At 49.1% G+C, this 132,888-nt stretch overlaps 4 protein-coding genes, 1 long non-coding RNA gene, 1 other non-coding gene and 1 pseudogene across 7 annotated transcripts; 2 read left to right on the forward strand and 5 right to left on the reverse strand.

Annotated features, from left to right (window-relative positions):
- The first annotated feature begins 14,182 nt into the window (after positions 1–14,182).
- On the forward strand, positions 14,183–19,003 carry Il17b (interleukin 17B). Its single transcript, XM_028890129.2, has 3 exons — positions 14,183–14,302; positions 16,245–16,534; positions 18,677–19,003. The coding sequence occupies exons 1-3, from the start codon at positions 14,282–14,284 to the stop codon at positions 18,906–18,908; spliced, it is 543 nt and encodes a 180-aa protein (XP_028745962.1). The 5' UTR covers positions 14,183–14,281; the 3' UTR covers positions 18,909–19,003.
- On the reverse strand, positions 16,871–16,978 carry LOC114707411. Its single transcript, XR_003736650.1, has one exon. It is a non-coding gene; the product is annotated as a U6 spliceosomal RNA (small nuclear RNA).
- Positions 19,004–24,341: 5,338 nt separating the features above from the next.
- Positions 24,342–37,316, reverse strand: Pcyox1l (prenylcysteine oxidase 1 like). Its single transcript, XM_028890104.2, has 6 exons — positions 37,153–37,316; positions 32,948–33,154; positions 31,660–31,834; positions 26,058–26,269; positions 25,694–25,834; positions 24,342–25,227 (listed from the first exon to the last, which is right to left on the reverse strand). Exons 1-6 carry the CDS (start codon positions 37,238–37,240, stop codon positions 24,566–24,568), a joined length of 1,485 nt encoding a protein of 494 aa, XP_028745937.2. The 5' UTR covers positions 37,241–37,316; the 3' UTR covers positions 24,342–24,565.
- A 1,370-nt stretch (positions 37,317–38,686) lies between these two features.
- LOC114707367 lies at positions 38,687–39,512 on the reverse strand (annotated as a pseudogene).
- A 10,096-nt stretch (positions 39,513–49,608) lies between these two features.
- Positions 49,609–59,988, reverse strand: Grpel2 (GrpE like 2, mitochondrial). The gene is made up of 4 exons (XM_028890101.2): positions 59,864–59,988; positions 55,220–55,373; positions 54,049–54,130; positions 49,609–50,833 (listed from the first exon to the last, which is right to left on the reverse strand). The coding sequence occupies exons 1-4, from the start codon at positions 59,935–59,937 to the stop codon at positions 50,469–50,471; spliced, it is 675 nt and encodes a 224-aa protein (XP_028745934.1). The 5' UTR covers positions 59,938–59,988; the 3' UTR covers positions 49,609–50,468.
- Positions 59,989–64,222: 4,234 nt separating this feature from the next.
- On the reverse strand, positions 64,223–121,611 carry Afap1l1 (actin filament associated protein 1 like 1). Of its 2 annotated transcripts, none has more exons than XM_028890094.2 (19): positions 121,510–121,611; positions 94,265–94,393; positions 93,299–93,382; positions 92,356–92,453; positions 91,095–91,203; positions 87,945–88,043; positions 87,131–87,342; positions 84,479–84,658; positions 82,461–82,547; positions 80,005–80,098; positions 79,634–79,786; positions 77,950–78,161; positions 76,019–76,164; positions 75,337–75,409; positions 73,745–73,856; positions 70,482–70,646; positions 68,037–68,218; positions 65,790–65,918; positions 64,223–65,306 (listed from the first exon to the last, which is right to left on the reverse strand). In XM_028890094.2, exons 1-19 carry the CDS (start codon positions 121,523–121,525, stop codon positions 65,283–65,285), a joined length of 2,304 nt encoding a protein of 767 aa, XP_028745927.1. In that variant the 5' UTR covers positions 121,526–121,611; the 3' UTR covers positions 64,223–65,282. The 2 variants fall into 2 exon arrangements, with proteins under 2 accessions (XP_028745927.1, XP_028745926.1); XM_028890093.2 differs by having other exon boundaries at positions 68,037–68,233.
- Positions 69,616–71,959, forward strand: LOC119086279. The gene is made up of 2 exons (XR_005089528.1): positions 69,616–70,014; positions 71,542–71,959. It is a non-coding gene; the product is annotated as an uncharacterized LOC119086279 (long non-coding RNA).
- Positions 121,612–132,888: the final 11,277 nt, after the last annotated feature.

A 132,888-nucleotide genomic window follows, 5' to 3' on the forward strand; every position in this document is an offset into this window, starting at 1 on the left:
GGAGATGCATCACTCCAGTTTCTGCCTCCATGTCCACATGGCCACACTTCTGTGTCTGTCTCTAAATCCCCCACCTTTTAAGGGATAGCCACCTCACTGGATGTTTGTGTGAGTCCATCCTAATCACACCTGAAAAGCCCTGTTTCCAAAGAAAGTCAATGTCTGAGTTCTCTATGCTCTTGCTGTGACTAAATACTCTGCCCAAAGCAACAAGGGAGAAAGACTTCATTTGAGCTCATAGTTCAAAGCATATTCCATATTCATATCACAGGGCCAAGTTCTGAGGTGTCGAGGATGAAGAGTTCAATATATTGATTTGAGGAGGGTATGCAATTCAACCCTGGACATGAGTGAGGAGACAATTCTACAACCATGACCATGTGCCAATGCTTCAGCAGCTTCCACACAGTGACCTCCTCCAGAGCTCAGGAATCTGGGTGAGGTAGTTTCTGGTTTAGATGCTAGATTGAGCAGGTCAGAAAGGATGCTACAGAGACTCTTCCACCTGAACCAGATACCATCTACTTACCATGCCATCCATCCATCTCATCATTCTACAGTAGCAACCTTCACATCACTGAGCACATGAGTCTAGGCTTGTAGAAATTTCCCTGTTCTCCGAAACCAAGAGAGGTAGAGGGTTAAGGTCCCATGACAGACAGGTAACAGCCACCACTAATCAGACCTACCTGTTGAGTAACAGTTTCCTCAGAGTTGAAACATTCCCTGTCAGGTGGGAGAGGAGGGGAGGGAGGGGAAGGAGGGGGAGGGGGGGAGGGAGGGGGGGGGGGGGGAGGGAGGGAGGGAGGGAGAGGAGGAGGGAGGGAGGGAGGGGAGGGCTTGGGACTCAGAGATAGACATAAGCTCAGTATCTGGGTAAGTGGGCGGAGGAGGCAAAGGGAAGGACTTAGAAGATTCTCCAGGGTCCTGGCCGCGCTCCAGGAGTAAGCCACTGTGAGGGAAGGGGACTGTTGACTAGGCACAGTGGGAGAGCTCTCTCAGACCTGTGCTGCTGCCTGCAAGCTGTGCAAGTTGTTTCAGGGCTGTAGCTTTTGTGAGTTGTCATCCATGCTGCACTGAGCTTTTCAGTGATACGGCTGCTTTTGACTCATCCCTGTTCCTGTAAGTAACCCCTCAGCCATACTCCTGCTAGTGACCAGATAAAAATGCACTGCTCCAGCAAGATGGACTTTGGTCCATTCATTACTTTGGTCAGTCATAGGTTCCCTTTCTGGGGTGAGTAGATGTGTGTGTGTGTGTGTGTGTGTGTGTGTGTGTGTGTGTGTGTGTATTGCTTCTCCCCAGGAAAAGTCTCTTATGCAACACTACTAGGTAGAAAGCTCTGTCACACACTGTTCACTCAAGACACTGTGGTGCTCAGAGCTCTCACATTCTCTAGATTAGACTCTAATTCCACACGCTGAGAACTAATTTTGTAAATTCTTTCCACAAGGCTTTGATACCCAGCTTCGTTGTTCTGTTATAATCATTTTAATATTTTAAAGATTTACTTTCTTTATGTGAATGAGTGTTTTGTCTGCATAGATGTATGTGTGCCATGTGTGTGCAGTACCCACACAGGGCAGAAGAGGGCATCAGATCCCCTAGAATCAAAGTTACAGGTGTTTGTGAGCCATCATATGGGTGCTGAGAACCAAACCCCTGTCCTCTGCAAGAGCAGCAAGTGCTCTTAACTACGGAGCCATCTCTCCAACCCCACTTTATTATTATTTTTATCTACTTCAAAAGGTAATTGTCTTCTCTCAGCCATGACATTTCCTGCCACCACCACTTTCCTTAGTGTCTTGGGAATTGAGGGCAAATGCACTCCCACACCCTCCTTCAATGCCTTATAAACGGCTGAGAAGCGATCTGAACCAGGGGGCCACGCTTTCCATCTGCTTGGCCACTGCCTTGCTCCGGGTGACTGGGACCCATGACACCCAGTCTGTGACAAAGGCCCATCCATGCCTCCTGCTCGGCTGGCAGAGGGTGAGCCAGGCACTGAGGGAGAGTGCAGAGGGACCTTACTGCCTGGGTCCGCTCTCCCGCACTTCGAGCTTGCTTGCTGAGGGGTACAAGTATGTTGGCTGCTCTCTTTCCTCAAACAAAAAAACGTGTGAGCCTCTCTTGTGTACAGAGCACTGCGCTGGATACCATGGTGGCAAGACATGGAAGTCAGCCCATTTCTGTTACATGCTATTTGCCGATAGTCCTTTTTGGAGAAGAATGAAAACTCATTTTTTCCCCCAGGTTTCTAAACAAGAGGGATATGATGGGCCCTTGTGACTGAAGTCTTTGGGTAGATTCAGCTCTAGGTGTGTCTGGATCCAGGAACATCTGTCTTGTTTTCTGAGAATGGATTCTGGGAAATGAAAGAGGGAAGGCTTGGGGGAGAAGCAATGTCATTGGCAGATGCAGTCAGTAGCAACCTCACTGTAGAGAGGACGGCTCTATGGGACATGAGAGCTATGTGACAGCATGAAGCATGGAGGATTTCAGGATGGGGTGGAGTTAATGCACTCATGCCTTTGTTCATGCCTTTCTTGGGACTGAGACTGACTTCTCTCTGGACCTCATAATGGACAGGTTAGGTGCTGCAAAGATAACGACCGAGTGCCTGCTTTGAGGGATTCTCACCGTCTCTTGGAGAAGGCAGGCCGGTACACAGCAGTTACTAATTAAGCGTCCCTTAAGTGATGCTCATGGCACACTGAGCTCAGTCAGTTCCTACTGGGAAGTCTAGGACGCTTCTTGGAAACAGTTTACAAGGGTTCAGGATAGGGCGAGAAAGGCTTAAAAAAATCATTAGCCGCCCGCCGCCGCCGCCCCCCGACCGTGTGTGTGTGTGTGTGTGTGTGTGTGTGTGTGTGTGTGTGTGTGTGTGTGTGATTTCAGCATTGGAGAGGATGAGGCCAAAGGATACCGGCTGGGAATACAGTTCATTGGCAGGGTGCTTGCCTAGTGGGTAGAAAGTTCTCTCCTTCCACATTTATGTGGGTCTGGGGGATTGAACTCAGGTTGTCAGGCGTGGTAACAAGTATTCTCCCAGTTGAGCCATCTTGCTGGTCTTTATTCATGCTTTAAAGAGGTTTTTTGTTTTTTTTTTTTTTTTTTTTTTTTTTTTTTTTTTTTAATGTGTATGTGTCTAAGTGAACATATGCCGTGTGTGTGGGTGCCCGTGGAGGCCAGAAGAAGGCACTGGGTTTTCTGGAGTTACAAGCAGCTGAGAGCCTTCGGACAGGGATGCTAGGGACTGCACTCAGGTCCTCTGCAAGAGCAGCAAGCGCTTTTAACCACTGGGCCATCTTTCCACTCCATCGTCTACACATTTTATGAAGTGCTATTATATTAATACATTACTTTAACCCAAATTAAAAAGTAGAATCTAGCATAGAAGTAAAAACAGAAACCCCTTATATTATTCCCAAATGTAGAATAACTCCCACTTTGGAAAAAAACACTACCTTAGCTTTAAGCACGTGTGGAACATTTCTGTTTGAGAGATTCTGGGGTGTCTGCGTGTATGTGACTGCGTATGCTAACTCAGGGATGGAGGTGCCGTGAGGTTTGAGAGACTCGAGACATGGCGAGGATTTGCAGGGTCTCAGATGTGAGCACGCACACTGAGCAGTGTGGTCCTGGATGAGGAGGGTTGTGACACCTCTGTAGATGGGCTGGCCCTCAGAATCTTGGCATGGGGGGTGGGTGCGCATTCTGGCAAGTTCTCCGTGCCCCAGATCGTCTGCAGAGGAAGAGAATGCTAGTTACGTTCATAATAACTCCCTGGTCTCCCTCCCTGTCCGTGTCTGCTCCGGGTCTCTGTGAATGAGACGTGGTGCCGAGGCAGGCAGGGGTCGCTAACAAGGTGGTCACTCTATCTGCTTGCTGTAGGACGACAGCTCCACATTTCTCCCCCAGGTGCCGGAGGGTTATGCTAACAGAGGGGGCTTGGGAGAAAAGGTTTTCAACGGAGAGCAACCCGGCTAGGCTGGTGAGATTAGAGAAAAGTACCACCCCACCCCGCATGGTTTGCACACAGTCTGTGCCTGCCTGTCTGCTACCATGCTGCAGGGGCTCCCCTCCCTCCAGACACCCCCACCCTGCCCAGCCTTTCCATTTGACGCCCTCAGCCTGCCTTTCTGTCTGCCGCTGACTCCAAGCCTCCCTTCATAAACCACTCAGGACTGTTAAACAAACCCTATAATTAGAAGCCAGGTCTGCTAAACCAAGTGAAAAATGTTACATGGTCCTCTGTTCACTGGACATGTAACTGGTGTCCCATGACCCAGAGGAGCTGTGACCTTGGGCTTCCAAGAAGCCTTAATAAGGTAATGTTTATAAGGCTCTTAGCTTTATAACTCTGCTGGAGCAGAGCCCTGTGAACAGTGGACATGCCATAGTTCCACGGCGGTCTCCTCCTGCTCTGTCTTGATGGTGAAGCATGTGTCCCTGAAGGTGGTACATGGAAAGTCCCAAGCTTTGGAGTAAAGGAAGTGGGCTCTGGTCCTAACTCTGACACTGAATCAGTCTTTTGACCTCTCTGGCCTTCTGTTTGTCCATCCTTAAAAAAGAAAGAAAGAAAGAAAAAGGAGTCGATGGGTGTTGCTTTCAAAGCCTTTTCCACCCTCAACAAAGGCTAGTTGATTTCTGTGTTTACCACTGTTTCATCTCAAGTAAGGATTCTTTTCCAAATTCCACTTTCCTTCTCTCGACACCGAAGACCTTGGTGATGGACTTGAGCTGCATATCTCTGGTAAGGGGTAGGAGAGACACAGAGGCACACCTTTCCCTGCCTCAGTATTCAGTCCCCAGTCTCCCCCAGAGAGAGGAAATGAAAAACAAAACAAATGAAAACAGGACAGGCACTGTTAGGAAAAAAGAACTGACGGGGACCATGGGGAGAGCCAGGGCTGCTCTGGGCAGAGACGGTCACGCCGTGAAGCCGGGGTAGCACTGTATTCATATCATGAGAGCTGACAGAAAGCTCTGTGAACCAGAGTCTTGTACTGATAACTTAACCTCCATTCTGCCAGCTTAACTTCCAGCAAAGCAGCGAGGTGGGTGCTTCCTCATCATCCTCATTTTACGGATGAGAAGCTAACAGAGAGAGAAAGGAGGGCTGGGTACCGTGTGGCACTGGTGGCGCACGCCTTTAATCCCAGCATTTGGGAGGCAGAGGCAGGTGGATCTCTGTGAGTTCGAGGCCAGCTTGGGCTACAGAGCGAGATCCAACCCTGTCTCAAAAAAAAAAAACAAAAACAAAAAAACCAAAACAAAAGGAGGGCTGGGTGTGAAGCCCAGTGGTAGAGTGCTTGCTTGCCTCTCATATGCTAGACCCTGGGTATGATTCCATGCATTGCACTAGAGAGAGGGAGAGGGAGAGGAGAGGGAGAGGGAGGAGGGAGAGGGAGAGGGAGAGGGAGGGAGAGGGGAGGGGAGAGGGAGAGGGAGGAGGGAGAGGGTGGTTGGAGTAGATGTTCCCAAACCTATCCTTGGTCTCTGTGGATTAGTTGTCTACAGATCTCTAAGCCTGCTGTGATGCTTGTGGTCATGAGTATGAGAGGACTTTTCATCTCTGCATCTCTGAATGCTTCTGATGAAAGGGCCTCTGTGACCTGTAGAGGTCATGTCGCATAGGTGATGAGGGCGCCTTGGCTGCACCAACCCTCTTAGATTTGGGGGCTGCTTGTTGCTGCAAGCGCAACTGCTCTTATCCTGACTGTGACTGCTTAGCATGGACAGAGGCATCAGCTTTGTTCTGCACACTCCAGTCAATGTATGGGCAGCACAAAGAAGGTTCAGACACGAAAGGCCAAAAGACATTCGCTAGCAGTGCCAGAAAAATGCCCTTTGATGGTCCTGTGGAGCTTCAGAGCTGAAGAGGGGATCTGCAGTTTCCTTAAGAAGACACGTGATTCTGGAATGCCCAGCCAGACCTAGCTTGGGGGCTGAGATAATGGCATGAAAGCAAGGGAATACTAGTATGGAAGAGAAAGTCCTCTGAACATAGCCATGTGTAACAGACAAACCATGCCGTCTCCAAGAGAGCACACTGGGAAGACAGGGCCGGGTCAGCCTGACCTCTGCATCCCTACTGCTGACTCAGTGTCCTGGCACTCGGGCATGAAGCCCTCTGACAGATAACTCCTCTGCCGTGCAGATGTGGACACAGTACAGGCAGCTGCGAACACAGTTTGAAAGCATTTGTCTGGCCTTTGGCCCTCGGTGAAAGCCATCTGACGAGGAGGAGGACGACGACGGGTCACATGCCTCTGACCTCAGCCGGCCTGGTGTCCCTTACCTTTCTCTAACCCAGGGCAAAGATTAGGGAAGCTGTGGGCCAGCTTTCATGGCAAGCGCTGTCTCTCTCTCCCTCACCGTATAGCCATGGGCAAGTTGTTTCTCTTCCTTGGGACTCTCTCTTCTTCTGTTAAGTATTTACAGTGATATCACTTCCTGTACTAGGGAAATGAAGTCACAGGCATGACTGCTTTTAAAATGTAGTGTGCTGCATGCCTGTGAGGAGTGTCGCTCTTACCCCCAAGCAGTGCTCACCTGCCTCTGTCTATGACCTGGGCAGGGACATCTTGTGTGTTCCAGAGCCAGGGGCCGCGAAGCTCCTTCCGACCTCAGAGCCATGACAGGATTTCCTTCCTGGGAGCCAGGCTCTGGGAATGGAATGGCCAACATCACCCAGGCTGGCTTTTCTAGATATCCCTCCTGATATCGAGAGAACTGACCTCCCATGGAAAGTGGGGTGAGACTTCACATTCTGGGGACAGCACTTTTCTCCATGGGAGCTGAGCCCAGGGTCACAGGCTTCTCAGAAGATGCAGCAGCTGCTCTGGATGTGGGAGATGCAGAAGGCTGAGAAGTGTTCAGCAAGAGCTCTCCCAAGATGCATTGCTGCTCCTGAAGCAGGGGCATTGTCACATCTGCCACTGTCCCTGGAGCACATGTTTAGGAACTGGTGTGAGTATTCCATGCTGTTTCCCAATGCCTAGACCATATTGAGCACATTGCAGTAGGTTAATACGCATTTGCTAAGTGAAGTGGGTAGGCCACCCCTCGAGAACTCTCCAAAGCTCTTCACTGCCTGTAAGCTCAAGCCTTGAAGGACACGGCCCACTAACGTCGATTGCATTTAACCATCACTGTTTCCTCCAGACCACACAGCCAGGGAGGCTGGGCCAGGAGTCACTGTAGCCCTAAGCACCTATGAGCTTTCTGGAGGTCAGCAGTATAGGGGCAGAAGCCTTGGCAATGGCTACCAAGGCTCTTTGCCCAAGGGTAAGACTGTGCTCAGAGCGGTTGTCTGTTTCCCAAGTGGTGGGCTGTGAGATGCCCCTGGGGAGACTGTGAGCAAGTCTGCATGATCATCCTGGCCCCAGACTCTCCAGGGCAGGCGAATAAGATACACTCATTGCCTGGAAGTAGTGCTCCCTGAAAGTGCTCCAGAACCGCAGCAAAGCACTGAGACACTACCCTCAAGGCCATACGCCCCCAGATCCACACCACAGAGCCACCTCCAATAAAACAGCTCAGTGCCAGTCTCCCCAGCTAGAGCCCACAATCAACTCTGACCTGCTTAAGGCACGGCTCTCCACCCCAGCCCACCTCACTCCAAGACTCCTTGTTGTAAGCCAGCAGGAGATGATGGCTAGCCCATCTCTTCCCTGTCCCCACAGCCTGGCTAGTTCCCTTCACTAGATATCCCTCCTGATATCGAGAACTCTGGGGCTGTTCTCTTTCTTTCTTTTTTTTTTTTGGCTGGGTAGTGGAGCCTCCCACCCCAAAGAGACACAGACCCACCCAGGAGCAGGAGAGGTTGGCTGGTGGCTTTGGAGGTAGCTGTCAGAGTCCTGAAGACTCTAGCAGATTGTAAACATCCCCTTGGGTCTGAGGTGCGGATGTTCGGGTGAGCTGGGGGCCTGGTGTCTGAACTATGCACACAGGCTGTTTATATTCTGCTCCTTCCTGCCCCAGGCCTGAGCAAGTGCAGGCAGGAGGACCATGCTTAGCAGGTCCCAGGGTTCATACAGAAGACCAGGACTTTTCCATGCTGGGAGCCTCTAAAGCTTGGGAAGCCTGATTCGCTATCTGTCTAACACACAGTGTCCCTGGGCAGGCTTCTCGCCTCTGTTGAAACAACATGGGGTGCCCACTTTTCCCTGGGGTGGTTCCTTCTATTTTGGGGTCTCTCTGGGAACTAGAAGGTTCTAGAACTGAGCTGACTAGAATAATTCCATGCTACCTGATAGAACAGAGCTAAGAACAACATGCACAAGCCAACAGTAGCTAGACCACTCGTGGCACACACTTAGAGGCATGTCACACATGTGAGCTCATTTTCATTCTTCCCTGCCCTTTGGTGGAGGTTGGGGTGCCAGCCCCAGGTGACTCCAACAGCCCAGCTGCTGCATGCCTCAGGCTAGGGTCCTGGTTACTTTGGTTCAGCCATTAGTCTTCACGAAAATAAAAGAGCAGGAAAACACCCATGAAAGCACGCAAGAAACAAATTTACAACAAAAACAGCCCAAAGAGACCAAATACAAAGTGCCTGTTACATCAAAGATGGAATGTGTATCCCGAGAGAAGAATGTCCCTGGAAGGCAGGGAGGTCACCAGCAAAGCCCCTACACTGGAAGAGCTGGCAAGGTGTCCCTGCCTGGGGGGAGGGGGATGTCTTTGGGTGGCGTGTGCTAATAAGACACAAAGCGGAACACACCAGCAGTCTGCAGCCTAGAAGCATGGCCTTGGTATTTTCACGGCTGGACACTAGCCGATGGGCATCTCGGAGTTGGTCACCAGAGAACCGACTCCAACTCACACTGGCTTGACATCCACCCCTTCGGGGTGCAGATGCCAGTGTCTGGCCCAGGCCCAGGGTCCTGCTGACGTGGCTGTCCCTCGACATGTCTCATTCACCCAGCCTTTCCCTTTTTTGAGAACTGGGAGCTGGCTGGCTAGGGCTATTCCCACCAACAATGTTCCTGTCTCCGGAGCTTAAAATAGACCCTCTTGGCTGGGGTGAGCAGTGAGCCAGGCATTTGTGCAAATAAGGGCTTGGGAGAAGGATTCCTACCCAGGAGGGAGGAGAAAACAGCATGGTAGAGGGGGCAGGACCTCCTGGAGGGACGCGCTTAGGGGGCTCTTGCCAGCAAAAGAGTCTGTAAGCCTCTTCCTGACTATCTAGATTCCCTGGATCAGGATCTGGGCCACATCCGTCAAAGCCTCCTGGCCTGGCTGAGGTTCTGGGGTGGGCACATGGACTAGAGAAGCCTCTGCATTCTTCCAATGGTTCCCGCCTCGTCCCCACCTGATAATGTCGAATTTCGACTTAGGAACACTCCAAAAGCATCCCTGAAAGTCCAGGTGAAAGCTCATTTTAATAACAGCAATTCCAATTTCTGCTATCGTTAGTTGGACACGCACTTTTGCCAAGGCGTGGCACAAAGCACTTTAATATGCATTCTTGTCTGATCCTTACAGTGATCCGGCGGAAAACCACTGTTTTGAGACAGGCTCTCTTGTAGCCTAGGCTGGCCTCAAATTTACTATGTAGTTGAGGATGGCCTTAAAGTTCTAATCCTCCTGCCTCTGCCTCCTGAATGCTGGGATTACAGGCATGAGCCAACACACCTGGTGTGTGCAGTGCCAGAGACTGAACCCAGGGCTCTGTGCAAGCACCCCACCAACCCGAGCTACATGCCCAGCCCCAAGTTATTATTTCTATTGTAGAGAAGAAACAAAGGCTCATATTAACCAGCTTTCTTCCCAAAGTCACACAGCTATGATGAGGAAGGCAGGACCAAGACTAAAATCCATCAACCTGTGGAGTCTTTTTTTTTTTTTTTTTTTTTTTTTTTTTTGTTTTTCGAGACAGGGTTTCTCTGCGTAGCTTTGCGCCTTTCCTGGAGCTCACTTGGTAGCCCAGGCTAGCCTCAAACTCACAGAGATCCGCCTGGCTCTGCCTCCCAAGTGCTGGGATTAAAGGCGTGCGCCACCACTGCCCGGCTACCTGTGGAGTCTTAACTACCTTGAAGGAAGTACCTACTCCTCTGGGTCCCCATAAGCTCCGGTCTCTCATCCTGAGTCCCAGCGTGATCCCGTGTTACAATTGGTTTGAATGAATGGATCCAATTTTCAGCAGGTGCTTTCTCTGTGTCAGGAATGTTGTAGTTAAACTGCCCCCGAGCTGGGGAGCTCTCAGCGCTCCCAAGAACTGGAGTTCCTTTCGTGAGTTCCTAAGTCTGTCCCATCGGGGTTGTTTGAGAATGCTGTGAGGCTGAGGCACTACAGATCCTCTTTGATGGGCAGCCCTCCCCTTCAGGGGCAGTGTCTTCAGGGGCACCACAGCAGGAGATGCAGGGGTAAAACAAACTTGCCACAGTGGTTAAGCAGACGTTCCAAGCCTCAGTTTCCCCAGTTATCAACAGAGAGTCAAGCAGGGCTGCACCACACACGTGTTGGGATTGTCCCATGAAACGATATCCTGGGAGGAGTTAGCCCCTGCCTGGCACCCAGGAGGTGGGCATTAATCAGCAATTCTTCTTATTCCTAGTTATTGTTTTCTTCCCCCTACACCCTCCTCCTACGCATGTATGTATGTGCATGTGTGTGTGCACATGTGTGCCGGTACATGTGGAGGAGGCCAGAGGACAACCTCAGAGGCCATCCCTCAGGAGCCATCCATCTTGTTTTTTGAGACAGGCTCTCTCATTGGCTAAGGACTTTGCAGGTAGGCTGGGCTAGCTGGCCAGCAGCTCTAGGGGTCTGCGGGTTTCTGTCTCCCCAGCACTGGGATCATAGTGCACACCAGCACTCCTGACTTTTCTACTTAGCTTCTGGGGGTTGAGCCAAAGCCCTGATGTTTATGTGGCAAGCGTTTTATCAACTGAACGATTGCCCCAGCCTCGTAGTTACTATTTTCTGAGACCATGGTACCATGCTTCACATACTTATTGTAGATGTTCAAAGGGAGGCAGGTCCTTGGGGTCAGCAGATAGAAACTCTCAGTCACAGACAGGTGGTGGTGGACCATGCTTTTAATCCCAGCACTCGGGAGGCAGAGGCAGACAGATCTCTGTCTACAGAGGAGTTCCAGGACAACCAGGGCTACAAAGAGAAACCCTGTCTTGAAAAAAAACAAAGGAAAAGAAAGAAAGGAAGGAAGGAAGGAAGGAAGGAAGGAAGGAAGGAAAGAAGCAAGCAAGTTCTCAGTCAGTGCCCTCCACAGGCTGGCTGGCCATCCCTGCTCTGATGTGGAAGACACCTTCAATGCTGCTGCTCCTCAACAGCAGAGTTACTGGGTAGCCAGGGGCAGGCTCAGGCCTTGCCCACCCGCTGGAGCTCCTGCTTAGCTCCACCATCTACTCCAGGAGGAAGGAATGGGCAGCCGCGGCTCTTCAGGGCTGTCTGGCTTTCTGTTGGTGCCATCTAGTGGTGAGTGGCGGCGAGGCTCCCAGGAGGTGTGTAGCAGAGGTTCCAGATCGCTGCTGCTGCTGCTGCTGGCTGCCCACCCATGCATCTTTACCTGTGCTTCCAACTCTTATTCATAAAGACCCAAGGACTCCGTCCTTGTGCTTGAGGCAGAGGAGCCCCTGAATTCCTGGGGTTTTCTTCACCTTCTTCTCTGGCCTTGCACCGACCTCTGCAGGTCTGCACTCTGGACATCACTATGGGACGATGACTCTTCCGTGCTTTCTCAAGGTCAAGGCTGGAGGAAGAGACTTTTTTTTTTTGGTCTCAAGATGAAGAAACTGGTGACAGTCACTCTGCTGTCCTTGGGGTCCACTGTGAGCAATCTGAGCTCTCAGAAGGACTGACTTAGCTTCTCAGCCCCCTACAGAGTAGCAAGGAGACTCAGCCTGGCCCAAGGCTATCAGTATAAGCATTGAGGAGGGTCAGTGGATAGAACCAGGGAGCTACTTCTGCTTCCAGCTCCAGCACAAATGCTGTGTGAGCCTGGGAAAGCCCCTGTGAGCCTGGGAAGGCCCTTCCCTGAGTTTTAACACTGGACGGGGAGTAGCCTGTGTGAAGAATAATGACCTCTGTTGCTTCCAGACTGGCTTGTATTAACATGAAGACTCCTGGGTTTCCTACGTCAAGATCTCTGGACTAAAACACTGGAAAGGAACCAACACCCAACTTCTCTTCTTGTTCCGTTCTGAGACTAGGTCTCTGGTTTCCCAGGCTGGCCTTGAATTTGATGTGTAGCTGAAGATGTCCCTGCACTCCTGATGCTTTTGCTTCCACTTCCCAAGCGATGTAACCACGGGCTGCACTACCAGGATCTGTTATTTGGGAATCTCTATTAGCGTACCCTGTAGTTGGGTCCTGGGCAGCTGTTCCGTCCTCAAGGACTAGAAAAAGGGGTCCAAGTACTGGCAAGTAAGGAATGGATATTTCTGGGGTTCTGAAAGGCCGAGGAACCTCCATATTCCAGTACGTTCTTTCAATGTCCTCACCTTATTGTGGACCCCGCTGCAGCTGCAGAAGAAAGCGAAGAGCTAGCCAGGCTGCCCCCAGACACCCCTCAGCCAGGTCCTTTCATTTCAAAGAGGGGCTGGGACAGTCAGGGCTGGGGGTAGGGGCTTGTTGCCCAAGGAGGTATTTTCAGAGTCTCCCGCCCTCTGGAGTTTCCAAGGACAGAACAGAGCCCTGTCTAGTATTTGACCAAATATGGTGGTATCTCTCAAGGAGCTCACGCCCCAGCCAGCTCCTCAGTTATGCTGTGGAAACCTGCCCTGCACAGATTAATCTTGTGACATTCAGGAGCCTCTCATCCCCCTGCCCCCCTCCTCCTCTCGCCAGTTCTGGTAAATGGCCAAGACTGGCCCTCGGCAAGACAAGGCAGAGGAGCTTGTCCACTCATTCCTCCTCTGCTGCCCACTCCCCCCATCCCCCACGCCCCCCCCACACCCCCGCGCCCCTCCCAGGGAGCGTACTTGCTACTTGCTCACGTTCACTTGACTGTTCACTCAAGGTGAGCAGCCTTAGCCACAGAGGATAGTCAGTTTAGCTTTTTTTTTTAAGATTTATTTATTTATTGTGTATACAGAAGAGGGTACTAGATCTCATTACAGATGGTTGTGAACCACCATGTGGTTGCTGGGAATTGAACTCAGGAATTGAACTCTGGAAGAGCAGTCAGTGCTCTTAACCACTGAGCCATCTCTCCAGCCCACAGCATCATTTTATAATAAACGGTGTTTATTGAGCACTTACTTTGTGCTAAGCATTATCAGCTATGATATAGATTATTTTTATTCTTTGTAGCAGCCTCAAGAGACGTGGAAAACAGACTTAGGCATTAAGTAGGAGTCAGCAGGGCCACTATTCCCAGGATGTAATTCCCATTATACAGAGAATGGAACTGAGGTTGAGAGAGAAGGAAGGCCGTAAGCGGTCAGTCATATAGGGGACAGGCCCTGAAAGTGGAGATCTCTCATGGAAGATGGCAAGTGTTACTCCATGAAGGCTGTAACAGTTGGCCATGAAGCTTCTAGGCATCTGCACCTTGGCCTGGGTGGAGGACACAGACTCAGAAACACACTCATAGGGAGCTAGAACTGTGCAGAAAATATCCCAACACAAACAGTGTCGGGTGGTGTGTTGAGTTCTGGATAGGAACCAGGCCCAAATCCCAGCTCTGACACTGCCGATTCACTGTGGAATACCTGGCAAATTCCCTTCTTGCTCAGGCCTCAGTTTCCCTGCCTGTGATCTAGAGGGTGGGCAACCGAGCTCACCTGAGGCTGGTCGGAGAAACTGAGGTGGTTTCCCTGGGAGATAGTACTGTCTTGGCTCTGAGCCAACACAGTCTCAGTACATTTTTTCTCTTCTGACCAACCAGTGGCCCATCCCTCCTCCCCCTCCCCCCTGGCTCTCCCCAAAGCAAACGAAGCTGATTGTCTTCACTGGCGCTGTGGGTGCTGGCTGGTCAGCCGGCCGCAGGCCACAGGCGGAGGTGCCATCAGCCAGGGCCCCACCAGACACACAGGGCATTGTCCTTTGGTCAACAGCCCTGGGCACCTCAGGCCCTGGCTCCTGGCCTACCCCCACACCCCTCACCGCCTGCCACTGTACTAAGGCCCAGCCAGCTGGGGGCCCAAGGCTCCCAGCTGACAGTGAGCCCACCCACCCACACCCCCCAGCAGCCCCCTGTGGAGATATAATTGCCTCGGTCCACCCTTTTGCTGCTGCCATTCTCTCTGAGGCATCTGGGGTTCCTGGCGGGGCGGCAGCTGCAGGGCCTGCTGCCTGCCTTGGTGGGATGGACTGGCCACACAGCCTGGTAGGTGGTGCTCCCTTTTCTGTAGCTGTTCTTTCCCATGGATTAATGGCTGCCTGTGTTTGGCTTGGAATCTGCAGGGCCCAGCTCTGTCCTCTCCTTCAGGGCCAGAGAGAAACAGAGCCTGGTCTCAGCCTGCAGTCATGGCCCAAGGCTTGGGCTCCAGGCTCTGGGCATGGCCTGGTCACACTGGAACTCTTTCAGGAAGAAGCGTCTGGGGCAATCGGACAGACGTGGGCACTAGAGTTTTTCCAGCCCTGGCTTCTGGGACCTGGGCAGAGTGCATGATCTTGGGCAAATCCCTCTGTCTTTGTTTCCCATCTGGAAATTGAGGGAGGGGATGTTGAGTCTGGTCTATGCTTCCCCTGCAAGGTGAGTTGAGGAACGTGTGGGAAGCGCGTCTGAGAATGCCTACAGTGAGGGAAGGATTTCTGCAGCAGAATGCAGGGCCAAAGGGAAGAATTTAGCAGCCTGATTCACTGCTGTGGCAAGGGGGGCTATGCTGGAACTTGTTTCCAGGGGTCAAGGCTTGCTGGACAGCCTGGATCACAAACCAGGCCCGGCCCCTGTGGACCAAAAGGTGCAGGGAAGCCATAGAGTCTGGCAAGACTCAGAAAAGTAGTGAGAAAAAGCGAGCGAGAACAGGAGTGAGGCAGGTTGTCTGCTGCCGAGGAGGGTGGTGGTGTGTGTGTGTGTGTGTGTGTGTGTGTGTGTGTGTGTGTGTGTGTGTGTGTGTGAGAGAGAGAGAGAGAGAGAGAGAGAGAGAGAGAGAGAGAGAGAGAGAGATCTGGAAAGGGAGTCTCACAGGAACCACACGCCAGCTCCGTGCGGTGTTCCTTCTCCTCGCCCACTCTGTTTCAGCAAAGCCTATAAGCAGCTCAACGCCCTCCTCACTCTTCCACGTCCCTGGAAGACTTTAGGCTTCCTCTGCTCACGATTTCTTCTCCTCCTCCTCCTCCTCCTCCTTCTTCTTCTTCTTCTTCTCTTTCTCCTCCTCCTCCTGCTCCTTCTCCTCCTAGTTCCATTGAATGAGTCTCCCGAAAGCCACCTTGCTGACCCAGACCAAGGGAGAGCCCTGCCCGCCCTCCTCCGGCTACCCCTGTGCTTGTTACCCTCCTACTCCACCCCCCACACACACACACACAGTTAACAGGACTGAGGTGTCAGGCCAGGCATGCTGGTGGAGTCCGCTCAATCTGCATGTGCTCCACGGACTCTGACGCCATGGAGATGCAAACACGAGGGATGTGTGGAAAGGACCTCTCAGGGAGCCTGTCCCGGGGGGAGCGGCTCAGGGGATATCAAAGAATCACATGCCCCACTACAACCGCAGATGTGTTAGGGACATGTGGGGTATGACGACTCCAAGACGTCCAGAAGCATTGCCCGAGGCGGTGACCTAGAGCCCGCAGCTGGCCAAGGTGTTCGGAAGGTGAAAGGAATAGGCAGAACTCGGCGGGCAGAGGCCTGGGCAAATCCCTCCCACAGCAAGGAACATGGCAAGCACAAGCTCAGAGGAGGCAAGGGGGGGGCACAGGAGACCCCCCCCCCAAGGCCTCAGAAAGGGCATTAAGGGAGAAGGTGATATTGTCAGATGCGCTTTTCAATGGCTGCCGTTGGCCTTGATGGGGTGAGTTGATTAGAAGCCAGACGGGCTGGGGAAAGCCAGTTAGGAGGCAGTGGAGCTGTCCTGGGAACCGACTGTGGTCTGCAGATCGATTAACTAGGGTGGGTAGGGGGATTTTCAGGAGATAACTGATTTTAAGGACTTCAGGGTACAGGGGGCTGGGGGTGGGGCGTCATCAGTGCCTAACACAAAAGTGTCCAGATACAAAGTGGCCAATGCAGAGGCCTCTCTCCTCTTTGCCCTAAGCCTAAGCCTTGGCCCAGAGAGACTTGGTTCTGGCCTTTGACCTTTGACCTTGGTTCTGGCCTTCTTTCTCAGCTGCTCCTTCTTGCCATCTCTATCTTCCTGGGGCCCAGCCAGCCCCGGAACACCAAGGGCAAAAGGAAGGGGCAAGGAAGGCCTGTCCCCTTGGCCCCTGGGCCTCACCAGGTGCCACTGGACCTGGTATCGCGAGGAAAGCCCTACGCTCGGATGGAAGAGTATGAGAGGAACCTCGGAGAGATGGTGGCCCAGCTGAGGAACAGCTCTGAACCAGCCAAGAGGAAATGCGAGGTCAACCTGCAGCTCTGGCTGTCCAACAAGAGAAGCCTGTCTCCTTGGGGATACAGGTAGGTAGGCTGGGCACGGCAGGCCCCCATTTCCCCTGTCCCAGACACTGTGTTCAAGACATTGGATTCAGGTGAATTTGAACCCCACTTTCTGCATCTTACCACCTGTGAGGCTGTCAGTCAGTTGAATAGCTTTGCTGCGGCGCCTCAGTTTCCCCAGCTGGAAGCAATGGTGGTGTGTACTTCAGGTGGACATACACAGCACCGTCTTTTTATCCTCCAGGTCTCAACTGGAGTGCTTCTAAAGTATTTTGTCCAGCACTGTGGTTCACACTCGATGGCCATGCTCACATCTCTTTCATGCCAGAGAGGCACCTACTTTTTTGTTTTTTGTTTTTAAATATGGAATGCTTACACAAATTTGCGTGTCATCCTTGCGCAGGGGCCATGCTAATCTTCTCTGTATCGTTCCAATTTTAGCATATGTGCTGCCAAAGCGAGCATGAAAGGCGCCTTCTTAAAGCCGCTGCTCAGAACTACCTCAGGGTTTCTGTGCTCACCCGGTCAGATTCCCGAGGATTGACGCCCCGATCATGGGTGTTGCACCTGTTTCTCTATACTTAGGGTGCATGGCCCCGCTTTGGCTTGGGGAAATCACTCTGTTGCCCTGGGTTACAGAAGCAATGTCTGTGTGTCCAGCTCCACCTCCTAGGTCCGCAGGCAGAAGGGGTCCTAGGTACATGGACCAGATGGAACGAAGAAACGGCTAGCTCGCTCAAACTCAGCCCAGAGCTCTACCAGTTATGGTGCTTATATCCCCAAGACTCTAGAATAGCACTGTTGGCCAGGACTTCCTGTGACACAGCCCACTGTGGTAGTCAGGTGACTACTGAACCACTGGGATGAGACTGAAACACTGGTATAGATGGTAGGTTGGCACATGTAGCCAGTGGCTACTGTGATGAGTGGTATGGCCCAAGAATGTGGCAATGGAGTCAGTCAGCATCCTGCAGACCGCTGCTCGCTCCTACGTGGTGGTGCCCATGTGTCAGTCAGGGAGATTGTAAAACTGTAGGCTCATTCAAGAGACTTCAAATTTATTTCCAAGGCACTCCCAAGCAGAGTGAGGTGATGGACAGCGTGTGCTCCCGGGTCTAATTCTCTTACCTCTCATCTGTGTTCAATTGAGGAGGAAATTGAGACAGAGAAGAAAGGGCCCAGAGCAGATAGTCTAGGTCTGGGACAACCCCAGAAGGCTCTCACCAATGAGTGTCTAAAGTCTAAGACAGATATGCTTTTAACATAATATGGGTCTAAAAATACAATCCCCAGAATTCACACAAGGGAAGGAGAGAGCTGATTCTCACAAGTTGTTCTCTAGCTCCTTGCAAGGTCTCCTCTGATCTCAAATAAATAAATTAATAGATAGATAATAGAATAAAAAAATAACAACAACTTGTTGAGCTGGGCATGGTGTCATTCCAGCACTGGGAAGGCTGGACAAGAGAATCACAGGCAGGAGGTGATCCTGAGTTGCAAAACAAGACCTGGTCTCAAAAATGAAAAACAAACAAATGAAAACCCCCAAACCCAAACAAAACAAGAAAAGAAAGAGAGAAAGAAAGAGAGAGAGGAGAGAGAGGGGAGAGAGAGAGAGAGAGAGAGAGAGAGAGAGAGAGAGAAGAGAGAGAGAGAGAGAGAAAGGAAGGAAGGAAGGAAAGAAGAAGGAAAGAAAGAAAGACTGAATCAATCCAAACCAAACCACAACACCCCAAAGCTTGTTGAGTCTCCGAGGTTCAGTAAAACAAGAGAACACAGGCCCAGGTCCTCTTCCAAGGCAGAGTCTACATCCATGTGTGTACATTTTATCCCTGTAGATATATAAAAATATATCCCCACAATATAAAAATAAGGTAGAGAAGGAAGAGAAGACGGAAGACTTGGGTTTTTCCATGGTCCCTGTGGTGTCTTACTGGGTGAAAGGAGGAAGCTGGTGACATAGGACCTGACCAGCAGTGACTAGCTTCCAGATCTGAGTCTCCTTTTTTGGGAAGGCCGAGTTCATGACAACACACCCTGGCCACTAGCTCTAGCCCTAACCCTAACTCCGCAGGAACCCCTGGGGATAGCATGAGCCGCGCGCCCTTTGTTGTTCACGGTGGCATTCACCCTGCTCTTTCCCGCCCATCCGCTCCCCTGCAGCATCAACCACGACCCCAGCCGCATCCCTGCGGACTTGCCCGAAGCGCGGTGCCTATGTCTGGGCTGCGTGAACCCCTTCACCATGCAGGAGGACCGCAGCATGGTGAGCGTGCCAGTGTTCAGCCAGGTGCCAGTGCGTCGCCGCCTCTGTCCGCCAGCTCCGCGCCCGGGGCCCTGTCGCCACCGCGTCGTCATGGAGACCATCGCTGTGGGTTGCACCTGCATCTTCTGAACCACCAACCCCAATGGCCACTGCAACTCCTTCCTCCCTGCGCCCACTGTGCCCTGCCAGGCTGATAAACAGTAAACGTTGTCCTTTATAAAGGAAGGCATCGGGCTTGCTTCTTGTGACTAGAAAGCTAAAATGATGTCAGGGTTGGAGATCCCTGGGACACAAATTCCAGATCAGTCTGAGTATTTCCCAGGACTCAGCTTCCCAAGAGTGTGCCAGGCTATTAGAAATGCTGGGCTGGGGATGATAAGAGTGTCTGCCCAGCACAAACGAAACCCCGAGTTCCATCTCCAGCACCACATAAAACCAATGGGTGGGTGATACACATCTGTAATCCCAGTACTCTGGAGGTGGATAGGTCAGGAAATTCAAGGCCACCCTTGGCTGTGAGTATAGCCTTGGATACACGAGACTCTCTCAGGAAACAAATACTGCTTCCACTTCTATCATTTAAGATGGTGGCAGACTTCCTCTGCGCTCTTCCTTATAGCAGCTGTGTGACTGGAACATGATTGTCATAAGCCAATATGCTACCCAACTAACCCAAGTTACTAAGACATACTCTCCAAAGAGGCTGGCTCCAGGTTCTGCAGCGCCGAACTCGGGTTTGGTCTCTGCTAGATGCTAGATGCTGTGGAGATGACCCTTGTCACAGATGGGAAGGGTTGCCCTCAGCACCAAGATCCTTTGCAGAAAAGACCTAACCTCCCCCAAAAGGGCCTCTGGTTGCCAGAGAGGCTCCAAATCTTCACTCCCCCCCCCCAAAGAGGAACTCTTGCTTTAAACACTCAAAAGATGCAAGGCAAACCGGGTAGGTCATTTTTCATCCAGCCACTTATCTGCACCGCTGGGGTACCAGTATCTGTGATCCTCAAAATGTCAGTCAGTCAGTCACCTGGGAAGCTTATTCAGACTTCTGGCCCGGTACTCAGAGGTGCTGACTTAGGTGGGGTTTGTTATTTTTTCACTTGAATGCCGTGGCTTTTAATTCCTACTCTTGTGGGTCCTGATGCTGCCATCTGTGACCACACTCTGAGAACCACTGGGTCATATGAAAACGTTCTACCGACCACCATAGGCAACATGAAGTTATCCTAAAGCCCATACTGAGTTTTGCCCCCTGATGCTAGTTCTTCCCCCTGGTAACTGAATCTTGACCCTCTGGGCCTTCTAATCCCACAGCAAATCCCCAATCAGCTGTCCCGGGCTCTAAAAATACCCCGCCTCCCCCCCCAGAACAGCTGAGGGGCTTGGGCTATTTTCTGTGGGTGAGACGAGCTAGCACTTCTGAGTTACGCCCTGCAAGGGGTCAACAGCCAGCCCACTGCAGGAACACTTCCCTTGGCTGTTGGAGCTCATGTGCCTACAAGAGCGTCAGTGTGGAATGCTTTAATTGTCCAATTCACGAAAAGCCAATGGTTAGGTATGTGCCTGTCTGGGCTGGAAAGGAGCTTACCTTTTTTGGTATTGTTGTAGAGTGTATACTGGTTAAAATTACCCTGGGAAGTTTTGGCCTGGTTCCAGACACATGGAAAATAGACTCCACGTGCCAGCTCATGCCGATCCCTTTAGCAGCCGCTTCTGCAGGGCTTGCTTGTCTCTAAAGCTCCCACAGATGCTCTCTGGGTTTCTGTGCGTGCCCCTAAATGCAGGGCATCGAACTCAGGCTTTGTATACGCTAAGTACGTGCTCTACCATTGATTCATCTATCCTCAAGCCCTGTGCTCTCTGGGCTCTAGGCCCACGCAATGGGCACAACAGTCTTCAAGGCGTTACTGGAAGTCCCTCTGGGAGAAGTTGAGCTGCAGGAGTCCTGGGAGAGCACAGGTAGTGTGGGTAGGAAGGGAATCCTCTTCTGGGCGAGAAGGGGCTCTCCTTATAGAGGGAGCGTTAGAATCTTAGAATGCTTAGTATCTGGTTGTTAGACAGGGTGATGGTGTCCCCTATTTCTGGGTCCTCATCTGTGAAACGAGCAGATGAGATTTCACTCTTTTCAGCCTCTTGTCTAGTCTCTACGATCCTGGGACTTAAAGGTATGGCCTCTTCTTAAAAACAGTGTATTTTATTATTATTATTATTATTATTATTATTATTATTATTATTATTATTAACATTTAGATAGAGAGGGAGGGAGGGAGAATGGATGCACGGATGCATGGATGCATACTACACGTGCTTGTGAAACACACAGGCCAATTCTGGGAGTCAGTTCTTTCCTTCACCCCGCGGGTCCTGGGGTAGAACTGAAGTCTTCAGGCCTGCCAGCCCCTGTCTCAGCCCACTGAACCCCTCTGACTGGCCTGGAACTTGGTCTCTCGGGCCTGAGCAGGGGAGCTCAGGCCTTGGTAAAATTAAGTCCACAGTGAATCCAGAAACTTACTTAGGTCTAAAGTTAAACGCATACTTCCTGTGACATGACACATGTAAATAAATGCAGAGGCTTCCAGGGGACCTACCCCTGCCCCCTTTAGTGATGTTTTATGAGTGGGTAGAACAAGGCATTCCTTAACACCCTACCACCAAAGATTCGGCTTGGGTCACCTGCTCTAGAAAGCAGAATATCTGTGCAGAGTTTTGTGGATTCCTTTTTTTTCTGAGACAGAATCTCACATATCCCAGGTTGGCCTCAAGCCTACTATGTAGCCAAGGATGGCCTTGAACTTCTGATCCTCCTGCCTTACCCACTGAATGCTGGGATTACTGGCAGTGATGGCCATGATTCAGGACTTTGTACATGCTAGGCAAGGACTCTATTGACTGAGCCATGCTCTGAGCCTGGTGTGCAGGGTTTTAAATACTCATTCTACTGAGGACAACAGACAGTATAAGGGTGGTGCCTCTTTCGTTTTGCTGGTCAGACTCACAGGCCTCTCTAGGCCTGGGGAGGGAATGTCTGTTCTGGCCCGAGAAGGCCAACATGAGCCCTGGGACGAACCTTGCGGATGGCCTGTGTTCCCCTTTCTGGGATCTGTCCTGTAAATGAGACCATGAGATGGAACTTGAAGGCTTGGGCAAGCGGGCCTCAGGGCACTGTGAGTGGCTTTGGATTGGAGCTGTTTAGGCTGCCTACTCAGGCAAAGGATGGCTCTGTAGTGCAGCCAGCCAGCTCAGCCTTAGCATGAAGCCGCAGCCCAGCAGAGGACCTGCCCTGTTTACGCCACACCCTCCTTAGGCACCCAAGAGAGTGGAGTTAGCAGAATGTGTTTTGCATTGTCTTTGGTCCTCAGGCCCAATACCGGGCATATAATGACAGCCTGTACCATCTGCATTTCAGAGTCTGTTGAATACCATCACGTTTTGACGTCACTGAACTTGGGGGTTGGGGGAGGCATAGGTCCCTCCACAGTCGTGACATTTGGATAAGACCATTATCAGAGCCTGTTATTCTACAAAAATCAGTTTACTCTATGATCCCATTACTGGTCCGGAGTCTGAAGCCCAACCAATCAGCACTTGGCCCTTCTCTGGCCACAGGTATCGGTGCAGGGCTGGTCCCCCTGGCCTACATTAGAAATTGAGCTCAGTGGCTGTGGGAGACCCTCCCACTGGGCGACCTGTCGACACTGCAGTCTTTGGCTATGAGAAGGACTGGGGGATTGCCCTGTGCTTGGCATATGGCCTCGAATCATTTTACCCAGTAACGTCTTCATTGTTCAGAGTTTTCATTTGTGTTTTTTCTACCTCAACCGAGACTTGTTTTACTGATGTGCCAGTCCTACGGCTTCTGTAATATCCACCACACGCAGGGCACTTGTGCCCTAAAGACTGTCTCTTCCCTGCCATCACCATTGCCTGGTAAACTGTGTGAGCCTAACTGCATGGGAGGCGTTTTTCTGCGCTGTGCTGAACTCAATTCAGGCGAAGCTCCACGTCTGGGTTGTTCTATAAAACTTAGCAGAGGCCTCAGAGAAGTTAGGTTCTCATTGTGAGCTCTCATCTTCCTGGCAGAAGGAAACAGCCAGATCAATCTCAGGACTGTCTGGTGGGCAAGTTTCTGGGCTGGGATCCTCTGGTGGCCATGTTTCCTCTGTGCACCCAAGCCTCTCTCCTAAAGCGCAGCTTAATAAGTCTGAGTGGTTTGTGTGTGTGTGTGTGTGTGTGTGTGTGTGTGTGTGTGTGTTGTGGTGTATGAGTGCGGATGGTGTTGGTGTGTGTGTGTGTATGAGTGCGGATGGGTAGCCCACACTGGCTCCACTCCTCTGTGTGTTCCCTCTGCAGAAACGCACAGGTCCAAAAGAATGAAGACAAGTTTCACTCCAAAAACTGATTTGGGGGTTTGGTGGTGGTGCGGAGACTTGAGCCAGGGGCTTCAGGCATTTCAAATCTATGTCCTCCACTGAGCTATGCCTGTGATCCTCGATATTTATTTTATCTATGTAATGGTTTGGCGGTGTCAAAACCAAGGTCTCACAGATGCTAACTAAGCAAGCGCTCTCCTACTGAACTACATCTCCAGCTCCAATCTACTGATCTTTCCAGGTTACAGAAAAAACCAAGGACAATTCTGTCTACGAAACTAGTGCCAGAGAAAGCACCAGATTAACCTCTGAAGAACTCCACCCCACACCTTCCTTTCCCCTGCTGGGGGAAAGTTCGGGGGTGAGGTAGGACCACCCTCTACCATCCAAGGACTTGCCTCCTTTGCAAGACAGATCCATCACACGACTCCTGTACCCTTACATAAAGAGAATGGCCAATCCTCCAGGGGACTGTCAAAAGCTTCCTTTTTTCCTATAGCTTAGCTTGCTTCCATTTTTTTTTTTTTTTTTTTTTTTTTTTTTTTTTTTTGCCTGCCTGATGGACAGGTAGCCCAGACCGAACAGCAGTGTTCGGGTAAATGTCTTAACAGTCATACACAGTGCTGCTGGGAGGTGTGGAGATGGTCTCGAAAGAAGTTCTGAACTAGAACCCACACCAAATGGCCCGTCCAAATGCTTACATTTTCTGATCTTGCTTTCTCTTTAAATAGCTGGTTGTAAACGTTTTCCTGTAGGCTGTGCATTTGGGGAGTTGGTAATGGAAGACAGAAATGAAAGAAAATTCAGTTCTCTGCTTTATATTCCTTCTCACTGTCATCTGGGCTTCTAGTGAGAAAATGAAGTCGGAAGTAGCTTGGAGGATGAATTTTTATTTCCTCTTGAAAAACAGTAACAATAAACAAAAGCAAACAAACAAACAAAAAAACAAACGAAAAACAAAAACAAAACAAAAAAATACCCCCAAACACTAACTTGAATTTCCTTCCCTTTTCTTAATCTCTCCCTTAAAAAACAGAAAAGGCTGCCAGGTGGTGGTGGTGCACGCCTTTAATCCTAGCACTCAGGAGGCAGAGGCAGGCGAATCTCTGTGAGTTCGAGGCCAGCCTGGTCTACAGAGAGAGAGTTCCAGGACAGCCAAGGATACACAGAGAAATCCTGCCTCCAAAAACCAAAAACCAAAAACCAAAAAAAAAAAAAAAAAAAAAAAAAAAGGCAGCTTCTAAGGATCCTTAGGCAGATAGTGAATCACCTGGACCCACAGGGGGGAACATCTGCTCCATACAGAGGACAGAGAGAGCAGAGCAGCCCACGAATGTGGCTTAGGCGGTGGTCCTATGCTGCTGGGGTGGGCTCCATCTTCAGTGTGGGACAGAGTTCCTGGAGTCTCTCTGGAAACGCTCACAGTTCAGTCTTGACCTTATGGATCAAGTCCTTTTGGTCAATCTTGTCCAGGTCCTGGTACCAGCGGTTATAAGCCAGTAAGGCCACGTTCTTAGCAGCCACAGCCATCATCTCCACGGAGCTAGCCGCCCACTCCAAGGCATTGAGGTAGAAGAGCTGGTCATGGAGCGCGAACTTGGGGGGGCTGCGGCGGGAGCCGTAGAGGGGGTGGGCCTGCCACTCGGCTGTCTGGACTGAGTAATAGGAACGGAAGAGGGTCTTCAGCTCCGTCCGGAGGAGGGGCTTCGGGGACTGCACTCGCCACACTGCTGCTTCCTGGGGCTGCTTCCGCCGGAAGCTGGCTGAGATGTTGACGGGACAGATGTTGTCCAGAGTGCAGAAGAAGCTGGGGAAATCTGTGGTGAGTATGTTGGCGAAGGGGAAAAGCTTAGGGTCGGGGAAACCGAAGTAGGAAGAGTTGAGGTAGCCATGGACCAGGGAGACCACGGTGGGCTGGAAAGAGCCCTGGATGTCGTCAATGGGCGGGGTGAAGCCGTCGAAGGTGATGTTGTGGCTGCTGTTGTCCAGGTGCAGGGGCGTGGCAATGACCACGATGTCGTAGAAGTCAGAGCTGTTGCCTTTGTCACTTTCGTACCCCACCTGGTACAGGGCTTTCCCTTCTAGCAGGAGAGAGAACACAAACGTCCATTTACGCCTTGGCTTTCTACCCACTGACCTCCCTTCCATTTGGGACCCAGCCCTGGGGGTGCAGTGAGGATCTGGTGTCAGGAGCAGCTCGGCTGTCCTTCTTTCCATATTGCTGCTGCTGCTGCTGCGTGAGCACTGGTCTGGATGTTAGAAGGCCTAAGTCCTTCTTCTGGTTCTGCTGCTGACTGGCAGAGGCAAGGATGCCACTCAAATTCTCCGTGGTCAAAGGAATAGCAGGTACACTGAAGGAAGCTTCCTAGCTTCCTAGCTTCTACGCGAACCATGACAGCGCCCTCTAGTGTTGCTGGGCCTTTCCATTGATTTCCTGAGAAATACTTCTCAGCAGGAGGAACCACTAGGGTTGAGGTACAGAAGAGGAAGAGGGAGGAGGGCTGGTTAGGATCGGGATGGGCCTAAACTCCTGTTCCCTTCACTCACCTGTAGTGTGCAGGGTCACAGAGGTCACAGTGGCATGGATCACGCTGGCCTTGGCAAGCTTCAGCAAACCGGAACAAACCAGCTTGTTGCCCCCTTCCACGGACCACAGGTTGCCCTGAGCCCCAGCTAGTGACATGGCTCCTGGGGAAGGTAGGAAAGATCTTGGGCCTTCCTGCCAAGACGAGACTCCTCCCTCCCAACCATGAGCACAGGCAACACACATAAAATACAATGTGATTAAAAAAAGAGAGAGAAAAGGAAGAATGGGGAGGTGGTAGTAAGCCAGAACAAGGTTTTCAGAGGGCCCGGCTCGTTCTGAGTATGTGGGCAGGGTGGACGGGCAGGCTGAGGGCTGTGCACTCACCGGCAAAGGCAGGCATGGATGCTGACTGGCCGTAGTTGGCCCGTAGGACAGCGGAGACAACATCATCAATAAAGCGCTGTGTGACCCCCACCTGGAGCAGGGACTCGGCCACCGAACGCTGGGTCATGTTGACAAAGGTGGTCTCCCCCAGTGAGTAGAGCAGTTCTTCTACGCCCGAGAAGGCGTAGCCATGGGCCTGGTACTTGTAGATCCTAGGAGACACGTGCGACTGGAGTCTTGTGCAGAAAGGCTTGGGGGCTGACCACCCAGCATGAGGTCCTCTAGGCCTGCCACTTTATCCCTTTGGCCTGTTCTGTGGCTACAGTCGGCTTGTCTGTACCTCCTCACTGGTGGCCAGGGACGTGCAGAGATAAAGAAAAATAGGATCCCAAAGTACCTTGCTTCCTAGTGTGGCTAGATGCCAATTACATCACACTTCCCCGCCATGGTGCCGATATGTCTCTGAACATGAGCGGCTTTTTTTTTTTTTTTTTTTTTTTTAAACTAGCATCTAGTCTGTCTTGGCTTCAAAGACCAAGCTGGGCCTGATGGCAATAGCCTCATACCACACCACTGTCCTCCCCTCTGGCTTGATCTGGCAGACTCGCACTTGCTCAGAGCTCCTGTCTGGTCCCTCTACTATTCATGCTGGCCCCAGAACTAGCACAGATGGGAACTACCTGCAGATATATTCTGGACTAGCTGGTCTTTGAACTGCTGTCTTTTCTGGGCTGGTTTTCAACTGGGCCACTAGACAGCAGTGTCCAGAGGGTGGACAGGGATGTGGACTGGAAGAAGACAGGGATGTGGACTGAAAGAAGACAGGAAGAAGACAGGGATGTGGACTGGAAGAGGACAGGGATGTGGACTGGAAGAAGACAGGGATGATGGAAGAGAAGAAGAAGACAGGGATGTGGACTGGAAGACAGGGATGTGGACTGGAAGAGGACAGGGATGTGGACTGGAAGAAGACAGGGATGTGGACTGGAAGAAGACAGGGATGTGGACTGGAAGAAGACAGGGATGTGGGACTGGAAGAAGACAGGAAGAAGACAGGGATGTGGACTGGAAGAGGACAGGGATGTGGACTGGAAGAAGACAGGGATGTGGACTGGAAGAAGACAGGGATGTGGACTGGAAGAAGACAGGGATGTGGACTGGAAGAAGACAGGGATGTGGACTGGAAGAAGACAGGGATGTGGACTGAAAGAAGACAGGAAGAAGACAGGGATGTGGACTGGAAGAAGACAGGAAGAAGACAGGGATGTGGACTGGAAGAAGACAGGGATGTGGACTGAAGAAGACAGGGATGTGGACTGGAAGAAGACAGGGATGTGGACTGGAAAGAAGACAGGGATGTGGACTGGAAGAAGACAGGGATGTGGACTGGAAGAAGACAGGGATGTGGACTGGAAGAAGACAGGAAGAAGACAGGGATGTGGACTGGAAGAAGACAGGGATGTGGACTAGAAGAAGACAGGGATGTGGACTGGAAGAAGACAGGGATGTGGACTGGAAGAAGACAGGGATGTGGACTGAAGAAGACAGGGATGTGGACTGGAAGAAGACAGGGATGTGGGACTGGAAGAAGACAGGGATGTGGACTGGAAGAAGACAGGGATGGGGACTGGAAGAAGACAGGGATGTGGGACTGGAAGAAGACAGGGATGTGGACTGGAAGAGAAGACAGGGATGTGGACTGGAAGAAGACAGGGATGTGGACTGGAAGAAGACAGGGATGTGGACTGGAAGAGGACAGGGATGTGGACTGGAAGAAGACAGGGATGTGGGACTGGAAGAAGACAGGGATGTGGGACTGGAAGAAGACAGGGATGTGGACTGGAAGAAGACAGGGATGTGGACTGGAAGAAGACAGGGATGTGGACTGGAAGAAGACAGGGATGTGGACTGGAAGAAGACAGGGATGTGGACTGGAAGAAGACAGGGATGTGGACTGGAAGAAGACAGGGATGTGGACTGGAAGAAGACAGGAAGAAGACAGGGATGTGGACTGGAAGAAGACAGGGATGTGGACTGGAAGAAGACAGGGATGTGGGACTGGAAGAAGACAGGGATGTGGACTGGAAGAAGACAGGGATGTGGACTGGAAGAGAAGGACAGGGATGTGGACTGGAAGAAGACAGGGATGTGGACTGGAAGAAGACAGGAAGAAGACAGGGATGTGGACTGGAAGAAGACAGGAAGAAGACAGGGATGTGGACTGGAAGAAGACAGGGATGTGGACTGAAGAAGACAGGGATGTGGACTGGAAGAAGACAGGGATGTGGACTGGAAGAAGACAGGGATGTGGACTGGAAGAAGACAGGGATGTGGGACTGGAAGAAGACAGGGATGTGGACTGGAAGAAGACAGGGATGTGGACTGGAAGAAGACAGGAAGAAGACAGGGATGTGGACTGGAAGAAGACAGGGATGTGGACTAGAAGAAGACAGGGATGTGGACTGGAAGAAGACAGGGATGTGGACTGGAAGAAGACAGGGATGTGGACTGGAAGAAGACAGAAGAAGACAGGGATGTGGACTGGAAGAAGACAGGGATGTGGACTGGAAGAAGACAGGGATGTGGACTGGAAGAAGACAGGGATGTGGACTGGAAGAAGACAGGAAGAAGACAGGGATGTGGACTGGAAGAAGACAGGGATGTGGACTAGGAAGAAGACAGGGATGTGGACTGGAAGAAGACAGGACAGGGATGAGGAGGGATGGACTGGAAGAAGACAGGGATGTGGACTGGAAGAAGACAGGGATGTGGACTGGAAGGAAGGGAGACAGGGATGTGGACTGGAAGAGAGGACAGGGATGTGGACTGGAAGAAGACAGGAAGAAGACAGGGATGTGGACTGGAAGAAGACAGGGATGTGGACTGGAAGAAGACAGGAAGAAGACAGGGATGTGGACTGGAGAAGAAGGACAGGGATGTGGACTGGAAGAAGACAGGAAGAAGACAGGATGTGGACTGGAGAAGAAGACAGGGATGTGGACTGGAAGAAGACAGGGATGTGGACTGGAAGAAGACAGGGATGTGGACTGGAAGAAGACAGGGATGTGGACTGGAAGAAGGACAGGGATGTGGATGGGGACTGGAAGAAGACAGGGATGTGGACTGGAAGAAGACAGGGATGTGGACTGGAAGAAGACAGGAAGAAGACAGGGATGTGGACTGGAAGAAGACAGGGATGTGGACTGGAAGAAGACAGGGATGTGGACTGGAAGAAGACAGGGATGTGGACTGGAAGAAGACAGGGATGTGGACTGGAAGAAGACAGGGATGTGGACTGGAAGAAGACAGGGATGTGGACTGGAAAGAAGACAGGGATGTGGACTGGAAGAAGAGACAGGGATGTGGACTGGAAGAAGACAGGGATGTGGACTGGAAGAAGACAGGAAGAAGACAGGGATGTGGACTGGAAGAAGACAGGGATGTGGACTGGAAGAAGACAGGGATGTGGACTGGAAGAAGACAGGGATGTGGACTGGAAGAAGACAGGGATGTGGACTGGAAGAAGACAGGGATGTGGACTGGAAGAAGACAGGGATGTGGACTGGAAGAAGACAGGGATGTGGACTGGAAGAAGACAGGGATGTGGACTGGAAGACAGACAGGATGTGGACTGGAAGAAAACAGGGATGTGGACTGGAAGAAGACAGGGATGTGGACTGGAAGAAGACAGGGATGTGGACTGGAAGAAGACAGGGATGTGGACTGGAAGACAGGGATGTGGACTGGAAGAAGACAGGGATGTGATGGGACTGGAAGGAAAGACAGGGATGTGGACTGGAAGAAGACAGGATGTGGACTGGAAGACAGGAGGTCTGGAAGAAGACAGGGATGTGGACTGGAGGACAGGGATGTAGGACTGGAAAAAGACAGGGATGTGGGACCGGAAGAAGACTGGTAGAACTTACTTCTACAAGAGGAGACGGTCAGCATGGCAGAGCTACTTAAAACCGACAAGAGAGAAAAGCAGAGAGAAGGGGCTGAGTAGGACTGGGTATATAATGGAAGTAGTGCAATCCCAGGAATTTGGATGACGACACAGGAGTATTGTGAGTTTGAGGCCAGTCTGGACTACACAGTGAGACTCTGTGTTAAACAAAGGCAGAAGGGGGGGGGGGCCTGGGTGGTGGGGAGAAGGGTTGTGCAACAGTGTTATGGGCATGGCACGGCTGTGGCACTCACGAACTCACAGCAACTGTAGTTGCCTGCACAAGATGGAGTCATAGGCGGTGAGGGGCTCAAGGGACCCCGACTCACCCAAGGAAGCTAAGGCAGGCCAGGGCTGCTGGAGAAGAGGAAGTCATCATCTTCGATGGCGAGATTCCCATGCTCCAGAGGACAGCTCCACTGTCCAATGCCCATATGAGCAGCCCTGGTTAAACCCAGTGGATGGCAAAGCCAACCAAAATCAGAACGGAAGACCTGACGGTGGGATGGGGCCTCGGTGGGAGTGGAAGGAGCGTAAGAGGGAGGAGGCATGACTGTGACCAGAATGCATTCCGTACATGTGTACAACTATCAAGGGATCAGTTTAAAAGGAAAGAGTACAGAAACTTTGAGGGACGTCTGGAGAACGTAACGGAGACGTGTCACCTCGTAGGGCCTAATCACAGAGCGGGGAGGGAGTGGAAAATGGAAGAAAGCAGAGAAGGGTGCCATGGGACCACACCCGGGCATCTGACACTGAGGAGAGTCTGTGACGGGGGCAGAGGGGCAGCCTCTGCTCAGGAAGCAGGGGGCCTACAGAAGAGGAGTGGCCGGCTGCTTGGCATGTGAGGACAGAGCAGGCGCAGACCACGTGTCCTCTGTCTCTGGAGGTGATAGGGAGGGCCCAGCACCCAAGAGAAAAGAGCTAAGAGAATTGTTCTAGAGCAGGGGTTCTCAACCAGTGGGCCTTGACCCCCCTTCCCAGCTATCCTGTATATCGGATATTTACATAATGATTCACAACAGTAACAAAATTACAGTTATGAAGTAACAACGAAATAACTTTATGGTCTCGGGGTCACCACACCATGAGGAACGGCATCCAAGGGTCACAACAACTAGGAAGGTTGAGAAGCACTGTCCTAGAGGGACAAAGTGGGGACAGAAAGCTTGCAAACGGGTGACCCCAGGCGGCACATGGCCTACATGAATGTTTCATTTGGTTGGGGGGGGGTCACAAAATCAATTGGTGATAGAGACCGAAAAGCTGGAAAATTTCACGACACGATCCCTGGTGGCTGGCCACAGTGGGCTGCTGCAGCTGCTGCCTCCCTCAGATGGCCTCGCTCTTCAGGCTACTCCTCCCCCACCCCCCTCCCCCACCCCCCCACGCCACCCCTGCTCTCTTCCACCCAGGAGTCTCGCTTACTTAACTCCATGTCAGCCTTTGTAAGTGACTGAGTTTGCAACCCATGCATTAAGTAGGAGGAAGGAATAAAGATTAGGGCCCGAAAGCCCGGGACCGAATCGTTCAGGGTCCTTGCGTCTACTCCCTTCAATCTTCTTTCACAATTCCCAATCAATCAGCTCCTTCCTGAGACCTTCTCTGGCCTCCTACCGTCGTCATCGACGTTCTGCAGCTCCGCCCGGCCCCTACCTCATGAACTTCTCCATGACTTCCTCCACCCACATCTGCAGCCTCAGGAAGCTGATGCCGTAGTACCACCAGAGGCGGAAGAGGTTCAGCAGGTACCAGTCGGTTTCCTCCAGCACGAAGTGCTCCCCGCCGAAGATGGCGCTCCTGCCCACCACCTCGCGCCGCTGTCTCAGCCCTGCGGAGACCAGCAGCCCCTCAGCTCCCCTTCACGGCCCCCAGGAGGCCCAGCAGTACTTGAGCTTTTGTACTGGGGCCTTCCTGACGCACACGGCTGGAGCTGTCTGTCTATCTTGTGCTTTTGTGCTTCTTGTCTATAAGTAGCATGCTGATGAATACACTGAGAAAAAAACGTTTGCCCTTCCCAGTGAATAAGAAAATGCACACAGTGTACCATTTTGTATTTCTTTCAACAGGGATTTGCTCAGCCAAGACGGAGGGAAATGCTACCATTCCAGAATATTCAAGGGCTCACAGGGCAGGGCTAGCTTTGATCTGGGTCCCTGAACTCACACTAGCTCCTTCCAGCTTCTCAGCATTCTACAACTCAAAAGAACACTCCACTCATGAATATGTATATGGCCAAGATTTAGTTCCTTCTACCCCGACATAACATATACAACACCCTGCATCCTGGACAGTCCACTGTAGACTTCCATGGCATTCTGTTTCACCCCAAGTACAGAGAGGGTGGGCAGAGAGGGCATTTCAACCTTCTGCTCTGGCAAACCCTGCTGGAGCCAATGAGCTTGCATGTATGCACTTGGCAGATCTACAAGATGTGATCCTACAGGACCACCTTTGAGAACTGGAACTTCTTCAGCAGATGGCATGTGTATTTGGAGTTTAGGTGATGCCGGCTTTGAGCCCCAACTTTACCACGTAAGCAGAAGGATATTAATGATTTGAGCTCCAGCCTCTCTACAGGGAGATCTGTCTCTCATCCTGAAGGCTGACTGGGTTTGAGGAACTGTCCACATACCACCTCGTAGATGGATACCAAGGATCTGGTGGGCAACGGGATGTGGACACTGCTGATATGGTTGCAATAACTAAGAGGCAGTACACTGAAAGGGAAGGACTGGCCTGGGAGTCAAACCTCAGTTCTAATCCCGGCTCTGCAACTAACTCACTGTGTACCTCAGGCAAGTTCTTTCCCCTCTCTGGTCTCAGCTGCTCCATCTGTAAAACGAGGAGATGGAGCTAAGTGACTATCTGACCGTAAGGAACCGGAGGGAGTCTGGGAAGGGCCTGAGGCACCCGGCACCAGACCCCGGCGCTGGACACTCACCTAGCAGCTTGAGGAAGTCCTGCATGTGGAGGCTCAGGGAATGGAAGGAGGCTGCCCCGCTCTCGTAGTTCTGCTTGTTGACGGAGATGGTGGCCAGGCGGCCACCCACAGCCCCTTTCTCATAGACGACAATTTGCACCCGGGGTCCAAAGTGTTGCTGAAGGAAATGGGCCACGGCAGAGCCCCCGATCCCAGCTCCAATAACAGCTGTCAGCAAGGCCAGCAAACAAAGCAGGGAAGGAGAGAAGGCACAATGGGAGAGAGGCTGGTTACTCATGCGCTACCCCGGGCAGAGCGGGGGCTGCTGGTACTTGCACGTCCTCGGCAGGCTTACGGAATTTCAAAGGGGGAGTTCACAGTCCGAGTTTTCAGATGCTCTAAGCCTAACGATCAAAGGCTGCCCTCTCAATCCCCACCCAACACACCTACTGCCATCCTCATCAGACAAAGGAAGACCCTAGCGGCAAGAGAGAAGGAAAGAATCTCAAAATTCAGAATGCTCTTAAAAGAGAATAAATTGAGCCGGGTGATGGTGGTGGTGGTGCACACCTTTGATTCAAGCTCTTGGGAGGCAAAGGCAAGCAGATCTCTCAGCTCGAGGCCAATTTTGTCTACAGAGAACTCTAGGAAAGCCAGGGCTACATAGAGAGACCCTGTCTGAAAAACCAAACCAAAAGACAGACAGACAGAGAAAGAGAGAGAGAGACAGTCACACACACACACACACACACACACACACACACACAGAGAGAGACAGAGACAGAGACAGAGAGAGAGATTATATAAATTGGGCCAATTAGATGGCTCGATGTCAAGCCTATTTCTTGACCTGAGTTTGATCCCTGGAAGTTTGATCACTTCCACGTAGTGGAAGGAGAGACCTGACTCCTGCAAGCTGTTCCCTGATCTTCACACGAGTGCCATGGCATGCGCGCAGCCCCTCTATACATCAATCGATGTTCAAGACTCACACCCTCCATTTTTCTTATTTCAGGGTTAACTGGTGAAAGCAGTTACGGACCTCATGCCCTTCCATTGGTGGGCTGGAAACCATTCCTTTCCTCAATTCAGGACCAACAAACTACAGCCCATAGGCCAGAATCCAAGTACAGGCTTGTTTTACATGTTTTATAGCACATGTCTGTCTTTCTTTGTTTTGAGACAAGGCTTCCCTCTATAGACCAGGCTGGCCTTGAACTCATAGAGATCTGCCTGCCTCTGCCTCCCCAGTGCTGGGATTAAAGGCGTGTGTCACCATGTACAGCAGGCTTTCTTCCTTTTCTTTCTTTCTTTTTTTTGGTTTTTTTGAGACAGGGTTTCTCCGTGTAGCTTTGCGCCTTTCCTGGAACTCACTCTGTAGCCCAGGTTGGCCTCGAACTCACAGAGATTCACCTGGCTCTGCCTCCCGAGTGCTGGGATTAAAGGCATGCACCACCACCGACCGGCCTTTCTTTTCTTTTTTGAGATAGGGTTTCACCATGCTGCTTAGGCTAGCCTTGAACTCCTGGGCTCAAGTGAGTCTCCCTCTCAGCCTCCTGGTGCTGATGACATCCGCCCACAAAGCCACACCCTTTCTTTTACTTACTGTCAGCAGGAAAATACCTTGAAATGGTCTGTAAAACTCAAAATATTTACTCTTTGGCCCTTTACAGGCCTTTTGGTCGAAGTCCAACCTACCACCTGATGCCGCTAGGAACCACTGTCTAGACGGATAGTTGTCAACAAATATCGCTGAGGGAGGAGAGTGAACTAGTTATGAAACCCTTGGGCTGGGCTATTGCCTTATGTGCAATTCTGTCTGCCCAACACCCGAAACACTGCTTTCCTCTCACTGACAGCCCAGTATTCCCCTCCAGCCAGGCAAGAAGATAAAGACTTCTCCAGTCCCCAAGGAGAAATCCCCAGGCTGTCTTTAGCACAGCTTGCCAGAGACACCTTCTAAGGAGAGACAGGTGTCTGTTTCTCATGCATGTTCCAGCAGCTCACTCTGCCTTTGCCACACCATATTCAAATGGCTTGAGGACAGAGAGGAAGCAGGATTATGCTGTCCCCAGACCCTCGCAGATAACAAAGTCCAGGAGATATCTATTGCACGTTGAAATAACCAACACCTTTTTCTCAGTACTTAAGAATCACTTCCAGGAATATCCTTCACTTTTTTTCTCAACCACTCTGCTCTCTTCCCCTCCTCTTCCTCTGGAGAGTCCCAAACTACCTATTTTCTCCAAACAAATTGACATTGCAAGGTCTGGAGGTGCCACATTCAGCCCCCACTCCCCCAGGCTATAAGGAAGATGGCACATCACTGTGAGCAGGCTTATGGAACATACAGAACAGACACTGCTCTGTGCCCTATAAGATGTGCCAAGGCTCTGAGACGAACCAAGGAGGGTGTTGGTTCCCAGGAGCCTAAGCAGCCAATGGGCGGAGACTCATGCACAATCAGCTAAAACAATCCATAACCAAGCAAGACAAGAGGCTTTCAGGGAGTCCTGAGAAGGAAGCAACAGATACACACTTCGCAGAGAGAACGCATTTGAGCGGGACCCTAGAGAAAAACCTGCATGCCAGTGAGAGAACGAACAGCATGGGCAGGGCCTCGAGGGGGACTCGAAAGGGTCCTCTGGCCTCTCAGAAGCACTGAGATAGGATCCCGATGGAGCCCAAGGACTGTGACCTTTAACAGGAAGCACTTTGTCCTCCTTCCTAGTCCAGTCCAAACCACCAAGGGGGATGAAGGCTTTCAGGAAAGCTAAAGGGCAGCTTGTCATCGATCGGGAAGACTTGGGGGGAGGTGTGTCTGGGGACAAGCTGGAAGAAAGTAGGCTGCGAGCTATGGAATCACCATTTGGTTCTAATGGGGGGGAGTCCTTGCTGCCTCTCCCCAAGAAAAAGTACTGCACATCCCTGGTCCCTGCCTGCCCAACTCTTCCCTATCCTTCCAAGCCTGCTCTAAGTCAACCTTCATTAGGCCTCCTCTTAATACTGGAGCCCCCAGGATTCTCTCTTGCGTGGACTCTTAGTCATAAATCAATTTCCAGTATGTTCTCTCGGCCTTAACCCTCTGCGGCCTGTTGTAGCTTTCTTACACAATTAAGCTTTAGCACTGTACTGGCCCTGACAAATCAATGTTCTCTCAGATGTCCCAAGGCACTCCTGACAACTGGAGTCCATGGAGGCAGTCTAGTGGAATTATTTACTCTGCCCTCCCCACAACTAGGAACTCAGCATTTCTGGTTGTGGGAATTCGTGTGCAAAGAGATTTGAGAACCTTTGAGTCATGCAGAGTTAAAACAAAACAAAGGAAAAAAAAAAGTCGTGTACACACATGGAACCAGGGAGTGACTACACAATTGTGTATTTAGTGAGGTGTCCTGGTGCCTGCAATTTATTTTGAAGTGCACCAAAATGTGAATAGTGTCAGTAGCAAATAGCAGAATGGGTGCTGGGCACATGGATGAGATTGTAAAATTCTTTCAACTTTGCTGTATGTCTGAATAACTTCGGAATAAAATGTTGGGGTGAAACCACACAAATAATAATAAAGAAAAATGACTGCCATTAAGAGTTCTCCATACTGGGCTGCGGGGCTGTGCAGCAGAATGCTTGTCTAGCAAGCCAGAGAGGGAAAGAAAAGAAGTCCTCACTCTGTCACTCAGCAAATCGACCCCCAGCAAGCTATTGTTCTATCCCGCGGAAGGAACTACCTTCTACAGACCGGAAGTTCTGGTTAGATGTTACTTCTAGGAAGCCTTCTTAGAGCCCGCGGAACCTGCCAAACCTCCAGACACGGAACTTTCTCATCCCAGGAAAGGACCTGGCGTCCTGAAGGAGCCACAGCCATAGCCTGCTGCCACACACGGGGCCGTCAGCCGACCCCTGCGAACGCCACCGCCCAGCTCCCGTCTTGTTACCCGAGAGCTTCTCCAGAAGCAAATGCTCCGTGACCATGCGGACAGCTGTCAGTGGCTATTCCTGCCCGGGCCTCCTCCTTCCCAGGTGGTCCTCTCCCCGTGACCACGCCACCCTCCCCATCAGCACCTCCCCTGTGCACTCTCCTTCCGCGCCCACCGGCTCCTAGCCTCTCCTGCATCCAGCTCCTCCCCCGAGCCGTCCTCCCCTGCCCTCCCCCGCCCCCCGGTCATCTGCAAAGCCTCTTCCCTCCCGTGCCCCTCAGTGAGCACCCCACCACATCCTTCCCGCACCGATTTTTCCGGGCGGGGCGTCTCCGCCTGCAGCGGCGGCGGTGAGAAGCGTGGCCAGCATGGCGAGCAGCGGGGCAGCGCGGGCCATGGCGGGTGGTGACCGGGCTGCACGCTGCGGATCCCCGCTCGCGGTTGGCGCTCGACTGCGCGCCCCGCCCTGGCGTCCCACTGGCCGGCTGGCCTTGCAGCCGGGTCGGTCCCAGCCTTTCATTGGTCGAGCAACCGTCCCTCTGCAGTACGAGATCTCCATTAGCTACATCTGTCTCAGGGAGGGCTCCGTCATTGGCAGCGTCCCTGTCCCTCCTCCCTGGATGCGGGTCCTTCATTGGCTGGCTCATTCTGCTCAGGCGCAGGTGTGCGCGTCTTTGGAGTTCAACATCAGGACCAGGGCCCAGTGAGGAGATGCACAAGAAGGGAGTTCAATCACAGTTACCAGCTTTGTGATGTGCCTTCTTGGTGTCTGTTTCCAGGGGGCGCAGAATATCTAGGCTCGCCTTTCTAGGTTGTGATGATCACGTGAGATGACGGAGGGGAAATCCCTTTGGGGGCTTGTTAGTCCCTCAAAGTGCTGTGAATTGCTGACCGAGCTGGCAACCCGCTTAATCAAGCGCTTCCTTGTAGAAGTGCTGAAACAAGCACGTTTGTGTTGGATTCTTCGTTTTGGTTTTGGTTTCGCTTCCAGTCTCTCCTTCTTCCACCTGCCCTCTACCGTCTCTCCCTTCCTTTGTTTTTACTTATTATTTGTTTACTTATTTAGACTCTAGGTCTCATGTAGTTTTGGCTGGCCTGGCCCTCATTAAGCAGTCGGGGATGATCTTGAACTCCTGATCCTCCTGCCTCCACCTCTCAAATGCTAGCATTATGTACATTCTTGCCCCCCCCCTACTTTTGAAGACAGGGTGCCACTTGGTAACCCAGGCTGGCTAGAACTCATGGTGATTCTCAGGCTCTCTGTTGCTGAGATTGCAGGTCTGAGGCACCATGCTTCTTATTTTAAAATTGATGAGTTTGCCTGCGTGTCTGCATGTGCTGTCCTCCAAGGTCAGAAGAGGGCATTGGATCCCCTGGAGCCAGACTTACTACACATGGATGTGAACCACCACGTGGATGCTGGGAACTGAACCTGGGTCCCTGATGTGCAAGAGGAACAGATGTTCTTAACCGCCAAACCATCTCTAACCATCTCTTCAGCCTCTCTTCCATATTTTAAACAAGCATTTACTTATCATTTTGTGTCAGATATTCTATGTGCTGGCCACTTACAGTGGTGGTTTTTGTTTTGTTTTTATGGTGAAAAAGTATATTTAGAATTAGCCACCTGGGGCTGGAGAGATGGCTCAGAGGTTAAGAGCACCAACTGCTCTTCCAGAGGTCCTGAGTTCAATTCCCAGCAACCACATGGTGGCTCACAACCATCTGTAATGAGATCTGGTGCCCTCTTCTGGGGTGTAGGAATATATGCAGACAGAATATTGTATGCATAATAAATAAATAAATCTTTAAAAAAAAAAAGAATTGGCCACGTGGACTCAGTTTAGATGATCCCAGTTTTGTTGGCAACATCCAGAGCATCATAGTCAGGAGCCAACCGAAAGTACACCTTCTTCTCTCGTCAGGCCATATGAGGATGTTGATGTAGCTAGAATTTTCCTGCCTTGCCCACAGTCAGGACAAATCTCTGTCACCCACCAGTTCCACAGCCGCTCAGACCCAACCAAGTAAACAGAGACTTATTGCTTACAAGCTGTATGGCCATGGTAGGCTTCTTGCTAATTGTTCTTATAGCTTAAATTAATCCATTTCCATAAATCTATACCTTGCCATGTGGCTCATGGCTTACCAGCATCTTCACATGCTGCTTGTCATGGCAGCGGCTGGCAGTGTCTCTCTCTCTGCCTTCCTGTTCCAGTTCTCCTCTCTGTTAGTCCCACCTATACTTCCTGCCTGGCCACTGGCCAATCAGTGTTTTATTTATTGACCAATGAGAGCAATTTAACATACAGACCATCCCACAGCATGTTGACTTTGGCCACATCAATGTCATAGTTTCTTTACAGTCTGTTTGATCTGGTGATTGTTGGCCTTGACATCCACAATGAGCACAAGTGTGTTGTTGTCTTCTATCTTCTTCATGGCTGACTCAGTGGTCAGGGGGAATTTGATGATGGCATAGTGGCCAAGCTTGTTTCTCCTGGGCGCTCTCTTTCGAGGATATTTGGTCTGCCTCCGGAACTCAGCGTCTTGGGCTTCATTTTGTGGCTGTGGATGCCTCTCAGTACTGCCTTCTTGGCTTTCAAAGCTTTTGCTTTGGCTTCGGCTTTGGGAGGGGTAGGAGCTTCCTTTTTTGCTTTCAGCACCATCTTGGTGAAAGTTTTTTTTTTTTTTTTTTTTTTTTTTAAATCATATTTAATTTAAAGTTCATCTTGGCTCTCCGCTTTGTAACCCTGGGGTCTTTTGTGATTGTTGAATCTAGAGCCATGCTTTCCCCATTAGTTTTTTTGTTGTGTTTTTCAAGATAGGGTTTCTCTGTGTAAGCCTGGCTATCCTGGAACTTTCTTTGTAGACCAGGCTGGCCATGAACTCACTGAGATCCACCTGCCTCTGCCTCCCAAGTGCTGGGATTAAAAGCATGTGACAACACCACACAACCTCCCTACTAGTTTTTTGTTTGTTTTTTTTGTTTTTGTTTTTCGAGACAGGGTTTCTCTGTGTAGTTTTGGTGTCTGTCCTGGATCTTGCTCTGTAGACCAGGTTGGCCTCAAACTCACAGAGATCCTCCAGGCTCCCCCCCCCCCAGTGCTAGGATTAAATACCGCCTGACTCCCTACTAGTTCTTATAACTCTACCAGCCTATTGATCATGCATGAGATCATCAGGTTCAAAATAACTGTTAAGAGGAAAAGTAAGCAAGCAAGCAAAACCACACAATTAGGTGGTACAGAAGTACAAAATAATTAGCTGAGGCTGGGAATGAGGTGAGGTAACCATATCAATTATCTGCTGCTATATAATGAACCACTCCAAAACCAAAGCAATAATCTTTTAGTTTGTTCATAAATGTACAGAGTAGTCCCACTTGCATGATGGCCTACTAGTGGACAAGATGGTATCGGCTCAGCTATTTTTAAGGGTTGGTCCAGAAACCTGAAGTGTGACTTTCACTACATCACATGGTTCAAATAACCACAGAGCAACGAGACTCAAAAATGAATTCAGGAACTAGCCCTCAATGTGTCTAAAAACACTGTGGTCATTGTAAAGCTTTGTTAATGTGTATGTGTGTGTGCCTGAGTGTATGTGCATCATGTGTGTGCACTACCCTTGGAAGCTAGGGGAAGGCACTGGAGCTCCTAAATTGGAGTTACAAGCAGTCGTGAGCCACCTGCTATGGATGATGGAAACTAAACCCTGGTCCTCTGGAACAGCTCCAAGTGCTCTTAACGCCTGAACCATCTCCAGCCCCACTGGGATCATTTTAAAGTCATGCTAATGAACTTGAGAACATGGGCCAAGGCTGAGCAGGTTGGGAATAAGAATGTCCTTATTGACTTGCTCCGGGACTACAGCAAACAATGGCTTATGGAGCCAGTGAAACCACAGTATACAGACAGAACTGGATTGATGATGCAAGGCCAGATCCCAGGAAACCTTAACTCCAAAGAGGGCCATTTGGCCAGGAAGCTGCTACATGGAAGCCAACTGAGAGGCCGAGGCAGGGAGTCAGAAGTTCAAAGAACACCTGGAAGATGAAGGTTAGATCAAGGAGAGATATCAGTAGTTTTGTGAGTCTATGGTACATGGTGAGTGCGTAGGTATGTGCAACAAATGCATGTATGTGGAAACCAGAGAATAATGGGTGTCTTTCTTTTCTTTTCTTTTTTAAACCTTATTCACTTAACATAGGGTCTTTCACTGACTCTAAAGCTCATTTGGGCCAAGCCAGCCAGCCAGCCATTAACCTGGGACATGCCTGTCTCTACCATCCTGTGCTGAGGTTTCAGGTACACACATTCTTGCTTGGCTTTTTACATGGGTGCTGGGGACTTGAACTCAGATCCTCATGCTTGCAGAGAAAGCACTCTTGCCAAATGAGTCCCTCCCACATCACAGGGACTGCCAGGAGTGATGTGTGACAGACTTCACAGGGGAGACACAATGCACACACCAGACACAACCTATCACCCCAGATAGGGAGCCCACAATGGATCAAAATATGGATACCACCAAAATGTGACTTGGTGAGTCAGTAAGTTTTATTGGGGTTACTTACAGAAATGTGAGTGAGGGGTTACTTAGAGGAGCAGAAATGATTCATAGAGTGCTGCATCACCAAAGTCCACCACAGCGTGGGTGACGGTTCATCAAAGCCAGAAACCTAGAACACTGCATAGCCTACAGGCAGCTCAACAAGTTGGAGAGTGTCCTTTCCTGGTGGCTTACCTGGTCTTTGTTCAAGGCAGTTCCCCTGCTTCCTGCTTATCTAAGAATCTTCTTTGTGACCTGGCTTGTTTGAGAGTAATTCTCAGAAGTCTTTACTGTTCACATACTCTTGGGGGGGGGGGCAGTGAAACTAGTGAATCTGGTCAGTTTCAGGGACTTCCGGAAGCTAGCTTGAGTTATTTACTTACACTCTTAATGATCAGAATGGAATGTGTCTTAGTGAATGTTTTATTGCTGTGAAGAGACGCCATGGCCTCAGCGAGTCTTATAAAGGAAAACATTTAATTGGGGCTTGCTTATAGTTTCAGAGGTTTAGTCCGTTATCCTCATGGCGGGAAGCATGGGTGCTGGAGAGTTAGCTGAGAGTTCCATATCTGGATTAGCAGGCAGCAGGAACAAAGACACTGGCTTGGGCTTCTGAAACCCCAAAGCCCACCCCTAGTGACACACTTTCTCCAACAAGGTGACACCTACTCCAACAAGGCCACCTAAATCCTTTCAAACAGGGCCACTCCCTATGAGTCTCTGGGGCCCATTTTCATTCAAACAACCACAGAATATTTCAAGTCTTTGAGGAAACCGCTACACAACAAAGGGTAAAACAGAATCCCAGTAGTCAGTGTAGACCTAGAAGCAAACAGAAGAAAAGGCAACCAGACAGGCAGGAAGAAGTAAGGCTTAGATCTAGAAAAAACAGGCAAATCAAGTAAACATACAAGATTAACTCAAGGCAAGGTGTGGAAAGTCTGCATGCATACCAGGACTAGGGCTGAGCATATCATTCGATGGTAGAGCACTCCATGGCAGAACAGAGTCAGGTGGGTGGGAGGCTCTGTGTGCTGTCCCCAGCACTAAGGAAACAAAACCATCCACATCTGAACTGCAGTTATTTTAACTCAGCTGTTGTAGAGGCTCAGGCTCTCTCTTTTTCCTTCCTTGCCTCTCTCCCTCCTTCCCTCCCTCCCTCCCTCCTTCCTCTCTTTCTTTCGTTTTTTTTTTTTTTTTTTTTTTTTTTTTTTTTTTTTTGAGACAGGGTTTCTCTGTGTAGTTTTGGTGCCTGTCCTGGATCTCGATCTGTAAACTAGGCTGGCCTCAAACTAACAGAGATCCGCTTGGCTCTGCCTCCTGAGTGCTGGGATTAAAGGCCTGAGACACTCCTGCCCGGCAAGGTGTTTCTTATATTAATATTATACTTTATCCTATCTTTCCCCATTTGATTTTACTTTAGCATTTTATCATTTGTTGAACTGTTGTCATGGAGGAGAACAATGGACAACTTACAGCATAGGAAAGGCAGAGAATTGAAGTCCAAGCACCAGAACATCAAGTCTTTTGCAAGTAGATCTATGTTTCCTTAGATGTCTACTGCAAGCTAAGGTATTTTACATTTTTATTTATTTTTGATGCATGGGTATTTTGCCTGCATAAGTGTCTGTGTGCTTGGTACCCTCAGAGGCCATCAAGATCTCTTAGGTCTGATTGGAGTAATAGTTGGTTATGAGACATCACGTGGGTACTGAGACTGAAACAGGGTTCTCTGCAAGAACAGCCAGTACTCTTAACTACTGAGCCATCTCTCCAGATCCCATTGTTTGTTTTGTTAAGACAGAATGTCACTGCGATAACTGGGCTGGCCTCACACTGACAGAGATCCTCTTGTCTCTGTTTCCCAAGTGTTATGATCAAAGACATGGGCCACCATGTCCAACACACTGAGGTCTTTTATGGCAAAGGCATCAAGATGAAATAATTAAAGGGCTGGACATAATTTTATTGTTCTTTTAAGTATAAAAGTGCGTATTTTCTATAACAAGGTCAGTTAGACAAACAACAGACCAAACAACAAAACAGGAAGGGAAAGATGTAATTATGAATGGTTGCTGTCCTGTTTAGTTTTATGTCCACTTAACACAGCTAGTGTCTTCTGAGAGGAGGGGATCTCAATGCCTCCATAAAAATCCAGCTTTAGGCAGGCCTGGAGGGCATTTTTTAAAATTAGTGATTGATGGGGAAGGGCCCAGTGAATTCTGTGTGGAGCCATTCTGGGCTGGTGGTCCTGGGTTCTCTTAAGAAAGCAGACTTAAGTCTCAGAGATCCACAGCCAAGCACCAGGCAGAGCTCCAGGAGTCTAGACGAAGAGAGGGAGGCGGGGTTATATGAGCAAGGGGTGTGTGTGTCAAGATCATGATGGGGAGGTCTACAGAGACAACTGAACCAAGCTTGTGGGAACTCATGAACTCTACACTGACAGCTGTGGAGCCTACATGGGACTGGACTAGGCCCTCTGCATTTGGGAGACAGTTGTGTAGCTTGGTCTGTTTGAGGGGCCACTGACAGTGAGGTCAGGATCTATCCTGGTGCATGAGCTGGCTTTTTGGAGGGCCATTCCCTAAGGTGGGACGCCTTGCTCAGCCTTGATGCAGTGGGGAGGGGCTTGGTCCTGCCTCAACTGAATGAACCATGCTTTGTTGACTCCACATGGGAGTCCTTACTCTTTTGGAGGAGTAGAGCAGGAACTGTGGTTCGTATGTAAAATGGAAAATTTTTTTTAAATAAATAAAAGGGGAAAAAAAAAAAAAAAGGCAGGCCGAGCAAGCCAATAAACAGCACTCCTCCATGGCTTCAGCAACAGCTGCTGTCTGCAGGTTCCTGCCTGCACCCCACCCCCCTTGATGATGGACAGTGATATGGAAGTGTCAGCGCAATAAACCATTTCCTCCCCATCTTACTCTTGGCCATGGCATTTCATCCCACCAACAGTAACCCTAAGAAGGTCAGTGAAGTGGTGGGAAGCCTGAGTGAGTGAACTTCTAAGTGAGGATGTATTTTGATATGGGTACGGCCTGCTGAAAACTACAAGACCTTAACTGGCCCACAGAAAATTGGCAAGGCTTTCCTCTGGAGTCGGAGTGTCTATGGAAGACTGGTCCGTGTGTGCAAAGACAGCAACCGTGGTTTCCTGCTCCTGGATGTTTACTGCAGGGATTGCTGGTCTCCAGAGACCTCGAGACTAGCTAACCCCTCCCTGTGCTGTACCTAATGAACACCCAGTGGTAGAACCCCACCTGACCCCAGCTTCACTCTGCGTGTGTCTGTCTGTCTGTCCATTCTTCATTCCCTCAGCATCCCTAGCCAGGGTTCCAGGACCTGAGCCACACAGGTCATGGTAGGTTAGTTTACAACATTATTTTTAATAAATCACTTAATCAGTCTTCCCTTTTCCCTAGGCTTTAGGCAATCATAAAAATGCAAGAAAAACTACGTGATAATTTAAGCAATAAAACAGGAGAGCTTGCTGGAGTCTCATGTAGTCTTCATAGTATCATGAATTATAACCATTTTATAAACATGGAATGAGTGGTGGCAGAAGCCCCAGGTACTAGAACTGCCCCCAAAGTCTTTGCCTACCAAGCCTGAGTTCTACTGCACTGCTCTGGCTCCCTCGTCCCTCCTTTGAGGGACGCTATTAGAGCTTCATCTCATTCTGAATTCATGATGTAAGTTTGCAAAACTACAGAACAATAAAAGAACCGAATAGTGATCTACTTGCAAAAATATATGGAAAGACCAGAACACTCTTTAGCTAACAGAACTCCTAAAACGACAGTCCGTTCTAGTTCACTGGCAAGGACAGCTAGTAACTCCAAAATATACATGGTTCATTTTCTCTGTTTCAGACAACCTTGTAGAAATGAAGGCAAAAGGGGGCGAAATCCTATTGTGGAATTTCACTGCTCCTTAAATTTACAATGTGTACTTAGTGAAATGGTAAAATTAAGCCTTGCCAAGAGAAATCTTTTGACTGCAGAGTTCTGGGAATAGAACCTGGGTTCTCTGGAAGAGCAGCCAGAATGCTCTTAACCACCGAGTCATGTCCCAGCCTGCAGTAATTAGTACTTTTTAAGCTCACATCTTTAATCCCAGCACTTGGGAGGTAGAGCCAGGCAGATCTCTAGAGCAGGCTGGCCTCGAACTCATAGAGATCCAGGATAGGTTCCAAAGCTACACAAAGAAACCCTGTCTTGAAAAAAACAAAAACAAAACAAAACAACAACGAAAAAAGGTTAGGGGCTGGAGAGATTGCTCAGCGGTTAAGAGCACTGGCTGCTCTTCCAGAGGACCTGAGTTCAACTCCCAATACTCACATGGCAGCTCATAACTGTCTATAATTCCAGTTCCAGGAGTTCTGACACCTTCACACAGATACACATGCAGGCAAAATATCAATGCACAGAAGATAAAAAAAAAAAAACTTAAAAAAAAAAGATTTATTTATTATATATACAGTGTTCTGCCTGCATGTATGCCTGTAGGCCAGAAGAGGACACCAGATCTTATTATAGAAATGTTGTGAGCCACCATGTGGTTGCTGGGAATTGACCTCTGAAAGAGGGGCCAGTGCTCTTAACCTCTGATCCACCGCTCCAGTCCAATAAACAACTTTTAAAAAGTGGTATTTACTGTTCCAGTACATTTTATACCATCTCTAAGTCCTATCTTTGTCCAAGTGTTTAGATTTGGTGGAGGTCAAAAGAGGATGGCTTCATACTCTTGGGGGTTAACTTACCACCTGAAAATATGACTGGAGCTCTGAGATTAGAATATGCCGCCTCAAAATAGTCTTTGCTATATATATATATTTCGCTGGTTATTATTTTGGGAAACCGCAGTCATGGGAGTAGCTGACAGACTGAATTTCCTTTTTTAATGCACAAGTGGAAAGGAAATTTACATTGGCCAAGTTTTACATGTCAAAGACTTCTCCAGACAACGTCTACAAGACCACCCTTACTCATCAGTTTTCTGTTTTCCAGAAGACCTAAGCCCTGTTTTCTAGGTCAGGATGATTGAAGCATCCATTTCCTGACACTGATGCTCAGATTTTGCATGACTCTTACGTTCATGTATACAGTGGAATTTGGTTTTCCTCCCATTCATTTAGTTTTTGCCAGGGTAGTCCAAAGAATCTAGAAGGGCTGCCTCTTGAGTGAAGTCCTAACACAGACTAGACTTTTAAGCTTCCGAAGCAGCAGAAAGGGTACGGTTATGTTATAGAATTGATATGCCTTCCCACTGAGGAGTCACTCCTTGACCATGAGATCAGGAAAAGAAAAACTTTCAGTAACAGTAGGTGACTGCTTCTGGCTAGTGCACAAAAGGGAACCAGCCCTGAACAGAAATCCCTGTCAGCCTATACAGTTTCCTGGCTCCAAGTTATACTTTGAGTTTAACCACATTTCACAGAAATTACAAGATCTGGTTGGACAAATGGGAAAATTTACCATGTAAAATATTGCCATGGTTATCCCAAGACAGGCCAGCACTGCTTTTCCCAGGCAGCTGTTAACCAAGGCTATCCTGTCTGCCTGGCAGAATTACGCTAAGAGAACCTGAGTGCTCCTTTGGCTAAATTCTACTTGTGTAAGTTAGTATTTACTAAGCACGTTTACATCAACTTCTCATTTTCATTTTCTCCTGTATAGTAAATTTTCCCTTATAGTAAAACCTCTATAAGGTTTACCTCATATATTATTTACTCATTAAAGTATTTACTGGACAAATCTTTTACACAGCATCAGTTATTAAGATATAAAAAAATATACAGGTTCACTGGGTGGTGGTGGCACATGTCTTTAATCTCAGCACTTGGGAGGCAGAGGCAGGTGAATCTCTAGGAGTTCAAGGCTAGCCTGGTCTACAAAGTGAGTTCCAGGACAGGCTCCAAAAGCTACAGAGAAACCCTGTCTTGAAAAACAAAACAAAACAAAATACAGGTTCATAAAATTTACAAGGTTAATACATAAGAGACAGATATTCATACAAATATAGCTTAAGATGGCTATAAAACTAGGAAACAAACCTTGTCAGGGCCGGGAGCATACCTCAGTTGTAGAGTGCTTACCTAGCATTCTGGAGACCCTGCATTCAATTCCCAGTGCTCTAAAAACACAAATTAAGTTTGTTGATGTGAGAGGTAATACTTTGCCAGTCTCAACCACAGAGGAAAATAGGCATACCTCAGCATTGTTAAATGAGAAATTTACGGGAGTCCAGTATGTTTGCCCATCACCTCCCCATACAATCTAATATAGGATCCCAGGGCAAGTCTGACAAAGGGCAGGCGTCAGGGTCGGTGGAGGCAGCCACTGTAGGTAATTACCTATACAAATGTGGTGGGGTCATTTGCTGTTGGTACTGTCTACTTGCCTGCCTAGAGTTACTTCACACCCAAGAGGCTGAAAATAACTCTTTGCTTATGGGAAGACGATCTGTAGACTCCACCATGTCCACCTGGCAAACAAAGGCCTCTCTCAGCAACTCCACTGCTGAGTACCCACCTGCTGCCGTTTGCCATGGAAGCAGACACTGGTACGCTGGCACCAGCATCTACAAAACTGGCTTCATAGTCGAGGATGCTTCCAAGACTCTCCCCTGCTTCCATGGTGTTCTGCCCACTTAACTGGGGTGTGACGGTGGAAATGGGCCAGAAAGACTCCTTTGTGGGCAACAAGGTCCTGATGGGGTGGGAATTTGTGTTGCTCTGATTGGTTGATTTAATAAAGCCGTTTGGCCTATGGCAAGGTAGCTTAGAGGCAGCTGGGAAATTCAGAGAAAGACAGGAAGAAGGCCAAAGAGATGCCAGCCAGCCGCCCAAGCAGCAACATGTAATGGGACACAGGTAAAGCCACAGAAAACGTGGCAAAACATATAGATTAACAGAAATGGGCTGAGTTTAAATGTAAGAGCTAGTCAGTGGTAGGCCTGAGCTAATGGCTGATGGGCAGGACTGGGGAAAATTTCAGCTACAAAGTCCAGACCAAAAGAAGCATCCAGACCCTGAGGTACCCATGGAGGATGGTATTGTCACCAACTCTGATGACAGAGATGAAACCACACTTCCTACAATGAGCCAAGTATGACCCTGGAGGAACACTTAACTACTTACCAAGGCTCCCTGAACCCCAGACCAATTATGAAAAGACCCAGATCATGTTCAAGACCATCAACACCACACAGCCGCCAAGGCTGTGCTGTCTGTACAACTCTGATAGTACCACTTGCCTCATAATGGACTCTAGGGACAAAGACACACACACACATGCACACACCTATAGAAACTACTCTGACATCACTTTGCGTCTGGACTCAGTCAGATAGGACGTTATGGACGACTCATGAAGCTCCTGAATAAGCGTGGCTACACCTTGCCATAGCCAAGCAGGAAATTGATTGTAACATCAAGGAGAAGCTGTGCCATGTTGCCCTGGACTTCCAGTAAGGCATGCCTGCTGCTGCATCCTTCTTCCTAGAGAAGAGTTATGAGCTGCCTGACGGCTAGGTCATCACTATTGGCAAGGACCAATTCTGCTGTCCCCAGGTGCTCTTCTAGCCTTCCGGGTGTGGAATATTATGAACTTACCTTCAATTCCATCATTAAGTGTGATGTCAACAAGATCTCTATGCCAACACAGTGTGGTCTGGTGGTACCACCATGTACCCAGGCATCGACTACAACAGGATGCAGATCACTGCTCTGGCTCCTAGTGCCATAAAGATCAACATCATCGCTCCCTAACTGCAAGTACTCTGTGTGGACGGGCAGCTCTACCATGGTCTTGCTGTCCACCTTCCAGCAGATATGATTTAGCCAGGAGGAGTACAAGGAATAGATTGCCCTTCCTTCATACATTGCAAATGATTCTAGGTGGACAATGACGGAGCTGTGTTCACACCTTTTCTTGACAAAATGTGTGGAGAAAAAAAAACCCAAGACAATGTTGTTCTTTTTGTCAATTATAAATATATATAATTGGGGGGGGGTGCTTTTGACTCAGGATTTAAAAACTGGAATGGCGAAGGTGACAGCAGCTGATTGGGGTAAGCTACCCCAAGTTTGACAATGTGACAATGTGGCTGAGGACTTGGAGTGCATTTTTGTTGTTGCTACAGGAAGTCCCTTGTCCTCTGCAGAGCAGCACCACAGCCTACGGAAAGGATGGCCCAGTTCACTCTGAGTGCATGCAAGGGAGGAAGCAGCACCGCTTTTGTGTAAATTATGTACTCCAAAAAGTCATCCACCCTAACCCTCTGCTTTCCATTTTGAATGGTCAGCCACTATGCCTGGCCCCCCATGCCTGACTCTCTAACTTGAGATGTAAGGAGGCTTTTGGTCTCCCTGGGAGTGGGTTGTGTTGTCGAGGCAGCCAGAGCTTACCTGTTCATAGACTTGAGACCAATTTAATAAACGAGTACACCTTACCAACAAGAAAAAAAAAAAGGAAGACTGGTCCGACTCTTTAGCCCTTCCAAATGGGACCAGAAAGGGGTGGCTATGGAACAATTTAAGTGTGCCCCTAGCAGGGAATACAAGTACAAAAGATGACTAAATGAAAAATGAAATAGAAAAGCAGCCTTGAAAAATCTCTGTAGAAGTCAACCCAACTGATCTAAATTTATACAAGGTAAAGCTTTGTCATCTAAGTACTAAATGTCAAACCAATCCCTACCATCTCCCTTTCCCATAAGACACAAGACCCAAGATGCTGCTACACTAATTCCAGTCATTAGTTGAAAACACAGTTAAGGGATTTTGGATTCAGTCATCAGAGTACCAATTTAAATGATTTTTGTAAACATTTTGATAAAGGCCACAGGACACTCATCACATTGTTCAGATGCCCAGTGGCAGGACTTCCAGATGAGCCCAAACAGGTCACATAAAACCAATATAAGATACTGTAGAGATAAAGCCAATATGACTAAATCCAAAGCAGAGCACACGAAGGACCTCATGTATAATACAAACCAGCTTAATAAATAAGGGGACAGAGGGGCCAGGACCCTGGGAGAGAGAGTTTTAGTTCCCGGTGGCTCGTTCATAGCCTTCTCTGCGACTCCACGGCCACTTCCACTTGGGCAAGTCTAATGGTGCGGCCATGAAGTTTGTAGCCATCTTGTCGTACTAATGCCACAGTGCCAGGCTGTACCCCAACACCTGCTGGCATGTGACAGATGAGTTCATGCTCATGAGGGTCGTATTTGTCACCAATGGGCGTCATTTTCTCTAGGCCATGCTTGGCAAACACACTTTTCAGCTTTGCTTCTAAAAGAGACAGTCCTTGAAAGACTTTTTCCAGAGTAAGTTTGTGGTCCTCGGGTTTGGCTCCTTCTGAAAAGCACTCAGCAGTCTTCTCCAAAATGTCTGCCACCTCCACCAAGTCCTTACAGAAGCTTTGGATTCCTGCAGAGAAACCAGATCCAAGTCTGAGAACAACGCTGTCCTTAGGAGCAGAATCTGGAGGAGGCCCAGAGAGGTAGCTAGTACATTGTATACTTAGGATTTCTGAAAGTGGGAAGGTTGCCATGCAGGACTTGGGCATCAGCTCAACCATTCAAGCTTGCAAAGTGTGTCTGTCTGTCTATCTCCAGGAATCCTACTGGGAAACTGGGAAATAAGCCTACATAAAATAGACTTAAAAACTGGATTATCTTGGTTGTGCAGAGGCCGATCTGAAGAGATAATCTAGGAATATATTTCACGGGGGTGGGGTGGGGTGGAGAGCACAAAATAAGAAAAGCCAGCACTATGCTATGAAAGCTGAGAGCCACTTGTTCGACGCTGGCTAGATAGGAAGGTGAGGCACACGTAACACTTACAGATGGGGTGAGTGTCCTTCCTATGGCCTGTCAGGAGACATTGGGAAAGGTCCACAGAAACCTTTTATTTTTATTTTTATAATTTTTTCTTCACAGAAACCTTTTAGAGCAATGTGAACTAATGTTACAAGGTGAGAGTAAACCCGGCTGCTGAAAGATCCCACCGTTCCCACTCCGACTGGGGTAAGGAATGGTGACCATTGGTTATCTATGGCATAAAACCCAGCAGGGCTGGTGAGGAGTACAGACTCTTTGGGCTTACAGCTATGCCGAAATGGGAAGTCAACTAGGCTAGTCACAGGTAAGCAATAAAAAACACCGACAGAGACCTGAGAAAACTGACCAGATGCGGCAGACCAAAGGAGAGGAAGGAATTCTCCCTTTAATTTCCCAGGGTACCAGACGCAGCAGCGCTTCCTGAGGAACAGTGGCCAATCTGTCCAACTGCAGCACAGTGGCATGCAGACGGCATTCACAGGCATGCAGACGGCATTCACTGCATGCAGACGGCATTCACAGCATGCAGACGGCATTCAAAGCATGCAGACGGGTTCACAGCATGCAGACGGCATTCACAGGCATGCAGACGGGTTCACAGGCATGCAGACGGCATTCACAGCATGCAGACGGGTTCACAAGGAGAGAAAATGCTAGCGCAAGTGGGGCGTGGGCATCGTCTAGTTTAGGGTAGGAGGGTGGAGAAGGCAGAGCAGAAGGCGCTTCAGGAAACAGGCCCTGACTGAGAGCCAACTCTGAGTTCTTAGTGTTGGGGACCAAGCCCAAGTGCAAGGCTCTACTCACAATATGTAAATGCTGGGTCAGTGAGCTACATTTTCAGCCATCCAGGAGAGGGGTTTTTGTTTTCGTGCCCCCCCCCCAAGAACAGGGTTTCTCTGTGTAGTTTTGGTGCCTGTCCTGGATCTTGCTCTGTAGCCCAGGCTGGCCTCGAACTCAGAAATCCGCCTGGCTCTGCCTCCCAAGTAGAGGTTTTAAAGCAGCAAGCTTCTGTGCTGATCTGTATACTGCAGGGGAGACCTTGCTTCTATAGCAGTGAAGAAGTGGAAATTTGGCTAAACAGAAGCCTAGGTTCCTGTTGGTACACTGAGGAGCAGTTTTTGACTGATTCTCATTATTGTATTATGATTATTTTGTGTGTGATGTATGCGTGTTTGCCTGTATGTGCATCCAAGTGGGAGTCATAGGTCAATGATGTATATTTTACTCTCTTTTGTTTTTAAGATAGAATCTTATTGGACACAGAACTAAACATTTCAACCAACCAGAGTCCAGTGAGTGTCAGGATTTGCCTGTCTCCTTCCCACCAGCACTGGGGTGAGTTAAACATGTGACTTTTTTCCCACATGAGTTCTGGTATTCCAACTCAGGACTTCACGCTCGCAAAGTAATTACTTATCCATTGAACTATCTCTATCTCCCAAGGTCCCAATTTATTATTATTTTTTTAACTGGTAGTAACTATGTAATCTCTTGGGAAAAGCTTCATCTTTGTGACCAAGAAGGCAGACTGCTGAGTTTAAACTACACTTGCAAGGAGGCCAGAGAGTGTTCATGATATATCCATCAAAAAACATTATACTTTCCACCAGGTATGGTAGCTCATGCCTTTAATTCATGCACTTGGGAGGCAGAGGCAGGAATTTCTGTGAGCTTGAGGCCAGCCCATTCTACACAGAGTTCCAGGCTAGTCACGGCTACATAGAGAGACCCTGTTTCAAAAGCCAAAAACAGAACTAAATAAACAAAAACCTATTATCCTTTCCTTCTCCCTCCATGCTCAAACCCTTAGTTTCCTAAGTCTCTCTGGCCACTAGGAGGAGGCAAATGACTTTTGTGGCATCTTTAGTAGACACACTGTTTTAAGTTAAACTAGACTAACTACTAAACTCTTTGGCAGTGCAGTTAGTTAACACGAATTTGTTCCCAGATGGCTTATCATTTCTTGAGTAAACTCACAGTAAACTAGTTCTAACTCAAAGCCTGACTTCTGGTGCCCACCCATCTTGCTCATCAAGCAGGTGGAACATCAGAAGCTCCCCCATTGCTGAAATTGTTCTACTTGCAACAGACATGTCCACAACTCAGCAGTCAACAACTTTCTTCTGTAAAAGGTCACACAGTAAGCATTTTAGGGTTTGTGGGACAAGAGGCAAAAGCCGAAATTTTATAAAAGAGAAAACAAGTTTATATGGATTAAAAAAAAAAATCATGAAATTCAAAACTGTACTAACTGGCAGTTGGCTATGATTTGCTGAGCCTTGCTATAATCTTGGATACACATGCACAAATGCATGAATACTTTCTCTCTCTTTCAAGTTTTAGCTTCCTCCAGGCTGTTCTATAAATCACCAACTTGCAGAGTACTGACAGCAATAAAGGATTCTTGTCCAAAGTAGTGTACTTTCCCTGTGGATACAGACCAATGTTGTTTACATTAAGCAAGCTTCAGCATTCCTGGCTATGCCCTGCTCTTTGGATTTTCCTCGAGTGTCTTGATGATTCATGGTTCATTAATGACTGAAAAATATTATTTCTATATACACTAGAATGTTGGAAATGTAGTAACTGTATATCCCTAGAAAAATAAAGGCCAGCATTATTATAGCAATGACATGATACCATTCCCACGTGCAGCAGAGAAAGCCTGTAGGGACAGTGGGAGGTATGGGATGAATCAGTTAGGGGACTCAGGTGCATTTCTACTACGATCAGTTTACAAATGTGCTTTCAAAGGTGCCTGCCCTTCAACTACATTTATTTTTATTATGAGTCATCTCTCACCAAATATCTTGGCATCTTCCACACATCTTTGGGTTCGTCTCCTTATGTTTTCAGAATCAGCAACAGCTCTCTGGTATCTTAGCTAAATATCAAAAGCAAAATCAAAGGATGAGAAATCAGTGGGAAAGAATGCTTTTACTTTATTTTATTTTTTAAAGATTTATTTATTATGTATACACTCTTCTTCCTGCAGGCCAGAAGAGGGCGCCAGATCTCATTACAGAGGGTTGGGAGCCACCATGCGGTTGCTGGGAATTGAACTCAGGACCTCTGGAAGAACAGCTAGTGCTCTTAACCTCTGAACCACTCTCCAGCCCAAATGCTTTTACTTTATAACTCTCCTCCTTGTAATAGAGGAAGGGAGGGAATACAGCTCAGTGATAGAGCACTTTCTCAACAGGCACAAGGCCCTGGGTTCAGTCTCCAATAAAACTAGTAGTTGTTTAAAAACAAATAGTCTGAGACTGGCTGCTCTCCAAATTTCCAAAGTAGTAATCTATTTACTCTTCAGTAGCTTGTAAGTAATTCCAACTAGCTTGAACATATCAGCTTTTCAAGTTCATTATCTATTTAGGCAACACTGCCAACCCTTCTTTCTCTGACAGAGAGTAAGTTTTAAAAACCTATCACCTGTTTCAAGGCAGTTAGTTCATCCTGTCTGGTCTTTTCTCTTTCGTCCCTGGTTTCTTTAATTGCTCTCATAAGACATGCTTCCCAGCACCTTGCAGTCCCGAGTGGTTTGTAACGATTCTGCTGCAGCTATCTCTTCTCACAGTGCTCAGTCACGACTGTGTCCAGGAGATCAGATGCTCTCTGATCACCAGAGTACAAAGAACTCACACACCCAGCAAATATTTATTCTCTACCACCTGACAGGCACCGCACCACCTTCAACTGCCAACCATCCGCTATTGAAGTGCTGGGAAACAAGAGGGAACCAAAGCAGGCACCATCCTTAGCAAGTGGCCCTTTAAAAACCACAGCCTTTTTTTTTTTTTTTTTTTTTGGCCTAATAGGCCCAGCAAGAGAGCAGTGGAGGAAGAGGGGTAAAGAACCATTTTAGAGGAAAGTTCATTAAAAAACAAAACAAAACAAACACACACAAAAAACTTTGCTTGAACATTAAACCCAAGAAGAGATAATAACAAATAATATAAAATCTACTACTCACTGTTAAATCTTGGACTTCTTTTTCCAGTTTAACAGCTTTTAGCCTTAAGGCTTGTTCAGCAAGGGAGGGACCGAGTACATCAGGAGGGTCCTCAGAACTGCAGTCTTCCCCAGCCGTTCTTGGGGTGGCAGTGCTGAATGGGTGGAGCCATCCCCTAAGAGGGTGGGAGCAGGGCAGTGGCACATAATGAGAAAACACCACCATAAACAGGCAAATCACAACAGCTGGAGCCCAAAGCACCCCACACTGAAACTCTCCATAGTTTCCAGTCTTGGTGACAAACGCCACGAGGTCCTACATAAGCACTTTGCTGCTCCATCTGCCTCATGTTTTTATTGCCCAATACCTGAAACGTGACTAGATTTTAAAGTGCTCTTAGAAGTAATAGCTTTAAGGTGAGAAAACGGCTCAACAGTTAAGAGCATTGACTGCTCTCCCAGAAGACCTGGATTCAATTCCAAGCACCTGTTTAGCAACTCACAAGCCCCTGTAACTCCAGCTCATGGAGACCTAATGCCTTCTGGCTTCTGTGGGCAGCAGGCACACGGGTGGTGCAGACATAATGCAGGCAAAACTCCTATACACTTAAAATAAAGCTCTGTCGATAGGCAGTTGTCATGCCGTACAATTTACCATTTAAAATGTGCAATTCAAACATTTTTACCATGTCCAGAGTCAACCAATTCTGAAATCACAATTTCAGAACATCTTTGTCACCATAAAAAGGCTTGTACGTATCACATCATTTACCATTTCCTCTTAAATCGTTTGCCCCAGGTAAGCCTGATGACATTTTGTTTTCTACAGACATGCCTTTTATGGATGCCTAGTGTCAACAGAATCATAAGAGACAGTCACTTAGAAGCAGTTTTTCACTTAGAGTGTGTTTCAGGTTCATTCATGTAATTGTGATAAGAAAAAATACCAACAAGTTTTTTAATTAAAAAGAACAGGAATAGAGTGAATTTACTGACAAATAGGAAGTGTTAGGTTACACAGGCATAAGAAACTCTCCCCTGCTCTGAAACACGGGAGCTAAACTAAACTGCTGCCCCCCAAATCTGCTCCACTCCCCGAGAAGTGACCACTACCAACATCTGATTAGACAGATGTTTGCTAAAGATAAAACTGTCTTAGTTAGAAACTTGCAAATTTCAGCTTCTGTACAGCTGAAATTTCCCATTTTTGCTCTGGGAAATCTCCTTTGGCACAGGGATTTTTAAAAAGACCCCCAAAGATGGTCAGAAGATTATGATAATGTCTAACCTTACATAAAAGATGAAATATTTCAGATCAGGGCTGGACCTCTGTAAACAATAGCTAGAGTCTGCAGCTGTGCACTAAAGAAGGTTTTCCTCATCTCTGAGTGTTGAGAATTTCTCATTGGGGACAGGTGAGGCACCTTTGAAACTGCATTTGCCAGTAATTGGTTACTTTTTATTGCTAAGTAATAGATCATTGTGTAGTTATGCCACACTTTTTTTTTTAATCCACTTGTCAGCTGATTTGGATTTCTTTTCTGCTAGATTGAATAATGCTGCTAATACAAAATAAATGCTATTATAATCTGTCATGCCCAGCCTAGCTCCAGGAATGGACCTGTTGGGGCAGTGAGGGAATGAACATAAAACAGACAGAACAGTGGGATCAGGTGGTTCAGGCTCACTGCTGGAAAAAACACAGCATCCTGGAAGTTCAGCATGCTTATTACATAGAGTTGTTCAATCTCTAGGAAGGTGGTGTTATTACATACATCAAGAGGCAGGGCTTCTGGGGTACAGCTAGATCAAGGGGACAGGTTTAGGTAATCTCTGCACACACTGTTAATACTTGCACTCTCCCCCAAGGAAGGCTTTGCCATGCCTCCAGGGGTCTGAGGCTTGGGAGTTTTGACATGGCTTGCACATGTCAACACAAGCATTCACTCTCAGGACTTCACTCTCTGAGGACTGTCTCTGATCCCCACAATATACCCTACTTTACTAATGAAAAACTCAAGATGAGAGGCTTGAGGTTTAATAACTTGTTCAAGATCATAACATTAAGCTGGGCAAAGTGGCACGTGACTACCTGCAATCTCTGGGTACTGGGAGGCTGATGTGGGTGGATCTTTCTGGTAGCATAGTAAAAGCCTGCCTCAAAAGAACAACAAAACAGTGTCCTCCAAAACAAACAAACAAAAGAAATGCATACACAGAGCAGGTGTTCTGTTGAGCTAGGATATTTAACACTAGGAAGCCACAGTTACACATTCGGGTCTAATTCTTCATCTTACAGAAGGGGAAAATGAGTAAAAGGAACTCAGGCTTAGAATTCCAAGACTTCGTGGCCACATGCTGTAAGGCTTTCAGAGAGAAAATCTGTGCAGTGTACGAGAAATTCTGACTGATATAGTCTCTGGACTACACAGGTCACTAAAATAGAACCTTGTTTTAGTCAATTAGTTTTTGTTCAACTAGTTATGTAATCTAAATTTTTGCACAGCCAATGAAATGGTTAAGGTCCCAACAACAGGACATCAATTCCTTAACTTACAAAGTATTTGAAGTTGTCTTTCAGGAATTGCTTACAGGATCCATTCACGGGCAGTTTCAAACAGGCTTTTTAAGAATGGACAGTTTCCCCCCCCCCCTCCAAAAAAGAAAAAGCCGGGTGCTGGTGGCACATGCCTTTAATCCCAGCACTGGGGAGGCAGAGCCAGGCAGATCTCTGTGAGTTCAAGGCCAACTTACTTGGCCTACAGAGCGAGATCCAGGATAGGCACCAAAACTACACAGAGAAACCCTGTCTCAAAAAAAAACCAAAAAAAAAAAAGACAGTCTCACAAGCCAGTTTGCTTGCCAATGACATTTTGATATCACAAGCTCAAAATCCTAAGCACAAAACGTAATTAGCCCCTAGAAAGAAGCACATGACTTGTGAAGAGACACGATGACATCCACCCTGGCACAAAAGAACCCTAGCTCTTTCTCATCCTCACACCTAATGAGAAACAGCCTCTCTCGTCCCATAAATTTCCCCAGCAACTGACCAGGGAAAGAGGAGCAGGTGACCTTGCAATAAATTTTATTTATTTTATTTTATTTTTTACAAAACTCCACCCTTGGTTACTATGGAAAGTAAGCCCCTGCTCTTGGTATCACTCGAATATTTGATACTTAGTTCAGTTTAAATAGAAATGTAGACTAGGGCCTAGTCTGGAGCAGATCTTGAACTATGGCTGCTCTGACCTCTATTTTAAGGAAGTTTTCATTATTTTAATAAGTGATTCATAATCACTCTTAGATCCTGGTAATTATTTCAAGTGAAAAACGACCAGGTCAATCAATCTATGGGTCCAAGAGCTCTTTAAAGCAGTTTATTATTTATATAAAGGGATATATATATTGGATAGTGGCCACTGAGATGACAGAAATCTAAACAAGGCTAAGAGGGTGGGGGGGTAGAGGAGTTTGCTTTAAGAAAAGAGTGCTCTAGGTAGAGCGAAGAGCTAGCTGGCTTGGAGACAGAGGCAAGAGAACTTTTATTTCCAGATTTTTCAGGCTGGCCCTGAATTTTATTATGGTTCGATATCCAATTATACATAATTCTAAATATTTGGTTCAGAAAATATAGTTATCATAGATATGTCTGGGGCAAATTATACATGGACAAAGACTGAGCCTCCTAGAAAATCACGTTTATCCTGGATAAACAGAAAGCTGGTCAAGACGGCCAGTTTGAAGAGAAGAGGTCAGTGCTCAATTACTTCTTCAGAAGAAACTATTCTATGATTATTTCCTTAGCTCACCCAACAAACTGCCAAAGGTTTGAAAACAAACCACCCCGCCCAGAGCATTGAATTCAGCGCCTCACAGCTCTGGTAGGGCGGGTGTATCGGGTCAGGTGCTTCAAGATGGAAAAAAAGAATGACAAATGGCCATGCAAATTTCCTGGATTTCCCCGCAGCTAATTTACAAGTCAGAGTTCTCCAACTATTCATGGACCTCCTTTTTAAAAGAATTCTTTCTCAGGAGTATCCCCTGAGAATAATGAACCGTGTTCACTAACACAAAAACACCGAGACTGGTTTCTAGACGGGGTAATAAGTCCCTTTAAGATTTGTTTGGGAAAGTTAGCAAGTTATCCTACATCCTAGATTCCTCAGTTATTACACATGATGCAATAAAAAGAGCCTACCCAGAGTCCTGCAGTCCTCTGACGGCACCCCTAATTTCACAGTACCCCTAAGACTGGTGGAAAGGCCGTCTGGGGCCCGGTCCGATGCTCGTCTTTTACACACGGGTAAAACGATGCTCGCGAGAAGCTGGAGAGACTGCCTGCCCGAAGACCACATGGAGTCTGGCTAAGAACCCTAACACATGCCCGGACGGAACAGGTGAGCAGGGGCTAGGAAGGCGCTCCGTCTCCGGTTCACTCACGCCCGGGGTTCCGCCTCCCAGGACGTGGCCTCGGGTGCCACTCATCTCCCGTGACCCGGGAAAAGCGCGCCTCTGGGCCTCAGCCTCCCTTCCAAGAGGCGCGGCGGACGCCCGCGGCACGGGGCCTGCGGCCGGTCCTCGCCGGCGCCGAGCTAGCCCCTGGCCTTCCTTCCCACAGCGGCCCATCGGCGCGCCCCAGCCACGGCCCCGCCGCCCCTCTTACCGGCTCTGCGACACGGTCCCGGAGGCCAGGAGGCGCTGCAGCCGCTGCACCGCCCACAACGGCCGCGCCGCCATGTTCCAGACCAGGGCGCCGACCCCGCGCACGCGCGGTCCAGCCAGACGGAGAGACGAGCCCGCCGAGAGGCCACGCCCCCCGCGAGTGGAGGCACGGGACTTCCGGTTTCCTGTGCGCCACACGGCTCTTCCGGGCCGGCTCTCCGCGTTGAACTGGTCCAGCCAGGGTAGACGCTTGTCCCGGAGGTTCGTAGTAGGTGCCAAGTTCACGGTGAGCGAGGTGGGGCCTCACCTCCATCATCCTCGAGGAGCGCATATGAGGTTACAAGCGATACGTGTAAAATGGGACCAGCGGGAATGGTTAGACTCAGCGGGGTTCACCAAGCCTCAACAACCCAGGTTCGATCCTGGGACCCCCTCCTGGAGAGAAACGACATCCTCTACTTGTTCTCTGACAACTTCACCACGGGCTCAGTCATGTGCTCACCGAAACAAATACGCGCCCACACAAAACCGAAAAAGACTAGCCCTATAGCCGAAGCATTGGTAGATGAGAAGGGGAGAAAAGTGGATCCGGGAGTGACGACCTCTGTAAAGAAAGCGCCAGCGAGGAGGGAGAATTGAAAGCAAAAGATTTAAGTACGGGGAAAGGGTTTGGTAAGGTCAGACTGGAGAATTGGCTAGAACCGGTCTCGTGAGCGATGAAATAGTGCAGCCTGGTTGCACCTGCCCCAGCCCCCTCCCACGATTTTTCCTTCGATGGCTGTTTTCTGGCTTAACTGTGTGTTCATGGTGTGTGTTCAGTTGTTTCTGCTTACTAAAATCTAAGCGCTTTCAAGGCAGAGCTATATTTTATTGTCTAATTCTGATTGTAGTAACTTGACAACAGGTATGACTCAGGCCTGTAATTCCAGCCATTCCAGGCTAAGGCAAGAGGATCACAAGATCGAGTCCAGCCCAAGAGCTGAGACTACAGCTCAGTGGTCGAGTGCTTGCCTAGCGCATGCAAAAAGACCTTTCCTCGGTTCTGTTAAAAAACAACAACAACAAAAAACAAAACAAAACAAAAAAACCCCTTGGCTGTTCAGAGAAAATTGAAGGGTGTAAAAAGAGGTAGAGAAATGCCGGGCGGTGGTGGCGCACGCCTTTAATCCCAGCACTCCAGAGGCAGAGGCAGGTGGATCTTTGTGAGTTCCAGGCCAGGCCAGCCTGGTCTGAAGAGCGAGTTCCGGGAAAGGCTCCAAAGCTACACAGAGAAACCTTGTCTCGAAAAACAAAACATACAAAAAAAAGAAAAAAAAAAAAAAAAAAAAAAAAAGTAGGGAAGACAAGCTGTTGGAAGAGCCCCGGCAAGACTGTTTTTATTAGGGTTGTTGACAGAGGGTCTTACTATGAAGCCCTAAACTCATACTTCACCTTCTTCAGTGCTGGGTTTGCGGTGCCAGACCATCTTACTCCATATCCCCTACATAGTGTAGTTACAGAGAAACCTAACTAGCTGCTGGTGCAAGTCTCTGTGCTTACATCCTATTTTCTTAGTATTTTATCTTGCTTTTCTGCAATTTAGAGTTGGAGTTTTTGTGGTGTGTCTTGATCACTGTTTTTTTTTCCTTGCTCAATAAATATTAAGTGAATTAATGAAGCTGGATGATATCAGTGAAGATGTGTGTAAATTTTATTTTTTCTCCATGTGTATGTATGTATATGGGTACACACATGAATACATGTAGTCAGAGGACCATTTGCAGTAGCCTTTATCTTTCTACTATGTGGGTCCTGGGGATTGAATTCAGGTCATCAGGCTCGGTGGTAACCCCCTTTTACCTGCTGAGCTGTCTTGCCAGCCCAAGATGTAGATACATTTTAGGGCTTTACTGGGTGTGGTGGTGCATGACTTTAATCCCAGCACTTGGGAGGAAGAGGCAGGCAGATCTCTGTCTGTTTGAGGCCAGCCTGGTCTACACATCAAATTCTAGGCCAATCAGAGATACATGAGAAACCCTCAGCACCCCTAGACAGTATTTCTCTGTGTAGCCCTGAATGTCATGGAACTAACTCAAGACCGGGCTGGCCTCAAACTCAGAGATTCACCTGAGTGCTGGGAATAATGTGACCCTTCTTTAAAACAAAACAAAACAAAACAAAACAAAACAGAGTGTTTTGGATGAGGGGAAGTCTGACTAGGAAGATGAACTAGTGGTTGGGGTTTCAAGCTTAATTACTGAGTAGACCTTAAGGTCAAAGTGAGTAGAAATTAATTTTTAAAAAAGAAATGGGACATGTTCCTTCAGCACTCTGAATCCTCACCAAAATATAGCTTACTTCTAGCAGCTTGGGTCAGACATCGCCTTCTGCCAGTTCATGAGTTCCATGAGGACAGAGACAGTCCCCCCCCCCCCCCAACAGGGTTTCTCTGTAGCTTTGGAGCCTGTCCTGGAACTTGCTGTGTAGATCAGGCTGGCCTCATTCACAGAGATTCGCCTGCCCCTGCCTCCTGAGTGCTGGGATTAAAGGTGTGCGCCACCACTGCCTGGTTTAGAGACTTCTGTATCTTTGATCTCGTCCAAGGCCCAGCTCAGATGTGACAGCCAACACACCATCATCGTCTTCATGTGGTGCTCTCTGAGAATGCAGGCTAAGTGGGCAGCTTATGAACTCTTCAGATAAGAAACTTGAGACTGAGCCGTTGGTGAGCCCGTGGAAGCTTTGCCCAGTGAGGGTGAGTGACAGGAGGAATCTAACACTTCAGTGTTGGCAAGGCTGGAACTTCAAGTTCCTCTCAGAACTGTGGCCTGAGAAGGCATTTTAACAAGCGAGTACGGGAGCTGGTGTCTGCTTTAGCAGTTTGCTTACAGTTCTTTTAGCTGCACAGCTTAGACCATGTACATATATGTGTGTCTGTATGTATATATCCATTCATTCATATACATGTACATATAGTTGTGTGCACATGTGTGTTTTGAGACAGGGTTTGTGTAGCCCTGGTTGGCCTAGAACTCGCTATGTAGATCAGGCTGACCTTGAAGTTGGCTTTTATTCATGTATTTATTAGGTGCAAGTGTGCTTCTGAATGGAGATCACAGAAGAGACAGAGATTTGGAGTTAAGAAATAAGGGTTCTAGAATCATACTGAACTGCAGAAAAATAAGTTATTTTAACTGATCTCACAGAATCTTAGTGTAAAGTACAGGCATAATGCTTAGAAAGGCAATAAATACCAGAGCTGGCTACACTATTTTAAAAAATATTTTTACGTTTAGTGTGTGTGTGTGTGTGTGTGTGTGTGTGTGTGTGTGTGTGTGTGTGTGTGTGTGTGTGTGTAGGTCAGAGGGCTGCATATGGGAGTTGGTTCTCTCCATCCTTTCATATGGGCTCTGAGGATTAAACTCAGGTCCTTAGGCTTGGCAGCAAGTCCCCTTACACCCTCCGAAACATCTTGCTGGATTCTGGTTACATTATTTAAAAGACAAGAGTAAAATGCAGAAAAATTATTACAGAGAAACATTTTCAAGAAGGCAGCAGCCAAAGGTCAAGGTGAGCACTGGGTGTGCACTGAGCACAGGCCTCAGGTGACACAGGCTGTTGGTGCCTGACAGGTGGCATGCCCTCCTGTGTGTTAATGATTAATGATACAGGGCCCTTTCTTCTTTGAGCCCAAGATCCACTTGTGGAAAAGGCATTTAACCCTAAAATAACTGCCCAAGAAAGAGTGTGACAGATACTTACGACACAGTGGTGGGTGCCATTTAGAAGATACATCTTAACAAGGAGCACTGGCAAATGTGGGCTTTGTCATTGAAGACACAGGTGTAATTTGGAATGAAAACCCTCCCTTTGGATTGGATGCCTTTTGAGAGCCATTACTATTTAAATTATCTTTTTTTCCTTAGCAGAAAAAACAAAAGGTTTTTGAATCAGACCTTTCTCATCTAGCTGATTCTAAAATCCACTTCCGACTTGGGCATTTTCAACTTTAAACAACATAGAAGATGTTTCTCATGATTTATCTCATTAAATACCCACCAGGAGTCTTGGGAGGAGAGTATAATCACTTAGCATGTTCTCACAATGAAAGCCAGAGGAGCTGAATGACTTTCCTGAGATAATCCTGCAGTTAGCAGCAGTCAGCCCTGTCTGGACACAGGATCATGACCCCTAATGTGTCTACCCTACCAGTAAGGTGACTTGCCTGTTCCAGTCTCCAGCTGCTTCAAAGACTGGTAAGGTTTCAATGAGGCTGAAGTATGTTAAGTCTTAGGTGGGTAACATACCAAGACTAGCAAACCATCTGCTGGTTATTCTGAGACACACAGCTTTCCCCTACTCCCCCAGTGCCAGCCACCTCTCAGAGTTGAACAGTTTCATCTTTATTGGAGATGAATATGTTAAAAATCGACCTAAAAGCCCAGTGTTGAGACAGTCATGGATGGCAGAGAAAAGAGGTTGCCTAGGACTTGAGGTCCTATAAAAATATCAAGTGTTCGGAAAAGGCTTAGCACCCTTGTGGCAGAAATAAGCCACCATCCTCTTGGTTTTCCTCAATAGTTTCACTTCATAGCAGATACGGAGACAGGCTTGTGGGTCTCCTGGTACAAGATGAAGACTTCATTAGGCTGAAGACAGTCTTCCAACCACAGCCCCAGGAGCCTCGATGTCACATTAAATAGGTAAGGACTTGACTGACAGCAAATGGCTCCACCCTCCAACAATGCATGCAACGGTGTGTGGGCATTCGAGCTTCATATTTCTGCCACTGTGAGTTTAAAATGGGCCAGCTGATCAACCCTCTTTACCCTCCGACTACTCAGCTAATCTGATTTTAAAATGCACAGACCTGGAAGGGTCTAGTGCTGTACTCTGCCTGGCTCTAAAACAGATGAAGAATGACGGTGGAATTTGTTTGTTCTCAGTAGCATTTGTTCACTGGTGCGCAGGCAGGGAGATATTGATTTTCCGGTCCGTTCCCCTCGCCCGGAGGTTGTCTGTAATGCCCAACAGGGAGGGATGCAGGCTGCCTAAGTGTTTCCAGGTGATGGAGCGTCTTCTTTGGTCATGATACTACCAGTGCTTCTTTGCTGTCTTCCTTGGCCTAAGGGCTGGGACTGGGATGCTGAGAAAGGATGGGATGGCTTGTTCGCATGCGCTTTCACTGCTTCAGAAGGCAAAGAGACCCAACAAAACCTTTACAAGTGGGCATGGTTCTATCTCCCGCCACTCCCTCCTCTCCCCTTTGTAAAGCCGGAAGGATGCTTTCCACGGCTCCCTTTCCACAGCCCTTAAAATCATGTGGACAATCAAGCTGGTCTTTAGGGTGCTCCAGTCTTTTCCTGATGTCTTTGTGAAGAAAGCATTTCCTCCTTAGGTGGACAAGCTGATACTCCTTCAGGATGGAATTCTCACTCTTCCTAGGTCTTCTTCATTTCCCATTCCTAAAGCACAGAAAGACACACACACACACACACACACGCACACACACAAAAACACAATCGGGTGTTGAGGGTTCTAGAGGGACCACAGGTTGGAGCACTCCCTGCATTCTGTATGAATAGCTCCACTGGCCAGGCCAGAGACCACGGGGCCTGCTCCTCAGTCTCTGTGACCCGAGGTCCTTCTCTATTCTCAGCTGAGTAGTCAGGATAGCTTTCTGTTGTGTAGTGGTGGTGACAAGGTCTCACTATGTCGGTAGATCAGCCTGACCTCAAATTCAAGGTGACCTCCTGCTTCAGCCTCCAAAATGCCGGGATTACACACCTAACCAGACGGCAGCTTGTTTGACGGCGCCATGTTAATGAAGGGCAAGGAGCCTGGCTCTGGTGCGTGGCTATACTGGCAGTTCCCTGCCTTTCTCCCTAGGTGGTGGTCTGGGTTTTGGGGATCTGTGACTTGCCATTAGCTAAGCTCTTTCGGTTTACCTTGGCCTTCTGTAACACCCTTCCTTGGTTGGAGGTCACAATGGATGGACTCCTCTTCCTCAGCTCAGAAACACAGTTGACAGGGAGAGATTGTTCTGGGGCATTGCTCTGGGGTTTATTTGTAGTTTCCTGTTCATGGCAAACAAAACAAAACCATTAAGTAGGTGAGATACAGTGCTGTCCATTTGTACCCAACCTGCACTTAGAAGGGTAAGTGAGCTTTAAATTAGGAAGCACTAGGCAGCCCAGTGGCGGCGGCGGCGGCGGTGCACACCTTTAATCCCAGCACTCAGGAGGCAGGGAGGCAGAGGCAGGCGGATCTCTGTGAGTTCAAGGCCAGCCTGGTCTACAGAGTGAGTTCCAGGGTCCAAAGGTACACAGAAAAACCCTGTCTCAAAATCCAAAACAACAACAAAAAAAGCTACTGAACAGGGCAGGAGGCAGAAGATGCTGGGGGCTGGGAAGTAAAGACAGTGCCAGGAAACGTCACAGAGCTTTCTCTATGCACCAGGCAGGCATTGTAAGAATGGTCTTTTCCATTAATCGCCCCATTTTATAGACGAAATCAGGATGGTCAAGTTTCTGTGCAAGGTTGCACGGTTGCTTAGTATGAGAGCCGGATTCAAATCCCATAGCTACACTGTTTCTTTTGGGTAGTGCTGCTAGGGATTAAACAGAGCTTCATGTGTATGCTCTTAACTTCTCCCTGGTATTGTCTTTTTGTCTACACTATCTTCACCTGTTAAGTCTTCTGGATAATTGCTTAATATTCAACTCCGTAAGTGTGTGCTATCTTTTTTTTTATTTTTATTTTATTTTATTTTATTTTTTTGAGACAGGATTTCTCTGTGTGGCCTAGGCTGTCCTAGAACTCAGCTTTGTAGACCAGGCTGGCCTTGAACTCACAAAGATCAGCCTGCCTCTGCCTCCCAAGGCCTGGGATTAAAGGCGCCCCGTCATCACCACGCAGCTGCTGTCTACCTTTAAGTCAGGTGGACACAAGCTTCTGAGAGGAGGGAGCCTCAATTGAGAAAATGCCTTCATAAGATCGGGCTGCAGCCAAGCATGTAGGGCACTTTCTTAATTAGTGATTTACAGGGGAGGGCCCAGTCCCTCGTAGGTGGTGCCATCCCTGGGGCTCGTGATCCTGTGATCTGTATGAAAGCAAGCTGAGCAAGCCAGTCAGCAGCACCCGCCCCCTACGGCCTCTGCATCAGCTCCTGCCTCCAGGTTTCTGCTTGTCTGAGTTCTTGTCCTGGCTTCCTTCTATGACGAGTAGCAATGTGGAAGTGTAAGCCAAATAAACCCTTTCCTCCCCAACTTGCTTTGTGGTCATGATGTTTCATCACAGCAACAGTGACCCTAACTAAGACAGCGTGAAACCTTAACAGCTAACCCTGCAAGGCATTTAGAAAAGACTTATTTTTTTCCAGCTCCAGAGGGTAACGAAAGGATCACAGGTGGCGGGGAAAAGCCGTGGGGGTGCTGCTGAGAAGCAGCAGCTGTGAGCAAGGAATGGGTTCTAGCTGCTTCCCCAGCCCTCTGTGCCTCAGGTACTCCACCCGTGAACTGAAGCTGAGGAGGCCCCCAAAGAGAGGAAGTGTTGGGTAGCTTCAGATCACGGGGTGTGGTCTGCCCACATGGAGTAGCTTGGAATACAGCTCCCAGTGACAGCTCATACTCATCAGACAGGTCAGTTTTGTTGTCTAAGAACAGGGACGGCACCTAATCATTCAGCAAACACTGGCTATGTCCTACCAGCCAGACTCCGTGAGAGGCTAGGGATAGGATAAACAGCCTCACTCCTGCGGGTTGTTTTTGGTGCTGGGGATCTAACCTAATGCCTCATACATGCCAGGCATGTGCTTGACTATTGCACTGCACCCCTACGCCTCAAGTCTTAATAAAAACACAAAATACTTGGGGCAGGAGACAGTCACTACACATATAAGGACACACATATGCATGTATTCTCTCTCTCTCTCTCTCTCTCTCTCTCTCTCTCTCTCTCTCTCTCTCTCTCTCTCCCTCTCCCTCTCCACTGGTTCAGTACTATGCAGATGAAGAATGTACATGACCACTGGTAATTTATAGCAACGCTTCCTAATGGGGTAACCCTGCCCTCCCTGGGACGTCTGGCATTTCTGGAGACACTTCTGACTGTCACAACTGGGAGTGAGAACAAACGTAGTAGCATGTATGAGGGGTTCGGAGGTGGCTGCCCCAAGGAGGAGGCACTGGACTCACCTGGCTCTTGTTCTTCCTGCTGCTCACAGACAAGCCCAGGGCCGGGCCCCCTGCCAGGGACTGCTGCAAGCGCTCCTTCACAGCCACCAGCTTCAGCTCCAGGTCGATCCTCTGCTCTTCCTTGGCGCGACACTGCGCTTCTAGAGTGGCCACGGCCTCCTCCAAGGCCTTCGACTTCGCTCCTGGGTCCAGAGACACTGATGAGAAAGTCTGTGGGGGCCTCAGGTCCCATCTGTCTCTCCTGGGGGGGGGGTGGCCTTTATAGCAGTGTAGGTGCAGGTAAAAGATGGGTTTTGAGGTGGGTTACCAGCCACACCCTGTGGTGTGGCCTTCATCTACCCAGCCTCCATCTTTCGGTACCCTAATATTCCACTGCAAAGCCAATGTTGCCCTCTCCTTCCCTGTAGTTTGAGTGGTTGGGTCCCATGTAACTCGGGGGCCTGGCCCATGATCACCTCTAGTCTTCCGCTCACAGTGATTGGTTTAAGAATTAAAATGGAGTGAATCCTGAGATTTGGGTGGTGGTCACTGGGAGGAGACATCCCTTTTGCTGGGGTGTCCAGAGGACTGGGTGAAGGCTTGTCCTGTGCAGCCACCATGTCGCCACAAAGGGCAAGAGAATGAAATCATCTGTTTGCCTATACTTCACCACACATATCTAATCCATCAGTTTTCAGTTTGCATTTTTGTGTGTGATTTTGGTTCCTGTTACTGGTGTACTAGAATCATAGTACAGAGCTTTCTGCAGACCAGGGTTTCCAGGAGGACCTTGGCACTTATTTAGTTGAAGCTGACAAATCTTCATTAATACTTTTGTCATGCTAAGAAGCTCCACTGTGTGTGGGGGAGTGGAGGGTGGAGATTGACCCTAAAGGTTTGCATACTAGGAAGAACTCTGCCACAGAGTACACCATAGCCCCCTGTTTAAAAAAAAATCTTAAAAACACCTCCAAAATAGGGCTTCGTGCAGCCCAGGCTTGCCTCTGACTGTACAGAGGAAAATGCCTGCCTCCAAAGTGCTGGGATTATGGCGTGTGCTGCCATGCCTTGTTTATGTGGTACTGCAGATTGAACCTAGGGCTTTGTGAATGCCAGGCAGACATTATACCAGTGAGCCACAGCGCTAGCTCAGACCAGAATCATCTCCATCCTTGAACTTCCATTAGAAGGTTTTACAGTCATGCTAACTGCATCTACTCATTGCTTTAGTAGTTGTTTACTGAGTTCTTACTACGTACCAAGCACTGTCCTAGACCCTTGGGATAGATCAGTGAAAAAAACAGGCAAACATTTCCACTTATATGGATCTTATATGTATATGTGTATGACAAATATAAGTAAAAATAATGAAAATAACAAGTTATGTATACTGCAAATTAATATAGACAAAAATGTTGGCTAGGATAGTCAGTCTGCTCCAAATCATGGTTCTTACTTCTGGAAAGTTCCTGTCCTTTGTTTGTTTGTTTGTATGAGTGACTGAGACCAGGGCCTTACACATGCTAGACAAGTGTTCTACCATTGAGTTACATCCCCAGCCCCACTGAAATCAAACTGCTTTCCCTTGCCATCCTCCTGTTAGTTTATTCTCTCTTTCAATTTTTTTTTTTTTTTTATATGTAACCTTGGCTGTCCTGGAACTTGCTATATGGATAAAGCCGGCCTCCACTCCATGGAGATCTCTTTGCCTCTGCCACCTGAGTGCCGGGACTAGAGGTGTATACCACCACACATGGCTTCGTGTGTTCATTCTCTGGTTGACCAGAAGTCCTCATCTTAGGTCCATTGCCATCTATGGATGGGCTCTAGGGTTGGGCCACTGAATTCGCCTGGACCATTTTGACGTAGTGTTTTATTCTTAGGGAAGGGGACCATAGGTTCTATGCTCCAGAAGGGCCATGTGTGTTCCAGGCAGGACTTCCTATTCCCCAGAACACATGGGAGAAACCCAGGCAGAAGTGTGGTGAACTCCAGCTAGGTAAGAATTCAAAGAAACACAGTGGAAAATGGGGTTAGAGGAGCTCAGGGCAGGCAGGGCCTGTTGAGGTCTCTGGATTTCAGAAGAGGATCCTGGAAAAAAACCATTGTTCTCACACCTAGTCCTGGGCCACCGTCTTACATCTAAGTGAATGAGTGTGGGGCCCAAATAGTCTTCCTTCCGAGATGCCCAGGAAGCATGCTTCAGCTCTCCACACTGCTGTAGGCAGGTCGCCTCTGACCACAGCGAGGTCCACAGTACTGGGGACTTTCCATGCTCTCTTATCTGGAAGCACTTACTAAACGGCCAGCACTTCCTTTAATCACAATGAATGATACAGAGGAGGAGAAGGGAGCAAGGCCTACCTCTTCCGGTGGGAAACTAGGAAATCTGTGTAAGAGGCACAATAAGGGGAGGTCTCAGGCCGAGGTGCCCTTGTGCACGCAGGGCCGCACCTTGGCAGGTACCTGGGTTGTTCCGGATGGCTTCCTTCAGCTCCTTCTTCTCCTGTCGCAAAGCCATGAGTTCTGTCCGGATCATCTCCTTCTCCTTTTCCAGCCTCTCTTTTTCTACCAGGTACCTGCGGGCATCCTCCTCAGCCCGGTTCTTGCCGTACTTGTATTGATTGGCACCTACAGAGATACAGGATAGCAAGAGGTCCTCAGGTCTGACCTCTGGTGAGGTCCACATGGGGTGTTAGCTTGCCTCTCAACTCAACTTCATCTGCAACACAGGGATGTTTAGGTCCACTTATTTAAGTGTAGTTAGCGTGAATCTGCCGAGGAACAGAAGGAACAGGGAGGCTGCACAGCACAGGAACTAGGACCCAGGCAGATCAGGGTTTGCATTCCTTCTTTACTGGGTGTGTGACGTCACATCAAAAAGACTGGTGTGCTTTTGTGCCTTTCCTCAAAGCCTCAGTGCCCTTATGCACAAATAAAGATACTGCTAACAGCTTCCAGCATGCAGAGGTTTAAATGCCATAATCAAGGAAAAGTACTTAATATAGTACCTGGCAAGTGATGAGTGCTCAGTAAACGTTAGGAAATAATGATAGTAGTATCCTATAATCAAGCAAAATTTGTGATGTATAGATAACCCATTTTTGCTTTGTAGAAAAATATGCTTTGAGTGAGTCAAGTCTCAGGTATTTATGATAAAGGAAGATACCTCCATATAACTCAGATCAGACCCAGGCCAATGTAAGGCCCAGCTAATGGTATTGCTGGGGAAGGGTGGGGAGAGAGAAAGCCCCAAGAGTGTACTGCTGGTCCAACACAATGGCAAACAGCAAGTACCCAGAACCACGTTGCTCACTGAGTGTAGGCTACGCTCAGCCACTTGCTTGAATTCCCATTTAACCATTCTCTGTTTTATTATTCATTGTGTAACGTATTTGGTTCTACTTACTATTAGCTGTTTGTTTACTACTCTGTTTTTACTGCCGAGGAAGCCAGGCATAGAAAAGTTAGGTCCCACTGTTTATGGCTCTAGAGACAAGTTGAACATGTGTCTGTCTTACTCTAGGTGATGAGGTCACAAGCACAGAATCTTTGCATGTGGCATCGGTGGTCTCAGAAGAGAGCAAGAGAGCCATCTGTACAACAGGGGATGGATGGCCCAGACACCACGCCTGCCAACTTGGACTCCGGCTTCCAAAGCTAGGAGAAACGAGCTGTTGTTTTGAAAAAGGTCATCTAGCTTAGGACGTTTTGTTACAGCACACTGAGGACCGGGGCAGCTTTCCTCCTGTGTGCCTCAGGATGTCACTGGACTACACCATGTGGCTTCTAATCTTTCCAGGAAACCTGTGACTTACAGGCCCTGGGATGGGGATAGGGAGGCCAATGGGCCTCAGCTGGACCAGTCCTATTTTCACAGCTCTTACAATCTGGGCTCTTGTGAGAGATTTGATTTTAAAAAACAGGTCTAGGCTTTTACTTTTTGTTGTTGTTGTTGATATTTTGTGATTTCTTTACTCTGATATGTTGAATTCAGTTTTCTACTTTGCTTATCCATTGATTTTTATTTTATTTTATTTTATTTTTCAAGATAAAGTTCCATTACGGAGCTCTGGCTGTCCTGGAACTCACTATGCAGACCAGGTTGACCTCAGACTCACAGAGATCTGCCTGCTTCTGCCTCCAGTGTGCTGGGATTCAAGGTGTGCGCCACTGTGCCCGGTGAATTTATTTTCTCATGACAGGGTCTCACTGTGCAGCACTGGCTGGCCTTTTTATTCATGCAGACAAGGCTGGCCTGCAGCTTGGAGTGATTCTCCTGTCTTTGTCTCCTGAGCGCTGGGAGTGCAGCGTGTCAATTACATGAAGAACGGTCTTCCATTTTAAAACAGGCCTTTTCAAAGCCCTGTATTTCCAGTGCCTCAACATGAAGCGTCGCAAGAACACTGCACATCCCTCCCTCGTTCTGAGGGAGCCAGGCAGGAGAAAGGACTTGCTCAAAGTTACATAGCAGTGTCGCAGTCTAGCAAGAATGAAGACAGATCTCCTGAGTCTCAGGAGCAATGACTTATACTAATGCAACGGAAGGAGGGAACAGAAAAGTGTTCCTGTTTTTCTTTCCCTGAGACAAGGTTTTCTCTATATAACAGTCCTGGCTATCCTGGACCTCGCTCTGTAGCCCAGGCTGGCCTCAAACTCACAGAGATCCACCTGCCTCTGTCTCCTGGGTGCTGGGATTAAAGGCGTGCACCACCACCAACCCCCAGCTAGAATTTTTTTTCTTTTTAAAGATGTCTTCAAAAAGCAGAGACTAGACTGTCCAGGTGCAGGGGAAAGGCACCGTAAGAAGCAGCACATTGTCCTGCAGGAAGCTGGCTTGCTCTCGATGGCCTCAGTGAGTCCCCTGTGTGCCCTGGAGAGCACAGACGGGGACCTAGAAGTGAGCTGTAGATCTTGTGGCACCCCTGCTCAGGAACTGCGGAGGGATTGGTTATCTGCTTACTACCCTAGATCAGAGATCACAAACTCTGGTCCTTTGGAGAAGACAGGCTTAGAGATGAGCTCTCTCTATACACACTTGCATGCATGCATGTGCGCGCACATGTACACACACACCACTGTATATGCTTATATACCTTTAAACACTCAACTATTTTACAGATCATACACATGCAGTATAGAAACATTTAAATTAGCAGCTAATATTAAGAATTCACATGCCGGGTGGTGGTGACACATGCCCTTAATCCCATCACCCAGGAGGCAGAGGCAGGTGGATCTCTGAGTTCGAGGCTAACCTGGTCTACAGAGTGAGATCCAGAATAGCCAGGGCTACACAGGGAAACCCTGTCTAAAAATAAAAAAGAATTCACATGAACTTTCACTTTTGGCCTTTTGAATAATCAGTAAAAGCTGAGTGAGGTCTCCTGGGTAAGCCAAGTAGGGTCTACCTCTGGAGTTAGGACCTAAGCACTCTGGTCTCTCTGCAAACCTCCCTCCGCTCTTCACTTCTCTCTGCCCTGACCACCCTTGTGTTGTTACTTTCTTCTTGTTTCTTTTGCTGTGCTGGGGACCGGGACCTTAGGTCTCACCATACCCGGCAGGTGCTCCCACACTGCCCAGCCCCCACTACTTTCCTTCGGGTCGAGTATTTCCTGATGGCCTGCTTCTCCTCATTTTACTTCCTTACCCCTGGGGAAATCTTGTATTGAGAGCCCTGCAATGTTCTACTCTACCTCCCTCGAGCAGGAAGAGACCACGTGACTCACTGGAGGCATGGCGCTTGACTTTGACCTGTGGGTCCACACGATGGGACTTCTCACTGCAGGAGGAGGCGTGACGCTTCACCTGAGCCCCGGTGGGACGCTGGGGCTCCTCATCCTGGGCAAGGGGGACAGAGGCAGAAGGTTATCACGCAGGCAGGGTTCAACCCATTCAGACAGGGAGCTTCTGACCAGCGCTTTTGAGATCTTGGCCGTACATATACAGACTTGTGCAGCACCTTACAGTTTACAGACTACCTTCGTTAGCATCCGACCCTCATACCTGTCTGTGGGAGGGAGAAGGCAACCATAGGCTGGAGTACTTACTGAGAGGACAAATGAGGGGGCTAGGAAACTGGGTGACCGTCTTTATTACAGGCATTTCGTCCTCGTATCATTTGAAAGCATTCTTCTGTTTTCTGAATTGCTAACACAGCCTTCCCTCAGAAGAGGAGGAAAGGAAGGGACGAGATGGCATGGAAGGGAGGTACCAAGGACAGGCAGAAGTGACACAATGTGAACTGGCTGCATATTCGTGCTTTACAGGTATTTCCCAGGGCTGGAGAGATGGCTCAGAGGTTAAGAGCACTGGCTGCTCTCCCAAAGGTCCTGAGTTCAAGTCCCAGCAACCACATGGCGGTTCACAACCGTCTGTAATGGGATCTGAAGCGCTCTCTGGCATGCATGCAGACAGAGCACTCATACCTAAAAATACATAAATGAATAAAATTAAAATCTCTATTCCATCTTCCCCTTAAAAAAAAAATGAGTATTTCCCATGCTCCAAGTCCAGTCAAGGTCTTGGAGGCCTGGTGTGATACATCACTGTCATTTAATCGTCTTACTAGGTTATTACTTACTGTTATTTCTCTGAATAGAACGTCCCACCACCTGGACACTGTGCTAATATCTTTCTTTCTTTCTAACATGAGTCATTTCATTTTGTTCTCCAAACACTCCTGAGAAGAGAAGGACCCACACACCCATGTGGAGGTGGGAAGTGGGAAGCAGGGGGTCTGAAAAGATGAGTTCCTTCTAACTCTAGCCTTCAAATCTGAAATGCCAATTTTTGTTTTTGTTTGTTTTTTTGAGACAGGGTCTCCCTGTGTAACTCTGGCTGTCCTGGAACTCACTCTGTAGACCAGGCTGGCCTCGAACTCAGAGATTTGCCTGCCTCTGCCTCTCAAGTGCTGGGATTAAAGGCATGCGCCACCACTGCCCGGCTCTATCTGAAGTTCTAAGCCACTCAGCTACTAGCGTCTCTGCAACTGAGCAAAACCTTCAAGTTGCATTCAAGAAAGACCTTGGCAACCAAAGGGGCAGGCTGGGGATGTTTCTAGGAAAGGGGGATCATGGAAGTGAGAACTCAGAGTATCGTCTAGTCCAGGCAGGGTCCTGGCTCACAGACGTGCCGTGCCCTCAGCAGCTTTATTCCCTCTCCTCTGCAAGGCCACCTGCTCGTATCTGGCTGCAATGGGCCTGGCTTCTGGTCCTTCCCCAGGAGAAGGCACGGGGCATGCCGCTGAGAGCAGACAGGTTGAGTGAAGACATGGAGGACAGCCTCCGGCGTGTTCCTAAGCAGTGTGAACAGACCGTACCTGCACCTTCTCATAAGGAACCTCATCGTAGACACGGGGCTCCGGCCACTGATCCTGGCAGGATCGTGCATACCTAGAACATGAAAGGTACAATGATGTTGGTGACACCTTGTGGCTTACGTTGCCTTCCCGTCCTCTCTCATTTGATGCGGCCAGCAGTTTTTTTTTTTTTTAATTTTTACTCATTTTATTTTTATGTGCACTGCTGCCCGCATGTATGTCTGTCTGTGAGGGTGTCAGATCCCCTAGAACTGGAGTTACAGGCAGGTGTGAGCTGCCATGTGGGTGCTGGGAATTGAACCCAGGGCTCGTGCTCTTACCACTGAGCCACCTCTCCAGCCCTGGCATCAGTTTTTATGTATATAGAAAGGTCATGTGCTTGTGAGGACTGTATAGGCTTGTGTGAGTCTCGCAACCTTGACAACAGGTGGCTCATTCCCATCATCCTTTGCAAGTCAGAACACAGACCCCAGGATGGCAAGCAGCAGGTCATGCTTCCCCCCACACTGGTGAAGAGCATGCCATCCTTCCCAAGGAAGCAGTCTTCTTGAGCTTGGCCCTCCCCTCCACCCGGTGCTCAAGACTGCACAGCAGAGCCTGGAAATGGAGGCAGGACTCACTCTCCCCACCCTACCCCCCCCCCCCACGCCCGGGCAGGAGCAGGCCACAGAAACACCCTTACAGGAAGGAGTTGCGTCCAGCACTGACAATGCTGGTTAGGGTCTCCACGTCCACGTAGTCATAGTGCAGGGCCTCCGGGGTGACTTTGGAACCCATCTCCACCAGCAGCAGCCCAAGCCAGCGGCCCATGTCCTCTGAACAGCTTGCCTGGGGAGAGGAGGTACAGTGGAGTTCACTTTCACACCGTGAAGTCTTCTGGCTCACGTCAGAGAAACCCAAAAATGTTTATAAGTACTCAGTACTTAGTGATGGAGGAAGAATTAGACTAGATGCACATGCAGAAACCTGAGGCTCCTGAATTCTCTCCAGTATCTGCTCAAAAAACTACTTCCTCCATTGAGTCCTCCAGGATTACTTTTGTAAGATGGCACAGCCCTACTCTCCACCCTCTGGTCTTTTACATCTGACCATTTGGGTAAAAACAGCATTTAGGTGTTCTCAAAACTTCTTCCTTCCCTCTTTTTCTTCCACACTGGGGATCAAACCCAAGGCGCCTTGTGCATTTAAGGCCTGGCTTTACTAGTGAGCCCCAGCCCCAGCCTGAAAGCATACATTGTTTTAAGTTATTTTTATGTTAAGTGTATGACTGATTGTTTTGCCTGCATGTATGTCTGTGTGCTGCATTAATGCCTGGTGTCCGCAGAAGCCAGAAGAGGGCATCTAATCCCCTGGAACTGGAGTTAAAGATGGTTGTGAATCACCTTGTGGGTGCTGGGAATCACGACAGGGTTCTCCGTCAAAGCAGCAAATGCTTTTAACTCTGAGCCATCCCTCCAAGCCTCCACACTTATAATTAATTCTCTAAATAGGAAATTGCTCATATAACTCAAATTTTTTTTAAACTGTAGTTCCCAAAGCGTTATAGTACTACTTATAGGAAAATTCCCCAGAACAAACTGCTGGCTAGTTAAACATATCCTTAATTCTGATTTAAAGAACATTATCACAAAATCAGTTAGCTAGTAGTGGCAAACTTAAATTTTAAAGGGGAGAAAAAAAAACCCTGGAAAACTCTGTGTGCATTAAGGAAAATAAGAGATTCAACAGGAAGATGCAGAGGTAATAGTTGAAACTGAGAAACAGAGGCAGATGGAGAGGTTCCCAGCACTCTGGAGCCTTGAAAAAAGCACATGGCTGCCCTGGCCTCTGTTTGTCTATAATGCGAGGAGGTGGACATTTGAACTTTCCTCCTGTGTCAACATTCTGAGTTCTAGACACCCAAAGGGCTGTCACATGGAGGGTTGTCTGTGTGCTCTGGACACCCTCCGAGAGGAGGGCGGTGCCCGCAGGTAGGAAGGGCAGGGAGCGGGCACCACTCACGCGTTGTTCAACATGAGCTTGCTAAGCTCAGGGTGTGTGCTGGACGCTGCGCAGGGATCCAGAAAAGTAAATATTGTACGAAAATATGGCCGTGGCCCTGCCAGTAGGGAGCTGGAAGGATTTTAACTCAGTGTGGGAAACTCTTTGTAGAGACAAGAGTTGCTTAGCGGGAGGGACAGGCAACCTGGAGGGCAGTGGTTTTCTGAGGTCGATGGTTCCTGCTGGGAAGGTCTGAGAGAGAACTCCAGAATCAGATCCCAGTCAGACCACAGGAGATGCCTGTTGGACCTGAAACTTTAAGGTCAGGGCAAATAAGCAAACCTGGGCTCTAGAATGAGGGCGGCCAGAATTAGGGTATAAAAACAGAGTGCTCTGTTAGGTTTGAACTTCAGATAAACAACACATAACTTCAGGGCAGGTGTGTCTCCAAATTGTCCAGATACTTTCATATTAAAAACATGATTCCTTGTTTATCTGGAATCCCAGCATACCTGGTGTCCCCTGTGTTACCCTGACAAGCACCTTAGGTTCTTCCTCCAAACTTCCTAAGGTAGGGTAGCAACAAGACCACCCCCCCTTGCCCCCGGGGCTACCTGGACTCTCTCCTCTCACCTCCAGGATGGCCACCTCCTGCCGATTGCGCAGGATCCTGAAAGCAAACGGGTGCCTGGGTCCGAAGCCTGGGGCTACCTCACAGCCCCCGAGGGCAATGGCGTTCACGTGGGTGTGCAGGTCTGTGCGGTCTTTGTGGAAGTAGAGAGTGTTGCATTTGAGGCGGCACCACCGTTCCTTCCAGCCTTGGTTTACCAGCACATTGAGGTAGCCTGGAACAAAGAGGCAGCGGGATGACCTCTTTAGAGCTCCTCGGGCAAAGGCTCTGAGGGATATCCACCCAAGCCTTGGGATCTAGCGGGCAGGAAGGAAGCCGGCACCTTGGGCATCCTCTTCTTTGAGTCTCAGTTGCCCGACTGTGAGTGCTCACTGACGATGCCATTCACACATCCTCTTACAGCCCGGGACCACACCAAGTGGGATGGAAATGGCCGGCGAGAATACCACAGAAGATGTACAAAAGCTACACCTGCCGTTTCCATTCCCCATTAACGACGCTGCCTTTGTTACCAAAGGACAGAAAATGATGGCCAATGCTGGCACCTAGCGGCAGCATGGAGAAACGCCACCGTCTAGCCATGGTAAGGATTTATAAACCTAAGCAGACCGCTGGCTGTGCAACTGACCACAGATGGAGTGAGAATCAACTCTGAGCATTTTAGATTTTTATTTATTATGTATTTTTTCTTTACCACAGCATTCTATGATTCAATGGTCATAAAATATTTCTTTATAATCACGATTTTATTAATAATTAATTAATTTTGTTTTTTGAGGCAGAGTTTCTCTGTGTAGCTCTTGCTGTACCGGGAACTTGCCCTCTAGACCAGGCTGGCCTCAAACTCAGAGATCTGCCTGCCTCTGCCTCCCAAGTGCTGAGATTAAAGGTGTGTGCCACCACTGGTGGGCTACAATTATAGCTTTTAAACTAATATATATAGTTTGTTTGTTTTTTCGAGACAGGGTTTCTCTGTGTAGATTTGGAGCCTTTCCTGGATCTCGCTCTGTAGACCAGGCTGGCCTCAAATTCACAGAGATCTGCCTGCCTCTGCCTCTCGAGTGCTGAGATTAAAGGCGTGTGCCACCACCGCCATGTAAACTAATATAATATTTCTGCATATCCGAAATAGATGATTTTATTTTTTGATATGTTGGGTATGGAACCTGGGACCTCACACAACTTGGCAAATGTTCTATCATTGAGACACACTCCATCCCCTTTAAAACAGGTGATTATCTACTGGATTATAGTACACGGACCACAGTACTTGTAGGAAACAAGTGATGCCTTCTCCGCCAGATGCTTTTTACTAACATGTATTTATCTTGAAAAGTACTTAATATTTTTTTAATCCCAATTTCCTTATCAGACTAGGCTGTAATCTACATACAGTTACATTTATATGTATATAAACCAGAATCCACTGCCCTTCAAGGGTCAACCTGCTGGCAAGCAACTCCAGTCTCTATAAAGAGTTTCCCCATACTGAGTTAAAATGCTTCCAACTCCGTAAGGGCAGCAGCCATATTTTTGGGTAGTTTATTTTTTTTCTATAGCGTATAAAGGCCAGGATATAAGCTCCACATACATATACATTATATACATATAGATGAAACCTATCTACTTTTGTTGTTTGTGTTTGTTTTTGAGACAGAGGAACCAGGACTCTGAGTCAGGACTTACCACAGCATGGAACCTCATTCTCACTGGGAAACGTCTGCAGGTCCTCGGCCAGCGCCTTCTTCTTGGAGAAACTGATGATGCGCGTGATCTTTCGGCCTGCAGCCCTGCTCATGGAGCCCTTTAGCTCAGCGAGGCTATTCTTCTTCCCTTTGCCTGGTGGCACAGGAGTGGGATCACAGGGGATGGGGAAGGAGGCCGCGGTCCCACTTTTACCCATCTCTGGCCTTCCCAGCAGCCCTTGTGACCCGCGCACAGGGACCAGCCTGTAATTCTGGATGTGAAAGGCCCAGTGGCCTTGCTCAGGTCCCCAGGCTCTACCACGGTGTGCCTGTGGCAAAGTCCCTCCCATCTCTGACTAGTGGAGCTCCTACCGTGTTCACAGGCTTCTCGTCGGCTGAGGGTGGAACTGTTGTCATTCACGCCCAGGCTGTCGGAGTCTGAGTTCTGTTTCTCCTGGGACAATCTCTGGGGAGGGACATAGACAGCCTCACGTCAGCGGGACTCTCAGAGGGACTCCCTCCTTCACCCAGTCTTCTTCCAGTCCTCCAAGCAACAGCTTTCAGGTACCTGATACCACACCAATATGATCAGGGAGGTAGCAGTGACTAACACATGGTCACGCCTTCAGGTTACACTCTCCTGGGAGAGCGGGGCCATTAATTATAGGGCGTCGACAGCGATGTCCTGGAATATGCACTGTATGGCGAGTGATAGGGAGCAGGGCAAGCATTTAAGGAGGGTGTGAATGTAATCCAGTAGCACTGTAGGGGTGGACAAGAGGGGGCGACCCTGGATGCTAAAGAGCCCCTGGGCAAGCTGATCAGGATGAAGTTCCAGAAAGGGATGAACCAAGGTGACAGCATACAGGCAAAGGGGTGAGCTAAAAAGATGCTTTCAAAGGAGTCATGATTAGACCCGATGATCAGTAGACACCCGCTACAATTCTACCTTGAATGAGAGGATGAAGGAACACACACACACACACATACACACACACACACACACACACACACACACACACACACACACTTTATCGCCGTCTATTGTTTTTTACTAATTATACCAACTGTGACACAATCATACCTTCATTGATTCACTAATAAATTCATACGCTCCAAAGGAGGCAGAGCTGAAATTATGGAAGAAATTATAATGCTGCTATTCCCTATTAGCTGTGGGAATGGGGAGGCACCTGTCAGGAAGGGGATGAGCGGTCTGAACATTTGAAGAATCTTGTCTGTAGGTTTTGAAACTGAAGGTATAGCCCTGTTTGTTCTGCAACAGCATGTATATAGCAACTTTTCCATCAAGACGGGAAACAAACACAGAGGAAAGGCCGTGAGCACTTGGTAATGAATTCAGTGATGCCTCTTCAGTCTCATGATCCCATGGAAAGAGACCCCACCAACACAACATCCCAGCTCTTCTTCCACCCAAAAGACCATCATAAGTACATCAGCTACCCTCTCTCTGTACACTCAACCATGGCAGAGAACTCCACGGCACAGCCTGCCTACAGCTGCTCTGTCGAGCCTTTGAACTGCACCAGAGGCCGTACCGTAGTGTGTATCCGCACATTCACACCCTTCTTCCAGGGCTGCTTTCCTATGGCCTTACTACTGGCAAAAGCTAAGTGTGGGCAGGGCTGGGCTCCTCCTTCCCTTCACAGGCATCCATGTTCCCGAATACTCCAGCCATCCTAAGCTCCCCTTTCCACTTCCCTGTCCCTGTCCAGGACTAGCCTCTCACAGCTCCCCATCTCTAGACCGTGCCACACAGGCCACTTTCAGTCCCCCATTTTCTCTGCTCTACTGCCCATTCCTGGTGCTTAGAGCACCTTTTTATTTTTTTATTTTTTTGACCTTTTCATCCTTGTCTGAAGCATCACTTCCTTAGGAATATTCTCGAAACTCTGAGACAGGAGCACACCTCCCCGACACTCATCAGAAACCTGGCACCGTCTCTTCGAGCTTGTACCCAGAGTAGCAGTTATAAAACAGTCTGATTGTTTTGACTCATGCCTGCCTGACCATTGGGTTGTAGGCGTAGTGGGGTCAGGGGTCATACTGGTTTCTGCATAGGGACTGGTATGGGTGGAGCCTCTCTACAGGATTTGCCCAGTGGTTGTTGGGGTGCTCTGTTGCAGTAGTCCTGAGTGGACTTCAAGCCAGCCTGTGTGGGCTCAAATACTGGCTCCGTGCCTTATTTACTGTCGGACTTGGTTACAGCGTGCGCTTCTGAAAATCTGTCTCCAACACAAGCACTCCAGAAGTGGGACTTGTGAGAAGTGGCTGGATCCTAAGGGCTCTCTTCCTTCGGTGGATTTCCTCGTGGTTAAATGGAACGATCCCAAACGGATGGGACGCAGTGGGACTCGTTAGGCCCGAAGTCACTGGAGGGCATGTCCTGAGAAGATGGACACTCGGTCCCTTCCTGCCTCCCCGTTTGCTTTCTGTCTGTGAGGAGGTGAATTGCGTGGCCCTGCCTACGTTTCCTACCTGTTCCCGTTATTGCAACCCAGCACCCTGACAATGCTCAGCCTCACCCAAGGCCTACAGTATGTGGCCAGCAGACTGGGGGCCGAATCAAACCAAATTTTTTCTCCTTTAGCTGTTCATGGCAGGGTTGTCCCAGACACCAAGCTGACCACCCAGCACCTGCCACTTTGCGGCTTAGCTTATATGGTGCCGCAGGGTGTGTGTGTGTGTGTGTGTGTGTGTGTGTGTGTGTGTGTGTGTGTGTGGTCTTCACCACCAGGCTGTGAGTCTGTGGCCTGTGCTTAGTGCCTACTACCTTACCCAGAGGAGACAACGGGAGACGGACATACCTTGTCCTGATCCAGCTTACACATAAAGACTGGGGATCTGGGGACCTCCAAGCCCTCGGCGCCAAGCCGGCTGACCTCTCGGATAACCTGTGGAGAGAGCAGAGGGCTGAGAATAGGTGCCCACCCGGGAAGAGCTCTGGGGACAGAAGCATGGCTGGTATTTGTGGGATCAAGACGGTTGCGAAGATGGATTAGGGCCACCAGGAGGCAGAGTGGGGCTGAAATAGCCAATCTGCACAAACGCGGACTTGTCAGAGCCTGTCCGAAAGGGCTTGCTACACACATCCACACTATAAGGACACTGCTCTCTGCTGTCTGAGGAAGAGTGAGGCCACAGATAAGGGAGATGTGACTCTTGAAGAGTCACAGTGGCGAGGGAGCCTGTGTACGTGACAGCTGGGCCTTTTATCACAGCTGGCAGGTGGTGAGCGTCATCACCTTGATGTCAGGGACATCCTTTCATTGACTCAGGCACAAGCATGCAGGTGATAACATTGAAAAAGTCACCATCTAAGCCAGGCGGCGGCGGCAGCGGTGGTGGCACACGCCTTTAATCCCGGCACTCAGGCGGAGACAGGCGGATCTCTGTGAGTTTGAGGCCAGCCTGGTCTACAGAGTGAGTTCCAGGACAGCCAATGCTAAGGCACCATCTGATGCTCACCCAGACAGCAGCATTTATCCCCACAGCAGTCTGTGATCCTCAAGTTTCAGGTGAGGAGGATGTGATTCCGGGAGGAAAAGGCTCTGGTAGGAGGCAGCAGAGCCAGACCCCCCAAATAGGCGCATGGCTGCCTGCTAGATAAGCCTTGGACTAGGCTACAGAGGACCGGAATGGCCAGGCAGATCCCTTTGAACTCTGGGCCCAAGACTCCTACTTCCGACTCAAATGGAGCCTGAAGCTTGAGGCTCCTGAAGGCAAGTTCTCTCCCTTCCTTCCCTTCTGGACCCACAGGTAGGGATGGGAATACCAAACATTCGGGGAGATCTGGTTATCACCGAAAGGAAGGGGGACGGGAGCTTGGTTTCATTGTTCCGACAGGAAGGGAAGAGAGGAGAGCGGGGTGTCCAGTGGGGTATCGGGATGGAGGGTCTGCTGGAGAGGGCTGGGGGCGGGGCAGTGCCTTGATTACCACCAACAGAAGCTAACCAACACTGCTGTTCACTTACTTGTCTAGCAGGCACTGGGCCAACTCTTGTCAAATCCTTCAAAGAATCATTTAAGAGACGGGGAAACTGAGGCACAGGAAAGCAATGTCATTTGCAGAAGATCTCACAGCTAGGGAATGTTGTTCGTTTCTGGAACTTGGACTCAAATCCATGTACCACCAAAGTCTTCCCTTATCATTACTATGCCACCATGCCTACTGTGGAGTAGATCTACTTAGCCTCACATCTTGATCCCCATCACTTGATGCTGCCTGCGACATTTGGCAATCACATTAACTTCTCTGTGCCTCAGTTTACCCACCTTTGAATGTAAGTCATACCAGCCCTAATGATCATATACATGAGGCTTTGGCACACTTCGTGGTACAATGTAATTAATACACGGTGGCTTCATGGATCTGTGACATCATAAAGATGCTGGACTCCAGTGGCTATTGCCACAATGCACATTCTCATCTCAAAACAAGAAAGGGATTTCCTCCTCCCCTATTTTTAAATTAGAAGGGCTGGCTGGCCTAATAATAAAACCAGCTTTCAAAGGCACTGATGCACACCATTCCAGGAGTGTAGGGTGGGCAAACAGTAGGCTGCTGAATAGGAAAGTTCAATAACAGGAGAATTATAGACCTCCTGTATGAGGTATGTTTGTTGTGAATATCCAAGGCCCATTCGATGTGAGTCTTAACATGCACAGGGACCCCCTGGATTCCTTCTCCCCTAGATAAGGCTTGACACTTCCAAAGTTAGAACCCCAGCTTGGGGAAAGAGAGGGAGGGAGGGAGGAGGAAGAAGGGAGGAGGGAGGGAGGGAGGGCAGGATGGCGGCCTCCGGTGTGTCCTGGGCATGCGTACCTTCAGCCACTCCTCAGCCTGCTCCCTGCTCTGCAGAGCCAGCACCAACACCTCCGTGGCCCCCTGGGAGAAGCGCAGCTCATGCCGCTTGTGGCGGCTGTCCTTGGGCACGTAGACGACGGTGCAGGCATCTAGCGCCAGCCTCAGGTGTGGCTGCCGGTCCTTGGAGCTTTTGTAACACTGCATGAGGAGAGGGGGTGGGGGGTGGGGGTCAGAACATCCCGCAGTAGAGGGTGGGAGAGGGAAGACACCCTCGCACACAGTCGATTCCCCCACTCGGCCCAAGTGTGAGCAATAATACCTCACAGTGAGAAGCCGGAGCGGGGGTCTCTGGGAATCTTCCAACACAGCTGTCCATGAGGAAAAGGCAGATTATAGCACAATACTAGGAAGGCCATGTGGGTTGAAGAAGCCAGAGAACAAATAGGTTGGCTTGGGAGAATGCCAGTTGAAAGGCTACATGGCAGAACATCAGGAGTGAATCCTGGCAGGTATGCACTGCTGGCCTTGGGAGGGCGGGCTTTCTCATAGGGAGGCCAGCTTCAGCCTCCACATCAGAAATTGACAATAACGCTACAAAAGGGGATGTGGAAGTAGACAATGGTTGCTGGGGGAGGGAGAGACATTTCCTTCAGCAGGGTATACACTGGTAAAGCATCTACACTCCTGTAAATAACCCCTAACCTACGCTCCTGTTAACAATCCTAAGCGCACACATTGGTTTACACCCACACAAAGCAAGTGGAGGGGGGCAATTTGAATGTTAAGACACGCTTGTGTGACCAGAATAAACCGGTAGTGGTCCTATTTTTTTTTTTATAAGCATCTAGATTCTGTTTGCTGGTGTTCCATTTAGAGCTTTCAACTGTTATAAAAGAAGTCAGACTATGATTTTTCTGTTTTAAACTTGTTTTCATTTATTTATTTATGGGAGCGGGGGCACATGTATGCCACAGCAAATATGTGGCAGCCAGAGACGACTTGCTAGAGGTGGTTCTCAACTTCTACCATGTGGGTTCCGGGTACTGAGCTCAGGTCACCAGGCTCGGTAACAAGTGCCCCTTATCCACTGAGCTGTGTTACCCTTTTCTGAAGCTTTCCATGTCCTAATCACAGGTTTCGCTATGAGTGACGCTTCCAGACATGTATAGCTTTTGATCACTGTCACCCTCTCATCCCACTCCAGCTAATCCCCCTCCACTGCCCGGCTCTACTGGAGAATTATGAAAGCATTCCCTTTGGAGCTGGGCTGAGACTGCTGCCTTCCTGGTCACTCTGTCTCCTCGGGGCTGGAGGGCCTGGCAGTCAAATACAATAGAGAAAGGGGGGGGGGCGGATGAATGGAAACATATCCGGGTGGTGGCGCACACCTTTGATCCCAGCACTCGGGAGGTAGAGGCAGGCAGATTTCTGTGAGTTCAAGGCCAGCCTGGGCTACAGAGTGAGTTCCGGAACAGCCACGACTGCACAAAGAAACCCAGAGTAGGAAAATGAACATAACTGTGGGAAAAGATAATAGCTGTTCGCCCCCCCGCCCCAAGTGTTTTAATCAGTCTGCAAGCCATGCTCAACATGCATGGCTTTGAAACTTTTTCTCACCCTGGGCAGTGAAGACTGACGGCAGTCCAGGACCAGTCCGAAGGTCATGATGGGAGTGTTTCCAGTTCTTTTTGTATGGACTCAGAGACCCACCCGCCTCTGCCATCCAAGTGCTGGGATTAGAGTGTGTGCCACCACCACCTGGCAGTGCATCTTCTTTAGGGACAACAGTAACAAGACACAGTGCCCCAAAAGGAAAGCTTCCTTGAAGAGAATGAGTTATATAGTTGTATGCGCTGGAGGGCATTGCTTTATAAACAGATGTGTGAAGACAAGAGTGGAAACGGAGCGATTCTTATTTTAATTTTGTGTTTCCAGGTGTTTTGCCTGCATGCATGTCTGTGCACCCCATTTGTGCAGTGCCTAAGGAGGCCAGAAGAGGGTATCGGATCCCCTGGAACTAGAGTTACAGATGGCTGTGAGCCACCATGTGGGTGCTGGGAATCCATCCCAGGTCCTCTGCAAGATCAGTCCATGCCCATAACTGCGGAGTCATCTCTCCAGTCAGCTCTGAGTCAATGATATTCATTCATTCTTTGCTGTCTCATTCCAGGGTCTTGCTATGTAGCCCTGGCTGGCCTTGAACTCATGAAACCCCCCCCCCCCAGCCTCCGAAGCGCTGGGGTAATAAACAGATATTTCTTTGTAAATCATTTTCTTATCTTTTCCTAGCGAGTTTTTATTTATTTTTTTTTTTTTTTTTTTTTTTATTTATTTATTTATTTAACTTTTGCGGTACCGGGGACTGAATTCTGGTCTTGTGCATGCTAGGCAAGTACTTGGACACTGATCTATGTGCCTAGCCCTTTCCCTAGTTTATGAATGAAGTATATTAACCGGTGTAATAAAGACAATGAATGTATTAAAGTAATTAAGAAAAATTCTGGAAAGAAAAACTAGGTAAGCCTCCATCTGGTTTTCAAGGGTGTGTGTGTGTGTGTGTGTGTGTGTGTGTGTGTGTGTGTGTGTGTGTGCTGGAGCTCGATGTACACAGACCACGCACACCCTCAGGCACGTAAAGGCACGCCCACAGGCCGCCAGGGAGGCACTCACCAGTAGCTGCTCCTCCTTGATGACCGTCAGCTGCTTGGCCCACTGCCCGAAGCGCTTTTTCCGGAGCAGGAAGGCACATATCCTGCAATCCCTAACCAGGTGCATGGAGGCCTCCTCCGAGGGCCACTGGTGCCTGGGCCGCCGCCCCTTCTCTTCCTCCTCCTCCTCGTCGTACGATTCATAGGAGCTACTCATGGCGTCAGAGTCATTGTCTGGGGGTGTCACGGGAAAGGACCTTCAGTCTCGGTGCCCCCCTCCCCCCAGGACCCTTCTAACCCTGGCAGCAGCCTGCTCTGGGCCCGAGCCATGGGAGGCAGAGGATGGACAAGGATGGATTAGAGGCCTTACTCAAAAGCTTTGCTCTGGACCTGCTTCTGAGATGGGGTCTTAGTGATTTCACTTCGTGGGGTTCCTCACCGATATGCAGTCCTGATGAACATCAGACGCTACTTCATCTGGTGCCTTGGACCCCGGGGCATGGACCATGTTCAGCTAAGCGTCTTATGCCAGCAAGTGCTTGGTAAACTTCTGTTATCGCCCGACCTCATTACCATCCACAGCCATTGTCTCAGGCCATCCTCAAAATCCAAATCCCCAGGACAGATAAGGAAACTGAATTTGCCTAAGATCAGTCATCCAGAACCAGGTCAGGCAAAGCCTCAAGTGACTCCCATTCCAGTGGTATCGTTGTGTCCCCCCACCAAACCTACTGAGAAGAGGGCTTTGGGACCTAGTCTGGTAAGGGGTTGTGGGTGTGTGCATGCCTAGGACCAGCTCTTGGGGACAGCTGTGTGAGCAGCTGCGTGGTACATACAGGAGTTCTTCAGCTCTCCATTCACCCTCGTCGTGGGGTAGCTGCTGTCTGCGTCCTCATAGTAACCGTCCACAATCGACTGGGCTGGGCTGCAGCCATCTGTGGGGATGGTGGAAAGAGCTGAGCTTATAGAAATACGGGCAGAATCCAGAGACAGGGCTGGGAAAGCCCTAGGGACAGAGAGTGGGGACTCAGGGCAGCCTCCGCCTGAGTGGGGAGGCTCTACCTCTACATCTGTGGCTCCTCACTTAACCCTACACACTTGTCACTACAAACTGCATCATTGGCCTCGCCAGACCTCCAGGCCTGTGTTCATCCTGTTCTCTGTGTCTTCCGACACTCTTATCAGAGGACACTCCCAACCCGTCCAGACCCAGCTCAAAGATGTTTCCTCTCATCTTCGAATGAGTCTGTATGAACGTCCTCATCATAGCTCTGGTCTCTGTACCGCAGGGTGTAGGGACCTACTGCAAGAAAGGAGGCTTGGTTCCATTTTACACCCAGGGCGCAACAGACCCACAGAGGTTGTTAGCGGCTGAGGCAGGATCAGAAGTGAGCTGGATGCCTTCATTCACCCAACTTGGCTCACTCTCCCATCCCACGGTTCTTCAGAGCGCTGGCTCGGGGTTGTTGGGTTCCTCCTGTCCATCTGTTTCCTGAGGAAAGCTGTACTGTAGTCCCTAGCTACTGGGGTACTCGGCTCACTCCCAAACAAGGCTCAGAGCCTGCCTTTGCTTCTCTGAGGCCTACATGTCGGCAGCATGATGGGCAAGGTGGACTGGAGGAGTTGGCAGATGGGGAGTGTGGGCATGTGGGGGCAAAATATAACATCATGGCTAGACTGTGTATGTGTGAGAGAGGAAGAGCACTCTGGCTGGCTTGGTGGTAGGCTCTCCCCACACTGGGTCCATGGTCTTTCCTGAGGCCCTTCCTTCTGGCCTTCCTAGCAGGAGGCTTCTCTGTCCTGTATGAGAGACGTTAGCTCTCTGGGAACGTTAGGGAGCCTCTTCTTGCCAGGGTGCTTGACATGCAACTTGGGTCCCAGCAAGTACCTTGTCCCTTTCTTCTTCCTTTGCCCTTAATGGACCAGATAGGAAAAGTTGCCTGCTTCACCCCTGCGACAGGGAACTGGAGACTCAGAGCCTGAAGAGGACCACAGATCATTTGGTCCAACCAACCTCTCCCCAGGCAGAAGGTATAAACAGCATAAATGTCATCAGCTGATGGAAAGATAAACTGGATGTGGTGTGTCCTCAGAAAAGAGTATCAGCCATCGGAGGAAGCACACTCTGATTCACACTCCAACACGGACGGATCTCGAAAACACTACGCTAAGTGCAAGAAGTCAATCCAGAAAGGCCACGTGTCAGATGGTTCCATTTATGTGAAATGTCCAGAACAGGCAAAGCTGTATTGCCAGAACGCTGGTAGGTGACCGGCAGAGGCCGGGGACGTGGGGGAGGAGAAGCAGTGACTGAGGAGGGATCGCTTCATGGTTCAGTTTCTTTTGGGGATGATGAAAACGCTTGGGGACTAGACAGTGACGGTAGCTGTGTAGTGCTAAATGCACACCACACCATGGGTGGAGACTTTTCAGAACAGTGCGACAGTTAATCTCCTATTTTATCATGGAAATACCTTCCCCGAGGGAAAAATACAAGCAGTTCAAAAGAGCGTGAATAAAAGAATATTTTCCCTTCACCCAGATTTATTTCCTGCATCCTCCTTTTTGTCCTTCCTGCCTTCACTATCTTCTATTGAGAAGGGGTCTCCAACTCCCGGGCTCAAGCAATCCTCCTGCCTCAGGTTCTTGTAGCTGGGATTTTAGTGAATGCCCTCAAACTGGCTTAAATAAGAAGTATTCTCAAATTACACATTACACTCACCTATTATTATTAATTATTTTGTACAAGGGCTCTGTCACTGAGCTATCTGCCCAGTGTCCCACCTGGCTTTTTATTCATTTCCCATAGAAAAATCCTGTTACTAGTGTCTTGCATGTCCTAGAAAAATTGTTAAAATTAGTGCCAGGCGATGGCGGCGCACACCTTTAATCCCAGCACTCAGGAGGCAGAGACAGGCGGATCTTTGTGAGTTCAAGGCCAGCCTAGGCTACAGAGTGAGTTCCAGGACAGCCAGGGCCAGGACATAGAAACCCTGTTACAAACAAACAAACAAACAAACAAACAAACAAAAACTTTGCAAATAAAAACCCAAAAATAATGCATGAGTGAGTATATCCTGTTAGAAAAAACAAACAAATGAAATCCTGTTCTGAAGAGCTTTCTGTGCTTGATTTTCTCCACCTGCCGCACACTGGGGAAGTCAATGGAAGAACAAGGACTCTCTTTTGTGGCTAACTTCAGAGATTTTCTAAGGTAATTTATCCCATCAGTACAAGTATGTACACAGATTTTTTTTTTTTCCAGAGTTTCTCTGTGTAGTTTTGGTGCCTGTCCTAGACCTCGATCTGTAGACCAGGCTGGCCTCGAACTCACAGAGATCCTCCTGGCTCTGCCTCCTGAGCATTAAAGTGTTTAAAGGTTGTTTTTAGTACAAGACAAGTTTTATTAATATATACTATAGTATTAGCTATTTATGAGCAGTATGCTATAAGTAGATCATGATAAATAGAAAATATTCATAGTTTTTAAAAAGATGGTTGAACTATATATAAATCAAGCCTCTACTGTTTCTGCCTGTACCACTGTATGACTCCCTTGGGCTGGAGGCTGAACCGTGAAGCTTGGTTTAGGCCATGGGCCACATCCTAGGATGTGCTGACTTGGTAACAGGATCCATCCGTGTGCGCACACAGAAGAAAACCATGACACAACAAACCGAAGGGGTGAGAGAGTTGGAAGCCAGGCTAATGGCTGTCACTTCTGTCCTAGCACTCTTTTATGAGTGGAGCTAGTGCCTCCTGTTGTTTCGAGGGTGGAGGACAGAGATGCTCAGAAGGAAGGGTCCGTCTCAAGCCACAGAACTGAGGCTAGAAACCAAGCCCCTGGGCCATACCACTGATCCCACGGTTAGGGGCTCAGGGCAGCCCCTCCCAGGCAAGGGTGATGGAGCTGGGCAGGCAGTGGCTTATGACCTGCTGATTCTCAAGGAGGGAATCCTATAAGCCATGGAGGGAGCAGAACTTACTCTGAGAGCTGATGTACTCAGGGGACTTGCCGGGCCCCAGGGGAAGGGCTTCTTCATAGTAATCCTCGGGTGGAGGCTTGTTGGGCAGGGGTGGAGGCACGTCAGCTGTCTGCAGTGGAACACATAAGGCTTGTGAAGCAAGGTGGCTGTGAGCACAGCAGAAGGGAACAGGTGGTGGGAGGACGGAGGGAGGAGGGGGAGGGATGGAGGGAGGGAGACTGGTGGGCAGGAGGCCAGGGTTCCAAGGAGGCAGTCTGAATGTGAAGCACTAAGCTGTTTTGGGGTTTTGAGGTCTCATTATGTAGCCCAGGCTGGCCCTGAGCTGCAATGCTCCCGCCTCTGCCCGCTGCATGCTGGGATTACAGCATGTGCTGCTGTGCCTGGCGGAGCCCATAGCATTTGCTAGACCCGGAGCTGGCTACCCAAGAGCCCATTCACGCTGCTCTGCTGCTGGAAATCCTGCAAGCGTCAGAGAGTAATGTCCGAGAGTTTTTGCAGCTCTCCCAGAGTGGCTGTTGTGCTTCTGAGTGAGTGGGCACACCCACAGTTCTCCAACATTGGTGTGAGCTCTGCCACCACACAAGGGGCAACAGAACAAGGAAACACGAGGCATATAATTGGGTGAGCGGTGCAATTTGGGGTCAGGAAACCTCAGCTTTTCAGCTCAGCGCGGTCCTTTACCAGCTGCGGGACACGGGGTGTATCACTTAACCCTCTCCGGGCCTCATCTGTAAAACGGGGGCGGCAAAACGTGCCACACACATTTGGTGGCTGTATGCATGTAGAGGGCATAGCAAATTAAGAACTAGTACCTGTGACGGAGGTGATGATGCTAAGAGTCTACGGTTGACAAGCAAAGCTTGTCTCTAACTCTGTAGTCCCACGGTTGGGGACCCTAGATCGAATCCTTTACTCCGTAGGTGTGAAAAAGTCAGGCTCCAAGAAAAGTGTTTTGCCCACGGCCTCAAGCAGAGCAGGGGGATGGCAGAAGCCCCCCCCTTCCTAGCCCAGAGCTTTTCCTCTCACTTGTGTATATAACCTGAGGCTGGGTGGTGACGTCCTTTGGGCCAGAGGGTGCAGACTCGGCTCATGACCATCTCCCTAGTCTGCAGGCGCCACAGTAGGCATGCCATGGTCCGCACGGCACTATATCTGCCCTTGACCATCACCACGGAGAGAAGGGGGTCCTGCACAGCAGCAGTGGCCCCTGGGGCTATAGCAAGAGCTTCCCCCACCCTCGCTCTTCAGGGCTGGGACTCACACTTCTCAGGCACGGGCTCTTGGTTGGCTCAGGGCTGGCTCCCTTGCTGGGTTGCTCCCCATCATCCGACATATCCCGAAGGTCACCCAGGTCACAGTCTGCAGAGAAAACCAAGGTGGCAGAGGAGAAAGATGGCTGGGTTTGAGGTCCGGAGGCCGGCCTGGGAAGCCAGGCAGGCCCTACTTCCTCCATCATTAGCAACCCACACAAGTATTTGAATAGAGTGCCCCGGACTGCTCCTGTAGGCTGGGCACACTGATCCGTCTTGCCTGGCTTCCAGGCAGAGATCACACTAGAACATCTTTGTGGGGTGCTTTGGAGGTCTTTGAGGGTATGACACAGAGGCACGGGGTTTCCTGTGTATGTGCATGCCCACAGGGTTCCTGTGTCCCTCTGCTGTACAGAGACTGTCGTCTCAAAACTCTCCTAAGCCACGCATCTCTCCTTAGATAAATAGTTCTTTCTTCTCTAGGATGGCCGCATGGCACCTTCTCTCCCACAAGCCAGCTGGCTGCTCTCAGGCCAGGCAGCCACTTCTAGTTCCTATTTTCTGCAACTCTCAACCAGGCTCAGTGGCCACGGCTGATGGACGGCAGTGTCTGCAGGGCACCCACTCTGTGCTGTGCTATTTGGCTCACATATTCACTTCTGCAAGCTCAGGGTAAGTCCTTCAGCACAGAAATCAGGCTTTCAGAGCTGTCCAGGCCCAGGAGCCCAAGGAGACTTAATGGCTCAGTGTGAAAACCAGGAGCGGCACTAGGCTGGGACCCTGTGTGTACGTGTGTGTGCGCGCGCGTGCGCGCGTGCACGCATGTGCGTGCGTGCATGTGTGCGTGCATGCGTGTGCGTGCGTGTGTGTGTGTGTGTGTGTGTGTGTGTGTGTGTGTGTGTGTGCGCGCGTGTGTGTATGTGTTCACGACTAAGGTTAGGAGAGGGAACTTACCAAATTCTTCAAAGAGAGACTCCACAAAGCTGGGTCCCGAGTGCAGGTCTGCAGTATTCACATACAGGAAGGAGACTTCCTTTGCTGAGGGAGGAGGACACACCAGTGAGGAGGGAAGGCTCCCTCACCTCTTTCCACTTGTTTGCAGTACCACTGTGATCGTGATCTCTGCCTCCACACGAAAGGGCACCCAGAAGCCTAGTGCTGCCATAGGTCAGCTCAGGGTTGGTGAGGAAGCAGGGTTCCAGTGAGGAAGAACCTTTGTGACCCCCCCTCCATCCCCACCCCCCACCCCGCAATGATCCTGTGAGGTGGCAGGTGACATTCTGTTTGGGGAGAGTATGGCTCAGCGTTACCCAGTGGTGACTTTCCACCTCATCCTTCAGACTCCAGGAGTCCTGCAAGGATGGGGTGCAGTTTGTTAGCCATGAAGAGAGAGTACGCCGTCTGCTCACTCGCCATGTCTCAGGCTGGGGCAAGCTGCTGGGTAGGCAGCGAGGCACCCTTACATGGCTTTAGAGGGGCATGCACAAAGTGGTGGTGGGGATACGTGTGTCAGAGAGCACACAGGAGCGTCCGTCTATTCGTGACTGCACGTTGCACACACACATGCATACATTATAGTGTAGCCAAAGCATGCGTTTATATGTGTATGTGCTGTATGTTTGTACAGTATATGTTAGTGCTTACTGTGTGTAATGTGTTGGTATATGTGGCGCATTATGTGTGTGAGCGTGACTATATGAGTGTGCATGTTCTGTGTGAGTCTGGGAAGGGCTGGGGATGGAGGAGGGCACAGGGCACAATCAAGACTGCAGTGGAGGGGCAGGGCCTGGGTGGATGAGCATGTCGGGTCACAGCATAGGACCTGCTATGCCATGAGGCTTAGACATGCCCTTACACAGGCTCTGGGGTGAATGGCAGGCACCATTTCTGTCTGTGTAAGTGGGGCTCCTCGGGGCTGACCTGGGAGGGGCTGCAGGCTCTGCAGGATGGAGGCCACGGCCATCTTCTTCTCCAGGGTGCTGTCACTGAGGTACTCATGGTCCAGGAGGCTGAGGAGCCCGGTGAGCTCTGGGATTAGCTGCTCCAACACTGGGGAGGGACAGTGAGGCCCTGAGTTAAGATCTTGTCCCCACCCAGGGACAACAGGGAACAGAAGGCAGGGTCTTGTTTACCACGGAGACCCAGGGCCTCCCACACAGCTGTCCCACAGCTGGTCACCAACCTCTCAGGGGAGGGCCCTGCTCAAAACCTGGTGGCTTTCCTCCAGCCTTCCTACTCTGCCTTAGACCTCAGATGGCCTTGGCCTGAGGACTGGGCCTCCATGTTGGCACATCTGAGCCCAGGCCACACTGAGCAGGAGCAGGATGGCTTTCCTTTGCCTCTGCCTGATTTGCAGTCACAGGAGCTCCGAACATATCTCAGCCAGAGCCCCCAGCTGCCTAGAACACAGGCAGGAAGGAAGCCTTCCTGTTTCATCCATTCACATGCTTCAATCTCTGGAACCTTCTGTTTCCTGTGCCAGAGCCAAACGAAACATTAACCCTTCCTACTCCATGCCCAAAGCTATCACGGCTGTCCTTTCCACCCATATGCACTGGTACATCTTGAGCCTACGTGTGCATAGGAATCATGTGGATTCTTGCCAAAATGCAAATTCTGGTTCAGGAGGTCTCGGGTGGGAGCCGGGATTCTGTGCTTCTGGCAAGTTCCCAGGTCAGAGACCCCAGATCTCAGAGCCGAGAGTCCTTGAAAGACAGCAGCATGCCAAGACCATTACATCACTGACATTTCTGTCCCTTATAGGACCTCTTTTGCCTGAGGGCCAATGGCCAGCTTCATCACAGCAGTAGCATATCCCTGCTTTATGACAGATACTTGCACATGGTAACTTGTATTGAACAGTTATTGAGTTGTGCTAACAAGACTTCTATCCTCTAAACCGCAGACCAAGCATTTTATTATCTCTATTATATAAAGAATGGAATGAAAACACAAATAAGTTAAATACAAATAGCTATGAGAGTGTCCATCGACTCCTCGCTCTGTTTTCTTAGCAGGGTATACTGCCTTGCAGTGTCTTATTTGATCCTACCAACAATTTTGAGGTATGTTCCAGGATCAACTCACCGTTTAGCTAAAGGAACTAAGACAGAGAGGTCACCCAGAAGCACCTAGAAGGGCTTGGACTTCTGCTTAGGACCCAACTCTCAGATCCACTAGTTTCTCTCTTTCCCAGGAGGCAAGGAGGTGTTGATGTGAATGTGCAAAGGCTGGGATCCTAGGAGCATCCTCACTCTAGAGACCCAGGGTACCAGGCTTCAATTCGGGGTTGTGGGACTTTCTATAAGCTGCCTAACTTCCCAGTGACTCGGCTTCTTCCTCTCTAAATGGGCTAAGTATAACACACCTCACAAGGGGCTGTTATGGTTATGTTACGTTCTTACACCACGCTTCAGGCATTCTTGCTGCTTGTGAATTCACTCCACTCTACGCTGGGTGTGCAAAAGACTTCCCAAAGGTGGGCTAAACTAGGTGCCTCATTTTCTAAGAGTCTAGGCTACAGCCTGCTCGGCAGAGTGCTTCATGCTGGACTTTGTTTCAAACAGACATCTTTTGTACAGCGGCACTGTGGGGGACGGGTAGTGACGTCATCTCTCGGTGGCATTTAGGCATTATCCTAAAGTTGGAGCCAGTGAACTAAGGTTGACAATTCAGATGGGACCACTGCCTCAGGAACATTCCAGCCCCTGGCCCTGTGGTAGCTACTTTCCAAGCACTTCCTAACTCACCCCCACCAGGCTGCTGGGAGGGGTCTGACAGGGAGACCCATTTTCTAGGATGCCCGCTGAGGCCGAGCACAGCCGAGGGCCCTGCACCGTTCCAAAGGAGGGGAGCCCACAGCTCTCCAGCTGTGATTCTGAAGGCTGCAGAGGAGGAGACCTGTTGTCCCCAGGGCCCGAGTCCCCAGTGCCACAGAGGTGAGGGTCTGAATGGGTAGTAGCTCCCTTCTTTAGAGCAGGAACTATTTAAGTATCGCTAGAGCCAAACTTCGACTTCCTGGAAGGAAATCTTTTCCAAAGGAATCACGGACCTTGCTGGACCTCAGGGATACATGGATTTCAGTTAAGATGATCTCAAAACATTTGCTGGACAGTATGTCAAATTGGTTGCTCTGGCAATTAGAGAAAATAAAGAGGGTATTATCCCAGCAGGCATTCGCTCTTCTGTCTGTCTGTCTCTCCCTCATCTTCACATTCATACCTAACCACTCACAAGGGAGACGGTCATGGTGTAAATGCAACAGTGCAGCCTGGTTGACCTGCTGTGTCTGACCCTAGGGGTACCGGGCAGAACAGCCTTACACCAGGCATTCTATTTTTTTTTCTGTCACATCCTTTTTATTTTCATTAATCTTTCTTTTGTTTTTCTTTTCTATTCTTTCATTTGTTTGTTTGTTTAGTGTTGGGGACTGAACCTAAAGTCTCTCGTACACTAGGCAAATGTTCTGCCACTAAGCAACATCACCAGCCCCCTTCTTACTGTCAGCGTTGGGACATGCTCTCTGACTTATTCAGGCTGGAGCTGAGCTTCTCCTGCTCATTGTCCCTGAACTAGGACTAAAGACCTGAGTGAGACCCACAGTCACCCTACTCTAAGATTAGGCTAGCTACACCTGGTTTACAAATCACAAATAGCTGCATCAGGAATCTAGGTTGGTTGAATCTTTTGTTTTATTTTAATAATAATAATATTATCACTACTATTACAGAAAGAATCTCACTGTGTAGCCTTGGCTAGTCTCAAATTTGATATGTAGACCAGGCTGGACTTGAACTCACATAGATCCACCTGCTTCTGCTTCCAAAGTGCTCGAATTAAAGGCCTGTGCCATTATGTCCTGATGTTTTTATTTTTAAGTGTTTTACCAAGACATTCATTCCCAGCCAGAAATTTTGTCTTTTAATATCCGTTAGGACACCAAATGCAACAGTACCAGAAGATGGAGTAGATTATTATTATTATTATTATTATTATTATTTTGTTGGCTTAGTCTTTTAATACAGTGAGGTCATCATTAGTGCCCAGGAATTCTAATTTTCTTCTAGGTAATTTTTTTTATGCCCAAATGCTGTTTATTGAAGGAGGGAAGAGGTCTTACATACAGGCTTACAGCACAATGGGAGGACCCTGGAGGGCAGAAGTTCGCTACTGATGTTTTACAATCTTGCATCTAAGCAAGATTTTTTTTTTTTGGTCTCAAAATTCTTTTATACTTTTAGAACAGGGTCCCGAGAAGCTTTCATTTGCAGTGGGTTGTGTCTATCAGTGCTGCATAACAATTTAACCCAGAGATTGGTACACCACAAAGATACACGCGCATCCCAGCAGCCTTCAGGGCTGCCATCGTCACGTGCCCCAGACACTGTCCCTGCACACCTGCGCAGAAGGAGCACGAAGAAGGCACATTCATTGTGCATTTAGAACTATGTTGAAATACTTTTTGAGCCAGGCTTGGCCGTGCATACCTGAAGTTCTAGCACCTGGGAGCCTGAGGCAAGGGGGGCGGGTAGCTTGAGCCCAGAGAGTTAGAGACCAGCCTGAAGTCATAGATCCCAACAACCAACAATAAAAAGGCAACACAAAAGTAGCTTTGATCTCCGGGCCCCCTGGAAAATATTGTGGGATCCCCAGGTGTTTCTAAGGCCCAGGCAAGTGCCCAAGGGCAGCATCATTCTGGCCTCTCCAGAAGTTGCACTTACATTTATTGTTCTGGACGTAGCTTGGTTGCCTTTCTATAGGCACAATTAGGTTCTGAGTGAATTCTTTGAGGTTATCACAGGGGCTTTGGTACCAAAGCTCTTCAAAGTGATTTGGTCTTTGACAGGATCACACACATGAAACCTTGACTTCTAAGTACCTGCCCCCTGCCCCCAATTGGGGATTAAACTCAGGGTACTTGGCGTGCTAGGCAAGTGCTCTACCACTGAGCTACCCTCCAAGACTGGAAGGATTGATTCCTGAACAGAGATGGCTCACTAGACTCCAACTAGACAGAGAAGGAGGAGCTAAGGGAGAAGACGATGGAGAGTATGGACTGCTACCCAGGCCATGATGCTTTCTTTCTCCCAGAGAGAAAGTTCCACTTGCAGTAAATGAACAGGACCTTTCCTTGGGACTGAGCAGTCACCTTGTGCTGGGCAGTTTCTACACATTATTTTGCTTAAAGCTCTGTGGTGGTTTGAATGAGAATGGCCCCCACAGGCTCATATATTTGAATGCCTGTCCCGGTTAATGGAACCGTTTGGGAAGGATTAGGAGGTGTGGCCTTGCTAGAGGAGGTGTGTCACTGGGGGCTAGGCTCTGGGGTTTCAAAAGCCCTCACCAGGCCCAGGCTCTTCTCTCTTTCTGGCTACAACTTGCAGACTAGGTGTGAGCTCTCAGCTACTGCTCCAGCACCATGCCTGCCTGCCTGATGCCATGCTCCTTGCCATGATGATAATGTTCTAACCCTCTGAAACTGTAAGCAAGCTCTCAATTAAATACTTCCTTCTATAAATTGCCTTGGCTACGGTGTCTCTTCACAGCAATAGAACAGTAATTAAGACAACCTCCACTCCCCTAGGAAAGAGGAAATCAAAGCTCAGAGGAACAGAAACAAGTGCCAAGGACAGGTCTTGGATCTATCTTCAAAGCTCAAACTCCCATGCTTTAATCTCTTACCACACCTCAGGCTTAACCCAGCATCTTGGAGGCCAGGGGGTTGTGGAATATTAGTTGAAGATGTGTTACATTCGTTTATGCTGTGGAACAGTTGTTTAACGATGCAAAGATGTGTTGCATTCTTTTATGTTGCATTTGTTCAACTCTATGAAGCTGTGTTACTTTGCCTGTCTAAAATACCGATTGGTCTAATAAAGAGTTGAACAGCCAATAGCAATGCAGGAGAAAAGATTGGCAGGGCTGGCAGGCAGAGAGAATAAATAGGAGGAGAAATCTGGGAAGAGAGGATGAAGGAGCAAGAAAGAAAAGGAGAGAAGGACACCAGCCACCCAGCTACACAGCCAGCCATGGAGTAAGAAGTAAAGACAGGTATATAGAACAGAGAAAGATAAAAGCCCAGAGGCAAAGGTAGATGGGATAATTTAAGAAAAGCTGACAAGAAATAAGCCAAGCTAAGGCCGGGCATTTATAAGTAAGAATAAGCTTCCATGTGTTTATTTGGGAGCTGGGTGGCGGGCCCCCTAAGAGTAAAGAGTAAAAAACAACCAACTACACCAGGGCTGGAGGGAGGAGGCAGAGGCGATGCCGCTTCCTCTCCAAACCCTCTTTGCTGAGGATGCTGGGTTACAACTTCACCTGTCAGGTTCTTTCGGAGGGGCTGTGGTTTCTGCTGCGTGGCCATCTCCCCAGGCAGCCTACCAAAACGTCACAGCCCTGACAGTCAGAGACAACAGAGCTCAGAGTGGTCATCCTGCAAGGGATCCCGTCCCAGAGAAAACGTTATATATGCTGTGGACACGATGCCACTCAGCCAGCACCAGGCCCCTCCAGGATAACAGAGCTCACACCAAGACGCTGGCTCTTCCTTAAGGACACTGGATACAGAAGTGTGTTCCTGCGATGAGGGATTTTCCTACCACAGGGATTTCAAGCATCAGAGAACTAAATTAGAGAGAAGGCTTCTGGGTGTCATGTAGATGACAAACTGTACATGCCACCAGGTCACCAGCCTTGTCTCTTAGGTAGAGTGAGACTCTGGGGTTGTGGGAAATGCGGACTCTCGGTCCTCTTGGCTAGAGAGTGACTCGGTAGGCCTGCCCTGGGGTCCAGAGGCTGGCGTTTTGGCAAGGGCTCAGGTGCTTCTGCCCTGGCAATGCAGATTTCAGTATTTGCAAAACACGCCAGCAAACATCTGTGAACAATAGGGACTGGAGGAAAACCTTCATCATTTAAGAAACCATTGGACTGCCCTCTGGATGACAGAGAGAAAAGGGATGGACACTCCTACAGAGCATGATCAATAGCTTCAGGGCAGTCTGGCACAGTGGCTAGCGATCTGGGTCTAACCCAAAATGAGTCCTCGGATTTTTTTTTAATTTATTTTATGTACATTGGTGTGAGGGTGTGAGATCCCCTGGAACTGGAGTTACAGACAGTTGTGAGCTGCCATGTGGGTGCCTGGAATTGAACCTGGGTCCCCTGGAAGAGCAGCCAGTGCTCTTAATTGCTGAGCCATCGCTCCAGCCCCTGAGTCCTTGGATTCTTGTACTTTCGTTTTGCACTTGTGCTGAGCTCTGGTTTTGCTGTATGTAAAATGAGAGCAGGCGGACCCCCAGCCTCAGGGGCTCTGGGGACTAGGTAAGGTCCTGCTGTGCCTATAGCCAATACTCACTAAGCAATTGCTGTATTGTATGCTGTGGTCAGAGTTGCTGCTGCTTAGTAACCCCCTCCAGAACTTTGGATGCCAAAGCACTGACCAGATGTTATTTGTGGACTACGAGTTATACTTAAGACAAGGCACATGGCAGATGTCCAACAAACACTACCAATGAAAATGATATTTTGATGACCTAGCCCAGCGCTCCCATTTTAAAGCTCTGTAGAGTGAGGCTCAAAGAGGTTGTGTGACTTGGCTGTGGTCACGCAACTCGTTGAGGGAAAAGAAATATCCAGTGTGGAATGGATGCACAGTTTTCCTGAGTCTGATGCTTAAGAGGAATCATGTCAGAGAGGCTAGAGGCTGGAGACGCCTCTTCCAGTACTGCCATTTTCCAGCTGGGGGATTGTGGGGGAAATTTCTAAACTTTCCTAAGCTTCCGGTCTCTTAGCAAATAGAATACCAAGAGCTGCTGACACACATGGTGAAGATGAAGTAGTGACAGAACCAGTCAGTCCATCTTCATCTATGTCTGCTCCCAGAAAGGTGCTCTGGGTGTGCATGTAGCTGGGGATGCAGGAACAGGGACCCTGCCAGTCTTACCGTGAGGACAGCTGGCAGGTCCGGGCCCGAGCTGAGCTGTCAATGGTGGCGACAGAAAGCGGTAGAGCCCCTTCTCTTACTCAAGGTGCTCAAAGCCAGGTGAGGGGACGTGATTCTTCTTCATTAGAGGGACCATCAGTGTCACCCACGAGTCAGGTCTCTACTGTTCCCAAGTCACTCATGTATAGCTTGCCCCTCTCCTTTACTCCTGGTTCCAGGTGACATGAGCTTTTGGTGGGACAGACTAGGGCATCAGCATGAATAAATGCGTGCTGCTGACATGGGCACAGCCATGTCTAAACAGCCTCAGACCCATGGGAAAATGGCCAAGTCTCCCTGCTCCCCAGGGGTGAGGCTCAGAGGGAGGGCAAAGCCTTCCTCTGGTCTAAGTGTGAAATTGACCATGTGTACAGAAGACATCCACCATATCTTTCTTCCCAGATGCCCACGTTTATGATCTGAAGACTGGCTCCCTACAGAGTTTAAACCTGCCTCCTTGATCCAGCCATATACCACAAATATACCACAGATATACCCCCCCCACACACACACATATACCCTACCTCCTTGTTCAGCTGTATAAAATAAACACTTGTTCGGCTGTATAAAATAAACATAGTAAGATTCCAGGATACTGCATCTTCTCAATCAGAAGGTCCCGTCTACCCAACCCCAGCTTTTCAGTGTCTCTGTCTATCTGTCATGTCTTCAGCCCCAATCAAGTCCCCAGAGTCGTGCAAGTACTCGGCACATCAGGACAGGATAATCTTTATGTTTAAGGTTTATTTAGAATAAATTTATTTTGCTTACTTTAGTTTTAGAGAGGCATAATGAAGTCTAAGGACTAAAAGCGAATAGGAAAAATGGTCTAATTGTCCATAAGTCTTTGATTTTTTTTTTCAAGTGAGAGTAGAGAAAGGTCCAGACACAGAAACTCAAGATGAAGAGTGATTATTCTCTGGGTTGTAAGAAGGTTTCTCAAATAAGATTGGAATTTACAGATATACCTAAGAGTAGACTTCTGAGTGTGTATTGTTCCCGGGAGAACCCATCCAGGATGAAGGTCAATTGTCTGTGTTTCTCCACACACCCCACTGAAGCACAGTGGGAACAGGATGTCATGTAACGGAGGTTAAGCCTCAGGCCCCAGTCACTTGCCAACAGGCCTGAAACAGCTTCAAGGCAAGCTTCAGCCCGAAGGATTCTTAGCAGCGAGGAGCACAGGACTCCAGCAAGGACACTGGGAACGTGCGATTTATAGGACAGGGCTCAAAGGCAATGGTTTAATTTCCATTTTAAAAGAGAAAGCAGGGAGCCTCAAAACCCTTCTGCAAGCCACAGGCAACTGAACGGGATCTGATATCTTCTAATTAATGCCATCACACCTTGATGGAGCGCTCCCTCTGGCATTTCATGCGGTCAGATTAAAAAAAAAAAGATTTATTTACTTATTTTTAAGTGTATAAGTGTTTTGCCTGCATGCATGTATGTGCACCATGTATATGCCTGGTGCTGGCAGAGGCTAGAGAGATAATTGGACCTCCTGGAACTGATGTTACAGAGAGCTATAAGGCACCATGCGGGTGCTAGGAACCCCACCCAGGTCTTCTGGAAGAGCAGCATATATTCTCAACTGCTGAGCCATCTCTCCAGTCCTCATGTCGTAGAACTGAAACCCCCTTACTGATTTTTGCTTTGGGAACAGAGTCTCGTGTACCCTAGTGTAGCCTCAGCCTTGAACTTCTGATCCTCCTGACGAGTGCCATGAGCATCGTCCCACTGGTTGTTTTAGGTAGTGCTGGGATCGAATCCTTGGTGTCCTTGTCTCTTTTTTTTTTGGGTCAGTTTCCCTCATCTGGGCCTCCGCCCTGTGGACGGGAGCCTGCTCATGCCCAACATGAAGTACATGCTGAAGGACCGGAGAAAGGAATGAATTTATAGGCACAAACATTTTTCTTGTGTTGATCGAGTCTAGCAGCCGGTTAATGTGATTTAAACAAACATGCCCATCCCCATAGGGCTCAGCATAGCCAGGAGGTGCTTGGGAAAAGAAATGCACAAAACCAAAAAGCTCTGGTTAGAAGAGGAAACGGAAGCCCGGCTGCTCCTTTGGCTCAGCTCCCAAAGACTGTGTGCTGTCTTGTACCCCTCATGGGACTAGGGCTGTGAGTGATTGTGGGATGCGGTCTGTTGGTGGTGGGTGTGGATTCTCACACATAAGTTGGAAATGGTGGAAATCAGGAGATAATGAGCAAGCGGTCTGTGATGGATCACTGTGACTGTCAACTTGGTGGGATTCAGGGTCACCACAAAAAGCAAGCCTCCAGACATGGTTGTGATATAGTTTCTAGCCTGGATTAGCTGAGGTGGGAAAACTTCCTCTCAATGTGGGTGGTACCACACTATAGGCTGCAGACCTGGCCTGAATACAAGGAAAATGCCAGGATCCGCCCCTCTCTGCTTCCTGTGGACACTTCATGACTAGCTGCCTCAAACTCCTGTTACCACGATATCCTTTATGACAGTCTGTAACCTCAAACCAGGAGCCAAAAGAAATGTTTTCTTCCATAGGTTGCTTCTGTCACAGCAACAAGACAAGTCACTAATATATCCATAAGTTCAAGCCCTGCTCCCCCATTTCTTAGCCATGCATGTCTTGAGACCAATAGCTCCCTGCTGTACAGATACCACTGTTAACCCACTGTTAACCCTTTAGTAGGAATGGGCTTCACACAGGAGACCATATGTAGAACAGCATCCAGCACATAGTAGTCATTCAGCCAACATGGGTGGTTTACCTACTTTAAGACACTTACACACATTGATTTACACGTTATTTACATGCATTAATCTGTACAAGGTGGGCTAGCCCTATTTTAGAGGTCTCAGAATGGCAGAATGGGAGGGGCTGATTGTGATGTCTTTCCTCCCGAGTGTTGCTCTCTTGGGTGCCCAGTTGGAGGGTAGCTCTGCAGAGGCCACCGGCACCATGGGAAAGGCTAGCAGAATCGTCCTTTTGACATGTAGGCTCAGAACCCTCTCCTTCCTTGCCAAAGGTCTCTTTCAATTTGCTGCAAATCTACCTGGCTGGGGCCACAGGGGACCCCGGCTTCTTCCTGTGGCTTTATACGTGCTTCTTTCAAAGACCAAGGAACAGGCAAACCGTGGGCAAAATGCTGGAAGTGACAGCATTGGTTGGACAAGCAGTTTTTTGTTTTCCACCAAAGTCAACATTTCCTGTTGTCCTGTTATACAGGAAGACCGTGGTATACATGGGATGGAAAAAGAGCCGCAGAGATACCCCGCCTGCCCAGCAAGGGCCTGGAGCTCAGCATCTTCCAGGAGTTCAGTCTCACCCCCGTGGAAGTCATCTTGGACGGCCTGTGTATGTTAATTAGAGCAGTGGTTTCTCCCTTGGTATGAGGATTGGAGCTCACAGACGTGTCAGTGTGGAGAGCTGGGGAATGATTGTACCTTTAAAGCAGGGATTATTACCAGGATGGCAGACTAGCACATTTCTCTAACCTGCTGTAATTTTAGGGAGATAAGAAGCCAGGAAGGTCATAGGTCAGTGAGAAAGCAGTCGTGTGGGCATATCTGGTGGCCCGATCTAGGAGCCAGGCTGGGGGACAGGCTCACGGGAGTCCAGTGTCTTCACTGACATTCCCAGCAGCCACTCTGCTCCTACTGAGGGGCTCTTGTCTGGAGAACCAGTTCCTGGCTGCGGGTCCCAGGGAAGCCCCAGCTTCCCTGCACCAGGTCATTTGCACATGGGAGGGGGTGGGGGCTCCTCTCTAACTTCCTACTTCTGAGGAAATAACTTCTGGCTGCGGGATGGGGCTCTCCCAGAATTGTTCCTTTGTCTGTGGATTCCTCCCTGTTTAGCTCACAACGGAAACACGGTTCTAGGAGGAAGTGGGAAACTGTGACACTCGCTCCCTCTCCCACTCAAGATGGGAGCCTGCTTCTGTGTGGACAGTCTGCGCTCTCTCCCTCTGCATAGGCAGGGGGAACAGCAGCAGTGCCGGGGGCACCCCTAAAACAGCAGCTCCTGTCCACAGCTCTTCAGTGATGCTAAGCTCTGCATGCGTCCCCTCGCTCCTCCTCCTCCTAACCCTGTACAGAGGAAGGCAGACTCAGAGAGGCATAGTCATTTACCTGGAGTCACAGAGCACAGACTGCGATCCACACTCAGACCCAATTCAGCTTAAGCTTCTAGTGTCTACACTGTTATCCTTTCTTCGGTTACTAAGAACTTCTTGTCAGGAGGTTCTATAGGAAGGGATGGGAGCCTCAGGAAGAGGAAAACTGGATGAATTCTAATTCTGGATTCACAAGTTACTCGCACCAGCGGATCACACACACTCCATTCTTACCTGGTTGTTGTTTAATGCAACAGTTATTATCATTATTTTTGTCACTGGTTATTTTCCATCTGTCCTAAGCATCCACCATCACTCCACACTAAGTCGGGGGTCTTGACAGCCCTGGTCTTTCTGATCTCCGACATCATATTCAGTGCTGTCTTCCTCAGGCATCTGCTTCCTTTGTTCACAGTTTTAGAGTAACTAGATGAGATCCCGAAAATCCACACTTTAACTTTATTAAGAGGGTTTAACGCTCTAGACAACCCCTTTGTTACTTTATCATTGTGTCGCACAGAGATGTGTTCAGGTCGTTGCCGCCTGTCCTTGTCTCCCCCGCCCCCCTTTGACGGCTGCACGCTATTCTGCATCCCTGTGCCTCACCTGCGCGTGCGTGGTCCCCCTCTGTAGCATCAGTGTATGGCAGGAACCCAGTTTTGCTGAGGTCCAGGGAGGTTACAGAATTTGCTGGAGGTCACAGGTGCCAGGGTGAAATCTTTCTGGCCACTCACGGTGCGTTGTGCTTTGGTACAGTGGAGAAAACACAGGCACCAGAGACAGAATCCAGGGGCTCCAGTCTTGGCCACCTCCTTACTGACTACACGGCCTTGACCAAGCTGCTTCATGTGTTTGAACCTCGGTTTTCTCCACAGCAGAGTCGGTGATTGTAACTGCCTGCCTATGATAGGTGAAACTGAAGTCTTACCACACCACTACAGCATGCAAGCACTCTGTGAAACTGAGGTTTTGTAGACTGATCAATCTCGGAGAACAGTAAATACGTGATGGCCAATAATGGTTCTAACCATATGAAAGACTACATAAAGATTCCGGAGTCGAGGTTAAGCAGCGGCCCATACGGAAGCGCAGGCTGGGGTGGAGGGTCAGTACCCAGAAGCCACAGAGTGTGAGAGCAGTCAGAAAAGGTCCTACAGATGTCTTAGGCTGCACCAATGGGAAGCTGTGGTGTGCACACTCAGGCTGCACCAATGGGAAGCTGTGGTGTGCACACTCAGGCTGCACCATGGGAAGCTGCGGTGTGCACACTCAGGCTGCACCAATGGGAAGCTGCGGTGTGCACACTCAGGCTGCACCAATGAGAAGCTGCGGTGTGCACACTCAGGCTGCATCAATGGGAAGCTGTGGTGTGCACACTCAGGCTGCACCATGGGAAGCTGTGGTGTGCACACTCAGGCTGCATCAATGGGAAGCTGTGGTGTGCACACTCAGGCTGCACCAATGGGAAGCTGTGGTGTGCACACTCAGGCTAGCTTTTGTCTAACCTTCCTTTAATATCTGAGGACACGCCCCCCCCCTCCCGCCAGTGCTGTCTGTCCATGACCTCTGCTCCCAAGGCTACCTCCTAGAAGCTGTGTGGCCTCAGGCAAATTCAGCTTCTACATGTCTGTCTCCTCATGTACAGAGTGGAAATAATAAAACTGCTCTGAGTATCCAGTAGAGCACTGCGGAGCATCCTCATGCTAACCAAGCCGAGCCTCATTATGACCTAAAGCCACCTCAAATTGTAAGCCAAATAAACCATTCTCTCCGGGGCTTCTTCTTGTCTGATACCTGGTCACAATAACAAGAAAACTAATTCCTAAAACTGGTACGGGAGTGGGGTTATTATGCGATCAACCTAACTAGGTGGTTTGTGGACTCTTGGTTTGCCAGAGGAGTATGGAAGAGCTGGGGACTGGAGAAGCCCCAGAATGCTGCAAACAGAGCTTAACGGGGCATTCTAGTGGGAGTGTGGAAGACAAAACGTGGAGAGAAACTTAGACAGCAGAAGCCGGACTCATGAGACCCCAAAGGGAAACAAGCGCTCTTCATTCTCCGTGTCCCAAAGGAAAGACGGTGTTCTGAGCCCTGGAGGGCTGGGAGAGGTCAGAGTATGATGCAATGTGGGTCGGTTGTTAAAGCCACAAGGAACTCATGGAGGAGTGGAAGAAGAGCGATTGGTCAGAAGTTAGGACTGGGCAAACACTTCAGATGGGAGCAGATGCCTAAAATAAAGTCACCTTGCTGTGAAGAGCAGAGCCTAGAAAGCCCCATAAAACTCCCATTTCAGGAGTGAAAGGGGCAGAACTCCAAGTCCAATGGCTAAGTGACTTCTAAGTGCCTGTGATCACTGGATACTTTATTGTTTTTTTTTTTTTTTACCCCCCACTCCAGGTCTCCTAGGGAGGAAGTTTTGGGGGGTGTGGACCAGAGCCAACTTCACAGCAACCCAAGACACATCAGAAGGGGAAGGGAAGCAGGGAAACGGACTCCCAATCTAGCAGCTAGTCCAAAGGGTCCTTCTGTGCTCACCCTGAGCATCGCACCCCACCTGGACTGTCTACCTCACCGGCGGAGATCGCTTACTCAGCACCATCGTCCATGACAACAAGGCTTCCCAGCTGCCTGCTGGGTGCCTGTCTCCGTCTGCCCACTGTTCCCGTGTTCCCTTCCGAGTGATCTCTGCCGACAGGAGAGACCAGGGCTCCCCGAGGGATGTCAGCTGCCCTGACAGCCGGGCAAAGGAAGGAAAACCCATTTGATTCTGGGTGCTTCTCATCACAGTCAACGGTGTACCCACAATTCACTGTGCTGACCCCAGTCTTTCCCTGAGGCATCTTGGGCAGCTGCTGCTTCTCATTTTAGTCCAGACAGCTGGAAATTTCATCTATACGGTGAACCTAATATTGTGGTCTTGGCACCATCCCACGACCCAAGGAGCACTCTGCTCCAGGCTCCCCACCTTCCCAGGAGCCCGACCATCCTTGGATAGAATGTTTTAAAAGGATCCGCTGGTCCCTCTCCAGGTGCAGCTGCTGTTCCGCACTGCTGTGCTAGATGCTATGCCAATGCGGCACACACTAAGTGAAACCTTGTTGCTGTCCTCATGGGCTCACCCCTTAGTGGAGAAGGACGTGAGATAACTGTGTTCTGCAACCAAGAGCAGGGTGACCTTACCTGTCCAGGAAGGCAAAACATGCCTTTAAAACAACTCTCACAGGATGGTGTGGTGGCACAGGCTCATGACCCCAGAAGTAGGGAGCTAAGGCAGAAGAGTTTTTAGATCAAGGTCACCACTCTGGGCTACCCAATATGAGGGTGTATGCGATATGTGATGTGATGTGATGTGATGTGATGTGATGTGTGTGTGTGTGTGTGTGTGTGTGTGCATGTGTATGAGTGCATGTGTGTATATGATGAGTGTGTGTGATGGGTGTGTGTGTGTGTGTGTGTGTGTGTGTGTGTATGTGTGTGTGTGTATGTGATGGGTGTGTGTGTGGGGGGGGAATGGACATACACATGCCATGACCCATGAGTTGAGGTCAGAGGACAACTTTCAGATGTCAGTTCCCTCTTTCCACCATCGTTTCCAGGGATCAAATTCAGTTAAGTGTTGGTTAAGTCAGAGGATGAGCAGGGACCATCGGGAAAGTGGGGGGAGACTTGAAGCAGTAATGAGGGGGTGATCTGGTTTGTGTGCAGTGCTCTGGATCCACATAGCACTCTCATGATCATTTCCATTTTGCAGATGAGGAAACAGACACACGGATGTTAAATATCTTGCCTGAGGTCACACAGCTTCTAGGTAGTGACGGTTGGAGCACCGGTCAGTAAGAGGACACATCATAAAGCAAACAACACTGGGCGGTGTCTCAGATATTGAAAAACGAGGTGAGACAAAAGCTTGTAACCCCAGCTCCGGGGAAGCAGAGACAGGCGGGTTTCTGGGGTTCACTGGCCACCACCTTAGCCTACTTGGCAAGTCCTGGGCCAATGAGATTCCCTATCTCAAGAAGATTCCTCCTGCCGTAGATGGGCACAAATACAGAGACCCGCAACTGGACAGTGTACAGAGACTGAGAGACCTTGGAACATTTCAAGTGAGCTGTCTCCACCAGATCCCTCCCCTTAGTGCTCAGGAAACTCTGTGGCAGAGGCAGAGGAGACAGAAAGATTGCAAGAGCCAGTAGGGATAGAGGACGCCAAGGAAACAAGGTCTTCTAGCCCTACACACATGTTCCTGCATACTCACAAGAGTAGGTCAGATGCAATAAAAACAATAATCATTTAAATTCCACCAAAGAGAATGCATTAGTTCCCTTTGGTGCTGCTTAACCAAATACCTGACCACAAGCACCTTAAGGGAGGGAGGGCTTATTTTGGTCCATAGTTTGAGGGGATACAGTCCATTGTGGAGGCAGGAACGTAAAGTGAACAGTCACATTAGTCTGCCTACAAAATCAGCACCATAAGGACAATGCTGCCACATTTTGCTGCCAGCTCAAGATGTAGCCTGGCCCCTTGGAACCAAACTGTGGTAGCCTCTATATAACTTGGAACCAAACTGTGGTAGCCACTATATGACTTGGAACCAAACTGTGGTAGCCACTATATGCCTTGGTGGCTGAGTCGGAGAAAAATCTTTCCTAAGCAGTTGCTTTCCAACAGGGAACCATTTGGTGATATATTCTGAGTTCAGGTTCTTTCCTTTCAAATGAATTCCCAGGTGTACAGGTTGGAGCCTTGGATGGGTGAAGTCTCACCCCTGGCCACCTCTGCAATCGTCCTGGTGCAGAGACAGATACCCTAGAAACGTGGACCTCTGACCATTCAGCAGCTCATCAGCCTTGTCTGCAATCCTAAACTCAACTCCTTCTTTTGCCAAACTGCGCATTTTTGATGTCTCTGCTGTTTTTGTCTTCTCTCTTTACAGACCTGAAGAACAGCAGTGAAGACTAACCATGATACCGCCTGAAGGCTCCCGTCTTGAAATTTCCTTCAGCAAATAAATTAACCATTACTTTGGAATTTAGCCTGACTCCAGTCCTCAGGATACCGGTAAAATGTAGCCAGATTCTTTGCTGGACTATAACAACGGTTCCAAGAGCATCTCCAATCCCGGTCTTCCTCCAGTGTCAATAAAGGCTGCACATGAGCAAGAGCCTTGAAGGTATAGGAGAGAACTAGGGTTCCTCTCTTGCTTATTTTTATTTTTTTGTTTTTCGAGACAGGGTTTCTCTGTGTAGTTTTGGTACCTGTCCTGGATCTTGCTCTGTAGACCAGGCTGGCCTTGAACTCACAGAGATCCACCTCCCAAGTGCTGGGATTAAAGGTGTGCGCCACCACCACCCGGCGCTCTCTTGTTATTAAGAAAGACAATCAGATACAAACTTGATTCCAAGCTTCCCTTTGGAGAACTAAACCAGAATGCTTTCTGTGCGCAGGGCACCTTCCCATGCTTGCCTGGAGCCTCCTGATGGCTTCAGTGGAAGAAACAGGGGATTAAATGGAAGCAGGTACAGACAGGATCCCAAAGAGGTAACCAGACACCAGCAGACAGCTAAGGCCCTTGACTCTGGGCTTATCTGTCTCTATAATTAGGCACATCACAAGCACAGCCTCCAAGAATAGGGACACACCCTGTCAGAGACCCAAGAGTGTGTGTGTGTGTGTGTGTGTGTGTGTGTGTGTGTGTGTGTGTGTGCATGCGTGCGCGTGCGCATGCAGACTTGGGGGGGGGGCTCCTCTGTGGAGGTACTCAGGGCTCTGCTTACTTCTCTCTGATGCTCTGGGTTGCAGGCATGCGGTTTTGCTCACTCTTCAGAACCTTCTGGGCCTTTCTCTCCTCTCTATCACTCGCCCCCACCTGGAATCCCATCTGCAGTGTTCTGGAGGGTCTTGGCTACAAAGCGTCCCTTGAGCCCTCTGGTCCTTTGCACATTCTCTTTGATGGACGCTGACCAGATATGATTTCGGGTCACAGGCACAGCCTCACTTTGGAGCTTGCTCTTTTCAGAGCCACACCTGGCTGCTAGCTAGAGGCGAGGAAAAGCCATTAGTCTCTCTGGTTTCCTGGCACGGTCCCAGGAGATCAGTTTTCTTGGTTCAAGTGGAGCTAAAAAAAAAATCTTCCTCGGTTTCATATCAGCAGGATCTGCCCTCAGCACACCCTCCAACAAGAATGGGCAGGAAGGGTAAATATTTATTCTACAAATGAATGAATCTGATTCCATCTTCAAAAGAAAGCTTTTGTATAAATTATCATAATTTCTCCATCCTAAGATGCCACCGATTTGAAGATGTTTTTATCTACGGAATAACAGCTTTTTTAGAAAAGGGGGGAAATGAATAAATTAACATGTCAATTGTAACATACACTCTGAGGTTTTTTTAAAAAAAAGTCTTTGTACCAATGAAATAAAAAAATATATATAAAGATTTAAAATTTGTTTTCTTTTGGTTCTGGGTCTCTCAGAAAATAGGTTCTCAGACCTGACTCAGCCATGCTGATGTAACTCACAGGTAGGTTTCCATAAAGTGTCCAGCAGAGCCTCAGATCTGACCCCCTGGGGACTCGGGATCCGCAGGGCTGGCCCTGGCCGCCATGCACTGCCACCAAGAGCAGGCTCTGCTTGGGACATCAGTGGTTCTCGGCAATGCCCCCTGGGGGCTCTATCACATGACCTTAGGGAAGCGACTGCCCTTGAACCTCTGTACAGCTGAGGGAGGACACATGGTTTCCATGGGTTCTTTTGGCAAAACCTGTGGGGTCTGCTTGGCTTCCACAGGGGAAGGGGCTGTGTTGGGAGTAAGGTGGAGGGGAGCCACTGTGCTCAGTACTCCCACTTACCCAGCGTAACTCTTATTGCTTAAAATTTTATTCGCCATCATTGTGAGGCTAAAAGTGATTTGAGAAGCCGAGGGAAACGGCCGTTCCCATCTCCTGACTGAACGCACTCCACCCCAGCGCTCCCTGCAGGGTCTGCCCTCTCTCTCCGCCCTTACCAAGAGTGAACAAACCTTCGGGAAGGCCTAGATCAGCGGTTCTCAACCTTCCTAACCCTGTGACCCTTTAATACCGTCCCTTCCTCGTGTTGTGGTGACCCCCCCCACCATATAATTATTTTTGTTGCTACTTCATAACTGTAATTTTGCTACTGTTAGGAATTGTAATGTAAATATCTGATGTGCGACCTCTGGGAAAGGGTCGGTTAGACCCCTGAAAGGGTCGTGACCCGCAGGTTGAGAACGGCTGGCCTAGCTGATTCCTGTGTTTTAGCTTTGCAGGATGCACACGGTCTGTTCCAACTACTCAGCTGTGGTCCTGTGCTGAGGAAGCCCATCAACAACGCATGAGGGACCAGCACAGTTCTTCACCAGCAGCACTGATCCACCTGCTCTTTGGCCCACAGGTTGAGGTCTACTGACCTCTGCACTCTAATAGAGTCACTGCACGGTAACCTGTCAGATGAAGAAACGGAAGCCCAAGAAGGGGATTCGAGGAGCCAGGGGCTGGTCCCCGTCTTCGTCTTCCGTCCTCCATCTTTCAATAGCGCACCAGCTTCCTTCATGCACACACCGCTCACGCTCATGTATAGCCGCCTCTCCTGCCCAAACAGCACCGTGGGCCTCTGGGAAGGACTCGATTGAGAGAATGGTGCCCGGCCAAGACAAGTGCTCTGCTTTTCTCTCGCAGATCAGTTTTCCTCCTGGTTCTTAGAGGGCTATAAAAAGGCCCCTGGCCTGCCTCGTGGGCAGCAGGCTGCTGGTGAATTCCCCGAGCTGGAATGACCGCAATGTGGTGCCACATTCTGTTCCCACCATGGCCTGACAGCTGTGCCAGGGGAAGAATCATGCCTGGCCAGCTCTGCACCTCTATCCACCCCCCCCCCCCCCCACGTTACAGGCATCACAGGCATTCTGGAATGGAATTTGACATGGAAGATGAACCCAGCCTGGGGCCCTCCTGGCTCAGCCTCCTTGGTGGCTTCTTTAATTCTAAACACCAGCTACGGTGGTGGTGGTGGTGGGGTTGGGAAGGGAGAGACCTAACACCTCACAGAGCTGCGCCTGGCTATATCCCTTCACGGACAGAGGGTGTCCCTCAGGATGGTTCTGAGCTTCTTCTCTTAGTACCTGTCCTGTCCCTACCTTGCAGTCTTTACCTAGTGAGCGCCCCCACCCCCAACATGCACGCAAAGCAGAAGAGAACAATGTTAGGGACAAATGGCACAGCATGAGACCAAAAAGCTCTCGTATTGCCAAGCAAATGTCCAACAGAGCCCGGAGTCCACTGTGCCAGCTACCCATCTGACAGGCGATTAATACCGGAGAAGCCATACAGAACCACTCCCCAATTAAACAGCAAAAGAACAAATAAAACCATTAATAAATGAACAAATGAACCATAGTTCTCAAAAGAAGAAGGACAAATGGCCAATAAGTCTATGAAAAAATGTCCAACGCCCTGAGCCACCAAGGAAATGCAAAGCCACTCCATCTCAGCTCAGTCATGGCCCGCAGCTCAGAAACAAATAATAATAAATGCTGGTGAGGAGGTGGGGAGATAGGAACCCTAATACATTCCTGAGGGTGGGGGATGTAAATTGATGCAGCCACAATGGGGATCGGTGTAGGGGCTCTTCAAAAATCAAAAGCTAGAATCATCTGGCTAGACCCTTCTTGGGTACCTGTCCAAAGACCTAGAAGTCCACATAACACAGAGATGCCTGCACACCATGTTTACTATGGCACATGCAGAATAGCCAAGCTAAGAAATCAGCTCAAGTAACCATTAATGAATGGCTGGGGGATGGGGTGGGCAATGAGGTATGTATGCGAGATGGAGTTTTATTCAGCTACAAAAACCAGAATTATGTCACCTGCAGGAAAGTGGATGGAACTGAAAATTATCATGTTGAGTGAAGAAAGCCAGACTCATTAAGACAAATATATGTTTTCTCTCATCTGGGCAATCTAGATTTAAAAATCAGCATAGAAGCTGGGCGGTGTGGTGTACACCTTTCATCCCAGCACTTGGGAGGCAGAGGCAGGAGGATCTCCGCGTTCTAAGCCATCCTGGTCTGCTGAGTTCCAGGACAGCGAGAGCTACACAGAGAAACCCTGTCTTGAGAAACAAACAAGACACACAAACAAAAGAAGAAACAACATAGAAGTAGAAGAGGAAATATTTGTGTTCCCCTCTTGCTGGGTTAACTGTGGGCATTTATGGTCATAGTACACTATATACATGCATGAAATGCCATAGTGAAGCCTATTATTTTGTATGATAAACATATACTAATGAGAAAGGAACTTAGGTTTGGAGGTAGGCAGAGCTGAGTAGATACACAGCCTTTTTAAGACTCAATATCTTCATCTGTAAGATTAGTATCTACATTGACTGGAATCATGGTGTGTGTTCAACATAAGTAGGATGTGACTACAAAAATTCAGCATTTGGCATAGTGGTTAGACCCTGAGGATATAATGCAGAATACAGTCCTAGACATTGGGATTCACATGTACAAAGAAGACACATGTCAATGATAACTAGAATCTTCTAAAAGCCCAGGCTCCTGGGGACGGACTGGTACCTGAAAGTCTTAGGGGAACTAAGCAGGGGAGGGGTGTGTGGTAGAAGACCCCACAGGCAGGTGATGCTGGACTGGTCTCTTTCAGGAAGATGCTGAACTTCAAACGCTTCACCTACGCTAGAAGGAGAACGGCACACTTGGGAGGCAGAGACAGGTGGATCTCTGTGAGTTCGAGGCCAGCCTGGACTACAGAGTGAGTTCCAGGAAAGGCACAAAGTGACACAGAGAGACCCTGTCTCGAAAAACAAAACAAAACAAAACAAAAAACCAAAAAAAAAAAAAAAAAAAAAAAAGGAGAATGGCTGTTCTGTCCATGTCCTAGGGCTACTGCCATGGTTGGGAAGAGCCCCAGAAGAGAAACTCAAGGATGAAACGGAATCTGAAAAAGGACTCCAGCATCAGTTCTGTCGGATGATTCTCCCTATCACATGGCTCCTTCTTGCCCAGTGCATCCCCCTCCCCAGCCCAAAAACTTTTGTTAAGTGACAGTATACACAATGACCACCAGCACAAGGTGGTCTAGTCTTGGACCAAAGTTTTCCACAAATGCTCAGCATCCACAAGGCCAGGCTGAAGTGAATACCACTGGGAAGATGTCAAATACCTCTCTAAGTTGAAAAAAAAATGTAGGGTAGAGCTAGGAGGAATTAGATATATTATGGGCTATAATAAAAAAACTGCATGGCTATTTATGTATTTACTTTGAGGTTTTTTTTGAGACAGGATCTCACTATGTAGCTCTGGTTAGCCTAGAGATCTATGTAGATCAGGCTGGCTCAAACTCACAGAGATCCACCTGCCTCTGCTGGGAGTAAAGTTGTGTGCCACCACATCCTGCTTGGTGATTTAAGAGTTAAAGTAAGAGAACTTGTAGCTTGAAGGAGTCTGTCTACCTTGAGAAATAGGTCTGGACCCCAGAGCTCCACTTGATTGAAAAAATGGGAAAGACCTTTGACTACCCCTCACTTACCTAGGGTAAGGAACAGGAAATCCTGGAAGGTTGTGTGAGCAGGGTCAAAGGTCACAGCAGAGCAGTGTATTGAGAACTGTGGCATTCACCAGTGAGAACAAGTTTACCCAAGGGCTTTGCAAAATGCAGACTCCCAGATCTCACCCCGGAACCCCTGATCAGATCTCTGGAGTGTGTTTTCTCTGGGCTCCACAGGGCAAGTTTTGGAGCCCAGGTAGATTAGGGCAGCACCACTTCAGACACATAGGGAGTGGTCCTCGAGGCACACTGGAGAAGCCCACAGTAGAAACAGGAAGACCCTGTAGGCGGAACAGGATATAGGAGAAGCAGCCACCCAAGATCCATTTCCCAGTAACAGTCAACAGGATCTGGGGTCTGACTTACAAAGGAGGAAGGCAAAGCAAACAACTTTGTGTGATGATAACGTCCATACTTCTGTCCCTCCAATCACGGCGTTGAAAATGACCACAGCCAGGGGCCACGCGGAGCTGGATCCGCTTACTTTCATTTCTTCACCGTCTTGATAGACATTTCCTGGGCGACTACTAAGTGCCAAACATGGCGGGAGGAGCCGAGGAGGAGGAGGAGGAGGAGGAGGAGAGGAGGAGGAGGAGGCTATCAACAAGCTAGGAGAGGCCTGTGCTCAAAGAGCTACCAACAGCGCACGCCATGCCACAGTTAACGGCAACCGTGGACATGACCACCAGTGTGGCACACGGTGCTCTGAGCAGCCGCAGGCAGGCAGAGGCAGCTGGGAAGGCTGGGACACACGGCCCCAGGGAAGAAGAAATGTTTGCACAATGACTAAGGTGATAGGAGTGGGGGGCGGGGGAGGGGGGAAGGCATGGAATATTCAGAGCTGCAAGGAGAAAAAACCCCCGAGAGTGAGGAGGTGAGCTGTTGGATGGAACAGGGAGCTGACAGCAAAGGCCTGGTGGTGGTGGTGGTGGGTGGGGGGGGGGGGGGGGGGGGGGGGGGGGGGGGGGTGGTGGTGGTGGTGGTGGTGGTGGTGGTGGTGGTGGTATGCTACAAGATGGCAGCCTACAGTGGTTCAGGTCTGCTTAGGTCAATGGATTCTCTCTCCTTCCCCTTCTTTCTTTCTCTCTTTACGTTTCAATATTCATTCATTCATTATTTAGTGTGTGTGTGTGTGTGTGTGTGTGTGTGTGTGTGTGTGTGTGTATGTGTATGAGAGAGGGGGGTCAGGTACCACAGAGGGGGGTCTACACACCACACCAAACGTACCCAGGTCAGAGAACAACTAGTGAAGTCAGCTCTCTTCTTCCATGTGAATTCCGAGGACCAAACTTAGGTAGTCTCTACCCACTGAGCCCCCCTACCAGCCCACTAGTTTGAAATAACTGCTCGGAACTGCATCAGACCCTCTCCTCCCCCGAGTCCATCCTCACACATTGATCCATAAAATCCCAATAAAGGCTGTGCTGTGGCATGCAGCTAAAGAAAAGAGGAGTATTTTAAATCAAAGGACACACACACCTGGGAGCCCTGTTCCTCGACAGTGTGCAGGAAGGGGTTTATGGAACCCTCTGGAACCTTAGGTGAAGGTGATAGTCGTCCTTAGCCTACACACTGGTGAAGGACTATTTAACCTCTGCCTCATTGTGTGCCCAGGCAATACTTGTTTTTTACCTCTTCTTCATTTCTTTCTTTTTTGTTTGTTTGTAGTGCTCTTCCTGCCTCGGTCTCCTGAGTCTGGAATGACAATCCTTCCTCACCACACCCAGCTTCTAGCTTTGAACATTTCTTTCATCCGTGCACTTTTAAGTGGAGCCCACCTCAGCCTTTGGTGAACCTTTAAGAGAAACTTCTGGAAGCTCTTTCTACTACCTCTCCTGTAGGGAGGCTAGTTTGAGGACCACTCTCCCGTCGTCGCCGCTTCAGATTTTGTCTTGTTCACAAACACCCCCATTTCCTTTCACAGCTCTTCATGTAGCTGTGTTTGCAACAACAACAACAACAACAACAACAACAAAAAGTCACAGGCGGGCTCACCTGACATGGTGGGGAAGGATGTGAGTGCAGAGCTTGAGCCCTTGGAGGTAAGCTGACTGAGTAACAGTGAGCATCTGAGAGTTCCTCATATACTAAGCTTTGTACACAAATATTTCACATCCGTGCCTCCAAGAAAAGGCAGCCCGCTTTCCACATTTCAGCCTCATCTGGGGACAGAAAGTTCACCAGCTTGTCCTGTGGAAGGTGGAGTCATGAAGCCTACCCGTGTGCTACCTCACTGGTGGCCAGTTCTCTTTGTGTGACAGGCATACCCCGGGAAATCTCATGGGAAGGGGAGTCTATTATAAGTGGTTTCTATGTCTGTCACTGGGTTGCGTGAATCCTGCTTTGCTTATTCCAAGGCAGTTTGCTGTGAGAAGAGAAATCCCGCTTCCCAGGTTTGTTCCTATTCACTACGTGGAGGATGGATGGTATAATTGTGTCAGAGGACATGCACAGGGTACCTGAGACAGAAGACTCGGAATCTAGTCTTATTTTAGGGTTTGGCTGTTCTCTTGCCACTGTGGAGGCAGTTAGCAGTATGCTTAAAAATCAAGGCTGTGTTTAAACCTTGCTCTGTGTATCACACAGAAAATGACTGCAAATTAATGTCAGTGGCTGCTCTGGACTGACTTCTGCTCCTGTCCGCCCCTACCTTCTACCCATTTGTAGACTGAACCCCTAAGTCCCATGTGATTGCATTTGGAGCCAGGGCCTTGAGGAGGTAGCTGAGGTCAAATGAGGTCATGAGAATGGGATTGAGTCTGATGGAGCTGGTGTCCATCTAAGAAGAGGAAAACCATAGAGAAGAGGTGTGTGTGAAAATACAGAAAAATGACGAAAGCCAGGAAAAGGCCTCGTCTGAGGTTAACCTTGATCCTGGGCTACCAGCCTGGAGAGCTGAGAGAAAAGAGATCTCTGTTATTAAAGAGACCTGGGTGTTGGGATTGCGCCACAGCCTGCTTTCCTGAGAGGGGATAACCTCTGACCCATGAGCTGCTCAAGAGAGAAAACAATGTGAAAAAACTGAACCAGTGCAAGAGGTGATCTCAGCTGTGATGGCTGCAAATGCTGAACCGTGTTCTTGTCTAAGGTGACCCTAGCCTGCTCAAGGTCACCACCCTACCCTGAGGTGGTGGGGAATGCTAAAAAGAGACCTGCCTTTTTAGAACTTTGCTTGACATGTTGGGGGTGGTAGTGGTGGTGGTATGCACATCCACCTGAGGACAGGGGCATGACAAGGGAGGCTATGTCTTCCTTTGTTTCCCATTGCTATAGCAAAATACCCTGACAAAAGCAATTTAGGGGAAGACAGGGTTTATTTCATCTCTCAATGCCAGGTGACAGCCCCATTACTTCAGAAAAGATAAGGTGGCAGGAACCCAGACAGCAAGTCCCATCCACAGTCACGAGCAGAGAGAAAGCATGCACTCTGGCGCTCAGCTCACCTTCTCCCTTTCTAAACAGTCCACACCACAAATCTAGGGAATGGTACTGTCCCCCTGTTAGGCTGGGTGGCCCCACATCAACTTACATAATCAAAGGAAGCCCCCTACGCCCACCTCCAAAGGCGTGCCCAGAGGCCAACCTAATGGAGACCACCCCTCATTGAGACTCTCTTCCCAGGTATTTCTAGAATGTGTCAAGTTGATAAAGCCAGCCATCACTGTCCCTAACATCACTTCTGAACCCTTATACTTTATCTTAAAGACACAGATTTTGCACTCTAATCCACAGTCCGGTCAAATTTGCTTTCACCACAGTATTTGAAACTGTTTATCAAGGTGGGAAATGAAGGTGACTTGGTCTTGTGCCCTCCAGCCACATGCCACTTTACTCAAAGGGTTGACATGGCCTCTAGCAGGTCACAGAACAGCTCGGTTGTGAGAATTTTGCAGGAGGATTCTTTTAAAAATGGACATTATGACGAATTAACTTGAGATGTACAAGAAGCAGGCTTCATCTCACTTGATAAGCCACATTGGGCCGTTCCCATCATGTGCCAGACACAGTCTCACAAGCTCTGTTTCCTGGCTTCTGGAAGCTCACTTCTGGTCAAGGGAGCAAGATCCAGGAAGCTAACACCATAGTACTAACGGGACCCCAGGACAAGAGCTGTGGCGGACAAGGAAAAAAAAAAAAGGTCAGAGTCCCTGAATGCTCTGGGCAGCAAGAGATTCCTGGGAGGTCCCACGTCCTAGCTAGACCTAGCTAGACGTCTGGAGGCTGCATTTTGAAGTGGCCACATCGATTACAAACACTCAAACCTTAGTTCTCCGTATAGATTTTGGTACAGGGAACCAGACAGGGTGGTATTCGACATCCGAAGATGATCCTTGCGTTAGATGTGAGGTTGGGGCACTGGGAGGAGAGCGGAAGGAATGAGAAAGGCCTATTCTGCTTTTCTGCCCTCGTGGGTGGGTGTACCCTTGCCCAGAAGTCGGCGAACAGGTGAAAACTGCCTTCAAATCATGCCTCCGTCTTGAAGAAGCACGCGCAAGCCCTTCCCCTCAATGTCTGCCTGCTCTCCAAAGATCCTGAAGGAGCAGGTGGGTGCTGAATTCTGTGTTGGAGAGGGGTGGTGAAGAGCACGGGGTGGCGGCTCCTCTAAGGCCCTCTGAACTTACACAGGGTGGAGAAGGTTACCCTGCACACCTGCTCAAGCACTCATCCCAGCCCAAACACTTCCTTTTGCCCCTGGGGCCTCAGCAGAGCAAGCAGGGGGCGGGTTGTTAAGATGATTGTTGGAAGGGAGAGGAATTTTCCATCAACAGCAACAACAATAGAAACTGCTTCTGGTAGCAAGACACTCAGTTCGCCCAGTGCCTTCACACACCTGTGATCTCAGGATCCTAGAGCTGCGGGCGGCGGCGGGACTCAGGCCTCTGACACTACCCCCTCGCTCTCACGTAGACACACGGCCGCTGCAATCTCCTAACCTTTACTAAGATGTGCGCTGTTCCCACCCTAAGGCCCCAGGAAGCAGTCCTAACTAACTGCAGTAGTCCTCACGACTCTAAACCGTCCGCCAAACACACACAGAGGCGCGGAAGCGTGCTCACGCAGCTCCGCCTTCTCCCAAAGCAGCTGCAAACTTCGGTCTCCCGGGGCTTCTCCTGGGGCTTCTCCCAGGGCGCACAGTGGGAGCCGCATGAGCGACTGTTCCAGGAGTGTAACCGGTACCCGCATTCCACCCTCTCCCTACGTGTGGCGAGGAGGGGGTAGCTCGCTGCTTCAAGAATCCTTGGGGAACCTTTCATAAAGTTAGGAAACAGAGTGTTCAAACACGCCGAATTCCCACCCATGGGGGACCCAGACCTAAGAACCACGAGGGGTTCACACTCACGGATTGCTCCTGCTGCAGGAGGCACCTGTGCCCAAGTGTCTAGTGCCTGGCACGCCAAGTCCCATCGCCACCTCTACCCCCTCCTTCTCAGCTCCCCTCCGGCCTCGGATCTCCCAGGTCCCTTTTCCCCGACCGCCGCGGTGGTGCCACTTACCCCGGCCTCGGTCCATGGCGCCGGCGGGGATCCCGGGGCGCCCAGCCTAGGGCGCAGCGGCTGCCGCACGGGCGGCTTGCGCTCTTGGGGCTGCCCCGGCGGCGAGCTCGTCCCCTCCCCCAGACAGGATGCTTGCAGGACGCCCCCGCCCCGCCCTGCGCGCTCCCGGAATAGACCCGAGCACGCCTCGCCCCCCCTACGCCGCCCGCCGGTGTCCCGGTCCCGCACTGGCCAGCGCCACGCCCTGCTTTCCGCCGCCCTCCTGCTGGGCTAGCAGGGCCAGCCTCACTGACCACACGCTTTGGTGCGGTGCCCTGCTGGGGGACCACTGACTTTGCTTGCCCTCAGCTAAGGACAGGGAAGCTAACCACTTCACTCTCCAGTCAGGCTGCTTCTGGGCTGGGGACTGCGTTGCGTTCCTCCTTAGGCCCACCTTTTTGGCTTTGAGTTTATGATCTCCACTCCCAGAAGTTCTGAGCACCTTCCAGCCTAGACAGCCAGGCTGGTAAAAAGACAACAAAGGAGCGAGAGGGGAGTGAGAAATAACAAACAAGGATCTTCAAAAAGACAATCTCCCAGGAAAAGGAGAAACAGAAAAATGCTAACAAGATAGGCAGTAGACGGGGTTCACTTTCAACTTTCCGAGTTCCTAATGAATTAAAATGTGAAGAGATACCAAAACGGTGCGATAGACACTGTGGAAGCGAACAGTTTTAGCACCGAAAATACAATACAGTGCGTGCCTCTGAAGATAATTAGGGGCTGCCGAAAATGAACTGCTACAGCCCAGCCAAGAGATTTAGTTTGAAGTTGTATGAGTGTGTCAACTCTTTTATTTCTGGTAGTGTGTGCCTGTGGACAGCATCAAAGGCCTGACTTCGAGTCGCAAAGTCCAGGCGGATCTCTGTGAGTTCGAGGCCAGCCTGGGCTACCAAGTGAGTTCCAGGAAAGGTGCAAAGCTACACAGAGAAACCCTGTCTCGAAAAACCAAAAAAAAAAAAAAAAAAAAAAAAAAAGATTTTGAGTCTCTAAGTGCGGTTCAAGCCCAGTGTTTGGACACGTTTCCCCAACTGGGCCTCGGTTTTGACTGAGCAGCTACTTTATAGCATATCTGATGTTTGGAAAACTTCTGCAAAGGCACCGAAGCTCGAAATATTTCCTCCACTGTTTTTACCTGCAGGTTGAAATTGACATTACCTTTGCAAAATGAGCCCAGTAGTTTGTTTAGTACATTTGTGTATAGAATGCTCAGAGGAAACATGGTGTGGTAAAAAAAAAAAAAAAAAAAAAAAAAAACCACACACAAAACAAACAAACAAAAAGTTTTCTGTCCTACTCAGTAGGTACTGTGCGTTATGTCCCATCTTCGAGGCCTGCCTGCTCATCTGTGCTCAGGGAGACCTCATATTGACCTCACAGAGCCGTTGGCAGGGCAGATGAAATGATGATACAGACGCACTTTATAAACCAGAAATAGCTATGAAAATGTGAGAATGTGAGCCATTGTTAGTTTTCAAGTTCCTCTTTGTTCCTGCCCACTTTTCCAATTTGAAAAGGTCATTTTCAGTTCTAAAGCAGCTAACCAACAATAGCAAGTGGATTTAGCTTCCTAAGTTCACTGCTTGAACTCTGGAACTTGGAAGTCATCTGCATATTCTAAGTTCCCAGGCTAGCTCGCTAGTTCAACATTGTACCCCGTGTGTTGCAGCACAGAACCCAGGGCCTTCCTCATGCAAGGCAAGCACTCTAGCACTGAGCACCACCCCAAGTTTTTATGTCCTCCCTTCCCCCTCCCTCCCCCTCCCTCCCTCCCTTCTTTTCTTTCCGAGACAGATGTCTTCCTAAGTAGCTCAGGCTGGCCACCAACTCATTAGCCTCTTGCCTTCTGCTCCGGAGTCTGGGAGTACAGTGACAGGCTACCATGTCCTCTGTTGAAATAATTTTCAAACAACAGTATAAAATATTACCATTGCCAAACAGATGGAGGTTTATGTAGACATTTTTTTTAAATAGAATTTTCAAAAACTTTAAAGGGTCTTGAAGTTTTATTCAGCTAATTGGAGCCAAGATTTAATGAGAATTTACATGTTTTTTTTTTTTCCTATGGGGGTGACCTATGCAGTAGGATTAACTGAACTATGACCTAGGAAATGCATAAAAAACGAGAGTGAACGCAATCTATGCACGGCTTAGAGAATTAATGAAGTTTGTAGGAGGCACAGCAGCTCTGGCTTAGCCTGTAACTTCCTAGGGTGGAAATGCTGGCCAATTTGGCAGCTGTCAGAGTGAGCTTATGAGGTGCATGGAGAAGGCATCTGTGTGTTAATACAGAAGAATCATGATATGGTTTTCTATACTTTTCCTTTATGGAGGAACTAGAAAAGTGATTCCCACCGTCCGTCAGTTCCCGGAAGCAGCATCGATTGGGGTCGGTGTAAGTTGGTGTTGAGAGAACAGATGTGAAGCAGGAGTGAGTCCCATCTTCAAGGTCTAGAAGAGGAGGTAATTTTAACACAGATCGTTCTGGAGAAAGCACACGAGAGAGATGAAGTGCTTTGGAGTCCATGAAGACAGAGCAATGGCTTCTTGCTGACCGTGGAGACAGCACCAGAGGACAGGCACTTGCCCAGAAGATAGCGTTACAGGCAAAGAAAACAGTGAGAGCCAAGACGTGGACATAGAACGCGGCAGGACTGTCTGCAGCGCGGTTTGGATTGGCCAGATCATGGGGTATCAGGTGCTAGGTACGAGGACAAGGATGTGAAGGGGACTGTTGATGTCTAGTGTTTGATTCCCTTTTCTGTTTCTCCATATGTAACTCTGGCAGAAGTCATGAAGACTTGCCTCCTGTCTTCTTGCTTACTGCCTGCTGAGCTTTCCAGGTTCGCCTGGTGCTTGCCGAGAGAATTCCACACACAGAGGTCCAGCTTTGTAAAAAAAAAAAAAAGATATCAAATTTGGCCCCTGGGAACAATACCAGGAAGAAAACTTTCAGCTCCATCCTGCTCCTGGTCTTGTGAAAACAAATGGTAGTCCCCAGACTCCCCCTTAGCTTATCAGGTAGAACGGGAAACCCTGGGAAAGCAAACTTGGGAGTCTGAAGGGCTCCTGTATCAGGGAGAGAAAGACTCTCACCTTCTAACCTGTCATCTTGCATCTAGGGTCAGCTTCCCTGATGGCTGCCAGAGTGACCTTTTCATGACCCTAATTAGACTATGTTATTTCCCCCTTAAATATATTCCACATTCTCCTTTGCCTTCAGTGGAGCGTTCAACTTCCTTATTATGGCGTTCAGCTGTTTTCTTTGCTGAGCTTGTAGCATTTTAGGAGACTCTGGGAAGTGTACGAAACCGGACAGATCGGGATCAGATCTGAGGCTTGAGGTGCTGCTGCTGCTGCTGCTGCTGCGTGAGTCTCAATTCTTCCCCTGGGTCATCAGTGTATGATTTTCTACTTACTTACCCTCTCTGGGCTCCAGGTCCCTGTGCAGGTGGGTGCTGTGCCTTCCTCTGAGACTCTCTATATCCCAGCTCAGCATTCTGCATCTGGTTAAGTAGTGAGGAAGATTCGTGACCCGAGTCAGTAAACTCATGGCACCTGCAAGGCCTACGACCATTCCTGGCTGTTGCTAATGCTGAGTCCAGGCCCGCTGTCCCTCTGGGAATGTCTTATTGGTGTCTATTTTCAGAAGGAAATGCAATTGCAAGGTGTTCTGTGGAAATGCCCTGGGCTCCCCAGGCTCACGTGGGCACCCGAGTCATGCGGCTTCCTCTCCCATAGTCTTTGTTCAGGGTGATCCCCAAGCGCTTTGCTTGATGCTGGCGCCTGGATGAAAACCTCTCTTGTTCCACATAGCACAATGTTGGCATTATAGCCCTGGTCCAGGCCAGTGACACATGCGGCGGGTCCACCCTGGGCCCCAGCCCCAGACACCAATCTGGTGACAGCTGTGGGAGGAGCGAGGGTGAGCGAGCGAGTACTCCTCCTTCCTGAGAACCTCTCCATGCCTGCTCCAGGGTTTGTGGTTGATATGCAGCCTGGCTAGGGGGCTCCTGCTGAACTCTGGGGCTCAGGCTCACACAGGCAAAAGCTGTGAGGCCAGAGGAGATGTTTGAAGGATCCTTTGTCATCATGCCCAAGGGATGGCCTCATGTAGCCTGGCCCTGGCCTAGGTTCCGCTCCAAGGCCAGAGCACCAAGGCTCCTCAAGAGTGGTCATACACTGAAGTCTCCAGGGAGCAAAGGGGCGTTTGGAGAGCTAGGGGCTGTAGTAAAACAGGGATCTCCCCTTCCCTTTGTGTGTGGGGATACCAGTCAGCTCAAACCTGGAGTGGCCAGATCGGCATTTTTTTGCTTTTTTGTTTTTGTTTTTTTGCCACCCCCTCCTCCCCCCGAGACATATAGCTTTGGTGCCTGTCCTGGATCTCACTCTGTAGACCAGGCTGGCCTCGAACTCACAGAGATCTGCCTGGCTCTGCCTCCTGATTAAAGTCATGCGTGCACCACCGTCGCCCGGCTCAGATTGGCATTTTTAAAGAAAACCCAGAAACTCAGATTTTCACAGAAGCATTAAAAATAATGCGCATGTCATGTGCATGTCGTGTGTGTGTGTGTGTGTGTGTGTGTGTGTGTGTGTGTGTGTGTGAGCTTATGTGAACCACATGCAGGTGTGGCGGTCAGAGGATAACTTCAGGGAACCAGTTTTCTTCTTCCATCATGTGAGTTTCATCGATTCAGGCCATCTGGCTGGTGGCAAGCACCTTTACCTACTGACCCAACTCAACAGCCCACACGATCTGTTTTGACTTAGGGACATTGGTCACAGGCTGGGGAAACTGCTCCATGTGTGCCTAGCGTGCATGAAAGCCTTGGGTTTGGGCTCCAGTGCCACACAGACTGAGTGTGGAAGTCTATAGTTACAGCACTAAGGAGGTGGAGCTGGAAGGATCAGTATTTCATGGTCATTCTTGACTATATAGCAAGTTTGAAACCAGCCTGGGATACACAGGGACCCTGTCTTAAAAAAGTGTTGATCATTAATTTCTCTTATTTTAGAATAGTGGTCTCAACCTTCCCAATGCTGCATCTCTTTAACACAGTCCCTCACGTTGTGGTGACCTCCCCATCATAAGATTATTTTCGTTGCTACTTTATAGTTGTAACCTTACTACTGTTATGAATTGTAATGTAAATATCTATGTTTTCCGATGGTCTTGGGCGACCCTTGTGAAAGGGTAGTTCGACCCAAAGGGGTTGTGACCCACAGGTTGAAAACCACTGTTTTAGAATATCAAGAACCAGCTAAGTCATGCCCATGGGTTGCATCTGGCAGTGGACTCCTTCCCTATGGAGACTCCTGGAACTCCTGTGCACCTGGGACAGAATGCTGTAGCACAAGCCACCTTTTCTGAGAAGTTGACCATTTTATTCTGAGACTCAAGGCAAATACCAGGCTTCGAGGTGTGGAACGAATGAACCTGGAGCCAGGGAAATCCCGGAGCTGAGAGGAGACTGAGACACCAGCCCACCTGGTCCTGTACTTTGTCAGGTGGGAAAATGGAGGCCAAGAGCAGGTGGAGACTTTGAGTTAAACTACATGGGCCTTAGCGGCAGAATGGGGAGCAGTGGGGTCAGGGATCCAGACTCCATGACATCTTTGCCACAGACCCTGGCCTGTTACTCTGCTCAGTCTGTGGAACACAGTGGTGAAGAGCTAACCTTTGGAAGGAGGTAGACATGAGTCTTTGCAGTCCAGGGCATGACCTTCAAACTTTCTGAACTTTAGCTCCCTCATCCAAGCTAATGAGACTTCTTCGCAGAGTGGCAAGAAGGTTTAAACATGACTATGTATGTTGAATGCCTGGTGCCATGTGTGGCATGTAAGGAGCATTCTTCAAATGCCTCTTAACTATTCAGGGAGGTAGTTATTCAGTGATTAAGTGTATGGACATCAGGTGAGTTGGCCCCGAGTTCAGTCCGGATTTTGCCACATACAGCTGTGAAAAACTGGATGGATTACTTACCAAAGGCTCAAAATATTCATCTGCAAACTGAGGATAAAACAGTAATCGGGGCTGGGTGGTGATGGTGGTGGCGGCGGCGGCGGCGGCGGCGGCGGCGGCGGACGCCTTTAATCCCAGCACTTGGGAGGCAGAGCCAGGTGGATCTCTGTGAGTTTGAGGCCACCTGATCTGCTAGATCCAGGACAGGCACCAAAACTACACAGAGAAACCCTGTCTCAAACACACACACACACACACACACACACACAACACACACACACACACACACACACCAGTAGCCGGGGGACAAATGAGATCAGAGCACAGAGCTCATGTCTATTCTGCTTGGAAATCTTGACATTATGTCATCAGTGTGGGTTTCCTTTGAGGAAACTGCCAGAGGCTTATGGAACTACTAAGGAAATCTTGACTACATATGCCCAGGCTGCCCCCTGCAGGGAGTTTCTTATGTCAAAGCCCCGGCTATGGAACAGATTCGGCCAGGTTTCACCAGGTTCCTCTCCCTGCAGGAGCATCCGGGCTTCTGGAGGGGAGGACTACCAGGCTTCTAGAACTTGCTGCTGCAGAGGCTGATGAGCAGTGACATTTTATATAGACATTAAAAAAACAAAACAAAACAACAACAAAAACAAAGCTGGGCAGTCATGGTGGCACCTGCCTTTAATTTCAGCACTTGGGAGGCAGAGGCAGGTGGATCTCTGTGAGTTCAAGGCCAGCCTGGGCTACAGAGCAAGTTCCAGGACAGCCAGGGATACGCAGAGAAACCCTGTCTCAACAAAACAAAACAAAAGGCTATGCTATTTCGACAGAAGGACGAACTTTGTGTCACGTGGAGTTTGTTCTGAACCAGGTGGCCCAGCGTGTTAGGGAGTGGGAGGAAGGCACACTCACGTGTTCCAAATCATGCGTGGCCCTGGGAGCCGTAGATTGCATAAGACTCTAGAAGTCCTTTACCAGGGCTGAAAAGGCAGATTTCTAGTCCTTCACAGTGGCTTTTTCTGTTTCCCCAGTGAGTCCTCACATCCTGCCATGAGCTTTCACGGGGACAGATACAGGCACCACTAGGCTGTGGTTAACCCCTCACATGGACAGCGCACGAGACTACATTGCCAACGCTAATTCAGTGTGTTTGTCATCACTGCTTCGGACGCAGGGGAACGTTGCCTCTAGAGAAGAGTGTAGATCTAGGTGTGCAGACAGAGAACTCCCTCCCTCTCCTGGCTCTTCCTTGTTTTCATAGTCTCCACTCTCTGCTTGTCCCCCAATCTGCCTGCGCTTCCCCGGGAACGGGAGAATCACGTCCGTCTCCCTGCAGTTCCAGCAGTGGTCCAGAGGGGGCACTCGTAGCCTAGGGAAACGATGATTTGAGCCTGCTGGAGATGGTGGTGGGGATGAGAGTAGCCTTTAGGTGGGATAGCTCATTTCAACTAGGAAATCCAGCGGTCACAGACTTAGACGACACATCATATTTCAGTTTTACTTATGTGCACACTTGCCCCTGCTGGCCTTTGGCGTCTCTTGCCTGTGTCTCCCAGGTATGGAGGCAGGAGGTGTTGGTAAGAGGCTATGCATTCTCACAGAGTGTGTGCATTTTGCCCATTTAGAGCCCCACTCCAGGGCTTCTCGGCGGTTTGACAGCAGCTCATAATGATATATGTAAGTGGGTATTTGTCACTGTGTAGTCAAAATTTTAGTGTTGTGAAATACTTAGATCCTCATTGCACACAGGGCACTAATGCCCAGGAGTGGGCATGGTTCTGTGATGTCAATTGCTATTGATTTTTAAAAAGATATTAAAAATTTTGTATATAAGTATTTTGCCTGCAGGTATGTCTCTGCCCCATACGTGTGTCTGGTGCCCAGGGAGGCCAGAAGAGGGTATTGCCTTTCCTGGAACTTGAATTATAGCTGCTTGTGAGCTATCATGTGGATGCTGAGAACTGAACCCAGGTCCTTTGCAAGATCAGCAAATACTCTTAACCACTGAGGCATCTTTCCAGCCCCCCCCCCCCCGAGTTGCTATTAAATTTAGCAATGCTTTGCTTTCCATTAATTTTTCTAGCTGTGTTGAATAGCGGCACTTCTAGCTCACGTGAAACTCCTCAGTGGCCAGCAGCGGCCACTGACATCTTCCATAGCAGGTGTTTGTATCCCTGTCTTGGAGTCGGCTAAGGGCAAGTGTCCCAGGTGCAGCTGATCAGGCTCCCTGTCTCAATGAATACACTCAAGACCTTGTTGGTCTGTTTGTAGCTACAAAGCGCAGCTATTGCAATGTTTGATTATAATCTGTGATGTTGCTGGCCTCTAACATGGTGTTCTGGCTTGTTAATGTAATGATGCCCTCTAGTATTCAAAGAGGTTATATGTATGGGAAAATACCCTGCTCCACAAACCTCAGAACGTCAGACAGAAAAGGTTGAGTCTGTCCATAAAAGGCAGATGGCTTAGAGCAGAGTGTCTCACCTTTCCTGCTGCGCATCTCTTGGGAGAACTCGTTATAACACAGATGCTGAAGGGCAGGCCAGGGCAGGGCCTATGAGTCTACATTTCTCATCAACACTCCTGATTGGAGATGACACTCTCTGTTAGTAAGCAGAGAGCAAAGCCAGGATATCTGCACAAAGTGGAGGAATGGGAGGCCACCTGCCTACCTGGCTACTGCTGTGGGATATTTGTACACTGTGTGAAGATATATTGCTGTGATCGGTTTAATAAAGAGCGGAACAGGCAATAGCTAGGCAGGAGGTATAGGCGGGACTTCTAGGCAGAGAGAGGAAGTGGGAGGAGACATGAAGGGGAAATAGGAGGTGCAAGATGGAAGAGAGGTAATGCCAATGTGATAGAATGTAGATTAATATAAATGGGTTAATTGAAGTTATAAGAATTAGTTAGGAATCAGCCTAAGCTACAGGCTGAGCTTTCGTAATTAATAAGCGGTCTCCTTGTCGTTATTTGTGAGCTGGCAGCCCACACATAGAAAAGCCCGTGAAGGAAAATCTGGCTGCAGGCTGCCTCTAATCTCACTTTCTTCTTTACTTGTTCCATTCCAGCCTCCTTTCCAGATCCTCAGTAAGACAAGCTCTTGTCCACCCAGTGCCTTGGCACACGCTGTTTCCCTGTGCCTAGAATGTTCCAACTTCTGCTTTCTCTGCTGACCCATTTCATCTCTTGCTAGGTATTGGAAGGGAGTTCTTTTTTCGGTGGTAGCCTGTCTGTTGTGTCTGTAGCAGCTGTCTTCCTGTTCCATCTCTCTCTCTGTTTGCTTATTTAGAACTTGCTTCTCATCTAGACCTGCATGCAGGAGGCACGTCTTCCATACTGTTTATCTGGCTGCAGATGCTCATGAAGGAAGCACTTGTTGGGTGCATATGCGGGCAGGAACAAAGCCATTCTTGGTATCTTTTTGCACATTTGAGCCACTTGTCTAGAAGGGAAGGGGAAGAAAAGGAGGAGTCTGTTCCTTCCTTTTTTTTCCCCGTTTAAAAAGAATTTTGTTGTTTAAAAAAATATGTATTTGGCTTGCATGGTGGTGCATGCCTTTAAACCTACCACTAGGGAGGCAGATCTCTGTGAGTTTGGGGCCAGCCTGGCCTACAAAGTGAGTTCCAGGACAGTCAGGGCTGTTACACAGAGAAACTCTATCTCGGGCGGGGGGGGGGGGGGAGTATTTGTGTGTGAGCATGCATGTGTGCACTCATGCACATATGTGCATAGAGCATATGCAGAGGTCAGAGGACAACTTATGGAAGTCAGGTCTCTCTTTCCACCACGTGACCCAGGCATTGCACTCAGGTCATGAGCACCTCAACTTCTGGGCCATCTCACTGGACCACAATTATTCTTGCTAAAAAAAATTATAGAATAAGAGGTGAGGAAAGATGCTAATCCAAGCCTCATTTTCAAGATTATTCATTCATTCATTTACTTACATGTTTCTGTGTGAGTGTATGCACACATGTGTACTGGTGTGTGTGTGTGTGCACCTCTGTATGCATGTGGAAACCAGAAGAGAATGCCAGGTGTCTCCTTCTATTGCTCTCTGTCTGTTCTTTCATGTCAGGGTCTCTCTCTGAATCAGAGCTTGTGTTCTCTCAGCTGGGCTGGAAGCCAGCAAGCTCCAGAGATGTCCCTGTTCTCGCTCCTCCCGGAGCTGGGGTTGCAGGCGCTTGGGATGTTCAGCGTGTAACACAAGGGCTGGGACCTGAAGTTTGGTCCTCATGATTGCTCAGCAACTGCTCTTTACCACTGAGACATCTCCCTAACCCCCGCATCTTATCTTCGGAGATGTCAAAATGTGAGCAAAGTGGGCAGCTTAAAATAGATGAGGCGCAGTAAGCCTATGTTTCTTTCTTTAAAAAAATTTATTATATACACAATGTTCTGCCTGCATGTATGCCTGCACGCCAGAAGAGGGCACCAGATCTCATTACAGATGGTTGTGAGCTACCATGTGGTTGCTGAGAATTGAACTTAGGACCTCTGGAAGAGCAGCTAGTGCTCTTAACCTCTGAGCCATCTCTCCAGGCCCCTAGGCCTATGTTTCTTAAGCAGAGTTAATGCAAAACTAGTTTATGAAACACTTGGTTAAATGAAATTACTGCAGGCTGTCTCAGGGCGTTTGGCAGTGTACATTGAATCTCTTAATGGCACAGTGTGGCAAAAACTCCAACACTCACTTGTAGGTCATTGCTATTACCTTTTCATCTTCATATTCAGTAGGGCCTTCCCCAAACTGTGGTGGCTAAAAATGTCAAACCAAAGTGTCCTGGCCTCCCCTGTGGTAAACACATGGATGTACTCCTGAGTTCCAACAGGCAAGTCCTGAGCAGAAGCAGACTCAGGGGCTCTGGGAAAGTTTTCCTTGTTCAGCTAGACGTGTGGAGGGAAATTTCTTTCCCGTCTTTTAAAGATGGTTATGTGAGGAGATGCCTGGAATCACATCAGCCTCCTGTAAATATGGGGGGGGGCACACTGGCAGAGGATAAAAGCCAGCATATGAAAAGGACAATAGAGTTGAAGGGGCACAAAGAACCTGACCCTAGATGGCATCGCTGAGCTGTTGTGTTCAGAAACCTTGCACGATAGGCTTCTGGTTGCTCTTACTATTCTATCCACCTTTAATAAGGCAGTTTGGACTTGCAGGCAAAGGGACTTATCTGCTGAGAATGGGACTCTGGTCTTTCCAGCTAGACAGGCAGAAAGGACTCCTGGCCTTGCTGGTGGTAATTAAGCATCTTCTTCAAAGTTGTTGCATTTGTGGAACGGGAGTGTTAACAACGGCTACCTGTCGGGTTGCTAAGCGGCCTAAATGAGATGAAGTGCGTAAGTCCTTGGCATAGAACTTGGTACACTGATGG

This window comes from Peromyscus leucopus, chromosome 19 (assembly GCF_004664715.2).
Source record: "Peromyscus leucopus breed LL Stock chromosome 19, UCI_PerLeu_2.1, whole genome shotgun sequence".
Classification (NCBI taxonomy): domain Eukaryota; kingdom Metazoa; phylum Chordata; class Mammalia; order Rodentia; family Cricetidae; genus Peromyscus; species Peromyscus leucopus.

Excerpts from the sequence above, each read along its gene's own strand:
- Il17b (XM_028890129.2), top strand. The coding sequence starts at position 14,282 with ATGGACTGGCCACACAGCCTG. Across the intron at positions 14,303-16,244 it reads TGGACTGGCCACACAGCCTG|CTGCTCCTTCTTGCCATCTC; the intron begins GTAGGTGGTGCT and ends CTTCTTTCTCAG. Across the intron at positions 16,535-18,676 it reads CTGTCTCCTTGGGGATACAG|CATCAACCACGACCCCAGCC; the intron begins GTAGGTAGGCTG and ends GCTCCCCTGCAG.
- Afap1l1 (XM_028890093.2), bottom strand. Across the intron at positions 82,548-84,478 it reads AGGCTGAGGAGTGGCTGAAG|GTTATCCGAGAGGTCAGCCG; the intron begins GTACGCATGCCC and ends CTCTCTCCACAG. Across the intron at positions 68,234-70,481 it reads AGCCATCCGGAACAACCCAG|TGTCTCTGGACCCAGGAGCG; the intron begins GTACCTGCCAAG and ends CTTTCTCATCAG.
- Grpel2 (XM_028890101.2), bottom strand. The coding sequence starts at position 59,937 with ATGGCGGCGCGGCCGTTGTGGGCGGTGCAGCGGCTGCAGCGCCTCCTG. Across the intron at positions 55,374-59,863 it reads GGGACCGTGTCGCAGAGCCG|GGGATGGCTCCACCCATTCA; the intron begins GTAAGAGGGGCG and ends CCACCCTCTTAG. Across the intron at positions 50,834-54,048 it reads GGAAGATGCCAAGATATTTG|GAATCCAAAGCTTCTGTAAG; the intron begins GTGAGAGATGAC and ends GTTTCTCTGCAG.
- Pcyox1l (XM_028890104.2), bottom strand. The coding sequence starts at position 37,240 with ATGGCCCGCGCTGCCCCGCTGCTCGCCATGCTGGCCACGCTTCTCACC. Across the intron at positions 33,155-37,152 it reads CGCCCCGCCCGGAAAAATCG|CTGTTATTGGAGCTGGGATC; the intron begins GTGCGGGAAGGA and ends CCTTGCTGACAG. Across the intron at positions 25,228-25,693 it reads TGTGACCCTGCACACTACAG|AAGGGAAAGCCCTGTACCAG; the intron begins GTGAGTGAAGGG and ends CTCTCCTGCTAG.